The sequence below is a fragment of the Stegodyphus dumicola genome, chromosome 5, assembly GCF_044657685.1.
Source record: "Stegodyphus dumicola isolate Sdum_Otavi_A_Nest chromosome 5, ASM4465768v1".
Classification (NCBI taxonomy): Eukaryota; Metazoa; Arthropoda; class Arachnida; order Araneae; family Eresidae; genus Stegodyphus; species Stegodyphus dumicola.
Genome location: NC_140772.1, coordinates 56,946,175 through 57,061,087, shown reverse-complemented (window position 1 = coordinate 57,061,087; position 114,913 = coordinate 56,946,175). Strand labels below are relative to the sequence as shown.

Sequence of the window (114,913 nt, the reverse complement as noted above, 5' to 3'; positions counted from 1 at the left end):
CCTTAGGCGCAATCAAGTCTGTTCTCCGAAAATTTCTCTCTTTCTATTTGCCTTCATACCAAAGCTTGATTTTCCGCCCCGTGGGCAGAAAGACTTAGCGGTTGCAAAACAAGTAGTGCTGTAGAAGTAACGAGAAATTGTGTACCCATATGTATTCGTTACTCGGTGAACCAGTACTCGTTACTTTCGTATTGTTACTCGCTACTTTCGGTAAAATCGATCGGTATTCGTATCCTGAGCCTATTTTATCGGTATACGGCCCTATGCGATAGGAAGTTTTGCGTCGTATTTTTGGATACAAATAATTCACCTCCTTTTGTGGTGTCTCAGAAGTCAGAAGCGCCTACGAAAGGCCGTCAGGAAAAAATAAATAACGAAATAAAATAAATATTACAATAATAACATTAATTAGTAATTAAAATACTAAAAAATTACTTATTAAAAAACTTAATAATTAAAATAATAAAAAATAGTGATTAAAGTAATGAATAATTAAAGTAACATAATAATTAGCAACTGAAATAAAATACTTATAAGTAAAATTTAACAAAAATGTAAAGACAAATAAAAATTAAAATAATTCTTAAATTTATGATGAATTGTTAAATTATAAAGTAAAATACCAGACCTTGTCTTATTGGCTTAGTACTTTTTCGTCCTTTCTCATTTCATCCCAGCTCCAAAAAGTGTCATTTCGTTCGCTGCCTTCCCCCGCCAATTCCCTCTTTTCCGTTTTATCCGCTGTTTGAAAAATAGGTGTTTACTTTACGATAAGACGAACGTCTGTTTACTTCAATTAAAATGGTTTAGAAGAGATGACTGTTTCTACTTCGACTTAGCTTTTAATTTCTAATACTATTTATTATTTTATGCAGACGAATTATGCTGAGCAGAAGAATGAATTTCAGACGTGCTCAGAAGGTGTTGTATCTGAATATAATATCGTGGTCTTAAAAAGGTGATGTTCACTACCAATGTTTGTTTATGTTCTCAAAATACAGATTTCTTAGAAAGTGACCTCTTAGAGATGTCGTAATTAGATGATTTGCTATAACTATTTTCTAATAGATAATGGAATTAATGTAATTTAGTGTCAATAACTCGAAGAAGCAAGTTTAAATACGGTGCAACAAAAATACAGAAGTATTTTAAATGACTAAAATATTCATATTTTGTCAATGTCAAATTTTAAAAAGAATTAATTTTGGACAAATTATGAAATCTAACTTTTAATGTTGTCTTCTGGTTCCTATATTTATAGCTGGCAAAGTTTTATACTCGTTATGAAAAAATAAAAATACAAGAAGTTTGAGTCCCGTAGACAGAGATTGACCGGGAAATTTAATTTCAAAATTTGCAGTGTTTGATGCTATTTGTAACTTGCCTTCGGGTATCGCTTAATTAAGTTAGAATAATTCGAGGAAATAAATTTAAATGAAGTACATCAAAAATAAGCGTAATTTAAAAAGTTATGCGGTAGCCATATCAAATTTCACTTTTCATAATGACAATAAAACTTTTCCAAATACAAATAAAGAAACTGGATTGGTGTTGGTGTATTTAATTATGGCAAAGCACACTAGGGCTATCTGCCTAAAGGGAGGGATGCCTTCGTGGAGGACTTTCTAAGGGAAATGGCTCGTATACACGTTACACACAAATGGCGAAAACCACGAAAACACCCATGCAGCCAACCCGTTCGCGGGATTCGAACCTCAGACCGAATTACCAGTGTTCAACGACGTTACCGCTTGGCCGCTGGTGGGCTAAAGAAACTGGGAGACCGCATTAAAGATTAGATTTCGTTATTTGTCCGTTATTCGTTATTTCGTTTGCTGCTGCTCCCCATTCCTTTCATCAGAACCGCTAATGACGAAAGGGTGAATTTCTAGTAAAGCATGTATATTAATGTTCATTATACATTTGTCACATTTTTGCTTTCTTTCAAAACAGCGATGATGTGGTTCTATTGCTTTAGAAATTAATAAAATGGGCCCTATGTTATAAAAACCTAATTATATTCAGATACACGCCTTTTGCACATGTTTGAAATCCATTATTCTAATCAGAATGCCTACAGAAAATATTGAATCAATATTAGAAATCAAAAGCTAAGTGAGAATGAAGTAGTAAGAGTCATGTCGTCTAACCTGTTTTAATTGAAGAAAACAGGTGCTTGCTTTATCGAAAAGTGAACACCTATTTTTCAAACAGCGAAGAGCCCACCAGCGCTCGAGCGGTAAAGTCGCTGAAGACTAATAGTTCAGTCCAGGGTTCAATTCCCGGCTAACGACTGGCTGCACTGGCGTTTTTGGGGTTTTCCCCATGTGTAACTTGCATATGAGCCAGTTTCCTTTCCCTTAGGCAATAGCCCTAGTGTGCATTGTCGTAACCAAATAATCCGAAATCGAAAAAAAGAGAATTGGTGGGGGAAGGCAGCGACGAAACATCGTTTTAGAAGAATAGGCTACATAACCAAATTTCTATCTATACTCTGGTAAACAGTATATTATTTGCTCATCAAGGGCCTAAATTTACCTAATCCTTGGCTTGGTTCTTAAATTGCAATTTCAGCCACAGCCCCCAAACCAGACGATGTCTGGTATTTTATTTCATTACTTAGTTGTTCATCATTAATTTAAGAATTAATTAAATTTTCATTTGTCTTTACATTTTTATTGAATTATAACAATAATCATTTAATATTCTAGTTGTTAATTATTTTATTATTGCATTAGTTATTTTATTTGTTTTTTATTTATATTTATTTATTTATTTATTCATCTTTCCTGATGGCCTTCCATAAAGCTCCAGCACTTCTAATTTTAAAAATTAAGTCCTGACTACAACCAACGATTGCGAAAATAAAAGCCAAGTAACTTACTTAGTGATAAATAAATAAAATAAAAACCAAGGCTTTTATTTTTGCCTTACTTGGCTTTTATTTTATATTTATATATATATAAATGTGTGTGTACTTTACATTTAATTATAATGATATATATATATGTACTTTACATTTAATTATAATTTATTTAAAATATACATATTTACGTTTTATAGTATTACCGATTGCAATAAAAAGGGAGGTGCACATCTAGATGCTATAATGGGCTCATATACAAAATTTCTAATCGTTTTTGAGTTATGTGAAATGCATATATACGTACTTACACATCACGAAAAAAATCCCTTTCAAGTATCAACTTGAAATCATAGTCATTAGTCATAAGTATCAGCTTAGAGTAAATGGGATTACATTAACAATCCGTTTCTGGGGAAAAAAAAAAAAAAAAAAAAAAAAAATTGTGTTTGTACGTACAGACGTCACCCAAAAAATAATTCACATGGATTCCGTAATCGTCAAAAATGGATATTTCCGTTGAAATATGATACCCAAAAATTTTCTCGATTACAATACTTACTTCCTTTTTATTTCGTATAAGGAAGTAAAGGACTTATATTAACCTACATATTCTTATTTAAACAATACCTAAGTGCAGTATATAAATATTTCAAATCAATAAAATCTCCCTATGGCACGCTCAAGAAAAAAATCAATAATCATCTAAATTTTCAAACTACAGACATAATATGCACTATAAATCTAAATGTAAAAAGCAAATACAAAATAACGCTTCACGCTATCAAAATTGATCATTTTCTTAAATATCAACAACTAAACAATATTTCAACTAAAACACATAATGTAAACAAGAGTTTTCCCGATGAGTTAACGAAAAAAATTCGAAATTATCAATGAAAAATGTGGCACACGGGTATTGTTAGCAAATGTATCATTCGTATTCGAACAGCAACCGCATCATTCGTATTCGCATAGAAACCGCATCATTCGTACTCGAATAAACCGCATCGTACGACAGATGCGAGTAACGAAATGAATTTGTGAGTACCGAGTCGGTACTTCGAGTCAACTGTTGTACCCGTTACTCGGTAACGAATACATGCGGTTTGCAACAGCTCTGAAAACAAGACACCTGTGCATTTTGTTTTTACCGGCGAACGGGTGCTAAGTTAGCTGATCACAACTGAGCGTCATTTGTAGTTATTTGTAAACATTTCATTTGAAAGAATGGCTCGTCCCAGTGTTGGCGTACCAGTGTTACTTTTGCAAAAGTTCCATGGCAAAAAAGTTAGAGTATCAACCAACAACAATGAAATGTTTGTTGGTACATTGTTGGAGGCTGAGGATAATATGAATCTTAGCCTCTCAAATGTGACAGTAACTTTGTGTTCTGGAAAGACCGTCGAGATGATCAATGTGTATATTAAAGGCTCCAGAATACGCTACGTTAATTTACCAGATGAAGCGAAAGAAACTGTTTCTTATCTGGCTAGGCAAGCTAGCCGCCCTCCGCCAAGACGTGGAGGGAGATCTTCTTTCTCACGTCGTCGTTATTGAGTCATCGATACGTTGTGACTGGTAATCATCTCATTTTTATGCTTTTAATGCAGACATTTCATTGTGGACTAATTTAATTTTCAAACTAAACCTTGTAACGGCATTCGAAATAATTTTCGAAACATCAAAAATTTTGTTTTACTCAATTGTGGTATGTGCCATTTTGTTTTTGTCACCAGTTTGTGAAAATCTGAATTTCTGTTTATCTTAATAAATATAATCTCTTTTAATCGTGTGATCTATGATAAATTTAAAATGAAGCATAAAAATTTCAGGAGAATAAATATTTATTTTGCAGATTAAAATAATAAATTCAAGGTTGACTGTATATTCAGGGAGTATAAGTTACATTTCGGTATTTATTGCAAAAGAATGCTTTTGCATATATTAACCTAACTGCTAGTACTTATTATGTAAATAATAATAATAACTGCTAGTATTATTTGATTGTATTGTAAACTTTTTAGTTTTTATATGTGGGTTAATTTTTTTTAAACCCTTGTTAACAGTCTTATATTTTGAGGTGATGTTATTAAAACTTATGTTATGGAGCAGCGTGGCATAGTAATGTTCATCAAATGAAGCCATGCATTGTTCAAACTGCTCTAGTTCAGGCCAGTCACTGAAGTATTCATGTGATGCCTAACTTTTAATTATTGTTAGTTAATCATTCACCAGGAGAGGCTGAACCCACCATTCACTTGGCTGACACATACTACAAAGGGCAACAGATTTTACACCCTTAAAAGTGTAGAAGCTCCAAGTTTGATGCAGAAAATCATGGGGTATGTATGTAAGAATTTTGTATCCCTCTTTCCCTAACACCCAACCTTTCAAGAAGACTTTTAACTTCCTGGCATTTTAATTCCACCAATATGCACAGATGTTACACATCCAAGCCTTATTTGGTTTTCGAACTTGGTTTGAATGATACAGCAGCTAGAACCGATAACCACTATGTCAATCAGAGCAGCATGAGCTTAATTAACACTAGTTTCTAATGCACGAGCAGTGTAAAATTTGCCATCATATTCATAATCACTCAAAATGTAACAGCAAATTTTAAAATGTGTATCTAATTTCAAAAAAAAAGATGAGCATAATAACATTTTCCTCACCTTCTCCCATAGTTTGAAGTTAAGCATTTGTGAAGGTTATTTAATATTTTAAGAGGTATGTCTGCTGGTACTATTTGATTATCCACAGCCCTACCAGAACCATGGAAAAGATATTGATGAGGCAGTGCACCATAACGCCACTTAATGTGGCAAGTCGTGATGTCAAGAAAATTTATGTGCCCACCCAAGTATTTATACAAAATTTCAGGGTAAAAATATATTTACGGGTGCCCCTTGACGATTTTTGGTGGCACAACCGACACCAGTATAGATTTTATTTCAGATAATTTTAGGAAGTTTTTTAATGCTGTTAAGGAATTTTGTGTGACTAAAGACAAGCAAATTTCTAAATAAGGTAAGTGGATATTTCCTTTGTGTAGTACTAACATGAATTTCTTTTTTTGTGTTATTTGTTTCGAAATATAGTTTATTCAGATTATATATTTTTTTGTTGGCTGCTCCTTTGACTTTTTAAGTGAAAATAGATCAATGTGTGCGTAGACAAAGGGAGTGCGCAATGCCAAGTTTGTGCAATTCGCTGACATTTTTTTAAGTGAAAATAAGTCGATGTGTACATGGATACCGAGTTCATGCAATTCTTTGACTTGTTTTTTTATCTTTGTGTAACGGCGATTTTTGGGTCAAACATCACCTCTACACAAAGCCAAAATAACAAGTCGAAGAATTGCACAAACTTGGTATCCATGTACCGCCAATTTTCGCGAAGGGGCACTCGTAGATGTATTTTAACCGAGATTTCTTGTACAAAAAATCAAAGAATACCTAAAAATTAGTACTGTAAAAGTTCAGGAGATTTTGAAGAATAGTTTGCAATAAAAGTTAATCCTGAAGCTTTTAGAAAAGTCATTTAACATCAATATAATGGGCGATCAGTTAATCAGGCGATCAAATTGTTATTAGCAATGATTTAGTTTAAAGTAATTAGGATTGTAAGCTAATTTTTATTAATTTAATGTATGTGCTTATTTATATTTTAAGTAGTGTTTTTTAATTTAATTATATTTTAATTTAATGATCGTGATTTTGTGAGTTATATGTTTGTAGTATTTTGGTATACGTTTCAGTGGAAGTAAACGTGCATGGAAAGAATTTAAATATTTGACACAAATTATTTGGAACCATTTTTAATATTTTTGTTATAAATTTGCAGGTGACGTTTATAATAGATAATTTAGAGGGAAAATTTTTTGAATATTTTATTTATTTTATACGTGCAAATGTTCATCCTTGGAAAGGGTATATACTTTTTTGCGATCAGGTAATTTCATATATGTCCTTTTTCCCGAATTTAAAGATTCACAAAATTTTCCTGCAATTTCGTGAAATTTTTCTACTTTATGAGAAAAAAGCAGTGTACATGGATGTAGTGAAGAGTGTGCGCAATGCCATTTTTGTGCAATTCTGCAATATTTTTTTTAAGTAAAAATAAGTCGACGTGTACATGGTTTAATTATATTTTAATTAAATGATAGTTATATTGTGAATTATATGTTTGTAGCAATTTGGAATATGTTTCAGTAGAAGTAAACGTGCATGGAAATAATTTAAATATTTGACACTAAGTATTTGCAACCATTTTTAATGTTTGTGTTTTAAATTCATTGGTGACGTTTGTAATAGATAATTTAGAGGGAAAAGTGTTTGGATATTTTATTTATTTTATACGTGGAAATGTTCATCCTTGGAAAGGGTATATACTTTTTCGCGACCAGGTAAATTCATATATGTGCTTTTTACCGAGTTTAAAGATTCACAAAATGTTTCTCCTTTTTCGTGCCACATTTCTAATTTATGAGAAAAAGCAGTGTACATGGATAAAGTCAAGAGTGTGCGCAATGCCATTTTTGTGCAATTCTGGGATTTTTTTTAAGTAAAAATATGTCGAAGTGTACATGGTTACTGTGTATGTGCGATTCTGAAAAACGTGGCAAGGAGTTTGCGATTCTGCACTTTTTCCCAATTTTGCAGTTAATATTTGTCATGATTAAGCAGTTTTGTTCCATAAAATTTCTAGCATAAGTGTAATTCGGCTAGCAGATTGTTGGAAAAAGTGTTCAGTAAATAAAAAGAAAAGAAACATGTCTTTACTTCGTGAAGACAAAATGGCGCCAAAAAAAAGTAGAAGTTTGCTATAGCAGAGTTGGTCGCCAGAAAATCGCCAAGTTACCATAATCCAAAGATCAACCAAAACAGCATTGATGATGAACCCCGTTTTTTTCAGGACGTTTTGAATTGTTAGAACCAAATCAGATGATTAATTCAGAAGTTTATAGTGAACAACTTTGACTTCTAAACTCAGAATTGATAAAAAAATTGCCTGTGATTGGTGAATATCAAGAAAGTGTTGTTTCATTATGATAATGCTAGACCGCATACGGCGCTGCAAAAAATTAGTGAATTTAATTGGGAGCTTTTGCCACATCCTGCTTACTCCCCAAATATTGCCCCAAGTGATTTTAACTTATTTCGTGCCTTACAAAATTTTTTACTGGAAAAAAAATTAAATTCTAAACAGGATATACACAATGAACTTTTAAGTTTTTTTCATCAAAACCAGTCTTTCTACAGCAATGGCATAAAAAAGCTGCCTGTAAGATGGCGAGACATTGTAGATAATGGAGGAAAATGTATAATTCATTAAAATATTAAATTGTGTTTTTTTATATTATTTAAAAATTTACCAAAAACTGCGCACGAATTGGTACTTACGTATTAACACAACCAGGCCAAAATTCGCATAAATTGCCAAATTTGGCGACCCTACTTACGGCAATCCTACGTGTTATACGTAGTTTTGTAAAAAGAGCATGTGGAGATTCACAGAATTTTCCTGCATTTTCGTGCAAATTTTTGTAATTTATGAGAAAATAGCAGTGTACATGGATAAAGTCAAGAGTGTGCGCAATGCCATTTTTGTGCAATTCTGGGATTTTTTTTAAGTAAAAATAAGTCGACGTGTACATGGTTATGGCGAATACAGTTTTCACAGTGCTAAAAGCAATAGCCAAAAGATTTCCGCCGAAAAAATAATTCTGCAACTTATTCAAATTCGAAACCGGAAGGGTTTAATTGCTATTTTATATTTTAAAACAAAATAATATAAAAAACTGTATTAAAAATTATCTGTAATTAATAAATGTACATTTTCTTTCTATTCATACTTTTTTACTCAAACTTAGAAATAGCGCCAACCTGGTTGCGATAATACGTAAGTACCCACGAATTTATGGACTGACCCAATATCTGAACTAGAATCTGTATACTGGCGTCGCCACATAAATTCACAAAATAAGAGTTAAAAATATCCTCCACAGCGCCATTTCTCATCTGACCATACGCATTTCCTTCATATAAACAGGATACTTAATAATGGCTGCTAAATAAACCTTCATTTACACACCAGTTAAGTAATGCTCTTTTCTCCTTTCTTTCCATATCGTACAGAAACTACATTAATCTGACTACATTCAGCCGTTTTACCATCTAAACCACAAAACAAGCAATATACTTCCTAACCAACATACATACAAGCCCTTACGAATTTACCACAATCATGTAACTGATTACATCATAGTAGGGTTTCCGTAACATCCAATTATTCAGACTACCATAAATGAAACAACAACTTTGCAATAATGCAAGGGGTACCCTTGTCTCTACTCCAACCAATTTCAGTATATATGGATTTGCACTTTTAAACATCAATGCCTTCCCCCCCCTGATTAATATATTTTTGCATTGAGTACGGTAATTTTGCTATAATTAATCATTATGGAACTGGAGAGTTTGTTTTCATGTTAAAATTTCTGTTTTATGTGGATGATTGTAATTGTAGCCAGCATCCAATTATCTCTTTCTGTTTATTATTATTATTATTTTTTTTTTAAGTATAAATAGATAGCTGTGTACATCAGGAAGTCAACAAGGAAAACAATTTTTGAAGGTCTTTTCAATGGAAGTAAGTGTATCGTTTTTTTTAATGAATGTGGGGAAAACAAAATAGGTGGTACTGGATGCATTGGAAGTAGACATAAAATTACCCTGTTTGATGGACATTTTGATGAAATGCAAATAATCAGAAAGTTATGGACAACTTTTAAAATAGAGCTGATCAATTCAGGAATGCATTCTTTGTCTTATATCTGACATGTGGAATTCTATAATCTTTTTTTGTTTATTTATAGGATTCATTACCTTTATATGCACATTTGTTTTAGTTCACTTGTATTTTTAAAATTTATTTGCATAGACAATGTACTAAATATTGAAACACAGACTTCAACTAAAAGGAAGACAGACTTGACGGTAAATTCCACTCATAATTTTATTGTGTGATAATGTAGATCATCACTATAGGTGAGCTATGCATTCCACATTTGTATACAGTTTACATTTCTTAAATAATGGACGAAAATTGGAAAAGTAAACTCTGCGTGGCTAATGGCAAAACGATGCGGCAGAAGGGGGGGAGTTTCAATGAGAGATTAATGGCCAGATGGGCTAGTATATATTTTAGAGTGACTGTTGGATTTTTGCTAAGCTGTTGTTTCATTTATGGTAACCTGAGTAGTTGAATGTTATAGACCTATTATGACATTATTATTAAAACATAGTGTTATGGACTGTAGCTACGAAATAACGAAACTTATTTTCTTTTAATTCCATCTTTTATTTTATTTCAAAATTAACCGCTCAATTAGCAGCCAAGCAACAAAATTTTCATTGAACAAGCTAATAAAAAGAATTACAAAAAGCAAATGATATTTTCCAGAATTCTGAGCTGTGACTCCAAGCTAGTAGATTGTGCTGTGGTTACGATTAAGATTTTTGGATACTGACCCAGTCCCGTAGGCGGTCGGTGATTTTATCTTCGATTGATTAGTTACCTTCGGGTAAACTGTCCTTTTTTAGGACACCACTCGATAGTTCTGGTGAAGAGGACTACCGAAGCGAGCTTTTGTTGAAATCCAACAAGACCTATCCATTGAAGAAAGAGGATTGCATCCATACGGCTAAAGAAAAGTAAAGCGAAAAAGGCGAAAACTATGTCAGGTACGGACAACCAAGTAAGAAGAAAGATGTTAAGCCTTGCAAAGAGCTAGTCAAACACCCAAAGGAGAAGTTAATGATGAACAGGTGCCAGAAATTTCAGTAATGGAGAAAGCTAAGGACACCCCAAAATTCAAGACATGTTCTGAAGAAGAAATCCGGGACCAGATCGCGAAATTTGGATTTGACGCTATTTACAATTACTTTCATCAGAGAGCTAAGGGTGATATGGATGTGGAATCATTCACGAAAAAATTTGGTCCAGAGAAGATAACTGAAAGCAGAACAGAGCGCAAGAAACAAGAATGGATTTCTCCTAAGAAAACCACGAGAGCAACAGAAAATGAAACTCCAATGGAAGTTATGAAAGAAAATCAGTTCGAACTGCTGAGTGTGTAGAGCCATTAGGTTAATTGGAAGCAGAAAAGATGAAAAATATGCAACCGCCTTCACCAAGAATCGAACCACGGATCTCTGAAATACCTGCTCAGTGTGCAGAACCACTACACCACGAAGGCACGCTAGGGAAGTGGAAGAAAAACCTTATAAATGAAGTGGAAAATATGGAAGAAGAAGGAGGAGCTGATAAAGAGGAAATTCCACCCCCAATAGTTTTTCAGTAGAGCGAAGTGGATTGGCCGAGAATTCATGAAATTCTTATCAACACCTGCAATGAGGAATTTGACGCCGATATGAAGATGAAATTGCTGTATGTTAATTTAAAGTCAGTAGATGGTTACAGAAAAGAAGTATACCATTTCAGTTGCTCAGTAAAAAGCCTACTAAGGTTGTTCTTAAGGGCCTCCCATCGACAATGAAGGAGGAAATAATACAGGCAGACCTGGAGAAAAGGAAATTCCTGGTAAGTAAAGTTAAGCAGTGTACCAGACATAGAGGGGATGTCATCGAGAAACTTCCGATATTCCTATTGGAGTTGAAGAAAACGAAGGAAGAATATGCTATCCATGGAATTAATAACATGCTAAGTGTTAATGTCAAGATTGAGAAGTTTGCCCCCAAAAGACAAGTGATCCAGTGCTACAGATGTCAAGAGTACGGACATTCGCAGCATCTCTGCTCAAACCCTGAATGATGCTGTAAGTGTGGACAGCAACATAGGATTAAGAAATGCCCATTAAAGCTTGATGAAAAACCATAGTGCATTTTCTGTTCACTGCCGCATGTAAGTTCCTACAGGGATTGCCCCGTGCACAAGAAACGCTTTGAAGCAAAAAAGTAGCAGACGAAACCAGCATCTAAGATCCCTACTCCGGTGGACTTTCCAAAACTCATTGAAGCAGAGAAAAGCAGTAAAAATCAGAAGAAACCTCTCTACAGCAATAGAGCGAGAAAGAAATTGGAACCCCCACCTAAAGATTATAAAGAAGCCATAGACTGGATTCAAGATCCCAAAATTAGCAGATTTTTTAACAGCATAGTTGAGCATGTAGAGAAGATTCGTGCTGCAAGAACCACGGCTGAGAAGTTTACTGCCGGGTTCAAAAGAGCCATGACACTGATGAGGTTTGCCAAAAGTGAAGATTAATCATCAGCTTAGAAGGAAATGAGGAAATTCCACCAGTTTTTACAATTTTTTACCGTTTTTCCCACACATAGGTTAACCTGTTTCCAGCAGCAGAGCTCGGGGTCAGTACTAGGGTGGGTGACCACCCATGTGACTGCCTCGACAAATCATCTTTCTTCAACTAGTGAAGATACATCACAGCTTGTACTGCGGCCAATGAAGAACCAGATGCTTGGATTAAATCCTCCTTTTAAGTCAGCTTGCCCAACTCACGTGCATTAGCACATGTTCCAGCTTCACCTTCATCTACGCAGTGTAAATCACCCTAATATTGACGCATGTGCGTTACAAGCTTCATTGCTAGGCAACTACAGTAGAGGAGAAAGTTTTCATATAGCAGACGATCAGGCGCCAACATCCCGCCCGACATTGAAATACTAATTTCAAAATTAATATAAATTATTTAAGAAATTCAAAGTTTGATACATATATCAGTTAGAAACAATTAAATGCAATAATACACTCTTAGACAAAAAAAAAAAAAAAAAAAAAAAGCACCAAGGAGTTATCTGAATGGCACAAAAATTGGTAGAAGTGATGTACATGTACAGAAAGTCGAATGATTACAGTTTGAGAAAAATTGGATAATTTATTGAAGTGATAGAGCTTCACAAAGTGAAAAAGTCAGTAACGCGTTTGTGCACCTCTGGTCCTTATGCAAGCAGTTATTCGACTTCATCGATTGATAGAGGTTGCAGATGTCCTCCTGAGGGATATCAAACCCATGTGTTGTACAAATTCTGTCCAACTGGCGCTTTAGATCCTCATCATCCCGAGCTGATTGGAGGGCCCTGCCCATAATGCTTCAAACGTGCTCAATAGGAAAGAGATCCTGCAACCTTGCTGGCCAAGGTAATGTTCGGCAAGCAGTAGACACATGTGCAGCGTAGGGGTGAGCATTATCTTGCTGAAATGTAAGCCCAGGGTGGCGTGACATGAAGGCAACACAATGGGCCTTAGAACTTCGTCGACGTACAGCAGTGCCGTAAGGTTGCGATGGATGACAACCAAAGGGGCCCTACTATGAAATGAAATGGCACCCAGACCATCACTCTTGTTTGTTAGCCTGTCTGCCGGAAGACAGTCAGGTTGGTATCACACCGCTGTCTGCGGAGTCTCCAGACTCACCTTCACTGGTCATCGGGGCTCTGTTCAAAGCGAGACTCATCACTGAAGACTATTCTACTCCAGTCAGTGACATTCCAATGCGAATGAGCCCGACACTACTGCAAATGGGCTTGACATTGTACAGAGGTCAATGGTAGTCAGCACAACGGGTGCCGTGACCTCAGCCCCCTTTCTGTGAGCCGTTTATGAATGGTCCTTGCAGTCATTGAAGCACTAGTTGCTTATACAATCGATGATAATGATGCATCTGGTGCTGTGAGTGCCGCTCTGACGATTGCTCGGTCTTCACGTTCTGTCGTTTCTCTAGGCCTACCGCTTCCTTCTTGACGCTGTTTGCGGCCATGGTTCACCCATTCCTGCCAACATCGTTTAATAATAGTGGCATCGCTCCTGTTCAAATGTCGAGCTATTCACCGATAAGACCAACCGGTTTCTTTGAGCCCAACAACACGACCTCTCTTAAATTCTGACATCTGCACATGTCATTCGCACAGTTGCTGTCTACCAGAGTATGTGGAAGGAAATTCGTGAAGAATTTTATGACCTGGAATAGTAATTTCTCCTCTTAAATATCCTGCGAGTTGCACAGATCAGATGCGCTGTAGCGACAACCGTTCATTCATTCGCAGCCAAAATGCAAAATTTTGCATTTTCCGTCGACACCTGTATGCATATCAATTTGTGTCCAATTTGCTTTATATCTTCTTCATGCAACTTTTTTTTTTTTTTTTTTTGTCTAAGAGTGTATATCTATTAATACAAGTAAGTATAATATAAATTTACTACATCAATCCTTCATAGGTAGAATACATAAATTCGATATTCCACGTTTTATCAGTCCTTGAGGCGTTTAGATAACAACAACACTGACTTTACCATCACTTCCAGGCAGTGTTATGCCTAGGATTTGTTTGGAAGAGTAAAAATACTCCTTGACTTTTTTAGGAAGAGTGAAATTCATTTATGAGGAGTGAAATATGGAAATAGCATCAACTACATATACAGAGACAAATTTTCTATAAAAAAAACACTTTTTTAATGGACAAAATGAAATAGAAAAAAATGAGGAGGCTATTTTGGTTTTTGACAATTATAGCATATGTTAAATATTAGTAGAAAATATTAAACATTATAAGTAAAAGAATTTATTCTACATTAAACGTTCTAAATGAAATATTTATTTAATACAGTCAAAAGTCGTTAATTCGGACGCCCATAATCCGGACATCAAAGCTACAAACTTTGCGAGTAAGACTTCTACGGCTGTGCGTATGCGTGTGCGCATACATCGCGGCACGCAATGAATTGGAAGTTGATCTGTCAGCTCTATCCTTATCTTCAGGGCAGCTGTTTTTATTTTATTTGGCTTATAATTCCTTACTAAATGTAGTATTTGTATTTCATCTCGATGTACTTTGTCTTTGATATGATTTAAATCAAATTCCTCGTCATTATAATTCGCTTCCGATAGTGAAGAAAGTGACATAGAGGTTATTGAAAACGAAAAAATTTTGATTGACAAATTAGTCAGTATTCTTGACACAGCAATTATAGGACTTGAACAGCGGAACTTTGTAACTGAACAAGAAATTATGTCTGTTCATAGAATTAAAGAGAAAATATTATCACATAAAACAAAACAACTTACATTGAAAGAAATGTTTAATAAAGTAAACAAATAAATATTAAGTTTTTTTTTTTTTTTTTTTTTTTTTTTTAAATTTTGATACCCTTTAGATCATAATTGTTCTTTATTTCATAAATTACGGTTTCATATTTTTAATTTTATAATTTCTGCATGCCATCTTACCAGATTTAAACTGATGATCTATAATCCAGAATTGCCAAAGTCCCGACGAGTCCGGATTAACGACTTTTGACTGTATTACAAATTTAACATCCTTTTGCTGTGATTTTTCCACAATGTTACAGCTGATTTCCTTACAATATAAAACTCTTTCAAAATTAAAGTTACAAAAAAACATTTATTCTTGGTCACATTACAATTCTAATCTTCTTTTCCTCTAATTTTTCCACAAGGTTACTGCTCTTTCAAAATTGAAATCACAAAAACATTTCTCCTTTTTTCTTTGAAATCTGGGCCTTGCTCAGATATTCTTGTGATAATTTCCAGTTGTTTTTCTCCCAATCCATTTTTCCTATTTCGAGTAGAAAATCCTCTTTCACAAAGCCGTTGACAAAGGTATAGTCATAGCTATTTGTGCCAGGGCTGTAAATCTGGATATGAGTTCACCATCTGAACTTGATGAGAACAACAAATTGGCAAACTGTTTAAATTTGAATTCTCTGTAGCGTGCATAAAAACACTCTACTTCAAAGTGCTCTTGCTTTAACTCTTCTGCTGAAACACCCAAAACTGAAGTAGAATCTGGCCTATAATAATGTTTAATAACATTATCTAGGGACTCCAATTTTGATGATAGATTTTTCCTTTTTTGATGATATTTTTAAGAGCTTAGCATCTTTCTTGGCATTTAAAGAAAGCCTGTCTTCCGTAGTTTTTTTGTGGCGAGACAGAGTACTTCTTTGCAAACATGATGAACCCATCACACCCACGCCATTCTTCATATTGGCAGATTGACATGTTTCACAAAACGTTTTATCTTCGTCTTTATTGAAGAGGACCCAAGGAAATTCTTTAAGCCACTTACTTTAAAACTTATGTTTAGAAGTTTCTTCTGGTTGTTCATCAATCTTTGGTTTCTTAGTTGACGGTTCTGAGCTGGTTGACACTTGGCTTGATGGCTCTTTTATAAAAAACTCCTTGATGGATTTAAAACTTGTATTTAAATTAATATTTCTTCTGGAATGATTGCTTCGGTCTCAAGGGGACCACCCTATTGTATTAAATAGTTTTAAAAAATTAGTTAGTTAGAAAATAAATAATGTTTTTGATGTGCTTCTCCTAAAAGCTGATCACTTGTAGAAATCGTTTTGCAGACTGTATAGAATTTCTTAAATTTAAAATTTTCTTCATATGCAATCTTAATTTCGCTTAAAATACTAATTTTTATATGAAAGGAATTTATCTTATAATCGCGAATACAGATTACAATCGTTTTTACTTATTTTAATTAAATGTCGCTCTTAATTAAAATAAGTAATGAGTTTGGTGATCTTGCTCCATCAAATTAAAACAATAATAATAGTAAAAATTATAATTCTCTCCTACAGAATATTTCAAGAAAACAAGAGTATTTACAGCAGGGTTCGTACAATCCGAAAAAGTACTTATTTTTGCCCCAGAATCGGTAAAAATCTCAAAATTTTTGCAAAATACTGATTTTTGAATATATAGATGTTAATTAAATATAGATTTTCGCTTAGGGTGACTCTTAGATAAATTAATTTCATATAACCAGAACGTTAAGTCCCGATTTGCCCTCTAGAAAATTGAAAGGAGATGTCTATTTATCACAGCCGACAATTATCGATGTGATTCCAATTTCTGTACCGACAAACGTGATAAAATTGCTATTTTTTTAACGAAAGGATAACAATAAAGCACCCAGATTTGTGCTGCAAGACTAGTGAAGATAATGAATCTTGAATCGTCAGTTTCAATTAATGGTCCCAGCTACAAAAGAGTTTTTACCAATAAATCAGGTTGGCCATTAGCCGCTCATGAATTTTAAATAAATCAAAGGTGCATGTGCACCGCATCCCAAGACAAAGTATGGTTTGGTGGCGAAAGCAGTCGAGATCAAACTTTTTTTTATCATCAGAAGTTTAGGCTCCTCCTCACTAGAAGGTTTTTGCAGTGATTCGTCGAGGCCAGTCACCCTCCCAAGTACTGACCCCGAGAGCTGCTGGAAAAGAGAAATTCTGCTGAATTAAGCAAAATTAGATAAAAATCCTATATTTTCTTCATTTCATAAAATTCCCGACTAATTTTCTTCCTCAGCAACCTTCATGATATACATTGCAGCGCGGAAACCGGCTGCAAGTTTTTCGCTAGTACTTTTTGCTTTCCTGATAATTTCCATATGCTTAATAGTGTTGCTTATGTAATCTTGGATTTTACTGTCCTGTAACCGTAGCATTGCTTCATTTATTTCTGCTGGTATATTCTTAATTTTTACTTGAAATTTTTCGCTGAAGAGCGGTTTTCCTATTCTTCTATTTTCTTTTTTGCTTTCTGCCGTTAATTTAGGAAAAATCATCAGAACGTTCTTTGAATGCTCTTGATTTGCTTTGAGTATTTTTCTTTTCTACTTCCTCGAATTTCTTTCTGTATTCTACACATCCACGGTAGCTACTGGCATGATTTTCTTTGCAAAATAGACAGATTGGGTTTTCTTCCTTTTTTAATTTGTATAAATTACTCAGATGTTCATCTCCGCATTTACAGCAGCGTTCTTTATTAGTGCATAGATGTTGCGAGTGACCCCACTCTTGACATCTAAAGCACTGTATGAATCTCTTCTTTGGGTTATATTTTTCAATCTTTATGTTGAAGCTAAACATATTATTCAATGCATGGATTGCATAACCGCATGCATTTTTCTTCAATTCAAGGAGTCAAATGGGCAGTTTCTCAAAGTTGTTTTTTGTGCTTCTTCTAAACTGCTTTACTTTCAAAATTGGATATTTTCATCTTTCCAGATCATTGACAATGCTTCTTCTGTGATTTTTCCTGGTAGATCTTTTAATATTACTTTTATCGGTTTTTCATGTTGCATCAAACACATATGGAATGGGATTCCTCTTTTCTTCATCAGTTCGGTTGCTTTTCTGAAGTCGTCAGTCGTTTATACGTAAACGAAAATCGCTCTTGATTTCATCTGCGCATCAAATTCTTCTTCTCAAATCTTTCTGAGATCCTCTTCAATACTCATCCAGTCCATGTTTTTCTTCCTCCTTAGACGACCTGGTGGATCCGGGCTCCCCCAGTTCAACCATACCGACACCGTGTTTACTCAGTACCTTCTACATACAAAGCCACGGCACGGCTGACAGTACGTCACTAAAGTCGTCCTTATCTACAGACAGCATGGTTGCCACATGAAGCCACTTATCGCTGTTATTCCCTTAAGACGATAGAAAATGAAATGTAGTCCCCCCCCTTGCAGGAGGCCAGAGTCGTAGCTAGGGTTTTCAGCGCCCAGGGACAACTGAAGATTTCGTGGACCCTACTGCTTGCCAAGGATGGAAAACATTTAATTCTAAAATGTCGTAACATCGGTTTGGCGCCCCTTGGATTCTGCGCCCGGAGACAAATGCCCCCCTCTACCTATGCACCTGCAGAAGGCTTATATCATTCGGTTTTAAATAAATAAATATGTATATCCGATTTGCCCTTCATCGACTGCATTTCCTAATTTCAAATACGTATCTTAACTTTTCTTAAATAATTTTACACTTAAAATAATAGAACAGAAATTGATTTAACATACTTCAGATGGTGGTAATAAAATACATGTTTAAGATCTGGCTGTTGCTGGTTTGTTTTTTGAATATATATTTTACTAAATATCCTCTTCCTTAATAAAAAGGCAACAATAATGCATAATGACAAGTTAACAGTTGATTAAAACTAAAAATCATTAATCCTAAATTTATTAATCATGTTTTATTTTTGCAATACCAGTTTTTAACAACATTTGCTATTTACACATACTTGTTTAGCAATTTTCCGGTTTTGATCTTGTTCACTTCACTGTAGGATTGAATTTCGTAACATAAAATAAACCTAAATTGTATGATTTTAACACTATTTTTGAGCAATGTGAAAAATACTATTTTTGAGCATATATTGGTATTTATTCAGTGTTAATTTTCAATATAGGCGCAAAAAATTCCATACATTTAAGCTTTTTCAATTAGATTCCTATTTCTGAAGAATATGTAATTGCATCTTTCTCAATAACAAATATCTGATGTGTACACCACATGACTTCCTTGTACGGAATATTAAATTATACGCATTTTTTCTTGCATTTCATTTAAACTTATTAGATTGAATTAAACCTACTTCGCCGACACCGCATAAACCGCAATAGAATAAATGCATTCTTTAAAATTCACTTTGTTTACCATAGCGACACTCTGGCTCTAGGTTCACTTAACAGTATTATATTTCGTTCATATTATAACTCAGAATGCACAAAATTTATATCATTTAAAAAATTATCTAATTGTTGCCACATGTTCTATTCAAATATAATAAAGCTAGAATGATGTATAAAAGAAATTAAGCAAACAAAACAAAAAAGAAACAGTTTTTCACAAATGATTGAGTATTTCTCATTCAATTAATTCAGTTTTCATTTCGCGACAAGGCAAAAATACATAAAAACTCAAAATATCCGTATTAAAAGTTACGAAGTAAATCTTAAACGCTTATTTCCTCGAAAAAATTTCGGAAAGGATTAAGCATGATTTAAATAATAAATGAATGCGTTATCTTTGTTGTTGCGAAGCTAAGTTTCTCTAGATTCGCAACAAATCCGCTATCCTGCTGTTTCAAATGTAAACAAGAGCAATGGCCGCCCTCAAAAACATTATTAGGCCTAACGGCACTTGAACAATTTTAAAATTGTTGATAATTCTAAAAATATTGCATACAGATTTACTAAAGGCATAAAAACCTTAACCGGAAGATAAGAACAACATAATTCAATCATTTTTAAAGCAAAATATGTACAATTTACAAACATATAAGAGTAAAGAAACTGAAATCACTGAGCCGGGTAACAGAGTGGATATATATATAAATATATTTATATACGTTTGGTGCGGCCGATTGCAACCAAAATACGAGGGGCACATCTATATGTTATAACAGTCCTATATACAAAATTTCAACGTTCTGTGGCTACTCGTTTTTGAGTTATGCGAGATACGTACATACGTTCGTACAGACGCCATGAAAAATTTTCTTCAGAATTCATTTTAAAGCAGTTTTATAATTTTTTAGAAAGAAAAGAGTGTTTAATTCTGTCCTTACGTACAGATATCACGGAAAAACATCGTTAAATTGCATTTGAAAGAGGTCAAAATGGGATATTTTCGTTGAAATATGCTGCCTGAAACTTTTCGCGATTACAATACTTCCTTTTTACTTCATACAAGGAAGTAAAAAAGGAAAATTGCAAAAATTCAACAAACTTTACACTTGTTTGGTATTCAAAATTCTCAAGTTTCATTCTTATCATTTAATGTCTATAACATCCCTTTTGTTTAATATGTACATATATAATTTTCTTGTAACTAGTAAATTTTTTTTCCTCAAAATCATTTAATTGTAACTTATCTAAGAATTTTTTAGCAAATGATAAATATGAAGTTGTATAATTGATATGCACTTAATGGAATTTTTTTATCAGGATAATCAGCAGAAACTTTTAAAACATCTAAATAGATCAAATGCCCTGAATTTTTAGAATTGTAAGGAATAAGGAGTTTAGTGTTAAGGTAAGATTTAAAATTTTAAGAATAATTTCAAATCTTTATTAAAGTAGCACAACTAGTGTTGATTTTTCCCATTAAATTCTATGTGATATATGTGACTTCGAACCTAAAATTTCTGAAGAACACAAAACCTTGTCTAAAGCTTAAAGGTTTATTCAACTAGAACTTCAAAAATGATGAAAAACTTAACATCATAAACGAAAACGTAACATCTTAGGTGGAAACATTCAAAATTTCCAGGCAATGCTTTAAACTGTCAGCTATTCCGGCACGGTGAAGAACACTCTCTTTAAAAGGACAAAATCCCTCTGGCCCTTTCGGCATATATCTCCATTTTAGTTTCGCTGGATTCAGACTTCAGCTCCTACGTGTTTTGGACTTTAAATGGCCGGACTGGAACTGGAACAGGACCGGAACAAGATGGGAACCGGAAACTATCATCCCCTGCCTTTTACCCCGTGCAGGTCTACTCTGGCTCGAACTGAAAATGATCTGCGCCGCTACCAAGGAAAGCACCTCCTTTTATTGACGGAGGTTGCCGTTACTACAGGCGATTATGCAAAATATTTAACATCTTTCCACCTAAGGAAAAAGAAAAAAAAAAAAGTGAACTTTCACAACAAAGTAAAACAATGCCAAAGAGCCTTAATATGTCAGTCTGTCTGGCGGAGTTACAGTTCTACCAGATCGTGTTACAGGTCTCACAGATTTATCATCTATGCTGAGTTTAAGTTCAGACAACGAATCTTGTTTTTCATTCTGCTGCTTCATGGGTACATCATTTTGCGTTACCTCTAAAGGATACAAAGTTCGAACTGATCTAAGCAAAATTCCATTTCGGGTCTTTACTCGTACAAGCCGATTTATTCCATCAGGTCCTGGAAGTAGTTCTATGACACGACCAAGTTGCCAAAAAAGTCTTTTGTCACTACCACCGATCAAAACAATATCATCCAATTTAATAGTAACTTTCCTTTCAGCTCTTTTATGCGAAACCTTGAGAATTCCCAAATATTCTTTACGGAACCTATTTTTAAATGCTTCTCGTACAGTTTGAATATACTGAAATCTTTTTTATAAATTACTTGATTTAATACCGTATTTTATATCTCGCAAACTACTAGTTCTAATTTCTTTTAAAAAGTCGACAGGAGTTAAAGCTTTAAATTCAGGATTGGAAGGAATTACTGTCAACGGTCGGTCATTAAGAATCGCTTCACAGTCACACAGTATCGTATATTTCTTCATAATTTAAACAAGCATGTTTAAGAACTTTTTTAAGGACTTCCTTCATCATTCTGATCAGACGTTCCCACCAACCACCCCACCAGGGGGAATAAACTTCCATGTTACTCGCTCATTGGCTGCCTGCCTATTAATTTGTTCAAAATCTATTAATTTGAATGCATTTGAAGCTCCTACAAAATTAGTTCCATTATCATTGTACACAGTTGTGGGTTTACCTCTTCGCGACACGAACTGATGAAAAGCCTGAAGAAACACTTCTGTAGATAGAGAAGTCAGCAACTCCAAATGGACCGCTCTATAAACGGCGCATGTAAAAACACAAATCCATGCCTTTTCTTTGTTTCTCAACAATAAAGGACCACAAAGGTCTATACCCGTGACTTGAAATACTGCTGAATCATTTACTCACTCTATTGGCGGTGGGGCTGATATGTGGTCAACAGGTACAGCAGAGTATCTCTTGCAAGTAATGCATTTACTCAAAACAGAACGCACAGTTCTTCTGCCAGATAACAACCAAAACCTTTTCCTTAAGGTATTCAGTATACATTGTACACCTGCATGCCCTTTCTTTTTATGTTCTTCCATAATTAAATTTCTAACTAACGGATGTTCTCCTGGTAATATTATAGGTGTTCTAAACTCTAACGTGTCATTTCTTTGAAACGCACCAGTTTTAATTCTTAGAATTCCCGCATCATAAAATGGACTAAGAGTTTGTAAGCTTGCATCTTCTATATCCTGAAACGATTCTGATTGAATCAAGCGAATAACAACCTTTTTTGCAAAATCAATTTCATCAACAGTGAGTTCACCTTTCCTTTTTTTCTTATTTCTGCAATTAAAGAAAAATGTTGAATCCAACCAACAACTCTGTTTTTTGATAGCTAGAAAATCGCTCACTCAAACTAAGCCTTTCAGTAGACACTAGAGATGAAACCACTGCCTTTTTTTTCTCGCTGGCTATTTCCGCTTCATCAGTTATGAATTCAGCACTCTGCCAATTTTCTTGGGATTTTAAAAGCCAGCTCGGACCCTCCCACCATTTTGACCGGGAGAGTTGGCGAACTGGACACCCTCTGCTTGGAAGATCTGCAGGGTTAAGGTGACCGGGTATATGCCTCCAATCCTCCACACATGTCAAAAGCCTTATTTCCTGTACTCTATTTTGTACAAATGTCCCCCATGGTTCTTCCCTTTTTATCCATGCAAGGACAGTAGTTGAATCTGTCCAGAAAAATGTACTTCTGGCCTCAAAGTCTTTTAGAACGTCTGCAGCAAGACGAGATGCAATAGTTGCTGCTAACAATTGTAATCTTACAATAGTCGTTTCCTTTTTACTACAAGGGGAAACTCTAGACCTAGCCTGAAGCAACTGGACTTTAACTGATTCAGTTTCTTCTACACGAATGAAAACTACTGCCGCATACGCTGCTTGACTGGCATCACAGAAAACATGTATTGAACACTGTTTTGGCTGATATCATATACACCTTGGAATTTTAATGTTTTTCAAAAGAAAAATGTCTTTTACCCATTTCAAAAATTTACTTTTAATTTCATGTTAACTTCTTCGTCCCATTTTATTTTTGTTTCCCATGTACGCTGTAATAACATCTTGGGTAATGTAAGGACTGGACATGTTATACCGATGGGATCAACTACTTTATGGGCTATTGCCAAAATACTTCTTTTCGTGATTTTCTCGAAACAAAGATTTTGCAAATTAGCAACATTTATTTGAAGAGTATCGCCTTGTCTTTCCCATAACAAACCTAATACATTCGCAACAGTTTCTATTTCTAAACTACAGTCGGTATATTCCCAACCCCGTAATTCAAATTTTCGTTCTGCCATAACATCTGAAGATACTTTCATGAAGCGCTGTAATTCATCTTCACTTCCGACACTTGTTACACAGTTATCAACATAGAAACTATTCATTAATTTAACAATAATGTCGGAATGATATTTCACATCTGCATCATTTTTCTCTAAAATTGAATTTAAATGATATTGAATAACAGCTCCGAGTAAAAATGGACTGCTGGTTACACCAAATACGACTTGACAATGACGAAAATTCAAGCCATCTTCACCCTTTATCCAAAGAAATCGGAAGAAGTTTCTGTCACTAGAATTCAGGCCAATTTGTAGAAAGGCCTTACGAATATCAGAAATCACCCCTATTTTTTCTTGGCGAAATCTATTTAAGATTGTAGGAATAAATGCAATAAGGTTTAATCCTTTTTCAAGACAATCGTTGAGACTCGGAGAACCCTTTGCTTTAGACGAAGCGTCAAATACTGGCTGTAACTTCATAGTACTATGTTCCTTAACAACATGTCTATGTGGCAAATAATGATGTGGTAAATCTAATTCATTTACGGGTACTTTCTCTATTATGCCCTCTTTGAGCCATTTGAAATATATTTTCATACTCTTGGCGAAGATTATCCAGTTCAAGTTGCCTAATTGTACCGTGCAACCTTTTAAACGATAACTCAAAATTATCCGACAGGGGAGGGTGCCCTTCCAATTAAGGCAAAGACACTACAAAGCGGTCATCTTCTATTTTTACAGTATCAAGAAAATGTTGCCTGGTAGCCTCATACAATGCCAATTTACTCTTTTGTTCGGAAGGGTCCATAATACCAAGCGAGTTGAGGGCCCGTAAATCAGAAATACAAGCCTCTTTATTCAACATCGAAGTAACTAAGAATGTTGAACCGTCACTATTCAACTCCCCAGTTTTTCCCATAACCGTCCATCCTAACTTTGTCTCGATAGCTACAAGACCGTTTGAAATTTGTTTACGATTTCCCGTTAATAATCATCCTGCAACATCGGCTCCTATTAAAATTCCTATAGGTCCTTTTAAATGATATGTTAAACTTATTCCACAGTCAGCAAGCTCTTTAAGCCATATTCCTTGTCCAATAGAAGGTATATTATTACAAATAACAGGCTGACTTAACGTATCAAAATTACAACTGTACGAGCCAGACGTATTAGATAAATGAATTTTGTAAACTTTATGTTCACACAAACTGGTCGTACCACCAGATAATGTGTGGCCAAGGTATTCCTTTACCGTATACCTAGAACCCATATCTTGAGCTGTGCTTTGCAGAATATACGACCTTTGATAACCAGTATCAATTATAGCTCGAGCCGAATGAGATTTTTTATCTCCTTTAATTATTACTCTTATTGTTTGCAGCAAAACTTTAGGAGACCTTGAAGAAATGTTGGCGAGTGTTTCAGCCTGATTTGAAGGTTGTTCCGTTAGCCTTGTCCCACTCATTTGTGAATGATGGCCTTTACATAGAAAAATATGATGCCTTTTACCACATGTAAAACAAACTGTTTTTAATCTACACCTCCTGACAGAATGTCCTGATTTCAGACACAGATAACAAGAGCACGTTCTTTGGACCAAAACTTCTCTCTCCGACAACGATAAGTTACGCGCCTGAAAACATTCCGCAGAACCATGATTTATACTGGAACAAAATATGCAGCCTTTTCTAGCTTCATGAGAAGAAGTAAACGGTTCAGCTGCCGTAGGTTTCAAGTGAGGTTCTTTTATCTTTAAACCTGAATTTCCTTTCTTATTACCGTGAGCCAATCGATCGAAAACATTGAAAAATTTAGCTGCTAAAGAAATTCTTTCCTCACTTTCAACTTCACCGCACAAGAAACATAAAAGGCGCTCAAGGTCGGATTCCCTTTCTCTTAACTCGGCGTTTTCGCCTGTTAAACTTTCTGATCCTTTATGCGAAAACCTAAGTCTCTCCCACTGCCTCTATTTATTCCTAATATCTCCAAGGCTCTTAGATTAGATTCGAGTTCATCATATAATTTCCATAAAGAGTGTGTACTTTGTTTTTGAATAACAAGGGTTAACAAATCATGAATATAGATCTCAATTAGTAATTCTTTGTTACCAAAACGCGTTTGCAATGCTTCAATTGCGCTCTTGTAACTATCGCCAATTGGCGGAAAGCTTTTAACTATTGGGTTGGCAACTAAGTAATTGCGGATTTCACTCATAGATGTCTTCAGTTGAATTTTTAGGGTTGCAGATGTGGTACAAATGTAAAACACATTTTGTTATTTGATAGTTGGCAATTCAGCTGTCAATCAGTAAAAAAAGTTTTTTGATCGGTTGCGTAGTTTTCATTTGGCGTTCGTTGAAAAATGGAAAATCAAAAGGAACATTTTTGTCATATTTTGCTTTTTTATTTCCGCAAAGAGAAAAACGCATCGCAAGCTCATAAAAAGTTATGTGCTGTTTATGATGACGAAGCCTTAAAAGAACGGCAGTGTCAAATTTGGTTTGCCAGATTCCGTTCTGGTGATTTTTCACTCAAAGATGAAACACTCTGGTCATCCAGTTGAAGTTGATGACGACCTAATCAAAGCATTAATCGATTTGAATCGTCACAGTACAACACGTGAGATTGCAGAGAAGCTTCATGTATCACATACATGCATTGAAAATCACTTAAAACAACTTGGCTATGTTCAAAAAGTCGATACATGGGTTCCTCTTGAACTGAAAGAAACGCATTTAACGCAACGCATTAACAGCTGCGATTTACTAAAGAAACATAATGAAAATGATCCTTTTTTAAAACAACGGATAACTGGCAATGAAAAATGGGTTGTTTACAACAATATCAAGCGGAAAAGATCGTGGAGCAGGATCTTGGGATGTTTTGCCACATCCACCATTTAGTCCTGACCTTGCACCATCTGATTACTTTTTGTTTCGATCTTTACAAAACTCCTTGAATGGTAAAAATTTCAATAATGATGATGATGTCAAATCATACCTGACTCAGTTTTTTGCTAATAAAAACCAGAAGTTTTATGAATGTGGGATTATGATGCTGCCTGAAAGATGGCAATGGGAAAAATGGGCAATACATTACAGAATAAAGTTATTTAGTTTCATGAAAAAATTGTTTTTGATTTTCTAAAAAAAAAAATCCGCAATTACTTAGTTGCCAACCCAATATTTCCTCTGCAGGAGAATTCTTCTCCATAGCCTGTGCCAAATAAGCAAATTTATCATTATTATCTAATGTAGGATCTTTTATCAATCTTTTGGAATTGCCCCAAAAATCCTAGCTATTTCTTCACGTTACCCATCAAAGATAGGCAATTTAATCTTCGGATAATGTAAGATTTTATTCTGAACAAAAGACGGATCAATTAAAGTTACATTCGGGGTACCAAAAGTGAGATCTTTTATTTTACTTTCCATAAGTCTCCACCTATAAAATATAATTCAGATTCATCTATTTCCTTAATAAGTAAAGTCTCATCTGTAATTTCTTTAAACGTTAATTCTCGTATTTTCATTTCAGTATCAAGCAAAACTTTAGCTTTCTCGGCAATAACTTTTATTTTAATTAATTTTTCTTCCTGATTAAATGTAGTTTCTTCATTGTCAAATTCATTACATGCTTTACTAAATAACCTTCTATATTGAGTTCGTGCTAACTTTAAGGCTTCCACGATTCAAAATAAAAAAGTCACCTTGCAGACAATATCCTGTCGTGGACACCAAATGTTGATTTTTCCTGTTAAATTCTATGTGATATATCTGACTTCGAACCTAAAATTTCCGAAGAACACAAAACCTTGTCTAAAACTTAAAGGTTTATTCAACTAGAACTTCAAAAATGATGAAAAACTTAACATCATAAACGAAAACTTAACATCTTATGTGGAAACATTCAAAATTTCAAGGCAATGCTATAAACTGTCAGCTATTCCGGCACGGTGAAGAACACTCTCTTTAAAAGGACAAAATCCCTCTGGCCCTTTCGGCATATATCTCCATTTTAGTTTCGCTGGATTCAGACTTCAGCTCCTATATGTTTTGGACTTTAAATGGCCGGACTGGAACTGGAACTGAACCGGAACAGGATGTGAACTGGAAACTATCATCCCCGGGCAGGTCTACTCTGGCTCGAACTGAAAATGATCTGTGCCGCTACCAACGAAAGCACCTCCTTTTATTAAGGCGGTTGCCGTTACCACAGGCAATTATGCAAACTATTTAACAACTAGGGTGCAAAACGCATTAAAAAGACTTATTTTTTACCTGAAATGTTTCTACCAGTACAATTATAACTAGAAATAATAGGAAATGACACCATGTATTATAGTGAGAAAAAGGGGAGTAAATGTTTATTTAGGCAACTTCATGCGACTTACTTTTTATTACAGTAAATCCCTTTGAGAAAAAAATAACTTAGTACGAATGTATGAGGCCTTACAGCTGGGAAGAAATGGAAGTACTTTTTTTATTCTAGTTTATTTTTTATAGAGTTATCAGATGCATTTTCTCCTGGATACATACAACTATATTTCTAGAAATTTTATTTCTTTGACAAAATTAAACATAGAATAAAATGAAAATAATATATTAGTAAATATCTATAAAAATTAGTCATCTGGAATTGTATTTAACTACAAATTGTACATACTTCTTTCTTATAGTTTAAAATTAATGTAACAAACACGTCTGTTTCAATTAAAATAAGATTAGAAAATTTCAAGATATTAATTTTAAATTATAAACGAAACTAATATTAATTGACAAAGTATTTTATTTTCAAAAATGAATATTTCTTTAGTTTATGATGAAAAAGCTTAGTATATTATATAACAGACCTTAGAGCTTTAGCATTTTCTATGATAATTGCAAATATTTCCCCCCCTTTTTTTTTTTGTGTGTGTGTGTGTGTATGCGTGCATGCATTTTGGAATAGGTGGCAAAGACTTCACAACGCAAATAGAAAAAAGCACTTTTTTATTCAACATATTATACACATTCTGCAGAAAATATTCATTTAAAAAATGAATTACAAGTCTGAAAATATTAAGAAAAAATAGGTTAGTTTCACTAGACGGTTGCACGGATTTTTGGCGATTTACGTTGGCGCAATTGTTGGCGCGATTTTTACAAACGTCAGCCATCTTGAAAAACGCTGCTTTTACGCATAGTAAAGTATTCGAAACTTAAAATAATAATAATAATAATAATATAAAAAAAAAAGGCACAGCTTTAGTATAGCCCACCTGGAATTTTAAACAAAAAAAAAAAAAAAAAAACCACCAAGAGCGGCGATAAATAATATGATCTGGTAACCCATACTATTCGCCAAACGCAATGTAAACAAGAGGATGGAATTACGGTTACAGCTAATTTAGTAGTCAGTTACATTTATTCAATTTCAATACAAATTACCGACACATCCGTTTACTCAAAGTTTAATGCACATGCCCTGTATTCTTACTTTTCCGGTATAGATTTCTCTTAAAATTTGTCTCACGCTGCGTTGCAGGAGGAAATACAACATTTTAAATTAGAATTCTACTAAAATTAATATCTAAATACACAATTCGTAACACTGTTATTGGCGATTGTTTAACGCTCAGATACCGTGAATACTATTTTGTATATATATTTTTGGCTACTTGAGGTGATATTTTTGCGTTTAGTTATTGCTTGCTCTAAAACTGCTGTTAGTGATGTTGTAATTAAATATCAGGAGATTATAAAGGAAAATTTAAGGTGGGAGTTTTCAAACAAGCGTAAAATTTTGGGAACAGATATTTTATGTATGAATTAACAATAGAGTATGAACTTTTTAGAGGATTTTTGATGGATTGTCGATTATTGAAGGATAACGTTTTCTGTGAAAAATGTAAGATACCATGCTGATTAGTTAGTCAGAAAAAGTCATCGAATGGTAGTATTTGCAAGAAATGTACGGCTGAGAAATCAATTAGGCTAGGATCTTGATTCGCCTGTAGTAAGCTCAATTTTTCTAGAAACTTTCCCCCCCCCAACGCGAATCAATGGAGTTGCTTATGCGCGAATTTCTGCAATTCTCCGATTTCTTTTAAGTGGAAGAAGATTTCTTAGTATATGAGCAATGCAGAGTTTATTCAATGTGCAATTCTAGGATTTTTTTTAAGTGAAAATAGATCGATGTGTACATGGGCAGAGCCAATGTAGTGCGCAATGCCGAGGTTGTGCGCGATGCCTAGTTTGTGCAGTTCTAGGATGTTTTTTAAGTGAAAATAGATCGATGTGTACATGGGCAGAGCCAATGTAGTGCGCAATGCCGAGGTTGTGCGCGGTGCCTAGTTTGCGCAGTTCTAGTATGTTTTTTAAGTGAAAATAGATCGATGTGTACATGGGCAAAGCAAGTGTAGTGCGCAATGCCGAGGTTGTGCGCGGTGCCTAGTTTGTGCAATTCTAGGATGTTTTTTAAGTGAAAATAGATCGATGTGTACATGGGCAGAGCCAATGTAGTGCGCAATGCCGGGGTTGTGCGCGGTGCCTAGTTTGTGCAATTCTAGGATGTTTTTTTAAGTGAAAATAGATCGATGTGTACATGGGCACAGCCAATGTAGTGCACAATGCCTAGTTTGTGCAATTTTAGGATGTTTTTTTTAAGTGAAAATCGATCGATGTATACATGGGCAAAGCCAATGTAGTGCGCTATGCCGAGGTTGTGCGCGGTGCCTAGTTTGCGCAATTCTAGGATGTTTTTTAAGTGAAAATAGATCGATGTGTAGATGGGCATAGCCAATGTAGTGCGCTATGCCGAGGTTGTGCGCGGTGCCTAGTTTGTGCAATTCTAGGATGTTTTTTTAAGTGAAAATAGATCGATGTGTACATGGGCAAAGCCAATGTAGTGCGCTATGCCGAGGTTGTGCGCGGTGCCTAGTTTGTGCAATTCTAGGATGTTTTTTTAAGTGAAAATAGATCGATGTGTACATGGGCAAAGCCAATGTAGTGCGCTATGCCGAGGTTGTGCGCGGTGCCTAGTTTGTGCAATTCTAGGATGTTTTTTTAAGTGAAAATTGATCGATGTGTACATGGGGAAAGCCAATGTAGTGCGCAATGCCGAGGTTGTGCTGTTATAGGATGTTTTTATAAGTGAAAATAGATCGATGTGTACATGGGCAGAGCCAATGTAGTGTGCTATGCCGAGGTTGTGCGCGGTGCCTAGTTTGTGCAATTCTAGGATGTTTTTTAAGTGAAAATAGATCGATGTGTACATGGGCAAAGCCAATGTAGTGCGCTATGCCGAGGTTGTGCACGGTGCCTAGTTTGTGCAATTCTAGGATGTTTTTTTAAGTGAAAATTGATCGATGTGTACATGGGGAAAGCCAATGTAGTGCGCAATGCCGAGGTTGTGCGCGGCGCCTAGTTTGTGCTGTTATAGGATGTTTTTGTAAGTGAAAATAGATCGATGTGTACATGGGCAGAGCCAATGTAGTGCGCAATGCCGAGGTTGTGCAATTCTCTGATATTTTTAAGGTGGAAATAGATGGATGTGTACATGGACACCGAGCTTTGATGTTTTTCGGGCGAATACGGATCGTTGTTTACAAAGGAAAACGAGATAATGTGTGATGACGAGCTGTAATGTAACGTATTTTATATGCAATGTTTAACATATCGTTTGTGTATTTTAAATTTGTATTGTTGTTTTAATTGTGAATTATATTTAAGACATCATTTTTCATTTAAATCGTATTTTAATGTTTTGGTTTAGATATGTTTATAATGCTTTCCGACTTACGATATATATCGATAGCCCGACGATCTACTCAACAGTAGCAAAACTGTAAACTTTGACCCTATAAGTAACTTTTACCTCATTATTATAATACGTAGTGTTTGCAATCCTAATCGCACTTGATAATACAGTGTCTCACAAAAGTGATGGGACACTTGTGCTTTACAAAAGGAAACTGTAATAAAATAAATTAAAAAAACATGTAAAAATTTTTTGTGGGTGTGTTTCACACTTAAATTTAGTAACAATTATTACATCACATACATTTTCTCAAAATATTAATTTAATAAAAATACAATTGTTTAGAACGGAGCAAAAAATGGCTCACATAAGTGATGGGACACCATTAGATACTACTACGTACTATGCAACAAAAGTCGTCTGAAGTAAGCAATAAAAATATTTTTTTGGGTTTTTATTTTTACTCAAAGCAATTGGCAATAATTTATCGCAATCGTCTGCAGTATTTCTCTCCAGTTTGTTTTGGAATTTTTGTGTTTTTTATCTCTGTGCAGCCATGAATGCTAAACGAAAAGAAACTTTGCCTGAAATTCGAAAATTAGTTATTAAGTTGCATATTGAACGTGGAAATTCTATTAGAGAAACTGCTGAAACCGTTAACCTGAGTCATTTAACAGTTTTTAATATCATTAAACGATATAAAAAGAATCATATGATTCAGGATAAAGAAGACTTGGCCGACCATCAAAGCTATCCAATGGAATAAAGCAAATTATCGTTCGAAATATTAAAAAAAATCCAAGAATGAGTGCTTTCAAAGTTGCTGCTGATTTACAAGCATTATATGGAGTAATTGTTAATCCTGAGACTATTGGAAGAGTAATTCGATTTGCTGGATATCACGGTAGAGCAGCCAGGAAAAAATTCTTCATGAGTGAAAAAAATAGAAATCTCAGACTGGCTTTCGCAAAATCCAACATAAATAAGAATTCTGATTACTGGAATGAAATTATATTTGCTGATGAGAGTAAATTTAATATATTTGATTCTGACGGTAAAATCTTGGTGTGGAGAAAACACAGGAAAGACTATTAATTAAAATCGGTGCTTCAAGAAGAATGGGGTAAAATCACTCAAATCGCAAAAAAATTAGTCGAATCCATCCCAAGAAGATTAAATCATGTTTTAAAAGTAAAAGGAAATCCAACAAAATATTAAAACCTTTTATAAAGTAAAATTTTTGGATAAATATTTGATGGAAATGTAAGTGTCCCATCACTTATGTGAGCCATTTTTTGCTCCGTTCTAAACAATTGTATTTTTATTAAATTGATATTTTAATATTTTGAGAAAATGTATGTTATGTAGTAATTGTTACTAAATTTAAGTATGAAACACACCCACAAAAAATTTTTACATGTTTTTTTTAATTTATTTTACTACAGTTTCCTTTTGTAAAGCACAAGTGTCCCATCACTTTTGTGAGACACTGTATGTGTGTGTGTATGTGAAGCATTGCTTAGTGTTCCTAATTTGTAGTATTTATTTTCTTATAATATTTTCTTTCATTGCGAGAAATTAAATTTTTTATTTATTTATGTGTAGAATTCTAGTATGCCTGCCTACAGAGAATATAATGTGATTTAGAAATTTAAGAACCTGTTTCTCATTAATGTGAAGTTTAAAATTTTTAGAAAATAATTAAAATTGTCTACTTACTGGTATATAAGGGATTATGTTGTTACGTAGCAAAGCGTTAATTTGTAAATATGATAAAATTGAAATGTTCCAGAGTATTAATTAAAAAAAACTTTTTTTTATTTGTATAAATGCTAAAGCTTAAAAATCTTTGAAAATATGGAAGCTGTATGAAATACAAGTATGAGAGACTGCGACGTTCTTTATCGTTGTAATAACTGGTAGAATTCGCTTAGTGTATCATGATAATTTTAAATATACACAATTTATTATACTTATTTTCAGTTACGCCTAAGCTCAGAAATGTAAATTTAAAGAATTTGATGTTGATTTACAATAATAAACAATTCATTATTTTTTTAAAGAGAAAATACAAATTACGCGTAGCATGGAGAATACATTGTGACGTCACACCAAATTATTTATTAAAGGTGAAATAGCTACAGGTTTCCGGTATTGTTTTTAAAATTACATCCTTTTAACCTTAATCATTTTTATTAATCATTTCTTAATATTTCTTTCTCTTAAAACCGTGTATAATAGTCATAAACTTATTTCTATTATCCACGATTTCTGGTAAAATCAAGATGGCTACCATTTTTTTAAACACGGAGTTTCGTCGAAAATCTGGATGGCAACCATTTTTCAAAACAACGTATTTCATGTGCTTTGGCGCCAAACTTTAAAGGTGGGCTACTAAAGCTGTTCCAAAATAAATAAATATCGTTAAAAGTAATGGATTAATTTTTTGTTGAAAATGTCGTTTTATAAGATGGCAGGCAAGTGTAAATAAATACATTTACTATGAGTATAAAATACTAAAGTAAGGTTATTATTACTTTCATATAACCAAGAAGAGAATAAAAACACCGCTATAAAAACATTGGGCCAACGTTTAATTAGATTAAAATATTACTGAAATTGAATATCGAATTAAAAACCATCATACCAACATTTAAAAGAATTAGAATATTATTAAATTCAGATACTTTAAAATACGTTATATAGAATATAATTAACATTAAAACATATGGACAATAATTATCTCAGCAATTTCTGAAAATAGTGTATTAATTTTTTAACAAAAATTGAAGTATACAATTATAAAATAAAAGAAAAATATGTACTTACATTTTTTTGAGTATTTAACCTAATGTTTATTGATAAGTGCCACAAAAAAATTCAGAATCATAATTTAGATAGCATCTTTGAAGGAATTCGAAGATATGAATTAAATTTTAAAAGGGCGCGGAAATGCACAAATTGTCAGTAACCAATCAGGGAGCTGATTACAGCTCGTTAATGCACAAATATTCTATAACCAATCAGAGAGCTCATTACATCACGGCTAGAATTAAATTTATTTAAAAATTCATACATAATAAAATCATTTTTTTAAAAAATGCAAAATTGTATTTTAATATTTAAGAGCCATAAATACTGTTTAAAACATTAGATTAAATTTATACATATTAAAACGAATTACTTTTAAAGTAAGGTGACGTCATTGATTACATCATCCACAACATAAAATTTCATAAAATATGATAAACAATAAAATTTTTATTTTAATTAAAAATGCAAAATTAAATTGATTTTTAATATTTAAAAGCCGTAAATAATATTTTAAACACGGAATTTATGCACAATAAAACGCATTATTTTTTAAATAAATTGACAACAAAGTATCGGTTACCATAAATAACTTATCCAGCAATGGGTTTACCATAAGTTGTGTTACTCGTCAAAGGAAAATCGCCAAAATCCGTGCAATCGTCTACCAAAGTAGCACCCAGTCTACAAAAAATAATAACCCAGATCCAATTCGAAGATTAAGGAACAACGCAATTATCAACATTAACTGAATTAGATAATTTTAGCTTATACTGTCCGTTATACATTAAACGCTCACGCGAAAACGTATTCTGTGCTTGCGCACGCACATATGCGCAGTCGTAAAGGTCTTACGCTCACGCGTAAACGTCTTTGCGCATGTGTCAACGCGGCGCATGCGCAGAAAGTTTTTAGCTTTGAGGTCCGGATTATAGATCATTCCGCATTAAGGTTGTTCGAATTAACGACTTTTGACTGTAATAGTTTTATATATATAAAACAGAATAATAATAATACGTTTCTAGTATTAAAATATGGAATTTGTAACAAAGTTAAATAACCTTAAAATAACTTCAATGACTAAAAATGGAAAGCTTAATACGGGAATATATTGCAATAATATTAGTGTGAATTTAGAACGACTTAAGAAGTCCAATTTTTAGATTTCAAAAAGAGAATTTTTTGATTAAATTAGAACTGTTCACCTAAAATGGTAAATTTGAAAGTTAAAACCATTCTGCTATTTAAGAAGATTTGTTAATAATTATCTAGACAAGAAACTTATTTAAGGTGAGCTACAAATCCGATATTTGATAGACTGATTATGTATCAGTTTTGTGTATGTCATTAATCTATCAATTTTACTATTCACAGCTGATAGATAGATATATATATTATCAGCGACTAAAATCTACAACTTGAAAAGTTTTTAATTCTTACAGAGAATAAAAAAGATCTGGCTCATCATTCCTTTAAGCATCATAAAACTTTAAAATGAGTGTAAAAAGAAATTTATTTTTACTTTAGCACACGACAGACTTTAAATTAATATTTGTTTTGCATGCACAATTTTCACAATATTGATAAACGAAAATAAAGGCTTGCAGTCTCAATAGAATGTCCCATTAATGGGGATAAATGACTTTTTGTAGCACCCAATCTTCTTGGGACAGACAGACAAAGTAGACAGATGTCTTGTTTTGCACCCGCTAAGTCTTTCTGCACCGATGGGCGAAAAATCAAGCATAGGTGCGAAGGAAAGGTATATAGAAAGGGGGCAATTTCGAGATTTAGAGGATAGTAAAAAAGAACTTCGTATTGTTTTATACGAGTTCAAAAGGCCCGAAAGAAAAGTTGGGACAAAATAAATTAAAAAATAAATGGCCCATAGCGAAATCGAGAGGAAAGAAATTTATAAATATATATATATAAAAAGAAGGGCTAATAGAGTAAAAGGAAGAGAAGAAAAACCTAATTTGCTAATACGTATGAGTATGATGAAGGTGGAACTATGTGATGAGTGTAGGTAAGAAAATTAGGTAAATAATATTATTTTAAGATAGTTGTGTCCACAGTCAGTGAATATTTGCATCGAGGAGGCACTAAATATTTAACATATTTAAAAATTTACACGATATATAGGGAGAGGGAAGGGAAAAAAAAAGAAAAACACACGTGAAAACATAAGTACATTATGCAGTACTAGAGCATGTCGACTTGTGAAGTTTTATAAGTAGTTTAATTTGCACATTTTATTCTTTCATATATACTGTACAATAGAATATACGGTAGATTCCATAAGGTTGTACGTAGAGGAAGAAAAACAATTTATAAATAAATAAATATGTAGATAAATAAATAAATATATTTTTTTAAGTATATAAACAAGTAAATACAGCATATAATCATGGTAAGAACTTAACAACATAGAATAGTTATATCTAGTTGCGCATAGAAATTATGTTATCATATAATAACTTCAGTAGGATTGAGGAATTACACGTTTGATAGAAATGCAAAAAGGGGGAAAAATTAATAAAAAGAGAAGAAAAATTTAGACTAATTTTATTCATAAATATAAGATGAAAGGGTAATTATTGAAAAAGAAAAAAAAAAAAAAAAAAAAAAAAAAAATGGGGGGTGAGGTAAAAAGGAAAGTTCTTGTTTTGCAGGAGTGTCTCAAACCAATTTCCTTGTTTTGGTTCTTCTTGTGTCGCTTGGCGTCCCGATTTCGATGTCCTGATCGGCTCCCGAGAACTTGATGATGCCAAAGAACTATGACTTTCAGTACACTGGAATCTAGATATCAGTCCAGAATGGTTAGTGCATGGATTTTCAGAAATCTTTGGGACAGAGTCTAAATCCAAATGGATAAAAGGAATGGACGGAGGATTTTATTTAGTAGGGAAAGGGGGAGATAGAGTGGCCCCTTTCGAGTTATTAGAGAGAAGAGAAATATATAAGGTAAATTATTATAATAGAGTGGAGAGAGACCGGGAAAGCTTGAGATATCCATAGAGTAAAGGGAAAGCGAATGATGGTAAGGTCAGGAAAATTCAGATAATGTAGCATTAATTCATATATTCGTGCAAACTTGCCTATGTAAGGTGATTGATAAGATTTCTAAGAGTAAGGACAGATATATGTGAAAAAATGTATAGATAAGTGCGTCTTGAGGAAGAATATTTTGAGAGCAGGATTTGGAGATGGAGGTAATATGGAAGTAGAATGAAGGAGCAGAAGAGCCGGAGATGAATATGTGCATGACCTATTTCAGAATAGGAAGGTAGAGCAGGTGATGAGCTGGCGTGGTGAAGTAAAGATATAAATTAGAATAGGAAGAGAGACATAAATTTGGATACTTACTTATTTCGGAGGTTTGTCGGTGCTGGTTGTAGGGTGTTGGAGGTGGCCAGGAGAAGAGTTTCTCGGTTGAGGAACGTTTGTCGAATGGTATTTTTGTCTTTTACAGAAGGAAATGCTTTGGACTCTCAGTCTTGTAGTAATGCATAGTAGGGAGAGAAGGGGAAGATGAAAGTTGAGTATAGTGGACAGATGTTAATGAAGGAGGAGAGCCAGCAGGCATGTAGAGCTCTAGAAGAGGTTGGTGAAGAAGTAGTGGTTGAGGGAGACAGAGGGCTGGAGGTAGAAGGGACAAAGAGGTGATTTAAAGCATATTTATGAAATTGCAGTCTTTGACGAAGTCTCCTAGGAGTTTGAGAATGGTAGAGGAAGTGGAGTAGAGTGCAACAAGGATAGAAGGGGATTCAGTGCAAGAAGATGAGTCTGTAGGGTGTTCCTGGGCACGGAGTAGAGAGAGCAATAAAGTAGGAGGTGTTCGAGGGTGTCAGGGACCTTACAGAATAGGGAAAGGAGGGAGTCAATTTTATTAAATTTAAATAGTAATTCGCGGGTGAGGATAGCGCCTGTTCTCAGACGGCGCAGGCAAATGTCAACTTTTTTGGGGGGATGAGAAAGTAGCTTATTGGAGAGAGTGATTGAAGAGAGGGGGCGCCAAAGGTTGGCAGAATGATATTGTAGATAGGAGGTGAAGTCAGTATAATCTTCGTGGGAAAGAAATAGGGGACAGGAAACGTCGCGCAGTTCGTGGATTAGATAAGAGTTGAATGGGGATCTTCCATCAAATTTGGCGCAGTTCTTACCCTACCGGCCTCATGTATGCCACTGAAGTTGGGAGAACGTGGTGGATTGAATTTCCAAATTCAGAAGCTAAATATGATGACAGACTAGGGAAACTTTTGACGAGGTTTAACAGCCTTTTCAAATCGGCATTGGCTCCGACAAAGGTAGTAACGTTATCCGAATATATAGTTGAGCTATCTTTTTAGTGTTGCAATTACAGGCTGCAATGTTACATCGGTAACAAAATCGAGATGTATCGCTCGAGTAACTAAACATACAAAATAACAACATATATCTTATTTAAGGTACCTCTTCGTTGATTTTTATATTTTATGTAAAAGAGTTCGCATAAATCCAGTTACGGGAAAAGGGGAATTCGCAGAAACTCTTTCTTTCGGCAATGGTGCCATAAGTTGTTGGGCTATTTTAGGTTTATTTTTAAAACAGATAATGCAGTTATGTACTATTTTACGAGCAGTGTTTCTGCCGTTTAGTGGCCAAAATTCCTGTTCAACACAATACAGCAAAGTCTGAGCACCAACATGTAAATTTTCTAAATGGAAGTGTTGCATAATTATAGTAGTTAAGTTATGATCCCTAGGCAATAGAATAGGATGCTTTTGGTCATAGGATAAAGATGATTTATTTAATCTGCCACCTACCCTAAGTATTCCATTTTCGTAGACGAAAGGATTTAAATTACTTACGTGACTATCCTTTATAATTTTACCATATCTAAACAAGGCCATCTTGATGGGAGGAAGGCCAAAGCCAACGTTTGGTGATGTAGCAGCCAAGGGTGGTCAGCCAAAATGATCTCGGGGCAGCACGCTTTCTTTTTCCCGGTAGTATATAAGAAACAAATATATTCTTCTCTTCCTATAAGCAATATTTAAAAAGATACCTAAAAAATGGATTACTAATCTTCTATACTTAGACGACGGGATTGTATCGTAGGGGAGTTTCTCAAATAATATTCATTTTTGCTTGCTAATCAATAATATGCTTTAATATACAGTACTGTCTGTCTACGGTAAGAACACCTCCCGCTACGGTGTCTGGCGGGTGGCGGTCGCTATAGCAACAGGGCTAGTATATTTAAAATAGGGACGAACCAAGGGTTGCTTTATTGTTATTTTGTTTTTGGCGACTGTTGGCTGAGGGGAAATGAGTTTATCATTCGTCTTCTCGGTTTCATTCCAGCTGCACGCATCTTTTCTTAAGCCTTATATTATTACTATTAGCTAATTTTATTCTCGTTGTTATATCTTTTGTACTGGTATTTGGTCAAATTTGCTTCTATTTAGCTTGATTTTCGTAGTGCTTTCTTAATCGCCAATTTTTTAAAATGTCCTTCCAGTTTAAGAAAGGTCAACCTTTAAGGTCTCAGGCACGTCAAATCGTGTATAATGTCGCAGAATTTTGCGCTTCTGAAGCTTCGGCGAACTGTTTAGTAGTTCCTCTTTCTCAAGTTTTGAAGAGAACATCGCAAGCTACTGGAGTATCGGAGTATACAATTAAAAAAAATTAAGCGCGAACAATGGGTGAAGATCAACTTCTAAATACGCCTGGAAAGAAACGTAAAAGCCCTGCTAATCATAAGTGCGAAATTTGAGATTTTGACAAATGCGTTATACAGCAGACAATACAAGACTTTTACATCAAAGAAAAGAAAGTGCCATCTGTGCGGAAATTACTGCCTGTCTTGAGGCAAAAAATAGACTTCCGGTAGCAAAAAGACTCATTGTGCAAAGTTTTGCGTTCAATGAATTTTCGCTGGAAGAAATGCGTTAACAAAAGAAAAATTCTTATCAAAAGACCTCACATTGTATTTTGGAGGAACAATTATTTACGCAAAATGAGGAAACTCAGAGCAAGTGGACGCCACATCGTTTACATCGATGAAACATGGATTGACAGCAATTTAACTTTTAAGAAATTTTGGCAGCATGATACGGTTTTGGACGCACAGATAAATGTCAGTTCAAAAAATAGAATGATTGTTGTCCATTCTGGCTCTTCCGCAGGATTTATTCCAGGTGCCCAACTTGTATATAAAGCATCAGCTCAAAGCGGGGATTACCATGGGCAAATGAACCATGGAAATTTTGAAAAATGGTTGTTGGAAAAGCTTCTTCCAAATTTACGACCCCAAAGTGTGGTATGCATGGATAATGCCCCGTATCACACAAAAATTAAAGATCCGACACTCACGAAATATGCTACAAAGCAAACAATGGTTAATTGGCTGATGAAGAAGACGATATGCTGCGATTCCAAAATGCGAAAAGCGGAACTGTTTAACTTAATAGAATGCAATCGTCCTAAAAAAGTAATGTATAAAATTGACAACATCATAAATGAAAATGGGCATCATGTTGCGCATCTCCCTCCTTACCACTGTGATCTAAACGCAATTGAATATGTTTGGTCACCAGTTAAAAGGCTGATCAGGGAAAGGAATGTGACTTGAGACTTAAACTTGGAAAATTTGAAAAATTTAACACGAAAAGCTTTGGGTGAAGTCACTTCTCAAGAATGGCAGGCGCACTGCAACCACGTAGAAAAACTTGAAAATTCTTATTGGGACAAGGGCGAACTTCTAGAAGAGATAGTGGATGAATTAATAATTCAAACTGGCAGCAGCGATTCTGATTCAGAAGAAACGGAATCTTGCGACAATGATTCAGACGACTTTTCAGATGTTATACCTCTATAAAAGTCCTCCACGAAGGCATATTTCTTCTTCATCTGATAGCTCTGTCAAGTTATGAGGATATTTCTAGGTTCAGTATTTTCTTTGCCATTATGTAAATGAAAGATTACCAAAAGTGGGCAACAATGAGCCTTCGGCAGAGGCGAAACCCCCCTTGTGGATAATAAAGAACACTGAATGGTTGCTTCATTTCCCATTACTGTGTTCTTGGGGATCCACAAGCCATGGTATAATTTGCTTAAAAAATAATTTTTAATCTTTAATGGAAATTAAATTAAGTTTCGTTTTATTATGAAAATATTAATACAAAATTATGTTAATGTAACAATGCTCACTGCAGTTATAAAAGCCAAATTTTGTATAATTATATAAATTTCGTATAATTTAAATATAAAATAGGTAACTGAATAATTTAAGATACCTTAATTTTGTTCTGATTTTTAACATTTTATTATGCTACTAGCTATTACAGTGTCTATAAAAAGCAGCATAATGCATAAATGGGCGCTGGTAATTAAGAGACCCAGCAGCGGCCGATCGGTAAAATCACTGAACACATGTAGTTCGGTCCGAGGTTTGAATCCCGTGAACGGGCTGGCTGCATGGGCGTTTTCGCCATGTGTAACGTGTATACGAGCCAGTTTTCCTTAGCAAGCCCTCCACGAAGGCATCCCTCCTCTTAGGCATTTAACCCTGGAGGCTTTCCGTAATCATATAAACCAACCCAAACCACTGGTAATTAAGGAAAAAGCAGTTTTGATTTTAATTTATCTTCGCTTCCTTTCGCCATTAAGTTGACCAGCTTTTGGTTTAGTTTGAAGGTATGAGAAAAGAAGAAATGTTTGCAAAAAGTATTTATTGAGAGCATGGGTATGTAAATAAACGCTTTTACTTTCAGATGATTCCATATACATTTAACGATGAAATTTTTAGTCATTATTAAAGTACAAGCAATAAATTAATAGAAAATTTTGAAATAAAAACATAGCAGAACGTCATTTAAAGACTGAAGAAATTGCTTTGAATATTCACAGTAGATTAGCTAGAGGGGAGAACTATAAAAATTTAATTTATTTTACATTTATGAAGTGCGTCTATACTATATTACAGAGAAAGGGGCAATCAAGTAGATTTCTAAGATGTCATCTAGGATTTTACAAACAAACAAAAAAGAAGCAAAATAATAGCATGTTTTTTTTTTTAATGTAAAAATTAAAATTTTTCTTCAAAAATAAGGATGGATTTTTAAATGTATTTCCCTACAAGTTATTTTGATATATTTTTACTCATTGTACATCTAGAAGGATGGCAAATTCAGCAACTTGTACCTCACACGGCAAAATCAAAGACCGTTTCTTAGCTGCAAAAACTTTATCTACGCCATCGAATTTTCATTTTCGGAAATTGAATGTCGGGGTCGACGCAAAGAGTCAACAAGCATTTTACTTTAAATTAAAACAAAATGTGAATATCGCCAAATCATCTTTAAATGCGCCAAGGTGGCAAAGTGAGAAGTAAATCTTCAAGACACCCTTACGAAAAATGGATCAGGGCTCGTTTCTACGGCAACAGACAGCCGCAGACAAACTGGCGAGAGCTGTTCTTACCATAGACAGACAGTACAAAGTCTGTAATCTGAACGTCCATTATCCGGAATGATCTATAATCCGGACCTCAAAGCCACGAACTTTACGCTTTTTTTTTTTTTTTTTTTTTTTTTTTTTGTAAAATTTTATACCCTTTAGATCACAATTGCTCTATATTTCATAAATTACGGTTTCGTATTTTTAATTGAATAATTTCTGCATGCCATCTTACCAGATTTAAATTGATGATCTATAATCCGGAAAAAAACCCTAATCTGAAATCGCCGAAGTCCCGACGAGTCCGGATTACGGGCTTTGTACTGTACTATATTTTTGGTTACGTACTACTATATGCAGTTTAATAGCATTAAACACTGCAAACTCAATTAGTTTTAAATTAATTAAAATGACTTTTATATCAAATTTTTAACCACAGTGTGACTAGCATTCAAAACTAAATATTTTCACCTATTTCCAAGCACTACAAGAAACTATGTTTTTGCTGTCTCATGTAAAAAAATCATACTCAGAAATTCAAGGGCTGCAAATATTTATATTTCACGTTAAGTCAAAAGACTGACATTAAAGAGAGAGTTATGCATCTCTTAGATGTAAGATTTATCAATATTTACGTTTAATTGTTAATATCATAATTTTAAGATAAAAATATATTACTTTTAAATTAATCTGGGAACAAAGCGATATAAATGCATTCCATTTCTTCATTATTTGATTTACACATAGGATTTTGACATATTGATTCTTTTTGCATTTGTTATGCATAGACATATATAGAAAGATGTTCAATGTAAAAATTTTCAGCAATTAAGAAATACTCATCTTCATAACCAAACATTTGTTTCATAAATTTAAAATACTCACTAAAATGTCTTCAACAAGATACTCCAGATTACTAATATTAAATTTATGTATTAATAAGGACTTTTTCAATTTCCGGGTTTTTGTTTGGTTTTTAAAATGATCATTATCATAAAAAGTTTTGATAATTGGTTAATTGAACTAAGAAAAATCCTGCAATGCTACAACAGTCTTTTCATCAAAATGTTTAACTGCGGTAGAAACAGTTTGCCTTTCTAAAGAAGTTGAATGTAATACTTTTTTTGAAAGTGCCTGAGTTATTTGTATAGAATGGTACTGCTCTCAGGTATATAATTTTTTTCAAATGGAATAGACTTGCATAATACAGCTTATTATCTGTATCATTAAAAGATGATTTGATTGGTTTCAGGTTCAACCTGTTATTCCTTATACATTTCAGTAAATAAACTAAATCAAATAGTGAAAAAAAAAAAATCTTTTTTTCCAAATAACATTCATTTTTAATAGCAGAAACTATATGACCATTTCATAGCATTTATGGTTAACATAGTTGTCGGAAGTTATGGAAACAACCTTGAAGCCACAATCTTGAAAAAATTTTAACACCTGTAAAGTCTGAATTTTTAAATCGTTTGGCTTTAGATTATGGACATGGAACATAACAACAACTTTATTTAAAGATAAGCTTGAAGAAATCATAATGGTTTGTATTGTAGAAGCTTTTTGAGGAACATCTGTACAAAACAAACCTTCAATTTTACCGTAATAATAAGTTTAATACAAATCTTTTCAAGTAAAAGATTCCCAACCTTTTCGTGATTTTGTAGTTGTGAAGATTTATGAGATAAATACTTTGCATTTAACCTTGTTCTCGGAGGTTAAATGCAAAGTATTTCTCTCTTGAGTATCCAGTATTTAATGTCAACTTTTTTAAGTAGGAAGGATGCCGTAAAATCAAGGACGAGTTTTTTTCTATTCGAGAATAACACGTAGGAAGACTGCTATAAAATAATTTGAAAATTCATGTCATCATTTTAGCTGTGTACGTTGGGCATTTAGCTTTTAATAATGAAATCTTTTCCCTAAAAAATTTAATCGTTATATCATAATCTGTTCTGATGTATTTTCAGAACACTTCTGAAGAGTTTCAGTTACCAAATCAAGCATTTCTACCACTATTTTTGACGTTTTCTTATAACTGTGCAATTGATTTGAAAAGTTTTCAAATTTTGACTATTTTTTACATAGTATATCTTTTCTCAAAAGCCAGTAAGACGTATTTGTTATATTTAAACCTTCACGAAGAACTGAAACAGTTAAATCATGCTCGACTTTAAATGAGACAGTAACTGCTGGGTAATATTCCATTTCAATGCGCAAAAATAAATAAATAAATAAATAAAAATAAGCAATCAGATGCTTTTATTATTGTTCATGTATTTGATAATACAAGGTCTGGCTATTAATTTCCAAGACTGACGTAACTGTAGGAGAACGAAAAGTCGGAAGATGGCGCTAATGATTACATATTGAAGAGCGTTTTCTTGCGCATGTGCAGTGCAATCGGCGGCATTCTGAAGTAAGTGGTTCTCGTGGAAAGGCGCATTAAAACGTAGCTCTTAAATTCCTATTGTCGAAGTGAAAATGGAGCAAAGAATGAACATTAAATTTTGCTTCAAATTGGACAAGACAGCTGCGGAAACCTACGAAATGTTAAAAAAAGTTTACGGCGAGGAAGCGTTATTCCGCTCAAGAACTTATGAATGGTTTGAACACTTTCGAGACGGGTGCGAAAGCGTCGAAGATGATCCACACACAGGTCGGCCGCAGTCCGTACACACGCCGGAAGTAATTGAAAAAGTTCGCGATTTGGTGAAATGTGATCGTCGATTGACTTTTCGAGTAATCGCCAATGAATTGAACATGGACAAAAAGATAGTTCGGCGAACTTTAACGCAAGACCTAGGCAAACGCAAGATTTGTTCCAGATTCGTTCCTCACCATTTAAGGGACGAACAAAAGCAACTGAGACCGGACGCATGTGGTGAACTAATCGACAACGCTGATGCTGACCCTGCGTTCCTGGATAGGATAGTCACGGGAGACGAGTCTTGGTGTTATCAGTATGACCCTGAAACCAAGCGTCAAAGCTCCGAATGGCAGTCTCCAAGTTCACCAAGGCAGAAAAAATTTCGATTTGAAAAGTCCAAAATCAAGGTCATGTTAATCGCTTTCTTCGATTGCGATGGACTCATTCATGATGAATTTCTTCCTCCTAACATGACTATCAATGGAGAGTTCTACAAATACTTCGTTCGAAAACGAATTCGTAGAGTGAAGCCGCATTTTCAACAAAATGGGAGTTGACTGCTGCTACATGACAATGCCCGCCCACACATTGCGTTGCCTGTGAGGCGATTCTTAGCCCAGCATGGTGTCGTTGAAATGCTGCACCACCAGACCTAGCATCCGCAGACTTTTTCCTGTTTCCTAAGCTGAAAAATTCGATGAAGGGAACAAGATTTCAGGATGTCGAAGCCATCAAGAAAACTGTAACGTCACTATTAAAGAGCATTCCAAAAGATGACTTTAAAACTTCTTTCCGAAATTTGTACAGCCGAGCACAGACGTGCATTGCGGCTGATGGGGATTACTTTGAATCATATTAAATGGCTATGTGTTTAACCTTTTTTCCTTCTGAGTTATTCCATGAGTCCTGGAAATTAATAGCCGGACCTTGTATATTGCTGTAAAGTTTCAAAAATTCTGAAAAGGAGACAATGTTATCTGCAGCACACAGTTTTTTTAAATTAATTTCTCACCTTTCCTTTATTCCTCTTGTCCTGTCTTCTGGTGTCTTTAACTTTTGTGGTAAAGGGCAAGATAAATATTTAGGTTAGCCGCAAAAAATAATCGGATATGCATCTTTTGATAAAACTGGCGCTCTTCTTTGAAGTGTTAATATTGTCTCATTAGGTCGTGTTGCTTTATCATCTCTTATGATGAAACGTTCATCAAAATGTGCACACAAGCACATGATCCTGGTACAAAGTATTTCCTATTAATTTTACTAATCCATGCTTTACACAGCAGTTCATCTTTGGGGAACTTAAAAGTTGTAATATGCTGTTCATTTGGCTAAGTAATTTGACTGGCATCCCGGAATGCTACATTTTCGCGGCATCTGTAAAAATTCAATTAACACTGTATTATGCACCTTAATTAAATAATAACTAAAGGGAAAGGAATTACAGTAAATTATTTAATACTATATAACTAATATGCTGTAGATTATAATTATTAATACACCCCTATTTAAACTTAGTGAATGTACAAAATATATGTACAAGCTCGAGCTCAATATTTTCTAACTTTCAAGAACGTTTTCATTATTATTACTGTCTAATTTAGAAGAAGAAATTATTTTAATAAAAAATTATGAGATTCGTGTTTGATACATAGTTTGAAAATGAAAAAATACAAGAGAAATTTACTGGATTGTTATAATATTTAACATGAGTGTTATGGCATATGTAATAAATATGATTAGAGCATGAATAAAAATAGGGTGGGAATCCCTTTATCAGGTTTTTTTTTTTTTTTTTTTTTTTTTTTTATCATCACTAACTAACTTTTAAGAAGTACAAGTCAAACAGAATCAATTTAAGGAAAACATTAAAGTTAGCCAGCAAATAAACTTAACTTTCCACACATCTTGTTAAAAATTAAATTTACTATAGTTAATGCTACATAACTGCTTAATCGTAAGCTCTGTTTACGCTCATACAGTTTGAAGATGGCTGTAGTACGATTGCTCTCGCTCGTGATGTCATATCTGGGGAGTCATATCAGGTCTCGTGATGTCATATCAGGAATCCTTTGGATTCGGCCTTCTCCCATCAAGATGGTTTTGATCTAAGGGCTCGAATTTCTTCTTTGAATACTATTCGCTGTACTAGCGTTACCATTGCTAGCTTGGCATACGTAAATTCATCTCTAGTAATAGGACCTGATGACCTCTTACTTTGTCGACAGTTGGAAATAAACCTATAAATAGAATACGAATTAGTTTAACAAAACTATTACTTAAAGAAAGAAAATAGTTAATGAAATCAGCACTAGAAGTAATACTAAGAGAAATTTCTGAAGATTTTTTCAATTCGCATTCGTAAAGTTGGTCCTTAACATCCAAACTAGCCTTTTCTATAACATACATGTCAAGATTAGAAGGTCCATTGAACCATAATTCTGAAGATAAAAGTTACATAGGTTCGACTCCACGAGAAACCAAATCAGCAGGATTCTCCTTAGAACTGATATGTTTCCACTCGAAGTTTTCAGATAACGACTGAATTTTCGCAGCACGATTCCCAACAAAGGTTTTGAGTTGATGTGATGAAGCATTTATCCACGCTAATGCTATTGTCGAATCCGAATAGAATGTTACCTTTTCGATGTCTATATTTAGTGAAGTCAGAACTTTTTTAACAAGCTTAGCGAGTAGAAAACAAGCTGAGAGTTCTAAGCGTGGTAAAGATAAAGTCCTTAAAGGGGCTACTCGAGATCTGCTTGCCAGTAGCTTTAAACAAGGGTTATCTTGAGTGGCATTTAGGTAGACCACTGCTCCATACGCAGATGTTGAAGCATCGGAGAAACCTACGACAGCCCTTTTTACGGTTGTAGAATGCAGAGCGTATCTTCCTATCTTAAGACTTTCCAGTACCTTTAACTTTAAAATGAAATGATTCCATTCACTGGCAAATGGTTCAGGTAATTCCTCGTCCCAGTTCAGTTTTAAAGACTATGCACTGACTACCAATAAGTATTTGGACACCTATGATAGAAAAGAAAAACTAACTTTATTCAAAATCAATAGTTGGTAGAGCCTCCACGAGAGGTAATTACAGCGTGGACCCTCCGGGGCGTACTTTCCACAAGTCTTTGTATGACAGCTAGTGGTATTTTCTTCCACTCGGCTTGGAGAAGACATAGAAGTTCCTTCACCGATTTTGCACGGGTAGTGCACTCCTGAATTCGGCGATGCAACTCGTCCCAGAAGTTCTCGATAGGGTTCAGGTCTGGACTCTGGGCAGGCCAGTCCATTCGATGAACTCCATTGGCACCATACCAAGCCTTGGTTAACGTCGAAACATGACAACTGGTATTGTCATCCTGAAAGTAACAAGGGTCCAACCCGTAAAACTGCCACAACGTAGGAAGCACATTGTCATCCAAAATAGTGCAGTAGGCATCGGAGTTGAGCTTACCATGAATGGGGACCAAGGGTCCCAGCCCATACCAGGTCAAACACCCCCAGACCATAATTCCACCTCCGCCGAACTTGACCGTTGGCACAATGCATTCTGGCAGGAGACGCTCTCCAGGTAGACGCTAAACCCAGACCCTGCCATCCGAACGGTAAAGGGTGAACCTTGATTCGTCACTCCAAAGAACCCATTTCCACTAATCCACGGTCCAATTTCGATGTGCTTTGCACCACATTAACCGAGCAGCGCGGTTGGACTTTGTAATCAAAGGCTTATGGGCAGCAGCACGACCATGAAAACCAAGCAGATGTGCTTCCTTACAATGGTATTCATTGAAACAATACTCCCGGATGCCTGTTGAAACTCCTCGCGGATGGGGGCCATCGGTTGGGTGCGGTTCTTCCGAATTTCTCTGGACAGCACTCGTCGGTCTCTATCTCCCAGTTTCGTTGGTCTGCCGACTCGGGGCACATTCCGACAATCACCGCTCACCTTCCACTTCTTAATCACATAGGCCACTGTCGATTTTGGGTACTTCAGATCGATAGCTATGTCCCTTAAGGATCGGCTACATTTGTGTTACCCGATAATTATACCTTTCTCGAAATCAGAGAGCTCCGAACTGCGAGGCACCTTGCCTGCGACTAAAGCCGATGCTGTTTCCTACACGATATATACCGGCGGAGTCCGTGACGTTTCTTAGGACCGCAGATATCGTCATTTGCATAGGTGTCCAAATACTTATTGGTAGTCAGTGTAATTTCTGAAGAAATATTTTTGCTTTACAGATGACTGGCCCGATAAAGCCAATAGGGTCATACAACCGTGCAATGACAGAAAGGACTTCTTTTCTGTAAAAGATGACTTGCCTTGGAAAGCGACTTTAAAAGTAAAGATGTTGGATTCCGGTTGCCAAATTATGCCAAGAGTTTTCATAAATTCAGTAGAATCAAAGTGAAACTCTTCCTTATATACTAAAATGTCTAATACACTTTTAGAGTTAGAGTGCCATTTGTGTAAAGACATTACAACAGCTTTCGAATATCTTTATTAGTTGATTCTTTAATTCAATAGCAGACTCAAAATCAGAGGCTCCTGTAACTATGTCGTCCATATAGACATCAGAAAGAATCACTTCAGAAGCTAAAGGGTATTTCTGCTGTTCATCCAAAGCTAACTGTTTTAGAGTTCTTATAGCTGGAAATGGCGCACATTAAGTCCCATATGTTACAGTGTTCAATCTAATAATAGGTGACTCGTCTTCATACTCTTTCCATAAGGATACGTAGAAGATTCCTTTGCGATGAATCGATTAAAATATGTCTAAACAGTTGTTTAATATCGGCGACCAGTGCTATTTTATGTTTACGAAATCGAACACTAAGTTTATCTGGCATATTGTCCATCAAAATAATTGGAAAATTATGGCTGGTACGAGGAAAATGATGTAAAAATCACAGCATTAATTCTTAAGCAGGTGAAAATTCTGTAATCGTTTGCTGCTGGCTGTTCGCTGATGATTGGTCGAAATCCTAGGTCGTCAGTATTTCCGAAGAGAGGACGTAAACATCGTGTATATGATCATGTTATTGTAAATTTAAATCAAATCTTAAGCTTGCCTGATTAAATATGAATAAACGAATCTCCTCAGATGATTTCGTAATTCAGAATCTGGGCAAAGTTTGTGGTCTTGTTCGTCGCGGCTTTCTGGAAGAAGTTCGAATTGAATTTATGTAAAAAGTATAATTACGGATTTGGTATTTAAATAGCTAATGCTAGTTGAATTATAAATTAAATTGTTTTATTTCCCGTGCATTGCAGCGCGTGACGAATATTAAAAGAAAGCTAAGCCGGAAAATTGAAAATACAAGAGCGCGTGCATTTAACATTTAATAAATATCTCTTTTTGATTTCGAGAAAGTTCCAGAAAATTCTCGCGCGCGATTTAAAATCATATAAAAAGGAGGAAAACCTCTCAATTCGACCATTCCTGAACAAATCCTCATGGAGGCGCACAACTTCTTCGAAAAAATGGATAATTCTCCAGTGCACACGCTAAGAGAACTCGGTAATTATGACCCTACGGTGGACAGCGTGGTGAAGAGACCTCGGTCAATTGACCATAATGCGTGGTGGTGATGTAAATATGTAAATAGTGTACATGTGAAGTTGTGTTTTGTGCTCTATCTAACCTTATTTAACTAAGTACTGTGTTACTGCCAAAATTAGCTATTTGCCTGGAAGCAGGCTAGAGACTCTGAATTAATTAATATGTGTTAAGGACTGTGTATTCTGTGATCTCACCACGCCCACTGCTGTGGTTCTACTCCTGATTACCTGCTGGACTGCGCACCCTATCTCAGTGATCTTACGCTACTATCCTGACCGAATGCATCATGCAAGGACTTGAATGCTGGATGATTTTGTTTTCCAAGTACTAATTTCCCAATTTTCATATATTCAGCTTGACTTCGCCACGGAATGATTGCACCTTGTTCTAATGTCACGCCCCCGGGCTAGGTGTGGTAGCACCTTAATGTACTAAAAACCGTGAATGGCCTTTATAGGCTGCACAGATTGTACAGGTCAAAACTCAACGTAGTTGTATACCTGAAGTGAATCAGAAATAAAATAAAATAAAATTCGATGATTTTAGTTAGTTTGTTGTTGTTTTAAGAGTTTGTTTAGAAAACTGCTCTTGTTGACTGTAGCGAATTCACGGATTAGCTTCTTTAGCTGTTTTGAATTATGTTCTCTTGAACATTTGAATAGTTAAAAGATAACTACTGTGAGGTATTGCAATACTGCACGAATATCTGAGGATATTTAAGCATTTTTGTTGTGATAATAATAAATTTTGTTCATTTTTCATCGGACTTGTGCATTCATTTCGTAACAAACCCGTATGCATTCAACAATTTTTCGTGGCAGCGGTGGGATTTGAATGCCAATAACAAGAGCGATGGAAGAACAGTTAAGGCAGTTGATATCAGCCTTTACCTCGTTTAAAGAAGAAATGAAATCTATCCAGGAAAAGATCGAAGTTGGCCAAACATCTTTTAAAGAAGAAATTAAAGAGAAAATGGATGCTGGTAAAAAATCCGTTAAGGAAGAGATGAAGGCCATTCCAGCTGGTCAATTAACTTTTAAAGATGAAATAAAAGTTGTTAAGGAATCTGTTAAAGAAGAAATAAAAACTCTACGAGTAAAGATTGAAGAAAGTCAATACGAAATGAAAAGAGAAATTGGCCACTGGTCATCAGTGACCTGTGGATTTTTTACAAATTTTTAGTACAATATTTTAATTTAGCTTTTATAAAATGAGTAGAATTTTACTGTTATGAAATTAATTCATATAAATTATCACTATTTAATGGGTTTTGATTATATAGAGTAGGGCTACCAATATTTTTCACTCTAACTATAATACCCACTGTTTTCTGTGAGCACTGTTACAGTTTACCAGTGCACATAAAAATATATATAATAATCTAATGATGCAAATAAATTGATAGCCATGCAGACGATTGTACTTTTCATGTGAGATGCAATCTTTCCTCATGTTAAAAGAGATATGAACAAAATAAATAAATTAATTAAAAAGAAAATAGAGGAGCATAAGAGAAATGCATGGCAGGAAAAATTCAGAACCTTAGTCCGAATGCTGGCACTCTCTGGACGTTCATGCGAAACTTGAAAAGGCAGCGTACATGCAATGATAAAGACAAATCGATATATAAATAATAATAAAAACAAATCGGTGGACCATTTAGAGGAGCAGTTCAGACCTAACAGGATGCCCAGGGACATGAATTTTGTCTATATACATGCTACTTTGTTAGGCATTGGCTTAATACCCACGCTGCTAAGAGATACATGGCCACTGCTACTGCCAGTGATATCAAAGAAATCACAAAGAAGCTTAAAGTCAAAAAGCCCCCTGGCATAAAGGGTATTAATAATCACGCACTTAGAAATCTGCTCTGCAATGTTATGACACAATTCACGAGCATTATCAATGTGTGTCTTAGTCAATGCTATTTTCCCACAAAGCGGAAAATCGCAAAAGTTATTTTATTGCCTAAGCTCGGCAAGGATAGCACTAAGCCAGATGGGTACAGACCCATTAGCTTGCTTTCAGGACTAGGAAAGATCTTTGAGAGAATAATCTACAGCAGATTGAAGAACTATATTGAAATACAGCCTCCGGAACAATTTGGTTTCTGGAGAAAGCTTTCAACTACAAAGCAGCTGGTTCGGCTCGTTGAGTTTTGTGCGGATGCGCTCCACAAGAAACAAAATGTCGCCTTACTCATGCTAGACGTCGCGAAGGCATTCGACCGCATCTGGCATGAGGGGCTTATTTATAAACTTATAAATCTCCCTATGGATAGAGAGCTGATTCAGCTAATTATGTCTTTCATCACTAATAGGAAATTCACTGTGGCTATTGGAAAGGACTTCTCCAGTTTATGCACCATGAATGCAGGCTTCCTACAAGGGTCCATTTTAGGGCCCATCCTGTATTTATTTTATGTTCATGACTTTCCTAGGGCTCACATTTACAGAAATCACTTTCTTGGGTGCTATGCGGACGATACGGCATTAGCCGTAAAGGCCGCAAACGCACACCTTGCAATCAAGAAGTTACAGGAGCTTCTGCCAGAGGTAGAAAAGTGATGTACGACGGGAAGGATTGCCAGCAAGTCGCAATTATTAATAATAAGGAGGAAAAATACACAGTTGAATTCTTATTCTCTGAAGAGATTCCTAGAGTCAGTAAGGCGAAATATTTAGGAGTAATGCTAAATGAAAGATTAAAACGGGGAGATCATATTACAGAGGTCAGAAGAAATGTTTTCTCTGTTGTAAATAGTCTCATCCCTATATTGGGCAATTATTCTAGCTTAGACCTCAGGAAAAAGTGGCTAGTATATGTCACGGCAATTAGGCCGTTGATGACTTATGTGTCGCTGGCCTGGTGCACGGCTACCAAGGAGGATATAAAAAGACTTCAAATTATGCAAAACAGTCTTAAGGCTTATCACTCACGCACACTTTTTGTGAGCAATGCTACACTGCACTGTGATTTAAAACTGGACACTCTAGAAGAGCACCTGAATAAGATTAACAGAAAATTCTTCACGGAAGTTCTGAACTGTGACCATATGAGTAATTTTGATATCTTTACCTACGAAATATTGAATGAGGACTCCAAACTACGTCCACTTGAGGCCCACCTTATCAGGGACCCGAACTTTCCCACCTAGTGCCCACTTGTAAATAATGTACATAGTGTGTTTATTAGCATTCTTAATTTTGTATCTTACTCATTTATTGTACTGTGTATTTCTTAATTTCACTAGTTTTATTCAGATCTGTTACTCTCATTTTATGACTCCCACTTAGTCACGCCTTACTGGTCCTGTTACTTGTTAGCGAGCTCTTGCGTTGCTGATCTTCGTATCCTTCATCCGTCTTTGCTCCTCCTTACGGCGGACATTATGTGAAGATAGTTCTATGCTATTGCGCCTATCTGGCATAAATTTTATTGACCCAGATAAACTATTGATTTCAGTGGTATTTTGGCTATAAGTTATCAGTCAATTCCAGATGCTACTCCATGTACATTTCACAAAAATTGACAAGTTTCGCCTAGTAGGTGCGGCGTAAATCGCCTTAAGTAAAAACTTAAATACCAACGCCTTAGGGCAATTTACCAACAGAGACGGTTAAAGTAGCGGTAGGCTACTAATTGCCGTCTAGCCTTTGACTCGATTTCGATCTTCCCTAACATAGATAAGAGACTAATAAGTCTATAACTTGCAGGTTCTTCCGGGGGTTTGCTAGGTTTCTGGATAAGGAAAATGCTGGCGTGTTTCCATGCTGTAGGAAAGTAGGAGCGTGAGAGACAGGTGTTGTAAATATTGGTTAATTTGGTGATCAGGCAGTGCGGCAGATATTTAAGCATTTTGTTGGTTATCTTGTCTACTTCTGGAAATTTTTTTTTGCGTTTGCATGCTTGACAACATCCTTAACTTCCTGAGGAGAAGTGAGTTGAATAATGTTACATAGAGAAGGTGTGTCGAGCCAACGTTGCACCTCATCATCAATTACTGACTCGTTACCAATTGAGATTTCGTTTCGCACGAACTGTTCGCTGAGATGTTTAGCGAAGGTATCAGATTTTTCCTGATGAGAATAAGCGAAACTGTTTTAAGTAGACGAGATTGATAAAAGTCCTTCTTGAGTTTTCGAATGAATTTCCAAAAAGAGCCGTCCTCCAAATTTAGATTATCAATTTTATTGTTCCAGAGTTCTTTCCGATGCTCACTGATAAGGCTTTTAATATGTTTGAGAATAAAATAAATATTATGAAATTTCTCGAGTAGCGTTAAATGTTTTACGCTTATAATAACTGGACATATCTGAAAGAAGAAAAGTGGCATTTTAGTTACGTTTTACTAACAGTTAGCTTTTTTATTTTTAATGTCTCATTTTTTATACACTTGCTCAGTCTAGTGGTTTAGTAAATAGCAAGTAGATTTTATGTCAAGCAGCATAGATTAAAATGAGCATTAAAATCATAATCAGCATGATTCATAACAAAAGACTGTCTGTTGTCACCGCTCCTGCTTGCCTAAAGAGAGACCTGCTGATCAAAACAAACCTGAAAGGCCTGATGTAGGCACAGATAAAGTGTTTTGAAAGTTAGCTGAGCTCTGTCTGACGCAGTTTGTGCCGTAGCTTCGTGTAGAGTTCCAGGGGTTGTAACTTAGTTAATATACTTTAAGGTTCTATTAAGCCACTAAAGCACTAGAGGTCAAGTTGTTTTGCATTATTTTAAATTTCACTAGATGCGAAGAATAAGTTTTACATGAATTTTTATATTTTTGTGTTTTACCTTGTGACCACTGTAAAGGTTACTGAAAGCGAATAACTCGCTTTAATATGCAAAGATAATTTTTAATGGTAAGCACTTAGTTATAATTAAATTAGGTATTAGATAACCTTAGTCATATGGATTTACATGGACACTCTTAAAATTAAATTTATTTTTTAATAATATTTGTTAAAAAAACCTATTAATATCACGATCTAATAAAATTTCACAGTTTAAAATACATGCAATTTATGACATTGATTTTTAAACAATATTATGATAATTACACATTAAACATTTATGTTTTGTAGCAACAAAATAATTATGCATAGTGTTCAATTTAATTTGGTTCAATAACTCTATCGTCATAATAAACTGAAATGTCAGCAGCGGTAATGGAAATTATCAGAGCTGATAGGAACTAATACAGGAAGCAAAGTGGAGGTTAGTAACACTCTCTTCGTCTTACACTCCAAAAACCTGAGTTTAAAAACTGTCTCAGTGATTTGCATTCTGGTGAGGAAATAGAAATGGGAAATTATAGTAAAAGCTGAAATTGTTAACAACTGGGTAATTTATATAATAATAACTAAATATATCTGAATAATATTTTTTTCTCTTTACATAATTAGTTCGTTTCTTCAATATGCTTCCTTTTCACTTTAGAATTTTTGGATTTAATTAAAGATTTCTGTTATTCTGAAAGATAAAATGCACTTAGAATGTATGGAAAAAGCTGCTTATTTCTTTAGTAATACGAACATTCAGAAGAAATATGGAATACATATGATAAGGTCCGGTCACAGAGCTAATGTGGTATACTTTTTAGAATTTAGTGACACACCAAGCAACAAAATTTACAAATGGCAAAACTTTTAGAATTTTGGATGAATTTAGAAAGGCACCAGGCAGCAGAATTTAGGATCCCCAGCCCTGTGTATGATGCATTAAGATATATTACATGAATCTTTTGAATTGTCAGTTTTCAATTTCTTTATTAATAAAAAAATTCCTTTCTATACTGCCTGTCCATATGATAAGATTAGAAGTAATTTTTGATATTCTCCATGCTTGTGTCTTGTGAAAAGTAGAGAAACAGAAAACTGATGCATATTCGGAGAATTAGAACATTCTGAGAAATGAAAAGAACTCTTACCATGAAAAAATTAAAAAGACATTTTTAATTAATTACATAGCTATTTTGCTTTTGCTAAAAACTGTTTCAGAAATTGTGCTTTATAGCAGTGCTCCGCAACCTTTTCTCACCTGCGACGCACAAAAAATCTTTCTGGAATTTCGTGGCACACCAAAGAGTTCCGAGTTATCAAGGAAGTGCCGAAAAAATTCAAATGCTGACACACTTACAATCACACACACAACCACACAACAGTGAAATATATAAAAACATTTAAAATAGACATTATTAAGGAAAAAAAATTGTCATTGTGTATTAAATACATGATAAAAAATTGCAAAATGTCAAATACATGTATTTGATTGCGGCACACCTATATCCTACTCATGGCACACCGGTTGCGAAGCACTGCTTTATAGCATTATACCTTGCTTATTTTTCAGATTGAAAACATTATATAATATGTGGCCAAAATGGAACTTTATAATATATGACAGTGAAAAATAAAATTGCTTCATTTTAATGTTTTTTTTTTAAAATATTATTCCAATTACCATTGTATTAATGAAATTGATCAGTGTTAGAATGTTTTAAAAAAGTCGGCAAAAATTTCCCAGATTTCGAAATTAAAAATTTTCCATATAAACCGATCTTAAAATCGCCAAATTTAGAACCATTTAATAAAAGAATTCCAAAAGCAGAAAGTTGTTTGCCAATTCACACTCAAAATGGCAGTCGTAAAAAAAAAAAAAAAAAAAAAGACAGAAATTTCAGATTATTAAAATTGGGGACCTTCTGCCGATTTTGGCCGAAATTAAGGACTTTTAAGGACCAAAAATCTATTTAAAAAAACTTAACAACTTTTAAGGACCGTACGAACACTGCTCTAATGAATCCCATGTTTTCAGTGCCTGAAGAAATTCTTGGCAGGACAGCGATTCACGTGCGATGATGAAGCAAGACAGCAGTCTGATGGTGGTTCCACAGTCACAGAAGAATTCTACCAGGAAGTGCCGAAAAAATTCAAATGCTGACACACTTACAATCACACAACAGTGAAATATATAAAAACATTTAAAATAGACATTATTAAGGAAAAAAATTGTCATTGTGTATTAAATACATGATAAAAAATTGCAAAATGTCAAATACATGTATTTGATTGCAGCACACCTATATCCTACTCATGGCACACCAGTTGCGGAGCACTGGTCTAGTGAAAGGTAGAGAAAATAAAGGGAAGATAAACATGTTAAGAAAAAGATTCTAGTATCGGGAGTAAAACATTCAAATATTATCTTTTCATTGTTCTCCCAGACATTCTCCAAAGGGTAAGAAATTCATCGCAAACTTTCTGTAAAATACATCCATTATGTGTCGATATCATGGAGATATTTTTCATTTTGTCACATATTTCTCAAATCTTCTAGAATTGTGAGTCTCTGACGAGTCTTTCACATTGTTTCCCACTTCTGGCTGAGTTTACGTCTGGAGAATGCCATCTCAAGCCTATAACACAGACTGCTAGTTGCCAAGAGTGAAACATGGCGGGGGTTCTGTTATGGTTTGGGCAGCCATATCGTGGTTCTTCTCTGCTAGCCCCATGATAACTGTGTCAGGGCACATGACTGCCAAGACTTTATGTGAACATTTTGGCCGATCAAGTTCATCCCATGATACAAACTTTGTTCCCCGATGGTGATGGTGTCTTCCAAGACGACAAAGCCCCTGTTCACACAGTTCACATTGTCCAGGACTGGTTTTCTGAGCACGAGTATGAGTTGTCCCATCTTCCCTGGCCACCACAGTCACCAGACCTGAATATTATCGAACCTTTGTGGTCTACATTGGAACGGAAAATGCGTTCTCGTTATCTGAACTTGCCACCATTTTGCAGGAAGAATGGTATAATATTTCCTTGGCAAACATACAGGAACTGTATTTATCCATTCCCAGAAGACTGCAAGCTGTTTTGGATGCCAATGGGTTTCCTACACCATATTAAGCAAAGAAATATGTTTTTTTAAAGGTGTTTTCATATTTTTGTCCAACCCCTGTAGAATTTATGATCTACAAAGATTGTATCAGGTGGGAAAATGCCTATTGCCAACTCTGTGTATGATGCATTGAGACATATAAGATTATCTTTTAAATTGTCAGCTTCCAATTTCCTTATCAATAGAAAAATTCCTTTCTATAAATGCCTGTCCATGTGATAAGATTATAAGCATTTTTTATAGTTTCCATGCCTGTGTCTAATAAAAACAGAATAGAAAAAATAAAGGAAAGATAAATATGTTAAGAAAATGACTTCTAGTATCAGAAGTAAAATATTCATATATTATATTTTCTTCATTGTTATTCAAAAAAGTAAGAAATTCACAAACTTTGTGTAAATTCCATCCATTACATGTTAATACCATGAAAACAGTTTTCATTTTGTAATATTTTTCTGGAATCTCCTAGAACATGGATCTATAAATCTTGCCTTCAAATAATGCAGTGTTAAGTGGAAGTCCCCCCCCCTTCTAAAGTTCTAAGTTGCAATGTCCAACTTAGAAATTAGATAGGGGTAATTTTTCTTCAGGATTACTCCTACCTATTCTGTAACAGCGAAAAGGCAGAAATATTTGGGAGAGGAGAAGACAGAGAGAGGAAAAACTGCAAAATTAATTTTATAGAGAAAACTGATGCATATTCATAGACATTCATATGGGAAAACTCTCACAATGAAAAAATTAAAAAGACAAAGACATTTTAATGAATTACATAGCTATTTTGCTTTTATAAGAATTGTTCTGTAAATTATGCTTTATAGCATTTTTTACCTAGTTTATTTTTCATATTCAAAATATTGTATATGTCGTCAAAAATGGAAAGCATGTCACTTTATAATATAAAAGAGAAAAATAAAAATGCTTTATTTTAATGTTATTTCTTAAATTTAATTTCAATATATTACCATTATTTTAATAAAGTTTATGCATATTACGTTATAGAAAATAGTCTGAAAATTCCGAAATCTGAGAAACAAAAATTTTCCACAAAAACTGGTCTTATAAAATCGCCAAAATGTTGATAAGTCACCAAATTTAAGACCACATCCCCAAAAGTGAAAACTTGTTTAACAGCGCTTCATTAGAAAAAATAAAATAATTTCGAAGTGCTCAAATTCTTGCCCAGAAACTCGAGTATCCCACTGTTCATATCAGAAATATGAAGAAATTATACCCCATTCAAAAGATAGTATGCTGAATTCTGTAAAATGGCCAGCTAGAAATTTTATGCATGTGTGCACTGTACTCTGCCAAATACATTTCCCACAAGAAACTTGTTGCATTTATAACAAATCATACGTCATAGCAATGACTACCGAGAACACATACGAAAGCTTTCCCTAAATGTTTTGCTCTTTAAAAAAGCTTGAAATTTGTTTTCAAATAATGAAATTAAGGAATACAAACTAGTTGCCAATTTTCTTTTTATTATGTATCATAAGAATAATACAAGAGCAATAAATACTAAAATAGAAAGATTTAAAAGTTTTGTTGAAAGAAAAAAAACTTAATGCAAGCTCCCAACTTGCATGTAAATCAACCCAAGGTAAAATCCTTTGATTCAGGGAACAATGTGCACATCACTTCAGAGACTTAGCATCTTTTCACACCTACAAAACAGAGGAGAGAATAGCATTTTAGTATAAAGTGTTTCTAGTAAAACAATAATTATGATATTAAATAAAACACTCATAACCTATATTATAATGGGGGAACAAACCAAATGTCATTTGGATTTTCAATACAAAAATTATTCTAGAATTTATATGACAATATTCATTTTTAATCTAATAAATTAAAAGTTCTTTTAAGGATTTTTTAATCAAATCTCAAAATGCTCTACATTAACCCTTCATTCTTGAAAAAATTTCTAAGAAAATGTAAAAGTAAAAAACTAACAGAATAGTATCCTCTTCAAAATAGGTCCCTTATACCTCCACTGATCCCTTCACTTCCTAAAACACTCCTAGAAGGCTTCTTTTGGAATGGTGTTTATCTGTGCTGCCACTTTCTACATTAGCTCGACGACTGTACTTTTTGTTTCCAAGTCATACCCATACACTATGACTCATCTCCAGTTATTACTGTGTTCAGAAACTCAGATCACTGCTGTTAGTATCCAGTAGGTGCTGTGTAACCTCAAGATGGAGTTCTTTCAGTTCTGTTGACAGCAGCTTGGATACAAATTTAACAGTCATTCTATACATATTCAAACTAGCTTACAAAATTATATGTGCAGAATCTTTACTGATCCCAACTTCTTTAGCAATTTCTCATATGGTCAAACTTAGCGAGAAGAGGTTTGTGCCGAATAGTGTATACCGATAACGTCAAAACCTTTAAAAGAGCGAAAAAAGAATTAAGAGCTATTGAACGAGGTGATGAAAAACAATAAAGTTCAAGAAGAGTTCTCTAAGCAAGGAATCAAATGGAAATTTATAACTGAGAGGGCTGCATGGTGGGAAGGCTTTTCGGAGCATATAGTTCAGTCTCTGAAGAGAATCCTAGGCAAATCATCCTTGACATTCACGGAATTAGAGACAGTCATAACAGAAGTGGAAGTTATATTGAACTCCAGACCTTTAACATTTATATACTTGGATGTAGGAGAGCCAGAATCTTTGACCCCTGGTCACCACTTAATAGGAAGATGGTTACTATCATTGCTGCAAGGAAGCTCTAAATTGACTTCAACAAGAGTATTACATGCCGATTTAAACATCAACAGATACTGGTAGAAAAAATCTGGAGAAAATGAAGACAGGATTATTTGATGAATTTAAAATCTGCTCATCATTCCAAACTGGCAAAAATGAAAACCTGTTTGAAGAAAGGAACTTTTGTATTAGTGCATGAAAATAAAATTCCAAGGCTGATGTAGAAGATGGGCATCATAATGGCAGTCTTTCCTGGAAGAGACGGCAAGGTGAGAGCCTGTGCTGTCCGCTTGCCCAATGGCCATACGATTAAAAGACCAGTGCAACTACTATACACAGTGAAGCTGGAATGTAATAAGGACAATTACAGCTATCGTCCTTCCGGGCCGGAGGATGTTGCAAATCTTGCTGAGATCCGATGGCGGAGTGACATCATCGTGAACTATGAACTCTCGCTCAGAGATCGCACGAGAACTCGGAATGGAGAAGTCACACGCTGTGTCGTGCCAAATTTAAACCATTTGCGTCTTCATTAAAATATGTTTGCATAAAGAATGTATTTATCATTTATGGATTATTCCCTTCAAGATTTGCAGATAGAGATGCAAAGAGGAGATCAATTCAAACAGTGGCCCTGGCAGAACCCACTGGGACAAGGTAAGCAGTTTTGTTTTACCTTGATTAATTAGTTAGAATTGTAATTAACAATAACAATAAGGGAAAAATAAATAATAATAACCAGAGGTGGTAGGAACTAATGCAGTGTGCAAGCAGAGGCCAGAAACTAATTCCGTTTTACAACCCCAAACCTTAGTTATGATAAACAACACCTTAATTTACATAATAACTGTACATATAATTAGGATACAATAACACGCCGAACAATGTTAATTTAGAAGTCAAACAACTTGCACTTTTGCAGCTGAGGATGACGATTCGGTCAAACTAGTCCTGTGAAAATTTGAAAATATAACGCTGATTTTTGTTGTTTGACTTCTAAATTAACTGTACATATCTCTGAAGAATAATTTTCTTCCTTTTTATGTATTCAGTTTTCTTCATTTTAGAATTTTTGCATTTAGAATGCATAGGAAAAGATGCTAATTTTATTTCTTTAGTAATATGAACATTCAGAATAAATATGAAATGATATATAATAAGGGCTGGTTACAGAGCCGGTGTAGCAGAATTTTTAGAATTTAGCGACACCCCTAGGAACGAAATCTAGAAATGGCAAAATTTTAAAATTTACTAAGGCAATTAAGGCAGCAGAATTTAGGATCCACAGAAATTGCATCAGGTGGGAAAATGTGTAGCACCAACTCTGTATTATGCACAGAACTGCAACTAGGGTTTTCAGCCCCTTAGGACAACTGAAGATTTTGCTCCCCCTTCTGTATGCCATAAATGAAAAACATTTCATTCTAAAATTTTGTAACATCAATTTGGCACCCCATGGATGCTGCACACGGGAACAGATGTGCCCCACCCTAGATACGCCACTGATTATATATTGAGACATAAAGATGAATCTTTTAAATGACCAGTTTTCAATTTCTTTATTAAGGGAAAAATTCCTTTTGATAAATGTCTTTCCAAGTGCGAGATTAGAAGCATTTTTGATATTTTCAATGCTTGTGGTCTCGTGAAAAGTAGAGAAAACAAAGGAAAAATAAACATGTTAAGAGAAAGACTTCTAGCATCAGAAGTAAAACTTTCAAACATTATGCTTTCGTTGCTCAGAAAATTCTCCAAAAACAAGTTTATCACAAACTTTATGTAAAATGCATCTATATTACGTGTTAATAGCATGGAAACATATTTCTAGAATCTTCTAGATTCACGAGTCTATAAATCAATTCCTCTAAACTTTCCAAGTTGCAGTCCTAAAGAAATATTACCCCTACCCGTTCTTTAACAGCACAATTCCAAAATATGTTTGGGGGGGGATTTAAGAGGGAAAAAGTATAAACTTAATTCTAGAGAGAAAACCGGTGCAAATTAGGGCAATTACATGAGAAAAACTCTTACCATGAAAAAATTCAAAGGCTAGCATTTTTAATTACATAGCTATTTTGCTCTTGCAAAGAATTATTGCATAATTTAAGCACTTATCACCTTGTTTATTTTTCAGATTCAAAATATTGCATAATAAGTCGCCAAAATGGAAAGTAATGTCACACTTTATAAAATGATAGCGAAAAATAAAATGTTTCATTTTAATGTTATTTGTCGAGTTTCAATATATTAACATATTTTAATGAACCTGATCAACGTTAAAATGTTTATAAAAAATCTGATGTGTGCACCACATGACTTCCTTGTACAAAATATTAAATTATACACATTTTTTCTTGCATTTCATTTAAACTTACTAGATTGAATTAAATCTACTTCATCGAGAGTGCATATAACACAATAGAATAAATGTACTCTTTAAAATTCATTCTATTTGTTTACCATAGCAACACTCTGGCCCTAGGTTCACTTAACAGCATAACATTTCATTCATTTTGTAACTCTGAATGCACAAAATTTATATCTTAAGAATTATCTAATCGTTGCCACATGTTCTATTCAAATACTATAAATCTAAAACGATGTATAAAAGAAATTAAGCAAAGGAAAAAAATTAAGTAAATAAAACATCTGAAAGGTTTAGGATTTTAAATAACGTCTAAAGGGGCGTTTTTTTAATGTTTTGTGTGTTACCTTTATTTATTAAATATCACGTTTTTTGCACTTACACCATAAAATTCAAATTAATAGCAATGTCCCCCCCCGAAGAGTGCATTTAAATCATACAGGTTTTTTTTTTTTTTTTTTTCAAAAATTTGTTAAAGTTTTAGAGGGGGGGGGGGTAAAAAGTTTTTCACACATGATTCAGTATTTCTCATTCAATCCTTGCTTCGCGATAAGGCAAAATACATAAAAACTAAAAATGTCTGTATTGAAAATTATGAAGTAAATCTTAAACACTTATTTCCTCAAATAAATTCCAGAATGGATTAAACATGATTTAATTTGCAATAACAAAAGGCATTATCTTTGCTATTGCAAAGCTTACTTTCTCTAGATTGGCAACAAATCTACTATTCTGCTGTTTCAAATGTAAACAAGCTATGGCCACCATCGAAAAAATTATTAGGCACTTAAAACAGCTTTTAAATTGTTGTAATTCTAAAAATATTGCATACAGATTTACTAAAGGCATAAAAACCTTAACCAGGAGATAAGAACACCACAATTCAATCATTTTTAAAGCAAAAAATGCACAATTTACAAACATACAAGAATAAAAACCTGAGATCACTGAGCCAAGTAACAGAGTAGATATATATACATATATTTATATACTTTTGGTGTGGTCGAATGTAACCAAAATACGAGGTGTATATCTACATGTTATAGCAGTCCTTTATACACAAAATTTCAACATTCTGAGGCTACTCGTTTTAGAGTTATGCGAGATACATACGTACAGACACCACGAAAAATTTTCTTCAAAATTCATTTTAAAGCAGTTTTATAATTTTTTTTGGAGGAAAAGAGTCTTTTATTCTGTCCTTACGTACAGATGTCTCACAAAAACATCGTTAAATTGTATTCGACAGCGGTGAAAATAGATAATTGCATTGAAATAGGATGCCTGAAACTTTTCGAAATTACAATACTTCCCTTTTTAGTTCGTACAAGGAAGTAAAAAAAGCCAAAAAATTCTCAATTTCCAAATTAATGTTATAAAAAGTCAAAAATTCGAAGATTTCCAAATTAAAGATTTTCTACAAAAAATTATCTTAAAAACCACCAAAATGTTGATAAGTCACCAAATTTGGAACCGCTTAATAAAGAATTTATGTTCCCAAAAGCGGTAAGTTGTTAAAGAGCTCTTTATTAGAAAAAATTAAATTAATTTCAAAATGCTAATGTTGCATTTCATACTCTGACACTTGAGTATTCCACTGTTTATATTAGAAATAGAAACAAATTATAATCCATGAAACTATTTACCCATTCAAAAGATAACTAACTATAGTTATCAAGGAATCCCCAAAAATATTTATCCAAATGCTAATTCACATTCAAAATGGCAGTCCTAAAAACAGACAGAAGAAATTTCAGATGATTAAAATTAAGGCTGTCCTGCCGAATTTGATCAAAAATCTATTCCAGAAAACGAAAGGAATGTTTAAGGACCATACGAACTCTGTTAAACTCTGCACAGGATCTAAATAATCTTCTCAAAACCTACAATATGTACTAAATTTGAGCAAGTTTAAAAATAACTTGCAAGCGCGAAATTTTCATTTCCTTGATAGATGATTTATGGAGATAACTTTTTTTTTTACCAATAATAACGACTTAACATTTCTGAGACTTCCTGAAGGTGGTGGCATATTCTCAGCTCAGACGAAATGAACTCTGTTCTTTACCCAGTTAGAACAGATCTTCCTCGTTCAAGCCATACTTTCATCAGCACAAAGGTAAAAACTCTTATTTATTCCCCTCTTCTGTGAATTCAAGTTCAATCATTATAAGTTCAACTTGATGAAAACCTATCCTGAAACTCACAGTGGAAGTATTTTTTAAGTTAAAGGAAAGTACTGTGTAAGTAGTACAACTGCTGTATAAATCATGCAAGTAACTAAGGCATCAAAACTCTTAAGAACTGAATAAAACATACAGGCAGAAAATTTTCCCCCTTTTTCTGCGTTTATCAATACATGCAACATTTAACTCCATTAGCCCAAAAAGAAATTCCATTCATGGCCATGTAGCAGAACAGAAGAGAGCATTTCTTATTTCTATTTACTATTTTATTACGGCATTTTACTACATTTTTAACAAGCAAGAGGGAAACCAATATAATTGTGTTGAATCAAACCTTTTTTAAGATATTTTACTTGCAGCTAATTAAAACATAAAATTAAAAATGTGATACAAATGAATCTTTGGATACTTAAATGATGTAATCTATAACAAATCTGAAGCAGATATTACAACATAATTAGGTTTCCTTCTACATCCAGCAATTATAACCTCTGCAAGAAACATAGAGAAAATAATCTAGATAACTATATACTGTACCCTTATTTTCAGAATCAGATATCTTCATAAAATATGACTTGCAAAGCCCTGGCCCATTTAACAAAAGCACATCTCTCTACCACACATTGCACTATCCATCACTTGAAATGCAAGAATCTGAAATGAATGAAAACACTTTTGACAAGTAACTCATGATAATTTAGTTATCTGAAATACTAGAAACAAGGCTTCTACTCAAGCAGGAGAATGAAATTCCCCTACTTTTCCAGGAGAGTTTCAAGAAAATTTTACGCTATCTGTGTAATACATGTTGGCTCTGCTGAGGGCAAATTATAGTACCACTTGAAAACACAAAAACTTGCCAGTTACATGTCTTTATACAATATATCCCCAAATAGGAATTGCTTCCTCCTCTGAGTATTGAGATTAGAATCTGCCCGATCGAGATTTAAAAATGTCTTTACTGTAGACATTTTGCAGCTAAAGAAAGAAGTATATTTAATGATGATTTAAAATGAACTCAAATATTTTATATTTATTTAGCAACATATGTAAGTAAAACATATGTGCACTAAATTTCGTGATGGTACATCATATTACTGCTAGAATTAGTTTCACAAGTATGCCAGAAAAAATTGCCCGAATTTTGAAAGTAATACTAACTACTAATAAATAAATTTACTATGAAATTCCCCGACTTTTCCAGGTTTTGACTAAAATATTTAAATTCCAAACTTTTTGGCCACTTTTCGAATTCTCCGACTTTTCCCGGTAGCACGGCAACCCTGTAGAAATTGTATCTGAAATTGAGATAATTGGCAAACATAAGGCTCAATCCTCATATAAAGGAAACTGAGCATTTTAATAATCATAATATGCAGGGCGATTCCAAATCCACAGTACAAACAATATTCACATAGGAAACCATGGTCACAGTCCATTTATTTATTCATGAAATACAAGGTGAAACAAGATGTTTACAAGAAATGTTCAGAATTCCATCCACCAACAGTGATACATGCTTGACAGTACTGGTAGAGCGACTGGAACATACTGGCAAAGATGCCAGGTGTTTCACGCATACATGCAACAACTACTGATAATCAAGCAACGCGATCCTCACCTGAGTCAACTGGAGTTTCATAAACAAGACTTCAGATGTCACCAGAAAAAAAAAAAAAAACTTTGAGGCTTGATAAATCAGGAGATCGCTCTAGTCAAGAGACTGATTCACCTATCCCTTGTGCCCCAAAAGTGACATTCAGGTAATTGTGAACATAGTACCGAAGCTGAGTGGCACTCCATCATGCTGCAACCACACTTAGTTACATATGGAGATCGGAACATCTTCCAGAAGTTCTGGTAACACGTATTCCAGAAAAATAACATTGGCCACTTAGTCGCTGCTGCTGTAGGTAAGGGCCAATTAAAAAGTGGTAAACGATACCCGCTCACACATTCATACCGATTCATTGTTGAGACGCACGTAGTCTCTTTGTGTTTGGATTCTCAGCTGCTCACACATGAAAATTGTGTGCATTAAATACACCCTCACATATTTAAACATCCCCTTATCTGTAAATAGTACATGAACTCTGAAGTCCAGCTGCAGTGTAGATTGCTGCAAAAGCCACCGACAGAATTTCAGGCACAGATGATCTTACAGATTCAAGGCTTGTATTTGCTGAAAATGGAAGGGGTGTAAGGGATTTTCATTTAACATTCTTCAAAAAGGTATACTGTCTTACATTTACGTTTTGTGCAATAGCTCTTGTACTTGACTCGGGTCTACAATGTTCAAGATGCTTTCTCAAAATCTTGGACTATGTATAATTTGTTGCATTCCAGATTCCAGGTATGCAGTCCATGTCATATTTATAACTCAGGTTGCATAATAGATTGCAACCTGGGTTTTTATATGAACATTATTTGCACCTCCCCCTTCAAGTTTGTACCTCGAGTTTGAAATCATCCTGTATATGCATACATATAGAGCTATTTTTTTTATGCTCTTCTATGAAAAATATTGTTCTAAGATTTATTCGAGATATCCTTTAGAGAAAAAAATTAATACTCTAAAGGATCTAAGTAAAAATACAGTAACTAAATTAAAATTGTCAAACTTCATAAAATATGTATCTGTAAATGAAATGAATTTATATATTGATTGTGTTTAAAATTTCCCTGTCTGTTTTAGAGAAAACTAGGATGTTTACGATATTCTGTTATTTTATTTCTTTGTATATGTAAGTAGCATATTTTTATGCATGTAACTAACATGTGTTATATTTTACAAAGTATGTAATAATGTACTTTTGTTGGTGTAGCTGGTATATCTCACCAGCTCCAAGACTAAGTTCATATTTTAGTGTTTATTCTATTTAAAGTTATTTCAGGTAGTATGGTAGTAGACTGCTTAATGGGCCTGATTTAGGTCTTGTTTTAGATCTCAATGTTTCTTTAATTAAATAGCTCCACTAAGCCCTGTTAAGACCCTAATGGCAGTACAGGAAGTTCGACCAGTCATACAGAGCACTTAACTGAAAAGAAACAGAAATGAAAAACACACTAAATATTAGAAAAATTTATACCCATTTTCACACCTTCCAAGTTTTATAATAGCATTTCTTCAACTGAGATAAAGCTCTATTCTTAACACCACCTAGGGGAACTGGATCTTGAAAAACCAAGTATAAATTTTGATACCCTTTAACTTTCTTAAATGGCTGGTAGCCTAAATCAAGTTATTGCATTTGGTCAGTCTAGCACTGAACCAAATTACCCCATTTTATGCATGTTTAAACCTATTCGAGGTGGGGGAGCCATACACTGTTAGGCCATATGCTAAATGTAGGAAAACGCAGGAAACCAACTGAAAAAATTTGAGCATTTTCGGGTGTAAGAAGTCTCTTTAAAATTGAAACATGATATTTGAATTCAATTTAGTATACACCTTAAATGTTTTGAAGAATTTCAATGAAATTAAAAAGAGTAACTGAATCTCTGCTTACACAAGTATTACTTTAATAAAAAAAAATAAAAAAAAAAAAAAACTCTCACTGAGTAGTTACAAAAGGGGGTATTTCCACCACTGCAAATATGTTGAAATACTTTATACAATGTTGGCATAGCTATCACTTTATAGGCAATTAATAAACATTTATACTATTATAAATAAACTATTGTAGAAATCTTAATAAAAACCATAAGATATCTCCCTCTTTTAATTGTTAATTTATGTTATAAATAGTAGTTAATGAGAGATATACAAAAATACATTCTGAAGAAAGTCTTCACTACATTATTATTATAATTAAAAATGTCAGACTCACCCAACAGAAGAAATTCATTCGTTACTCCATGCTGGTTTTCATAAAAACATTCTGTAATAAATGCAATAGAGGTTTGAATTTGGAAGTATAATTTATCCCATTTTAGTTACACAAACATAAATATTTATGTAGCATAAGGGGAACAATTAGGTGCATTTATTATGTCTACAAAAATTACTCATGAAAACTGTAAATATAGCAGCTCAACTCTGAAAATGAAAATTAGAAAGTAATTCACAAGCATTTACAATTTTTAAATCTTGATGCATAACTATCATTCGAATAAAGTGGTTGTCTTGATTGCAAACTTAGTTTCTTAAAATAAATGTTCAGAATCTTGCAAAAGAAAAACAGCTACACTTACTGGACTAATACCAAAATAAAATTCACAACAAAGAAAGTTCAAAAGCACAATAAACTGATAAGTCCAATTACGATGGTTTACGAAAATATACAAGATTCTACAATTAAAGAATGCCTAAGAAAACTTCAGTTTCCATATTCATAATTTCACTATAAATTTAAAATGCATTCTTTTATTATTATAGTACCAGGTGGCCATAATTAAACTGCGCTCACAGTGTTCTGCAACGCGACCTATTTGCGAGAATGACGCTTATTTTTTTGTAGGAAGATTAAACAAGACGAGGGACAAAGGATTCCCCGGAAAAAAATTAGTTCCAAAAGTCACTGCTAGGGGAATATTTGGCACTGTGTAATAGAAAATAGTGTGTTAACAAATGCAAATTAATACAGAATAAAATTTAACATAGGTCCATTCTTCTATGAGAACATTACCCAGACAGGACGGGAAAGCTGTTCTGTTACCAGAGAGAAATATCGCCACATGTTGAACAGCTTTTTCATTCCGGCACTTCAGCAAAGACATTGCCTGGGGGAAATCATTTTCATGCAAGATGGAGCCCCTCCACACGTTGCTGTACGGATGCAATAAATGCTACGACAGAAATTCACAACAGAATCATTAGCCACTACTTTGGAACTGCATGGCCACCTCGGTCACCTGATCTTACCCCATGACTTCTGGTTATGGGGTTACCTTAAGTCCAAGGTCTATCAAGGAGTGGTCCACGACCTGGCTACCTTGAAGGACAACATATCATGGACTGTACGGGAGATTCCTGCAGACATCTTACTTTCTGCTGTTATGCATACTGTGCACAGAATGCAGTATGTAGTCCACAACAATGGCACCCACATTGAACCTCATTTGAATGCAAAATAAAAGGTAATTTCCGTATTGATTTGCAATTGTTAACATTCTATTTTCTATTACACAGCGCCAAATATTCCCCTAGCGGTGGCTTTTGAAACTAATTTTTTTTTCGCGGAATCTTTCATCCTCCGTCTTGTTTAATCTTCCTACAAAATGTGGCGTCATTCTCGAAAATAGATCGTGCTACAGAACACTGTGAGCACTGTCAGTTTAATTATGGCCACTCGTTATATAAAGGCTCTATTAATTTAATTTCAATTCAAATAAATTCATACTGACCAATAGTTTGCAATCCCTCTACCAGAAATGGAGAAATTAACGAATTTAAGACTTCTTAATAAAAAAATTTTGTATTTTACGATTAATCACAAGCCAATGGTCAAAATTTCTATCTTTAAGAAATGCACAAGTGATAAATATACGTTCTTATCTTACATCTTCAACCTTAAAAATTGAGACCTTTTGTAAACTAAAGAACAGACAATTATACCTTGAAAAATTGTTTTTATACACTAATGGAACCCAATTACCAAGAGATATACAACCATTAAAAAGTTAAAATGCATACTGAACATGATTTAAATATTTAACAAAGATGACTTAATTATCAAAACTGAAATTCTTCCACACCTGAATGAATGAATGAATCCTTAAAAGGTACTAATGATTTAGTACAGATTCAGAACATTAATGACCTTCAGAAAAAATTCCCCTTATGCTACACAAATATAACAGAAAATAATGCTTTGTATCCTATCACAAATATAAATTCTTTAAAATCCTACCTGAATTTGCAGCATTATATGTTTGGTCAAAAACATTCTCAAAATTAACATTATTATTTACAGCACACAGTATATCCGCATGAAGATTATTCCTATCATTATTTTGCATGTAACTTAGCTAACATCATTCCTCAGCAGAGAGCATCTCAATTTTTCCTTGAAAAGAACCAATGTGTATTTTTTTTATTATATCACTATATTCTGAAATGGAAAAAATTCTGAAATGCAAAAATCATGAGAATTCAATTAATCCACATCTCACGCTAGTACGTGAAATATTTTAATTCAGTGACCTCTTAAAAGCTTCCCAATTAGTCTACACAATTTAAAACTTTCAAAACAAATACTTTCGATACAAATAAAACACTACTGAGAAACACTATTAATTTCATTTCTCGCATATTATTCTTATTTGATGTTAAAATGTTAAATTTCTGCAATGCTAGGCAATTCAAAACCTCCTAGACGAAATGAAAAAAAGTCACTGAATAGTATAATATAATACAAACAATCCCTAATTATTCAAAATTTAATGTATGAAATTAAGACAATAACTAAATTTATTCTAAGACGTCTACTATGCAATTCAACAAAAACAATCTGCAAAAGAATATGCTTCATTGCTTATTAAATTTAAAAATGATCCATCCAAGATAATGCACAGATAAGCTAACTGGACAGTTACAAACAACCCTGAGACACTTTATTCTAATGCCATTATATATATATGTCATATTTTCAAAAACAATTCATTACTTTACAATTCCTGATTTTCTAATAAGACACCCACATGCTTTAAAAAGACTCAGGGATTGCCTGCATTTATACAAGAAAATTCTGAACACTTAAAAGATACTAAGGAAACAGATTCAAAATAAATCACGAAAAAACACTATCTGAAATTTTAAACTATTATAAATACTACCATAATTTAAGCTGGCTAACAGGCAAGCGTCGAAACTGGGTAGATAATTTTCTTGCTTGTTAAAAATGTCTCAAAAGTTTTTACTTTACAAATCAAGGTTTTTAACATTAATGAAAAATAAATAAAAATAAGAGAAATAAGATTAAAAAAGGGTAATAATAAGTGTCTGCTCCTAAATAACAGAGTATTATGTAAGAAAAACTAGCCTTAAGGACTAAAAAATATGAAATTAAAAACCAAAATTAGTAGTCAGGCTTTGTTTAATGTAATTAATGCTCATATTTAACCATAACTGTGAAAAGCATGCAGTAAGATACTTTTTCTGAAACTATTGGGTTATACAATATTTCAAACCTTTCATACTAATCACCAGGCAACTTTCACATTATGATAGAAAGAAACAGATTATCAATAAAAAATTTTTATCTTCTCAGACAATATGTACTGGTTTGTCAAATTAAGTATAAACAATGTACTTACTAAAACAAAAGAGTTGGAAATGTTATAAAAATGTTTTTTATCTCATTTATTGCAAAGCAAATGAAAGAAATATATGTAGGAGATATGCATCTAAATCATTAAAAAAGCAGGTAAGATCCTTTAAAAATTTCTTCCAAATAAACTATCCACCGTACTAGAAAACAGAACTAACAGTATATAGTTCAGTAACAGTGTTCATATATTCCTACAGTGTTTCAAAATAAAATTGAAGTACTACAAAAAACAGAAAAAAAAGCACTAAATTAATATTGCTACTAAATATAGTGTATAACAGACTTCTAAACTTAGCTTTTTAAGTACAATTACATACACTACCAGAAAGAGGCTGACAGAGAATTTAGATTTCTAAAAAGAACGAAAGCTCAAGGACAAGCCGAAAGAGCTACGTGTTAGAAGAAATGCTTCAGATATCAAGCAGATAAAATACTTCTTGGAAGGAAAGCAGGGGAAAAAATTTACAAATCTTCACTTTGTTTCTTTCTAAGAGGGGGAAATTTTGTTAAATTAGTTATTACTTGAAATACACTTTTCCTAATTCGACAAGCCTGATCGATCTGTACTTCTTTTTACTTACTTATACAAGAAGTTCCGATTTTCTCTTTCTTAAGCTTTCAACTTTGAACATTTCCCCAATTTTCCAGATAAGCTAGAACTATCTAAAATCAAGGGCTCTCAATTATAACCATGGGGGAAAGCGGTCAGCCTTTTTTACGTTACCTGTTATACGTTAATTTATGAATATATTAATATTTTTATTCAAATTTTGGTATTTATCAAAATTTCTTATACTTTTTGCTGCTTAATTTATAAAACACATTAAAAAATAATCTAAATTTCAATAAATGTCTTCTCTCAAATTTTGGACAAGAGAGGGAGATGATTACCTAGCAATGGTTAAAGGAATTCATGGGACAAAAAAGCTGATCTAGATGGTGCAGATGCAGTCACCAGACTCATTTTTTGCCTAGTCTCCTATATCTATCTCCCATGGCTCAACTTAATGCATTACCTTACCACTACCTCTAAACATTCAAAAGCAAACCGTCTTCTGAGTTTTGGAAGATGAGACTACTCTATACACATCTTATTCCTACTATACCTATACATGTAACCCCCCCAAAAGGGGGGATTTAGCAACACTGATGGTGTAGAAATGTCGATACATAATCAAAAGCAAACTCTGAAGTCAAGACAGATTAAATACTCATCTTTACTTGAATTGATTTCTGTAGCCAGAATTCACTTGACACTCTAATCATGCTTATTTGAGATTATTTACATTTGTGATACTGTTGCAATAGAAAGAGCAGCAAGGCAGCATCTCAGCAAGAACAGAGGTAGAAACAAATGTGCACAGTTATTCCAATATGGCAGTTTATTAAGAGAAAGGTTTTGGTTTCAGTTCTGAATTAGCTACATCATCAACATTATGCAAGTCATACGATGTGGACTGATCTAGACATGGCGCAGTCCAGAAATAAAGAAGAGAAATGCCCAAATTAAAAATAGGGAATTAAGTGACAACAGATAATTTAAATTATTATTTTGATTTACATATATAATATTCTTGTTTTTAATGCTTAGGATGTAAATGTTACTGAAAATGGTTTTAAAATCCAAATTATATCAATATCTGAGGATGTTAAAAACTATTTCCTAAATGAATTAACTTTTTTTTAATTGATGCCATTCTGTTTAAAAGTTTCACAGAAATGTATTACTTTGGTAAAATACCAGTACCTAATTCAAATTCCTCAAATAATGTTACTGTGAACTTTTGATTTATGAATATCGAAGACTTCACAAAAAAATTTTGTTTGTTGCAAAACAATGGGAAAATTAACTATAACGAATCACCAAAACAGCCCTGTCTACAGGAAATACAAAAATAATGTTACAGAACAATGCAGTGATGCATTATATTTGGCAACTGTTCCTATCCATAACAGTACATAATCCAGAATAACTCATTAAAAGTAATTTATAGATATTAAAAATAAATCAAGTGTATAAAAATTTGCCCTCTATTTCATGTTGACTATTGAAATAAGATACCATAAATAAATTAAAAAAAAAAAAAAAGAGCATTGTAAAATGAAGAGATTAAGGAAGATACAAGTAAGCAATTGACAGACACAATATGAATACTGCACGCATGGTGAAACAGCATATCTTTAATTTCTTAAGTGTGGTCCACCATTGCAAGAAATAATTTTATTTTTGAAATTAAAATCATACTATGACACCCGTTTTAGCAATACAGCGATTTCCTGTTTTAAAAGCAATATAAAACATATACCATATTAGAGATTCATTATCATGGGAATATTGTTTTTAGAATAATAAGGGCTATAAGGACATGAGAAAAAATACATCAGCTATAAACTATATTTATGGTGTACCTCATAAATGCACAGACTTGTACTAGGGTGGAAAAAAACTGATTCAGTTGATATTTAATAAAATTAATGAAATAAAGATTAGCTCTTATCTCCATGTGTTGGCACTCATTTTAGCCGGGGGGGGCTGTTATTTATTTTATGCAAAAACCTGTTAAGTTGACAGCTCATTTTAGATAATGTTCATAAACTAAATCATAGATTTTTCCCCACAGAGTGCTCTTTGCCATCTTGCATGTTTTGCAGCTATGAATAGTTTTCATATTACTGTAAAAAACAAGTCCTTTTTTCAAAATTTATTAAATCAGTTGACCACTGGAATAGGAATCTAGAACAGGGACGAGAAAAAAAAAATTGCTTGGTTTTTGCTTAATATATCACTGAAAAAGTTACAAAGTAACTGTTATGAGAATTGTCTCCTGGTATTTATGCCAAATAATCAAATAAAATGTTTGACAAATACGAAATTATAAAATATTGACAATACTTACAAATTTCTTTTAAAAAGTAATTTTACTTCTTCTAAATTTATATTTAGTTGCAGCCCTTACTGATATGAAGTTTGGCTCTCTCTGGAATACTGATTTGATTTACGCAAACAAATAAATGAACAGATTGGTTATCTAGATTAAACTGCTTGAAAATGGCGGCAAACTTACCAATATTCTTCTGCTGATTGTAATAAGTTATTCCTCTCCCCTATGTTTTGGATTAACTAATTTTACTAATTTTTAGTTAACCATATGGTTTTCTTACATTGCTCTAGTTAACTGGGCATTGACTGTGCATTATCCAATACTTATATTTACTAATTTTTCACTAAAAATTAAAGTGATTAGATGACTACAAATAAACAAAACTAATGAAGTTTTTTTATGAACTTTCAAATATATATATATCTCCTTCTTGAATGCATAAAAAAAACCTATTCTGTTATTAATACCAATAGTCAAAAGTTTCATCTAAATAGTTACGAATGGGTTTTATTTTATTCAGTAGCCTAAATTTGTTTTATGAATCTTAAAATATTTCACAAACTCCCCACTCAACATTTACTTAATGTCTAACTACAAAGGTTAAGATGATATTACTAAAGAATAAACATTTCCTACTGTGGACAAATTCTTCTGTGTTAGTCAAAAGTATTACTAGAATAAAAATTCAGTTCAATAATCTGGACAAAATTAGATATGAAAAATTAAGCAAAATTAAGCTTACATGAACTTCAGAAAAAAATTATCCTTTCGTAAGATCAGAAAGGATAAGCTGCCTAGTTGCAGTTTAAAATTTGACCATAGCAACAAACATTTTTCTTTAACATACTTATTTTTTTTTCAATATTTATAGTATATCTAATGAAATGAGGTAATAAAAAATGTTTGCCTATAGATTTTCCTTAAAATTACACTGATTAAGGAAATATTCAGTAATAATAAAATTCCTATATTATTATAAATGAATCATAAAAATGTAATATAAGATTAGAAATTCAATCGCATTAATTATTAACAAAGAATCTCATCAGATAAAGCAACAACAAATATAATACCAAAAAATGTATTTCTAGTACAATCTAATTTACAATAGCTAATTATTTTTGCTTTTTTTAATTATACATTCTCGCAGATAGATATATTTAAATCACATATATTATCGAAACGTCGCATCTTTATATAATACACATAAATAGCTTTTTAGCCAGGCTGCCAATCTATGCAAATTTGTTAAAGCTTCTTAAAATGTGCCCATCAATACCCTTTTAAATTTTAAATGCAAAAATTTGCACCCCTTTTTTCAAACTGAAGTATTTTTAATAATTGCTGAAGAGATCTACTTTACATCAAAAACACTGTGTATTATATAAAATATGGATTAAATATAAAAGAAAATTTTTTAAGTTTTTACAATCACACTATACTCATCAGCATTTATGTTGTATAATTATTAACAAACACAATCTTGTTGACTGTGTACTTCACATTGCAGAAACCATTCATAAAATGAAGTTTTTAGTATTTTAATTTTTAACTGAAATTAAAAAATTATACAATACAGAAAATGAAACGATATGCAAAATTTGTATGAAAAATGCTCTAAAACTGCTAAAGCTATTTTATCATACTTTGAAATTACACTGATACATTAAAGTGCTACTTCCAACAGTTAATGACATGTGTTTGTGTACATTTTAATCTGTTTATAGAAAATAGAATTGCTTTGTGGTTGAAATAAACCTAAATCTTAAGCTTTTTCAAATTGAAAATTTAATAAAATCAAAGAAATTACATGATGAGTATTTTACTTGCTTTAATATAAAAAGGTGACATACTGTAACATGTGTATATGCTATAATTATTATACACTTATTCACATTTTAACACATATTCAGTAAAATGAAACTACCAGCTACACTGACAACACTAACATCTATTTATTTAGTCCAATTTTAATACACAGACACTAACACCGACGGATAGTTCACCACATAAAAGTACAAAGGGATACTGATAGTCCATAAAACAGGTACATAATTTAAATATGAAAATTCTTGGGGATTTCATTATGCCTCAATGAAGCTATAACCTAATGTGCCAGTGAGCACATGTATAAATGCGAGTACGTAGCCGTATTATTTCTTCCTGTAGAGTTGGACCTAGCTGTTCCTGATGACATAACCCTTCAAAAACTGGTATCCCTTCGCAAAGAATGGAATTCTTCTAACAGCTATACACCTACTGCACACTGGCTTACATCTGGCTAATATTCTCTGAGATAAAGTTTCCCTAAATTAAAACGTAAGAAATTATTTTAATCTTGTAAGACATAAAAAGTGACTAAGACCTATAAATTAGAAATATTGAACACTAACTTATCAGATTATGTCACAAATTTTCCACATAAAACAAAGAAAAGCTCACACATGCTTTTTAATAGAAAATAAACTATACATATGAATTAAGGTTATTAGTTACATTTTTCTCATAAAAATTTGAATTTATCAGCGAGCTCGATTATACAATTGAAAACTTCACAAAATGTAATTAATGAAATGAATGAAGAATGCAATTTAATGAAATTACTTTGTCAATTTTCTTTTCTATAAATTTGTTTCAATGTCAGAGCTAAAGCCAATTCCTGATATACATGCATAACTTTGCCTCATGAATAATATATTTTGTATAAAACAATTTCATAGCTTATGTTAGTTTTTTTTTGAACTGATGACATAACAGCATTAATCATTCATTTAGAACGAATGAAATTTTAGACTTTGTCTGGAATATTACAGAACACAAAATTAGTATTCCAAATGATTACAAGAAATTAAAAAAAGGAACTAATATAAAATTTTATTGAGAATTAAAACATACCCAAGATTTTAAAAATGCACATTTATCGACGATAGCCTCCATATCCTCCACTACCACCACCAGTTCCATAACCACCTATGCAAACAAAAATGATGCAAAATTAATAATGAAATTCACAGCTTCAAAGACACATGACAGATTTAAAACCCAAGTGGTATGACCACCTTTATCTGATAATGAGATAACTGTCACTTGGTATGTTTTAGCTTATAATTTCAAAATACCTAGTACTCTTCTGTTATCAAGACTGGATTCAGAAATGTATGTATTATATATATATGAAGGGCACTAAATATTTTGCTTTCTTAGTAATGTAAATATTATCTCAAAGAATGAAAGTTTATAAAAACAGACACTAAAATATGTAATTATAGAAATTCAGATAATAAATGCTGTTGAATACAGATATTAACTTCCAAAAAGTGATATTTATGTATTACGGCAACCACCTCATCAGAAATCGCCAAATTTTCAGAATGTGCCAAACTGGCAACTATCCTGACGACAATTGTTCAGTCAAGCAACATTGCCATTTTGTAAGCATACTCTTTGTCGTATTCCAATGGTTTTTATAAAAAAATTGCATTTTTATCTTAAACTTAATTTTAAAATAAACACTTGTGGGATTTGACAGTAACTGAAGAAACTAACAGAATTTCTGTAGGAGCAAATTTTGCCACAAAATATCTAAAGGGAGAGGTATACCACAAATATCTATGAGGAGATGGTAGACAGCCAGTACAGTCGATATCAGCATCATAGCAGATCTCGGCAATTCAGGATTCCTACACGTGGAAATTAAGTACTTTTAAAGACATAACTGGAAATTAAGTACCATGACTGAAAAAAATTAAAGACCCATCAACACATGGAAACTGAATTAATTCAATTAAAGATATTAGCTATGTCTGAACTTCACTTTTGTGATACCATTTTAAGAATAAAATAGGTTCACAAGTAGAATGCATTACTATTAAACCTAATTTATAAAAATTTGAGAATAAAATCTACATAATAAAATTTATCATCAGGTAGCATTAAATATTTTACCCTTTAGTTAGACATATTTGAAAGGAGATTAATGACATTTTATTTGAGTCTCCTAACAGCTTTATGTAAATTTTATGCCAAATGGCATAGGTTAAAATGAGAAGCAAAATCATTATCAGTATGATTCGTTACAGAAGACTGGCTGTTGCCACCATTGCTGCTTATTTAGAGAAAAACCTGCTGACCAGAACAAGCCTGAAAGCCTGATGTAGGCACAGTTGGCAAGTTTTGAAAGTTAGTTGTGCTTTGTCTATCTGATACAGTTAGTGTGATAACTTCAAGTTCTCCTGGGGTTGTAACCCAGTTAATATACTTTAAGGTTCCAAAAAGACAAAGCACCAGAGGTGATAAGTTGTTTTGCATTAAGTCTCACTAGATGCAAAGAATTAAGTTTTACATTCATTTTTACATTTATGTGCCGCATCTTGTGACCACGGTAAATATTAGTGAATAGCAATAACTCACTTTAATATGCAGAAGTAACTTTTAAGGGTGATCAGTGAGCATAGGAAAATTAAAGATCTAGAGAAGAATGTGTTTTTTAATGTATCACATAATCCTTATTTAACAATTATAAGGTGCATTTTAAATTGCTAAAGTTAGTTCTTATTTTTCATACACTGATGTCTGCTGACTTACCAACACATATCGATAGTTTGGAAATCTTTCTAAAAAAATTCTTAAAAACTACCAACTTGCACCAGATAATTAAATTTTAATGTGCAAATACACAAAAGCTATGCGATTGAAGAGAGTTAACTGAAAATCCGCTATTAAAATTTTCTACAATATAATTGTTTTACACATACACATAATTTAATAGATTTTTTATGAATTAGACTTCATTCAAGTCCAAAGGGGAGGGGTCTAAACGTATGATTAAGGATGTAGTTACTCTTGTCTTGCATGTATAAAACATTTATATTATAGAAAATTTTAACAGTGGATTTTCAGTTAACCCTCTTCATCTGCATAGCTTTTTGTGTACTTACATATTAAAAGTTACTTATCAGGTGCAAGTTGGTAGTTTTTACGAATTTTTTGTAGTCAAATATAACAGTTTTTCAAAATATAGTTTTAGTAGTTAGTCAAAATATATTTAATATTCAACAATTTGGCTAAAAACATTTTAATGACAGGGCCAACAATCAAAGGGCTTTTCAATTTTCAAACATTAGTAGCATTACCCCCATACGGTCCGGAACTTCTGCTAGAATATCCGCTTGAACTTCGTATTGGCCCACCGGACGAATAACTTGATCCAAAATCAGTACCCCAACCTCCACTGGCAGAAGAACCTAAAATCAAACATGGAAGTCTATAATAAATTCTAAAACAATATAAATTAAGATATAAAAAATTATAAAATGTTCACTACATACAAAAATGTTATTAAAACAGAGAAATTTAAACACAAAATATCAACTAATTTTTTTTGTAAATATTATATATTTTCATTTCATTTCATTCTCTCTAGCAATACATAGTTTTCTATCATGAATACCTCTTCTGAGAGAAAAGAGGGAAAAACAACAGCATTCCACAGTACTGCCAAGAACTCACCTGCCAAAAAATCTTATTACTTGTGATATTACACTAATTTCTATTACCAATCGCCAAAGCAGAATTAACTAAAAATAAAATAACTAGATATTTTCAATGGCTACTATTTGCATGAAACATCAAATGCCGAAGAAGGATAAAAGAAAAACAGAAATATAGTTCTGAAAATGCTTCTCAATTTTCTTTTCAGCAATATTAAAATACCCAATAAATATATTTTCTCAATCCTGCCAACATCTCGTAATAAATTAACATCCTTCACACAACCTCAGAATTTATACAACATACCTGTTTTAGCAAATTTTTTAACACTGCATCAAAGTCTGCATTCACTTGTGAGCCTTTCAAAAACAGTTTTAAGTTTTAGTTCAAAAAAGTTATAAGTTCTTAAACCAATTAAATACATAGATAAGAAGCATAAAGAAGGATAAGTGATCTTGACATACACATAGATACTTTATTTACATTGTTAATTAAAAATATGAATTTTTTATTTAGGCTCATAACTATGTGCATACCTCTGTAAACACATCAAAAGCATTATGGTTTCAGAAGCATATACTTTAATATGTATATAATAAATATATTATTCATACAAATTTATCACAAGTGGAGGCTAAATTGAAAAATAGTAATTTTTCTCAAGTTATACTAAAACTAATCACAGAAACTGGGAACAAAATATAAAGACATTATGTATATACAAATAATTTTGTCTCTTTACTTTAAATGGAATATATATGATACGAAGTAACAAGTTTTTTAACTTGTTACTGTATAGCATATATATTACCAACATAATTATACACTGATGTATTTTATACCTTTACCTAGTGCAATAATAATCTTATCTTACAGAAGCCATTAACTCTAAATCTGAAGTAAAAAAAAAAAGTTACCAGAAACCAATATCTGGGCTACCTCAAAAACACCTCATAAATGCTACTTAAAACTCACCAGACATGTAATCAGAAGTTGAATAGTCATTTGCATATCCCATACCATCACTCCAAGCACTGGGTCCATTGTTGTAACTGCTACCACCATATCCTCCTCCACCACTACTGCCACCATAACCTCCTTTGTAACCTCCTAAAAAATTTTTCATAAAATGTATAAGAGGGAATGCCACATTCATAAAATTTGAAATTAAATTTTAAACATTTAAACGCACATACCTGATGAACTACCACCATATCCACTACCACCAGATTTCCAATCACCTCTGCCACCGCCTGTGAATAATACATGCAATCATTTTCAATTACAGTCAAAAGGATCCGAGCTGCACTAATAACAAATTTTAACATTAAAAAATAACATCTCTTAATTTTTAATGAATACCACAAAAAATTTGTTCATTATACCAAACATCTTAAGCAAGATTAACAACTAATGAAAATGAAAGAAAACATGACATTGTTTTTGTAGTTCACTAGCACTATACACTACTTTTTACATTCGGGTCCTCAAGAAATTTTTAAAAAAGATCTCATGAAAACCAAACAATTCCTGGTGCAGTTTCTAATATTCACCATTAATGCTCTCACAAATAAAACTTCTATTAATATCCATAACCACTATGAAATTTCACTTCTGAACTGAAGCAATTTGAAAGTGCACTTCTGGTTCAATACATAGAACAGGAAATAAAAAATGCATTCGATATGCAGAATAAGATATAAGAAATTAATTTTTTGTAACACAATTTAAAAGCTAACAATTATAGCATATAACAAAAATCATTATTTCACTACAAACATGTGATAAATGCAATTAAAATTTTTTAAATGCTTTAATTTCAGTTCATACTCTTTTTACGCATTTACTTTTTATGCCTAATATTGACTTGCATGGAATATTTTCAAAAATAAGTAAAAAAAAGTTTCTTTTTTTAAAATAAGCTTAACCCTTTGCGGTTGGATTAAATTTGGAGATGGGTATCATACTGGTCGGAATTAATTTCCATTGATAGAGCAGGGATACATAACACGCAAGTTTACGATGGATAAACAAGATTTAGTAATTTTTTGTGAACTTTAGATATATCTTTATTCAATACACTCATCTAGTGATATGTTTTTGTATAAAAATTATGTTTTATAATTCTCCTTCATGAGATTTTTCTTCAATCCCGCTTAAAAATTAGTTTTTGATTGTGGCTGATCTGTGTACATAACGTCTCTCCAAGTAGTAAATTCGTTTATATTAACTATTCTCATTTTCTTCTATTTCACTGTCGCTGGATATTGTTAACCGCCTTACTTGTCGCTTCATGGGAACTATGTCACTATCAGAGTCACTGCAATCGTTATCACTTTCTCTATCAGAATCAGTATTCAAGAGGCGAAAATAAAAAAAACTCATCGCTATTGTCAGTTCCACCTAAAAAAACTCATCGCTATTGTCAGTTTCACCTAACACTTCTTGTGGTAACTTTCTTTTTGCCTTTTTGGGGAATTTGGAATATTTTAAGAAGAGAGAATGTCTAATTACTGTCAAATACAATTTATAAAATATTCTTTGGAATTCTACAAGGTATCGTCAAACGTTGTCGATTTCATTACGTTCAAAAGACGACTGACCTGCCACTGTTGATAAGATTACGTTATCTCCAATCAATGGCGCATTGTATTAGTTAGTGAATAGGTTTCTTTAGGCATTGAGGTTTGTATAGGAAAAGTGTAAACTGATACATGAATGCATACAGTATACAATTCGTATAGTTCCTTTCTGTGGTGGCTGAGAGCAGACATACGCTCGGAACAGTAAAAAGGCTTTGGTGGCTAAGAGTGGACATACGACCGCAAAGGGGTTAAAACTCAACTATTAAAAGCTGAAAAGAGAAAAATAATTTATTATACAGTTTTAATAGACACAAAAGATTAAATAATTCTACTTACAAAATTCACCTACAAATTTATAATATATATAATAAAAGCATGAGGCATTTTTGATATCTTAACCTTTCACAATTGCTAACACGCTTTTATGGGACTGGGTAACTAGTTCTATAAAGTCCTAACTCTGGAACAAATTAATCTAGTTTTTCTAATTTTTAGCCTTAACTAACATTTACCAATTCTTTCAAAATATCCCCATTGTCCATTAGTGTCAGAAAAAGATTCATCATCATACGTGTTTCCCAAATTGGTCGACTACTGGCGGTCACTATATAGCCAAATATGCCCCAGCAACTGATCATAATTAGGATCTCACTGATTGTTTATTTATACAAAGCTGTATAATGAATGAATAAATTGGATAAATGAAATGTACATCCGGTACATTTATTAAACACTTGGGAAAGATATTGTTTTACCTACAAGGGGAAATTTCGCAAACAATCTGACAGTATAAAAAACAAGTTGTTTCTAAATTTTTCAAAATGCTTCTAAATGAAATCAACATAAAGCATTTTCTTGATTTCAAGAAGTTTAAATTTATCAACTATCCTTTAATACATTTAAATAGTTTAAACATGCATATAAAATGCTTAATTCTTTATAGATATTGAAAAAACGATATATATTAAAACAAAGACGTACATAACAAAATTTACACCACATTCCATTTATTACCATTTAACATCATTAATTTGTTATGTTAAATTTACACATACAAAGAACTAGGTCATACCACCATAAGATTTCATTTCTTTTGTTCTTTTAATATGATCCATTTCTTGTCTTGAAAGAGCCTTTTTAACTTCAGCCCGTCTCCCTTTTATCATATGTTTTTTTACTAATAATAATTAAATAGAAAATAAATTAATATACAAAGTATCTGTGACAACATACAAAGCTAAATACTATTTATATTAAAAAAGTAATTTTCTGGTGCAAATTACACACACAAATAACACAAATGCATATCAAATTAAAATGGGTGGACAATGAAATGCATGTTAAATAATGTATAAAAATGTTATTTGATACATATACAGAATACGGCAACCTCACTCAGGATAAAAAAATTCATAAAATATGGTGATTTATTTTAAGAGCCTACACGCTCGTGCCATGTTTCCAGAAACTAATCATAATCTTACAAAATATAAATTTATGAGCATATATTTTATAAATTTAAAAGATACTTTTATTAAAAATAATTTGAGCTGACGTTATATTCAAAACACAAGTGCAGATTTCAGGATTTTAAATTTAAACTGGGAAATACCACCACACGATAATGGTAAATGACCAAATTTAATGGTCATTTTTCAATTTATGCTTGTTTGTATCTGAGGAGTTTGTGAATATATGTATATTTTTCTTTTTGTCCTTGTAAGGAATTTTCATCAAACTGTGGAGTTTTCCAGTTAAGGTAAAAGTTCTTTCAGAAATGCGGCACTATGAATAGCAGTACAGAACGTAAAAATTCACATTGCATGACAATGTACATTGTAAACGATTGAAATTGCACATTTATCTGATCTTTTGAGTTATAAGTTAGGTACCCTTAAAAACAAATGTTGGTGGAGATCGCACCTAGTTGCACCAACTGTTCCCATAAAATTTTGGAGGAATCGACTCCTCTCTGTCAAATTAACAGCCGGCATTCAACTCGTCTCATTACTGCATTTCATTAAAAGGTTTTGCTAAGTACAAAGGTATTTGTTCTCGTCTAATGATGGACTAACTTTTTTGACAGTGGAGCAATAAAACAAAAGAAAATTTCATACATTATATATTAGTATATTGACTTGGCAAGTATATGACTTGAAGTGATTGTGGACTTTAAATAAAAAGGAAAATTCAAAAATTTTACTACATCGTTCAGTTTGGAAAGCTGTTGAACGCAGTTGTTTCTTGGTAAAAGCTCAAAGTATAGAATTCCTTTATAATCCTACCAACTGAGAGATGAATTTTTTGATGGTCTTATCTGGACTGTTTTATCCTGCTTCAACCGCAATCTTTCCCAATTAACGTTGCTGTAAACTATGGACTTTACTTGAACTGCCGATGCCAACACATTGCATCAGACGAATTTCCTTAAGCTGATGAGGGGCCCATAAATCAAGTTTCTTAACACAGCCTAGCCATTTAATTTTTTAAATGCATGTGATACACTGAACTTCTCTGCACTTTCACACATTATACTACGACAATCTGAATTCGATAATGGCCTTATGTGGCTCTCGTCAACTTTAACTGGATAACTATAACATTGTCCTTTTACATAAAAAAAATCACCAGAATGAAACCTAGCTAACCAATTTTGCCACCACTTTTCTTTTAAGGCTTCATTCTCATACATGGTGCATAACCTCTTGTATGCATTCCTGCCTTTTGAGAAATACTGCAATAAAATGTCCGAAATACATATATATACTCTTTGTTCCTTAGAGTGGGATAAAAACAACACTAAATAACTAATCGATACAATATCTTTTACTAATTAAAGGAAGTCCAAACAATAAGAAAATACAGGTTAGGTGCTTTGAATATGTTGGCCAAAGAATGAACTAAAACCATTTGTAAGTTAAAGCTCCTTTCTCATCTCTCCTAATTACAGTTTACAATTCCTTACCAGAATGAGTTTTTAGAATCGTGCTTAATGCAAATGAGAAGGAGTGGTATTTTAGTCGAAATTTCACTGACTTCAGGAGAGAGAATCAGAATTTCTGAATAGCGTGTGTTTGCCTTTTAACTATGCCTCTCTAAGCTGATAATACACTCAGCCCTATTATGTGCCCTTGACAGCTTTGCTAGATAATTCAATATTTAGGGGGCAACTAGTTTAGATCTGTTGAGCTTTAGTTAATTATTAGTTGAGTTCTTATTTCTTACACTTTTGAGTTTAAGCCCAAGTGGAGGCTTTGCTGTACATCCTGAGAAAGAAGATGACTGTATATTTATTTTGAGCAATAAAAGGTAATTAACCCTTCATGAATTTATGTTTCTATTTTCGAACTTAAGCGATTATTCGCTTAGTAGTTCACTAGGTTCCTCCACGCTTAGTTAATAGATAAAGGGGGGGAACACTACACATTTACTGACAAAATCCACAATCACTTAAATGCTAGCCCAATAATTTATTATTAAACTTTAAAAGAGCATGTATACTATACTACAATTCAATTTTTAATCTAATGAAAGAAACAGCTACTGCATTTTTAGAAGTTCCTTAAGTGCATAATTGTGATGCTAAACGTTCATCAGTCTATTTATAAAAGAATTCTTTTTAAGGTTCATATTAGAAAACTCATTCACGTACACAAAATAAAGCAAACATAGCCTTAATTTTCTGGCATGAGACAAATTTAGGACACTTGCTTTTGATAACGATTTGTAAAACTCTAATTTTAAACACAGAGAAATAACTACTTGAGATAATTTTGAGATTGTAACTCAATTAATTCAGGCTACAAAGCATGTTACACTGCTTCACAATTTACATTGAAATGCATGGTGAAAATATCCAATTCTATTTGGATGCCACTGAAATCTTGAAATTTGTATTCAAACTTAAAATGCAGTTTTCTCAGGCCATCTTCACAGTTTTTAAGCTTGTCTTTATTTACCGAAGGTACTGAATTTAACTTCGGGAAATAAGATAAGTCATTCTTAGCTAGCTGCTCAGCAAACAGATCAAATTTTAATTTAAAACCTTTGCAATGGAATTAGATATTGTCGATAAATAATTTTTTCCCTTGCATCTTGATAATTAAGTCGTTCATATGCAAAGCTCATCAGCGAATAACGTTCATGACAATTAAATTGTTCATATGTCAAAGATTGGTGAATAATGTTAGTCCACGACAATCAAGTTATTCATATGTCAAAGATCAGTGAATAATGCTAAATCCAAAAACCATGCTGTATCTTTCAACATTTCATACCAATTTTTCAAGGAAGAATGACAATCCCGTCTAATCACACATTCTCCACTAAGCCATCTTACTTTTGTATAATGCAGCACATCACAGTGTTCAGATTAGATGGACTGAAAAAAAATTTCGAAACTGACTGCAAGCTACATATTATTCCATATGCATATTATATGTATATTTTGAATTTTTGTTGGATATTTATCCCAAAGTCAATCACCTACTTTAGATTCTAAACAACTGTTAAATCTAGCAATTTTGTCATAAAATACTTTATTCTTAAATGCATTTTACTAAAATTTCTTCCACTGCATGGAAATCTCACAGGTATATTTTAAAACACAATAAAGTTTAAGAAAAATTACTTTGCTATAAAACCATCAAGACTTCAAATACAACAAAAAGAATGCATAGGAAAATGGCCCCATTGTCTTTTTAATACTAAATAATAGTATGCCATGGTTGCTACAATCTGGATCATTCTGAATAGCTGGCAACTTGATTGTACATTATTCCCGATCCCCATTCAGATAGTGCAACTGTAAAATATAAATCAATTTTCTACACTATAATGGGAGCACATTACAGCACTTTGTAGCTATAAAATTGCCTAAATTATTACAACTTTCTCTAACAGAATATTTACACATGCATGTATATTTAATATGCAACACTTATTTAGTCAAATATTAAAATGTGCTCTAGTAAGCAGTAACCATGTTTAATATTTTGCGCTGTTCTAAATGGTAACAGCTTGGTTAACATTTTCTTTTAAGTTATATACTTTTAAAATCTAGATACCAAAATCTTCCCCTAAAAGCAACATTACCTGATGATTAACTGAATTACACAAAGATAAATTTCCTTTTCATTTTTAATGAAAACTTATTAATAATAGAAGGCTCTGAACTTACACACTATTTTGTCAACGGGATCGTAATCATCAAATTCCACAAATGCGAAACCTCTTTTCTTTCCTGTAGCTTTATCCACTACAACATTAACATTTGTTATATTGCCATATTCTCCAAAATAGTTTTTTAAATCTTCTTCTTCAATATCGTCCTTTAAAGCACCCACAAATAACTTCTTTACAGTTACTTGTGCTTCTGGTTTTCCAGAATCCTACCAAATAATAAAAAAAAAAAGGACTATGTTACTTTAAGAACATTTTAGACATCCTGCAATTGAACTGTTACATAACTGCAAAATTACATAAAATGGACCTTAAATAAAACAGATTTAAACCAACTTCTTTTTAGAAAACAAAAATTTGAAAAATATTCAATTAAGTCATAATTTTTAAATGACCTTTATTTTATGCTGCTCTAAAAAGCAACATTGTCATGATGGTAATTCTTAGAAATGGGATTTATTTGATGTTTTGTTCATTGCCACATTCGCATGGTAGACAGTCTGAAATCAAATTATTACACATAAAAATGTAATTTACTTATTATTTGCCCAACCCTGAAAAGAATTCATTGGCCAGTACACTTTGTCACTAAAACACACAACAAGAGAAAAGAACTAGAAACGTCTCATTGACCCATGTTTCCTCATCGTCCTAAAAATAGGATATCATACATAAATGGCCTTTGTATAAAATCTTTGAAATAATTTAACTATATATTTATCTGGTACTATTCGGTTTTGAGGGCCATAAAAAATCGCCAAACTATTGTTGATGCCAGAGCTGCCAAAAATAATTGCGTTAACTCTAATGCAAGAAAGGAAGTATAATAGTAAATAACTAAGATGTATTAACTCAGATGAAAGGTTAATTTCATATCATACTTTATTATTATAATTTATATAAAAAGGCTAAACATAACTGAATAGCAGCATAAGAGTAAATAACTATTTCAGATCATTATTATAATTTCTATAAAAATTGCTAAACATAACTGAATGGATGCTTGCATCGCTATTTCGCTACTGAGTTATTGCTAAAGCATAATTTTGTCTTGTTGGTTGTTCAAACATAATTTTCTATAATGAATGATGCTTTTTCTTTGAAAACATTCTCGGTAAAGTGCAGAATCTCCCGCTTATTCGTTAGCCGCTTCTTACAAGGGTAAAATCAATTGGATTTTTGTCAATTTTAATTTACTTTTTAAGTGAAAATAGGTTGATGTGTACATAGATAAAGTCAAGGGTGTGCACAGTGCCATTTTTGTGAAATTCTGATTTTTTTTTTTAAAAGCGGAAATAGGTCGATGTGCACATGGATACCGAGTATGTGCAATTCTTAAAAACGTGTCAAGCAGTGGGTGATTCTGCACTTTACCCAAAAATTCTACTGCACACTTTTCATTATGGCCAATTTCCAAAGTGTTAAATCTATTAAATATCAAAAAAGGAATTAAAATTTAAACTAGTATTTCAATGGCGTTTTAAGAAATATAGAACTATATAAAGCTACGCAATCTGAAATCAGCGCACACGCTAGATTTGACGCTTTTGTGCATACATTTTCACTGCATTTTTTTTTACGGTCCTCAAAATGAAATAGTACCATTTATCTTTATAACAAGTTAGAATTAATTTAGGACGTTTTTATTGATTTTTTAAAATGGGGACTTTCTGCAGGTTTATTTTGCTTATGTTTTCAAAACGTACAATTATTAAAATTTTGATCTCCAGAAAAACTTACATATACCAGTAAGAAACATTATCAAAAAAATTTTATCTAAAAGATAAATTTCCCTTGCACTTTTAACTGTCCCAAAAATAGGACAACAGTAAAATTCCCTACTACCAAATCCCCATCAATTGGTAATGGAGATAACTCTTTCTTTCTCCGTTAAGTTCCAAACATTGCTATTTTACAACTAACCCAGGTTCATTCTACTTTAGTCTAGCTGGCAGGTGCGCATCACTTGACACATAGATGTGCGAAATGTTTGGGGAAGGGGTTGAGTAAATGTTTCAAACATTGATTCATGCAGTTAGTTTGCATTCTGAAATTCGACGAAGTAGACTACAATTCTCTCATTTTTGCATGCTTGAATTTCGAAGAATAAATATCAAAAGACACCAACTAATAAAATCATGAATGAGCCATTATCTTTAAACAGTTGTCCAGAATTTGCTATCAATAATTACACACCCTGAGTTTTATATGGAAAATTTCTTTACTTCCAATGAATTATTATGCATTCTTGCAAATAAAAACTTTGCTGCAGATAGTGTTGAAGAACAAAGAATGTCCAAATGCTCACACTCTAATACAATGTCAAAAACACAAAGCGGCTCTTCAGATAGCAGTTTTGATTAAGAAAACAAAGTTGCAGCAGTTCAATGAAATGACAGTCATGCTGTTTTAGCATGTCCAATTTCGAAGAAACAAAAAGTGCATCAACCGTGGCTCTTCTTTCAAAGAGTAAAAGGTTACAGAAAACAGATAAAGATACCAAAGTGCATTGCATTCTACAATAAATATAAAAACGGAGTTGACCTATTTGATAATCGTGCAGCAGCTTATGTTACTTCAGTTTACGGAAAGAAGGGGTATTGGCCTTTATTTGCCAATGTGTTTAGCACTTGTTGCTTCATGGAAACTCAATGTTATTTAGTGATGATAGTCTGAGACTACTTGACTTTCAAAGATACATAACAGTTCCCAATTTTGAAATTTATATTCCAAGAAAACCATCTTGGAAACTGATGTTCAACAGGTTAATGAAGATTTTCTTAAGTTTCAAAATGAACATGTTATTCTCAAAAACCCATAAAAAACAGACAAAGAAGATGCCAGCTAAAAACTTAAGCAGCAAAAGGTACAACTATCTGTAAAAAATGCAATGTTGGACTATACTTTAAATTCTGTCTCCCATTCCACCTAAGTAAGAATGATTAGCAGTGGATTATACCACTGTTTTATTTTTAGGACCGGCTGTATTGATCAAACTGATAAAAATTTGTTAAGTTTTTTTTTAAATTTTATATATACATAGATTTAGAGAAACACATATTTAAGAATTTATAAAAAATATTAATTTTTTTCAGTGCTTGGCATGATATGAAAGTTAAAGAAGTTCTTGCATTTTTATTTTTTGTTAATTGTTGTTTTACGTAATTCTTAGTGTGCTACTATTCTTGAAAATGGCTATTGTCTTTTGCATCTTAAGCTGGCAAAAAAATGAGTCGCCAATAACTGGCAAGGCTATTTACGACAGTGGGCAGATCATGAGAGAGTACAGATACATATCACTGCATAATTCTATTTCAAAATGCAATTACATTTGGGGAGGACTAATTTTGTTAAAGTCAAATTTAAGGTAGCTTAAACTAAATCATACCAAGTATTGAAAACATTAATACTTTATAAATTCTTAAATATGTTTCGCTAAGTCTATGTATACATATAAAATCAAAAACTTACTAAATTTTTATTAGTTTGATCAATACAGCCTGTCCTAAAAATCCAACACTGGTATAATCCACTGCTAATAATTTTTTTACAGATAGTCGTTGCTTTTGTTGTGTAAGTTTTTAGCTGGCTCTATTTTATGGGTTTTTCACAACTTGTTTACATTTTGAAGCTTTAAAAAATCTCCATTAAAATGTTGAACATCTAGTTTTCTTCAAAATGGCTTTCTTGGAATAGAAAGTCCTAAATAAGCAACTATTATGTTGTCTTCAAAAATCAAGTAGGCTCAGACTATCATCACTAAGTGATTGAGCTTCCATAAAGTAACAAATGCTGTTTCAAACACATTGACAAATAAAGGCTAATACCCTTTTTCTTTCTTTGAATTAAATAACATAAACTGCTTATGATTATCAAATTGGTCAATTGCGTTTTTACATTTATTGCAAGATGAAATGCACATTGGTATCTTTACCCGTTTCTTGCCCTCTTTTAACTCTTTCCTATGGTTGATATAATTTTTGCGTCTTCGAAATTTGACATTACTGAAACAGCACAACTGTCATTTCATCAAACTGCTGCATTTTTTTAAAAAATCAAAACTGCTATCTGAAGGGCCACGCTCTATTTTTGACATTGTTTTAGAGCAGGGAAGGCCATTAGGTCGATCGCGATCGACTGGTGAACCACTAAGCTATTTCGGAGTGATCGTCTTTACTAAAACCTAAAACACACATACTAAAAGAAACATGTTTATGGAAAACTGACGCCAGCTAGACTGAAGAATCGGCTTTTAGCAATTGATGTGACTGCGTTTACTTGAGAAAAAGATTCGATGAATATGTACATGACACATGTACCTTCATTGGAAGTGCATGATGATGCTTTAGTACATAAGTCGGTTACAGATTCATAGGTTCATGTATGTTCACTGCTCTGAATATGTACACACTTCATGTTCTAGCAGTCGCTTAAGTTAAGCATTCAACTTGACAATTCTGTCTTGCGTTTTTGTAGTAAAAATAGCGATTTATCATATTTTAAAAGAGGGGTACACAGGTTAGGAAAAGAAAAACATACAATTTTAATACATAATGGGAAGAACAGTTTTTTCTTTACAATGGTAAATACAAAATGTGTGTGCTATATGTGTCATGCAAGTGTTGCACTTCCAAGAAAAAAAGGGGGAAATGTCAAAGGCATTTCAAAATCATGCATGGAAGTTTTGATACAGATTTTTCGTTAAAAAGTGAATTGCGTAAACAGAAGTTAAAAGAATTTAAATCACAAAAATAATATTTTATTAAACCCAATATTATAATCTAGGCTGCAACAGCAGTATCTTTTCATGCGAGTTATGTGTTAGTAAAACGAAAGAAACATTTCGCAGATGGGGAAATGATAATAAAAAAAAAAAAAAAAAAAAAAAAAAAAAAAAAAAGCAGCATTTCTGAAAGGCAGCTGTGCATTATTTCATCCATTCGAAAACAAAAATGAAATTATCTCAATTAAAGACTTACAACTATTGTGTAGAACTGTCACGTGCTGTACAGAAATGAATTTTGATCTGGCTGATATGCTGACTGAAGATGTTAACTGTGTTTGCTTTTCCTTGCAGTTTGACGAATCTACGGACATGGTTGATACTTCTCACCTTTGCATTTTTATAAGAATAATTTTTAAGCATATGAGTGTAAAAGAAGAGTCTTTCAATATTATCTCTAAAGAAAGAAAAAGAAATACGAAGTGAGATGTTTACTGCGCCTTCAAAAAATACAAAGAAGGTTAATCTTTACAATATGGTAACTGGTAGTTTGGCGACATTTTGGAGGCGATAAAGGTTACTACCTGGATTTTTGGTAATAATGTGAGCAGTACTCAGTTCCGATTACGCATTATTTTGTGTGAGGGAAATGAGAGATCATGGGATATGTCATGTGATATTAATGGACGAATTACGGTTCTTTAATCGGAAAAGGGGGGAAATCGGGAAAAAATCTGGAAATTTTGTATTTGGCTTTATTCTGTGTTGTGTGAAACAGTGTTCGTGAATTTTTGGACCCCATGGCCCTAACTAAAGTGAATTCGAAATGGGTATTTAAGTGGTATTGAAAAGGGTAATAATAAATGTTTTTTTAAGGTTGTACAAGATAGAAATAAAGATGCTTTATTAAGTTATTTATTTTACCTGGTACCTTGCTGTGAACTATAAGTATGATTTTAAAGATCCTGAAACAGGCGCACATACGCTTGCTTTTTATTTAGCGGAAGAAATAAGAAAAGTTTATCGGACACGTAATCAAGATTCTGAAGAAGATTAGGTAAGTTAGTATTTTTAATTATTTGAGGATATTATTTTTATGCATTGTTCTAAATGTAAGGTGGAAGTAAAGAAATTTGGTATTATTGGGAAAATTGTTATTAGCAATGATTTAGTTTAAAGTAATTAGGATTGTAAGGTAATTTTTATTAATTTAATGTATGTGCTCATTTATATTTTAAGTAGTGTTTTTGAATTTAATTATATTTTAATTAAATGATAGTTATTTTGTAAATTTTATGTTTGTAGGAATTTGGAATACGTTTTAGTTGAAGTAAACGTGCATGGAAATAATTTAAATATCTGACACTAAGTATTTGTAATGGTTGCGGTATGAATTCGTTGGTGACGTTTATAATATAATAGATGATTTAGAGGTAAGTTTTTGGATATTTTATTTATTTTATATGTGGAAATGCTCATATTTGGAAAGGGTAAATACTTTTTCGCGATCAGGTAATTTCATATGTTCTTTTTACCGGGTTTAAAGATTGAGAAAATTGTCATGTATTTTCGTGAAATTTTTCTAATTTATGAGAAAAAAGCAGTGTACATGGATATAGTGAAGAGCCATTTTTGTGCAATTCTGGGATGTTTTTTTAAGTAAAAATAAGTCGGCGTGTACATGGTTTATGTGTATGTGTTATTTTGAAAAATGCGTAAGGAGTATGGTATTGTGCATTTTTTCCCAATTTTGCAGTGAATATTTGTCATGATTAAGCAGTTTTGTTAGATAAAATTTCTAGCATAAGTGTAATTCGGCTAGTAGATTGTTGGAAGAAGTGTTCAGTAGATAAAAAGAAAAGAAACATGTCTTTACTTCGTGAAGACAAAATGGCTGCAGGGAAAAAAAAATAGAGGGTTGCTGTAGGAGAGTTAGTCGCCAAATTTTCGCCAAAAAAACGCCAAGTTACCATAATGAAAAGATCAACCGAAAAGAAGTCCAATTTATAAAGTATCGATGACAACTAATGGGGGCCCCCCATTAATAATTGGCACTGTCAAGGGATTTTCTGGCTATGTGTATCACAGACGATGACTTCCCACATTTCCTTTCTTATCACTGCATTATTCACCAACAGGCACTTTGTTGTAAAATTCTAAATATACGTCATGTTATGGGAATCTGCATGAAAATTGTGAAATCAATTCGAGGAAGAGAATCAGAAGAATGCTTCAGGTCGAACTATAATAAAACAAATCTGATTACGAGAATTGTCATGTCATACAGATGTTTGTTGTCCGAGTCGAAGTATATTTTTACAAAGATTCAAGGACCTACTACAAGAAGTAAAAGATTTTTTTGGAATCAAATGATAAAGTATATGTTGAACTTACTGACGACGTTTGGTTGATGGATTTAGCTCTTGTTGTTAATATAAAAAGTCATCTTAATGTACTGAACTTAGAATTGCACGGTAAAAATCAAACAATACTAGAATTGATTGAATTTGTTAACACTTTCAAAAACAAGTTAAGGCTAATATCTATCTTTGCAGCTGATGAAGAACGAAGTAAATTTTTTTAAAAAAATCTCTCTGACAGTTTGGTTTATTTGGTTATGGCAAAGGACACTAGGCTATCTGCCTACGGCGAGGGATGCCTTCATGGGCAACTAAGGAAACTGGCACTTATACACGTTACACATGGGGAAAACCACAAAAACACGCATGCAGCCAGCCTATTCGCACGATTTGTACCTCAAACCACACCACCCCTGATCAGTGACTTTACCGCTGAGGGACTTATATTTCTGAGTTGTTTAAAAATGGTAGTACATTAAACAAATATCATTATGAAATAATAAAACTTCACTCCGAATTTGTGTGATGTTTTCAAGATTCGAACTAATAATTTGACAAAGTTGATGTGGAAGAAATGACTGAAAATATAAATATCTCTTGAAGAAAAGTTTTTCTCTTTAAAAATAATATAATTTTAAAAGCATGTACTTCAGAACTTAATAACTTTTGGATTCCAATGGGGAAAGTAAAGTATACTAATATTAAAAAAAAAAAAAAGTTGCATTTCATTTAACATCTTTCTTTGGCTCTAGATACCTGAGTGAATCTGCATTTTCAACAATGAATGTAAGACAAGGTATCATTCCTGTCTCACAGACCACTTAGAATGCAGTTAAGATTAGCAGTTAGTAATTATATACTGAGATTGGTAGACATCATGCAGACCGTCTTCTACTAACTTTAGCATGAGAACTCGCTTTAGATGAAAATGATTTTTTAAATATATTTTAAATTGTTTGATAAGAAATGCATCATTTGAAATTATTATATTTGTGCCTATTATTACTTTATCTTGCATTTTGCTTTAAATGTGGTTTTAAAAGAGTAAGTACTTTTAGGTAGGTTAGTATACATTCTGAATTTATTAAGTTATAATAAATATCATAGACCTTTTTTTCAGCTCATTATACCTACGCCACTGAGTGGACGCAGACCTTGAAAAGATTAGAAGTAGCTCGCTCCCTGCAAAAGTATGCCCACCCCTATTTTAGAGGATATAATTGGGCATTTAGACACCGTGTTCTCTAACAGTACCTGTAGTGAAGAAGTTTTTATTTGCAAGAACGAATAATAATTCAATGGAAGTAAAGAAATTATCCATTTAAATCTTATGTATCTCAGTTTGTAACTGATAGCAAATTCTAGACAACTGTATGAGATAATGGCTCATTCACCATTTTCTTAGTTGGTTTCTTCTTTTGTATCTTTGGATTTTTATACTCTAAAAAATAAAAATCAGAGAAATTTAGTCTACATCCATTAATTTCAGAATACTAACCGACTTCATGAGTGAATATTTGAAATATTTACTCAAACCCCTCCTCCACATTTCACACACCTGTCAGTCAGGTGATGTGCAGCACCTGCCAGCTAGATTAAATTGCCAGGGTTAGTTGTAAGAATAGCAATGCTTGGAATGAACAGAGAAAGAAAGAATTATCTCAATTGCCAAACTGATGGGGATCTGATAGTATTGGATTTTACGGTCCTCCTGTTTTAAGAGCAGTTAAAAATGCAATGAAAATTCATCTTTTATATAAAAAATTTTTATACTGGTATAAAAAGTATGGAATATTACCTCAGTAAATTTATATGCATGTTTTTCTTGAAGACCAAAATTTTAATAAACTTGTACGTTGATAATACAAGCAAAAAAAAATCTCCATTTTAAAAAGTAATAAAAATATCTAAATTAATTCTAACTTGTGATAAAGACAACTATAGAGTTAAATGACTCTTCAATAAATCATTTTTAATTTGAATTAAATTATTTCAAAGATTTTATATAAGGACTATTTAAACACTTTCCCCATACTTATGTAATTTTTATCCTCTTTTGCTTTGCAAGAATTTTCTTGTTTATATTTAATTTTTATACGTTATGCTTAACTTTTCATACATACTTTTTATTTCTTCTTACTATGAAGAATTATTTTTAAGCTTTCATTTATAGATACTCCTTTCAAAGGAAGAACTTTTTATCTGTACTTAGAAGTTCTATTTGATTTAATAAAATATACAAGGAACTGAAGTGCATTTAAAAAAGGATCAGTCTGATAAATGTCATAACATTATATATTTTATTATTATGCAAAACAGTGTATTCCCTTTTATTTTCATTATTGACTTATCTTTCACATATCTATGAACTTTTCTAATACTTTATACATCTCTCAGAAATAATTATTTTGCCCATGGAAAAAAACACATTCCGCCAATCTAAAATAATTTGCTTCTTATAGAAATTAGAACTTTTTTGGGCATTATTAATATTAAAGTAAATACACAAGGTAAAAAAATTAAAAACACTTATCTAAATGAATAAGCTTAATATCAAATAGCCCTGAGGGGGGGGGGAACTTTCAATCCAGATACAACAGAATTCTATACATCACTTCCTAATACTCATGAAGCTTACAAATTTATATACATAAAATTTTATAGCAAAAAAATATAAAAGCCTACTTTTTAAACATAGAAAGTTAGACAAAATATGCTGTAACAAATTATTACATATAGAATGTTTGGCTTCTATTTAATAATTAGATGGTGGGAAACAATCCAACGGTTAAAAATTTAAATTTTACACATTATAACCATGTTAGCATATTTAAAAATATTAGTTCTGCTTACTTCTCTTGGAACAGCTCGTTTGGGTTCCACTTCACGACCATCAACTTTATGAGGTCTAGCTGCTTGTGCATCATCAACCATATAAGCATTCTTGTATGTAATGAAACCAAATCCTCTGGATCTTCTAGTATTAGGATCCCTCATAACTACACAGTCAACAATTTCTCCCCATTGTTCAAAGTGGCCTTTCAATGTTTCTTCAGTGGTTTTGTAATTCAGACCACCAATAAAAAGTTTCCGAAACTGTTCGGGCTCACTGTTGCGCTGAAAAATTATGAATTACTTGTGTTTGATTTATAACTTTTAGAAAATGCAATTTCAGTAAAAACAGAAAGGCAGTGTTAACTTATGTTTTCAGAGTTCATACACATTTCTACAAAAGGAAATTAAGTACTTTTAAGGACTATTAATGGAAAAAATTAAGGATCCATCAATAAATGGGAACAGAATAAATTCAATTAGTGATAACTTTAAATTTCATTTGAATAGTTCTGAAAATGCTATCTATATAATAAAGATTTTAGCTATGCCTGAACTTCACTTTTGTGATACCATCCTAAGAATAAAACAGATCCATAAATAGGGTAGAATAGATCCAAAATAGATAGAATGCAGCATTATTAAACATAATTTAATAAATAATTATAAAAGAAATTTGAGAATAAAATCAACTCTATGAAATTTATCAGGTAGCATTAAATATTTTACCCTTATAATAGTTGGTCATATCTGAAAGAAGATTAGTGACATTTTATTTACGTTTTACTAACAGTTAGCTGTACACTGATTTTTCTTTTACGTCTCATTTTGTCACATTGAGAATAAACTTTATAAAATTTATTATGCAGCATTAATCATTTTACATTTTAAATAGTTGAACATATCGAAGAGACAAAGCATCATGACCACCTAATCAATGATGTGTTGCACGGGATATGGCCTGCAAAACAGTTGCAAGGCCTTGCCATGAATGTGACAAGTTCTTGGTAAATTACTGGAGACAGGTTGTACTGTATATCTAAGCGCTGTCAAGCAAAGTTGAGACTTTCCAACATGGAGGTGCTTAAGCTCAGAGCTGCAGCTCCATGGCATCCCAAATGTGTTGTATCGGGTTAAGGTTCGGCGAGATTAGGTGGCCAGGACATTAAACGGAACTGATCCTTTATGCTTTGGGAGACGTTCTCACAGGCAGCTTTGGGACCTTTAGTTGTGGTAGAACAGACCATGAAAGCTGTGTAACTATCTGGACATAACTGTGAATCATTGCACACTTAACAGTGCCTGTCTTCCTAACTTAAAATGGAATCTTCCAGCAGGGCAATGTCCCATGTCACAAGGCTCGAATACCACCAGCTTGTATATGAGCTGCTGTACAGTGAGTGAGCAACTGTTCACCTTTATTAAAACAAAACTTAAAACATACAGGCACGTTCTTATGCTAACAAAATCAACAAGAACTTGGGGTGATGTAGGTAAACAGGAACAATCAAATTCGGTACTACTCTTACTATATATGGCCTTACTTGGCAACAAATTTCTCGCCACTCCATGGTGCCATATTACTATCTAAATTTGTGTCTCCATTTCGAACTTTAAGCCTAAAATGTCTCCAAAAACGCGGTTTTCGCACACACAATTTAAACTAAAAATCCGAAACAAAAACAAAAAATTTAGATAGCAAAAACTTAAAAGCTAACCAAAAATATTTGGCAAGAATCCAAACACAGCAATATATTTTAACTTAAAAAAAAAAAAATCTAAGAGTTGCACAATCTAGGCAGCGAAAGAATCTACAAACTGCACACACCTCACTTTAGTAAATTAACATAACAATAAATTTCAAAGAATACCATGTACACAGCATCCTGTTTAAACTTGAAAAATCTACAAATTGCACAATCTACGCATAGCACACTACAAACAATTCAAAAACAACAACAACAGAAATTCATAGTAAAAAACAATGAACATAACATTCTACATAATAAAATGCACTTACCATAATACATTCTATAATAAAATTTCGCCAGTCACACAACGTGAACAAAAGTACCATGGTTTTCCTATATCACATGTCCTTCTGAGATTCAAAATTTCGAAAGTAACAATAAAAACTTAAATAAAGTAACGATAAAACTATAAATTCCTCTAAAGTTAATTTACTACACGAAAACCACAATCCAAATCGTAATCTCTGCTGACAGCCACATACTTTACCAGCAACCATTTGACTGCAAATCCCCACAACTATCACAAGCCCTTCTTCATCCGAGTTTTCACAAAAACTCCGCATTTCAGACTTCGTTTTAAAAGTCCCACAGAAATTCCAAATATGGACTTCGAACCTCAAACACACCCGTGAACAAAAGACTTGTTAACAACTCCAACATTGTACCTTTTAATACTAAATTTACTTTCCACACAATCTAAAAAACGTGACTAAAATCTTGCCACCACGTCTATCATTGCAACATAGGCCATTTCAAAACACGCACGAGACGAACCAAAAGGGTTGACATACAAACAACATCGTCCCCAAAACCATCATGGCAAAAACTAGCACAGAACATATATTGCCACATTTGCTGATCTTAGGGCGTATATATTAGTAGAGCCTCAAATTCAAACTAAAAAAATGTAGACTAGTGGTAAAAGACTACATCATTTACTTTCAATCTAAGCTGACTCAGTAATTCTATCGTTGTAATAAATTCAAATGTCCACAACAATAGCGCAAAGATGAATAATCGCAAGTTATCAGAAATAATGCAGCATGCAAAACAGAGGCCAGAAACTCATTCTCTTACAATTCAAAAACCATAGTTTAAATATTGATATACATAGTAAACAGACGGAGAAATTACAGTAAAGGCTGGAATTATAAACTGGGTAATTTACATAATACAGTTTAAGAATAATTTTCGTTCTCCTTATTGTATTCAGTTTCTTTCTTCAAAACTTTTCCTATTTATTTTAGATTTTTGAAGCCTTTTCGCTTAATAGTCACAGATTATTACAGTTAAACAAAATTTTTACCAATTCAAATATTCCTCAAACCCGCTCGATTTTCCAGAATAACAATCTTGCTATAAGTGGTTTTAATCCCCACTCCCTGGCAATAAAATTCAGACACTTTTTGTGATTAGTTACCAAAATAATTAACCTTGTTATCTTTATTGGGGGGGGGACTCGTTTCTATACTGCCACTTCGGCACTGACGTAAAAAGTTCTTTGCCAGTTACCGAATTCAACTAGTAAATATATGAGAACAGAATATGTATTAAACTGCATATTAAGTTTTCTAAGAAAAGAAATTAATCTGTACATAACAAGCACTTTTATTATAAATTTTATGTTAACTGCAAAAGAACTTCAAAATGAAATTTTCTCAGCAACTTATTCTAACAGTAATTAAACGATAGCTTTAAGAACAGCATTTCTATATTTTTTTTGTTTGTTTCGATATTTTTTCACTTTAAGGTAAAAATACATTAATAATTACAAATTATCTTACATATAGAAGTCAATTAACATTACGATAAAACTAGCAATACTAAATATGTTCACACATTAAGAGAACAAAGCCGCGTATGACAAGCCGCCATTTTGCAACGCAAAACAACATAAGTATAGATTTTAAATAATTACACACCAAAAAGCATACTTACATCAGCTCCCATTTCAATGGATTTATTTTTCTCGACTTATCGATTTCAAATACGGAACACAGAATACACAGAACGGAAAGAATTACCAATCTTAAATAACTTTTTAAGATCTACAAATGCAAATCCAACTATCTCTACCCAGCCGGTCTTAATGTTGCCAATATACTCGAAGAAACTCAAATCTCAGACGAAATAAGTTTATCGTTTCGATCTTCAGAGACCTCTAACGGCGAAATCAGAAAAACGAAGCACAGCCCTGAAAACTACACCAACCGACGACAAAGATCGTATTATATTTTCGAGAGTCAAAAAATTTTTACTCGGCTTCTGATAAGCAATCTAGGTAAAAACGCAAGAAGAATCAAGGAGGTTAGAATAGAAGGAGGGAAGGTTTAACTCAAACCGGGAATCTGGGAGGCCATGTTACGACTTCTCTCTGTGACTTGTGCGAGGAAATCTGTCGTTGCAATTTTTTTTTTTTTTTAACTTTTTTAACTTTTGTCATCTTGTGTTGCATATGAATGCACAAATCGATTTTCAAAGATTCCTAGGATTACTTTTCAAGCGTTAAGCATTTATATATATATATATATATATATATATATATCGCAATGTTATGTTATTTTCTTTCCAGATGTGAAAAAAAGGACTTAATAATATGTTAAATACATTTTAATGTTTTTGTTTATAGCTGGTATCTTCGTTACTTAACATACAATGATATATGCTAGGATTTAAACTGTATAATTTGAATGTTTTAGGTTATTCGTTTCTTAATTTTCATGAAAAGATAAACAAGAATGTATTGATAATTTGAAGAACAAAATAATATCCTTAGAAAATTGTAATAAAATATTGAAAAATAGAGAAAAGAAAAATTTTAGAATGTTTGCTCAGCGACAAAGAAGGTGGACGACATCTAGAAAGAAATTTGTATCGGAAATTCAGAAATTAAAATACCAAACAGCGAAATTTAGGAAAAAACAGAACAGATCGGAGAATTTGGAAAAACGTCTAAAGCATATTTTTACAAAGACGCAGATTAACGCATTGCTAGAAAAGAAGGAAAAAATCAGGTGGACTAGTGAAGATATTTCACGCTGCATTGTCATAAGAGCTCTGTCATCTAAAAGCTACGATTTTTGGAAAGAAAAAATGGAAATTCCTTTACCTAGCACTTGCACATTAAAGAGATGGTGCGCTAAATTTTCATGTAGTCCAGGAATTCAGAGTGATATTTTTGCTGTAATAAAGGAGAGATGCGAATATTTGAATTCTATAGAAAAAAATATGCGTTCTCAATTTCGACGAAATGCATATAGATTCTAAACTCTGCTATGACTCTAAACTGGACCAAATTCTCGGTCCTTTTCAAAAAGTGCAGTTTTTTTTTTTTTAATCATAGGTCTCATTTCGCAGTGGAAACAACCAATATTTTTTGATTTTAACATTCCAATGAAGAAAGAACTTCTTTTTTCACTCATAAGACATATTCAATCATCTGGAGTAGAAGTGAAAGCAATAATGTCTGATTTAGGAGGATCTACTACTTTGTGGAAAGAGTTACAGATTTCGATTAATAGTTCTCAGTTTCCAAATCCAGTATTCCAAACGAAAAAAAATATGGGTTTTTGCAGATTTAGCGCACTGCCTCAAATTACTGAGAAACCACTTTTTAGATAAAGGATTTGTTTTAGAAGATGGACCTTTTAGAAGAAGGATTTGTTTAAGAAGACTGTTTTAAATGTTGATATTATTAAAGAGGTTTTAAATAAAGATTCAGGAGAAATTAAATTGTGTCACAAACTAAAACCAAGTTATTTAATGGTCAAGGGAAACGAGAGACAAAAAGTCGCTCCAGCGAAAACATTATTTTCAAGAACTACAGCAAAAGGTATACTCCACCTCACAGGAAATAAACTTAGTTAATCGACAATTTTTTCGATATTATGAATAGTACCAAAACATACCCTCCTTCAGATAAAATACTTAAAGCAGCATTTGGATTAAATGAACATCATGAAAAACAAATTCAAGTTTTGGAATTAATGAAGAAAGTCATTGGTGGATTAAGAGTTAAGGGAAAAGCCAACTTACTGCCTTTCCAAAAAGGAATAATAATTTCAATAAATTCTCTTTTTGGCTTACACCAGGATTTGAAATCATCGTATGATGCTAAATATATTTTAACCTCTAGATTAACTCAGGATGCACTTGAAAGTCTCTTTAGTCAGATTCGAGGGCTTGGTAGGTTTAATGACCATCCATCACCTAGTGAAGTTATACGCCGCTTAAAGCAATTAATACTCGCTAATAAGCTGCCAAATTTATCTTCAAAAGTATGCATGACTAAAGAAAGCAGAAATATCGATTCATATTTAACATCCGAAATACTTGAAAAGGCTTTGAAAACTGAGGAGGAAGATGCTTTTCCATTAAATACTATTGATGATTTGGATTTGGATTTCATAGAGGAACCTTCTCCTATGGCTTGGGAATTAGAGTTGAATTCCGACAGATAATTTTCGACAGCCGAAAAAGAAGCATTAACATATGTTGCAGGTTATATTGCTTATCGTGTGCGAGACAAAGACCCATCATTAGGAACAATATCTAAAAATAGTGCTGATGAACCAATATTTAATTCAGAATGGATTAAATTATTGTCCTTAGGAGTTTTGACTACACCTTCTCATGTATGGATGAATACAGTTTATGAGTTCGAAAACATATTTTGTGCAGTTCATGGTACAACTTACTATAAAGGGAAGCATGTAATAGGCTCTTTAATTAATAAACTGGAGAAACATTATCCTGAAGTTAACAGAGAAGCAATTCGTTTATTTTGCAGAGTGAGAACTTTTATTAGAATACGTTTCTTAAATATGCATATGTTTTTTCTCAAAGAAAAGCAACCCAAAAGGCAAAAAAATGGATTGCTTCGAATGTGGCAGCCAATAAATAATGTTTCAACAACTTGTAGTTGCATTGCGACTGTACAAGTAAGCATATATAATATGTTTTGATTTGAAATATTTCTAGATGGCATTTTAGAAGTTGATAGCGTAAAGCACATTTCAAATGAGAACTAATTCTGTTAAGTTATTGTTACAGTTATTTTTATTGTATCCTCTGTTATTATTGATTCGATTTTGTGCTAGCTTAGCATTCTAGATAAAATATATATAAAGTATAATATTAAAGTAATTGGCATAAGAAGACCTGCCCCCTTAACCCCCACTTTTGAAAAATTAAATAATTATTTTAGGTACTGTGAGTAAAGTTGTTTTGTCTAAATTAAGATAACAATCTTACATTTATTTATTTAAATGAAATATTGATATAAGCCTAAGTTACAAAATTATTTTAAAAATATATATATATATGTTATTACATTGAATTGGGAGAAAAATATGCCAATGTAAAATTTACAATTAGGCTGAAACTCAAACTTAGATTAGCAGAAATTTTGCCATATATAACCATACATGTTTAAAACTATGCCAATTTAAGGTTGTTTTTTGATTAATTTTAAATAGCTGTTATTATAGTTATCTTAGAAGCAGTAGTACAGTTCTCTTTATTAACATGCAGATAAAGATATGATTAGAAACAAACAGGCATTTAAAGAAAAAAAAATCCCTGCAAATAAAAAAAAAGGAACTTTATGCTAAGAGTAGCGCATTTTATCTATTATTTTAAAATTGAGTAAGTACTATTAAATTTTGTAATGTTCAGTGTAAAATGCATACTGCAGTAACATTGTCTCTTCCAAATTATAGCTATCTTTCACACACAGCTCATTTTAAACGCTGGCTCTTCAAATTTAAAACGCTAATTTCTATGTTGTCAATTGCATCTCCGCGCTCAGTGGCATCATTGCTACGTCATCACTCCTCACTTCCTGTTTTAGGGGGAAACGCTCTATGAGCTAGCCCTTCTCTTTAGTCCTGATTCGCACCAACATTAGCCACGCATGCGCATTGAGTTGTAAGGTTCGTCATTTGAACCCAATCGAAAAGAACAGATTATACCTACGCGAACTGCGTAATTGTTGTAGTGAATCTTTTTTTTTTTTTTAAAGACGGGTTACTACTTTGGCGCAGTTTATCATTTTTTAAGCGTTAGCAACTTTTAAAAGTTTAGAAAGGAAAATGGGTTCCTTTTCTTAAAAGAAGGAACCCATTTCCTTTCATTAAAGTATATATATAAAAAAGCAGATTTTTATGTTAGCAATGTTTATCGTTTTCTTGTTTAAATGACTTGTTTAAATGAATAGTTTAAATAATTGATTTTGGGGAGGGGGACAAAATGTTGTTTAAATTTTTAGAATATATTTAGTTTCAAAAATGTGTTTTGCGCAATCAAGACTTTAATTCATTCCTCTTTGAAAATTTTCGTCCGAGAAAAATTAATAAAAATTAGACAGAGGGTTTCTGTGTAGAAAATTTAGACATGAAATAACTTAAAAGCAATTAAATCAACTATTAAACGAAAAATTAATCATATAATACTGGTTATTAACAATTCTGTATGCCTGTTTATTTTTTTATGGAAGTACTTTGCATTTTCAGGACACAAAAAGTACTTCAAGCAACTTTGAAATATTAATACAAACACATTAATAAATTGAATTAAAATAAATAATGGGATGTAATTTAAAAGACAGAAATAATTTAATGTAAGAGATTTAGATTTAAAAATTTGTACACACAAATGACTTATCACATTTTATAAGGTTTTATTTCATAAATAACTTTGATTTTGAAATATGGCATTTGAACCTATAAACATGTGTGGATACTGAAAAAGTGATTAATATATAAGTATATTATAATTGTTGAAACTCTCACCGACAACCACGTGATTTGCGCATGCGCGCAGCAAAAACTAAATCAGAACTTTTTAGTTGAACTTTGAGAACTCGTGATGGACGTTTGAGTGAAACATGTAGTAATTCTCTTCTGTGTTATACATATATATTTTAGTTTAGTGCTGTGCATGTAATTGAATATCTTATTATCTTAGAAGCCTCTCTCTTTCTGTGAGTAGTGTATCATGTAATTAAGAAAAACACTCCCGGATATGCCTTTGGATTAGAAAAGAAGATCGTCTAAAAGGTAAGCTTTTTACCTTTTATTTTCTATGATTAAACAATAATTTTCAGTAAGTTTTCTTATTGAATAATAAATTTTGACAGTCCTGTGCTATAAGACTAGGGTCTAAGTTTGCATAAAAAATCCTCTGTTAAATAAAAGAATTTAAGTAATTTCTGTATCCTTTTTGTCAATACATTAAAGATTTTTTAATTAATTACACGTCCTCGCTTGCAATTAGAACCATCAATAAATCCCTATTTTACCTAATCATTTCCTGAACATTATCATGTATATAGATTGACCTCGTCTTCTGTATTCTTCGTAACTGATTTCTTTTCTTCGTAACTGATTACTTGCAAATTATTCTCTTGCTGGGGAACTATTAACAACCCTTTCTATTGCTGAGTTAGGGTTTCTATTTCTGAGAATAACCTTCGCTCTCGCTACCACCTGCCTTACGGAAATCGGCGTAAAATGCTGGTACTTGGGCTGATTGTGCGCATTCGCGAACCTAGGTGGTGTGAATAGCCTCTTAGCTCTTCACACTGTCGGTGCGATTAGCCACTGCGAAGAAAGAATAACTCTAGCGAAGTCAGATATGAAGCAAAGTGATCCCTATAGAAAAATTCATAAGGATAGGGAGGATATTACTATATGTACTGCAATCAACTTGTTTTCGGGAGCAAAATAAATAAATAAAAATAATGTAATAAATTGTATATTCTGTGAAAAATCTCGTCAAAGCAAAGATTGCTACAAAGCACAAAATTTAAGTCATGATGAAAAATTGAAAGTTATAAAAGAGTTGCTTTACGTGTTTGGAAACAAACCAACCATCGAGCAAAAAATTGTAAAAGCAAAGTTCTATGTATGTTTTGTGGTAGGAAGTATTATATTGTTTGTTGTCCAGAATTTAAGCAGAAATCAAAAGTTCTTGTAGAATGCAATCAAGAAAATTGTGAAATTAGCACTCTTTCTTCAACATGTACTTCAGGAAGAGTTTTGCTTCAAACTTTAGTTGTTGCCATTCAACATGAAGGAAAGAAACTTCATTTTCGAGCTTTGATCGATACCAGATCTGAATATTTCTATGTTTTAAAATCAACAGTAGAATCCAGACGAAAGCTCATAAAAATTAACACACGTTGTGTTTGAAGGAAGGATATCAAATATGAATCATAAATTGTTATAAAATAACTGTTAAGAATCTGCACACTGGTTATAGCTGCAAGATTCCTGTGTTAGATCAGCCTATAATGTGTGGATCTATACCTAGTATACAGAAAGGAAATTGGATATCAGAATTAGCTGGAAAGGGAATTCATATCACAGATGTTGATTGTGTCAACCCACAGATTGATCTTTTGATAGACTCAGACTGCAGGAAATATTTATACAGGAAAAATACATAAATTAAGTATAGGCATTTTTGCCATGGAAATACTGTTCGGATGGGTTTTGATGGGTAAATCGCCAACAACTGGAGGTGAAAATTATATTGCTGCTGTTGTTATCTCCCTCTTAATTCACAATCAAGATATCAGAAACATTTGCGAATTAGAAGCCATTGGCATTACAAATCCCTTTGAATTGAAATCTAGAAGTCAAATTGATGAGGTCGTAAACGATGATTTCATAGCAAATTTAAAAGAAGATGAAGATGCTGACTATTTAAAATGTTTTAAAGGTTAAGAAAAAGTAGTACCAAAAGAAGTTAACGAAAAAATGTCCTTTTTGAAGAAGTTTAGGAATGATCGAAACCTGGATGAGAATAAGAAATTTTTAAAAGATTTTGTTTTAGATAAGAAGCGTAAAGGAATATATACAAATGATGAGATTCCGACTTATGTAGAAACAGATATTGCAGTGCTAAGTGATGATGAAAAAGATAGGAAAAAGCAAGAATTGTTTGAATACAAGTATATTTTCGGATTTGAAGAGACGGATTCAAATTTCATTAAACGATATCCAAGAATGATTAAAGATTCTGTGAGATGTGTTGATAATAAAAGAAAGAAGAAGCGTGAAGAATACGTTGAAAGAAAAAAAAGGAAGAAAGAGCAAAAAAGAGAAGATCTAAAACGTTTTAAACATTTAAAGAGGAAAGAACTTGAAGAAAAATTTTTAAAGTTGAAAGAAGTGCCTGGTCAAGATGATTTGAATCTTGTAGAGTTCCTCACTTTGTAATTACTAACTAAGTTACTATTGGAAGTGAAGAATCTTAAGAACTGATAAGCTAATAATCGTTTGAGTTAGTGTGACAGGAAACAAGAAGATAGAAGGGTAAACTAACCTTTTATTATTCCAACTAAAGTTTAACAAAACTCCGTCTTGGAATATACAATAAAGCCGACACTTCGGCTTGAACTTAAGATACTACGAATTAAGTAAACTAATCTAAACTAAAGAGGTATAGCCGAAGCTATCAAAATTCTAACAGAGTTGGCCCCTTAACGTTAATAGACTGCGAAGCTACCAAGGGCCTAAAGTACGACCGAGCGTGATAATAGCTTATGAGAAGCCTAAAAAGGCGAACGCGTGCAGCCCGAATACCTGGTATCTCTCTCTCTAAGACCAAAGAACTTCGCGGTTAAATACCGCTCTTCCTCATTATGTATTCAGACGTGATTCTAAAACTACGTTCTAGACGTAAGTGAAAGTTGAAGTTAAAAATCGATAGGAAAGGAACTTTAACTCAATTTAACTGTTAATAAAATTAACATATTTCTTACAACCTTAACGAAGATAATACTGAAAGTGATTTTGAATCTGAAAAACATGACCAGAAAACGAAAGAGCTTTTTAATGATAATTATTATGCTATTCAAGAAGAAGAATGTCCAAAATTTCCATAATGATGAGGAATTCGAGAATGAAGATTGGGACCACTGGATTGGACCAAGTAAAAGTGATGAGTGTGGTGAAGAACAGCTTGAAGAAAGTGCTTCTGAAACATCCGGTGTTGAGATTACAAATTCCAAAATTTATTCTAAATCACAGGTTAAGAAAGAAATTATTGAGTCAATTCGAGAATGAAGATTGGGACCACTGGATTGGACCAAGTAAAAGTGATGAGTGTGGTGAAGAACAGCTTGAAGAAAGTGCTTCTGAAACATCCGGTGTTGAGATTACAAATTCCAAAATTTATTCTAAATCACAGGTTAAGAAAGAAATTATTGAGTCAACTCACACTCATGACAGTCAACTCATGACTACTTGAATGAGTGCTATAGATTAGATTATGAAATGTTCGAGCTATAAAAGTGTTTTCTATATTGAAAGACTTTATAACTTAAAAATATACTTTTAAGCGAACATTAAAATATACTTTTAAGTGAACTTGAAAATAAACTTTTAAGCGAACTTTAAAATATACTTTTAAGACTTCAAAATGAACTTTTAGGTTGAATTTTAGTTGAATTAAATAGTTGTTTTGATAAAAATCTTATCATCAAAAGGGGGGAGTATGTAAAGTATAGCATTGTTCATCTACATTCAACAAGTGTAATATTAATTTCTTTTTAGTTTTGCTTTGAATGGCAACAGCTGTAAAACATTATTTTGGTAGAATAAACTTGTTTGGTTATGTTTAAATTCTTACAGAGATTATTTAGGTAAAAATGAGTTGATGAATGGACAAAATGGTGTACATTTACTGTTGTATCTAACAAAATCAATTGTTACTATTTTTATGAATTGTAAAGGTGTTAAACAAAGTAATGCTTTTCTTTATGTATTAATTATTATTCATTTTTAACTTTTGTGAACTCTTATGAATATAATTTGTGCATTTGATCAAGATAAACTGACCTGTTGTTAAAAATTGTTTGCATAAAGTTACAAATTTCCGGGCAGTATGTCGATAAAAGTAAGTAAAATATTCACACATATTTTAATATGTGGAAAGACGTATCCAAAAATTTATATAGGTATATTTCTGTAATTCAGCTTAATTCTAGGCAATTCCTTTGAGATTCATAAATATGAAACACGCATGAACTGAAATCATTAGATTCATATAAATCTGTTTTATTTCATTAATATTTATTTATTTATTTATTTTTTGTTGTTATAAGGTTGTTGGTTTCGAAAAGGATCTATTTAAAACTTTCATTTAAAAAATACAACGTCTGACTATTCTATTAGATAATTAGCTGCTTTAAATATGTGAGTTTCTGTTTTAGTTTATTATTATATAAAGCTGAAGTATTTAAGCATACTAAAATAAAATAACTTTCTTTCCTATCTCTTAAACTTTGTATATGAAATGATTCTTTAATAAATTATGATAATATTGTGAATAAATCAGAAATATCACTTTTTTAAGCAAAAATTGGAAAGTACATGTAACAGGTTGCTAATAAAACCTAAACAAATTCTTGAAATATGCAGAAACAACATTTTTAAATGCTTTAATGTTATACATATGCATTTAGATTTCGAACTATTTCTTAATAATTTTCTGCACATAATAAATTATGGATATCATCTTTATTACTTTAAAACAAAAATTTAACGATAGCGAAGCACTTCATTATAAATTTAACATATTTTTGCTGGAAAATACGAAGTCACCCTATATGCGGTTAGGTCGTAAATTTAGAACGCCTTTTACGGGGTTGTTGAAAACATGGAGGTAAGAAAGGGAGGAGGGGCCATTCCGTGCTAGAAGTGAAGCACTGCTTTGAAGCTTGGGTCACCAGAGGGGGTGTTCTTTGTTTACATTCAGAAGCTCGCTTGACAAGATTCTGATAGTATTTCGACACACGACAGTTCCATAGAAATCGAAAAAGGGACACTCTCGCATGAAAGAAACATTCATAGTGTGATGGATAATAGCAATTTGTATAGTTTACTGACATTTACGCAAAAATCACATCTTGGTTATTTTTCGATAACTAACAACAGCGATTTTGATTATGAATTTGTTTTATAAAATTCTAAGCAGTTGCACTACAAAAATATAGATTTTAAGAAAATTGCTAAAAGAGATCTGCCAAAATTTATTTTCTAGAAGATTTGAAAATTTTGAAACTTGATGGCTAAATGTAAATATAAAATTATGTATGTTAAAATATTTGTAATTAGGCACATAGGTCAGATTAAGTTTTTATTAAATAGAGTAACGCATGCAAGGGCTATCTGCCTAAAGAGAGAGATGCCATCGTGGAGGAATTTTGAAGAAAAACTGACCTTTGAGTGGGTATTAAAAATAATACTTATAATTTTCATTCAAATTATATTCATATATATTTTTATGTAAAGCTTTCGGGTGTATGCTAAATTAGTGTAAATTACTTTACACGAAAAATATAGTGAATGCACAGAAATTAAAGATTTGCACATGCCGCAAATGATAAATAGGAAATATGTATGGGTATTTATGCATATGCTTGCAAAAAGCATGTATCTGCCTTTGACAAAATATTTAAATATTCATTAAATTATTTATAAATGTATTTGAAATGAAGAATTTATTCACTTATAAACAACTGTGAAAGTACTGTGAAGAAATCTAATGATTAAATGTATCTAATTTATAATGATTATAAATGTTATCTAAATATATAATAACCTTAATATTGAATTGTAAACATAAATTGAAATCCTGTTGACAAATACGTTATAAAACTATTTAAGCAAGAATTGTTCGTATTGGAAAGCAATCTGTTAAAAGGTATTTTAAAGCAAATGCTATGAGATGCGCACTTAAGAACGTAATAAAGAGTTTTGGAATATGTATTGTTGAAATGAAGGGTAAAAAAAAAAAAAAAAAAAAAAAAAAAAAAAAATCTGATAAGTATAATTAAAAGAATTATTCCCTCTACATTTTATAATAACTCAGTAGTTACAAGTTTTAAATAATACTTAAAAAAAAATTACTATTTAATACCTATTTAATTATTAGGAATTAGCGAAATACTTTTTAAAATGAACCGAATAGAGCATTAATTATAAATTGACTTACATTTTTCGATTTAAAAGAAGCCAAAAAATCATGTCATATTTAAGAAAGTATTTTAGGAAGAAGCTCTATAAATAGAAAAGAAATAATGCATAATTTTAATATTAATAATACAATAAACTTTGATCTTAATTTTTGTACCTTAACCGAATAAAATCGAATTACCTTAATTTTTTTTTTCTAATGTAATTAACGAAAACTTGTGAAAATGTTTCATTCAAATTAAACCATTCTGAGAAAACTGTCCTGTGAAAAGTATAGCATTTAATTCCGTTCAGAATGAAATGTTGTTTAAAAATATGTTGTTTTCACATACTTAGGACTCTGAAGTGTTGTAGAAAAAGAAAATATATACATTTATATGTATATTTGCGACGTAATTACAAAATATTTACACCCGAACGCGTCAAATCCCATAGAACTCAATGGTAAATGACCCAATGTTTTGGTCACCACGTAGGGATCGCCGGTGCTTCAGAGCAGGGTACGGAGAAACTTGTTTAGGGCGACTCCATCTTACTTCCTACCTCCATGAAAACAAAGGGGGGGGGGGAATCTAGCGTCGCTTCGAGGTCCAAGTCGACCATGCAGAGCTTCCTACCC

General features: G+C 32.8%; 2 protein-coding genes and 1 pseudogene across 4 annotated transcripts; 2 read left to right on the top strand and 1 right to left on the bottom strand.

The window, feature by feature from the left end:
- Positions 1 to 3,983: 3,983 nt before the first annotated feature.
- Positions 3,984 to 4,653, top strand: LOC118192920 (small nuclear ribonucleoprotein Sm D3 pseudogene; annotated as a pseudogene).
- Positions 4,654 to 45,327: 40,674 nt separating this feature from the next.
- On the top strand, positions 45,328 to 46,050 carry LOC118199003 (protein GVQW3-like). Its single transcript, XM_035370780.2, has one exon. The coding sequence runs from the start codon at positions 45,328 to 45,330 to the stop codon at positions 46,048 to 46,050; it is 723 nt and encodes a 240-aa protein (XP_035226671.2).
- A 14,382-nt stretch (positions 46,051 to 60,432) lies between these two features.
- On the bottom strand, positions 60,433 to 103,407 carry LOC118199004 (heterogeneous nuclear ribonucleoprotein 87F-like). Of its 3 annotated transcripts, XR_004759881.2 has the most exons (11): positions 103,247 to 103,407; positions 99,579 to 99,842; positions 89,641 to 89,851; positions 85,534 to 85,638; positions 83,073 to 83,129; positions 82,852 to 82,986; positions 81,519 to 81,629; positions 79,282 to 79,356; positions 70,064 to 70,114; positions 66,771 to 66,887; positions 60,433 to 60,635 (listed from the first exon to the last, which is right to left on the bottom strand). XR_004759881.2 is itself a non-coding variant. In XM_035370781.2 (9 exons), exons 1-8 carry the CDS (start codon positions 103,256 to 103,258, stop codon positions 79,304 to 79,306), a joined length of 948 nt encoding a protein of 315 aa, XP_035226672.1. In that variant the 5' UTR covers positions 103,259 to 103,407; the 3' UTR covers positions 78,318 to 78,693; positions 79,282 to 79,303. The 3 variants fall into 3 exon arrangements, 1 of the variants encoding a protein (XP_035226672.1); XR_015041129.1 differs by lacking the exon at positions 66,771 to 66,887; XM_035370781.2 differs by lacking the exons at positions 60,433 to 60,635; positions 66,771 to 66,887; positions 70,064 to 70,114 and adding an exon at positions 78,318 to 78,693.
- Positions 103,408 to 114,913: the final 11,506 nt, after the last annotated feature.

Bases quoted from the DNA above. Each gene is read 5' to 3' on its own strand.
- LOC118199004 (XM_035370781.2), bottom strand. The intron at 85,639-89,640 runs GTAAGTTCAGAG...AATTATTATTAG, and splicing joins TCCCGTTGACAAAATAGTGT to TAAAAAAACATATGATAAAA. The intron at 83,130-85,533 runs GTATGACCTAGT...TATTATTCACAG, and splicing joins AGAAATGAAATCTTATGGTG to GCGGTGGCAGAGGTGATTGG.
- LOC118199003 (XM_035370780.2), top strand. From the start codon at position 45,328: ATGGAGCAAAGAATGAACATTAAATTTTGCTTCAAATTGGACAAGACA.